We start from the raw sequence: 108,040 nt of genomic DNA, 5'->3' as shown, positions 1-108,040 counted from the left end.
CAATCTCATCTAGACGATATTGCAGACGAGCCTCTCTGGTTGCTCCTCCGAACCAGAGAGGCTATGAGTTATCTAATTCTACAGAAACTCCTACTTATGGTATTGTTATTAAATGCAAACAGATCAATTCTATCAAACCTCTTGTGGATAATTCTCTTTTGTAATTAGTCACCCTTTTATATTAATTCTCATAGTTTATTATCTGATCACATCAAGATTAGATTGTTAGCTTGATGTGATCAACTACAATTGTAACTCTTCTCTATTTTAAAGTCAATGAGAAAGCAGCAGAGATTATTCTGCCCGAAAGCAAGGCTTTCTTTTAGTGTCAACAATTATATGCTCAGACACATGATTGGGCATGTAGGCACCGAATAGATTTATAAATGTGTTCAAGAGACTGGAAAAGACGTCACCCACAAGAAGCATTGTTTTGTTTGATCTAGGTAAACTGTAGTTCATATGCTTCCCATTTATATGGCGCAATTGGAGGGGACAATGGCAGAGAACAGTACTTTCAAGTTGATTATATTTTGGTGCATGAGTTGGTGAAATGCCCCACGGATTGCAGCAGTTAAAAAAACCAAACTTTCCCAGGAATTACTCTGAAAATATGCTGATGAAAAACCCCCCCCCCAAAAAAAAAAAAAAAAAAAAAAAGGAGGAAAGAAAAAAAAAAAGATAAAGATAAAATCTGCCTTTGATTGGTCAAAGCAAAAGGAGGGATAAGTAGAGGGGAACAACCCAACAACTACAACACAACAAAGAAAAGGGCACAGTAAGGGGATTGATGGTCAAAAAGATTACAAGTCTTGTGGAAAAGAATGCAAAGCAAATAGGCACTTCTCATTTTTAACACAAAAGGTAGGAATCACTCATTTGTATTTTCTTCAAACTCTTTGGGATTAGTCAACAAATATGATTACAACTTTATAATTGACAGCTTGGATGGAGAAAACTAAGCCCACGTAACACATCATTGCCTATTTACTGGATTCATATATATAATTGGGCACGAGCAGGATAATCATATATCTATATATATATAGAGAGAGAGAGAGAGAGAGAGGGGGAGAGATTGTCACATTAGGTATTAATCCACACTTTAGTGACCGTTGTAATATGTATCATGTGGATTGTAATGTTAGTTTGAGATTTTTAGTCAAAAAAACCTTGGTAACAGTTTACTCATGGAGATGAATAAATTTCTCTCTCCTTATAATACTACAGATACTTGGTGGAATTTCTTCCCTCCAAAAAGAATCTATGACATGTTTGGTAGCCTCTTGTACTAACCCGTGGGTGGTGTAGTTGGTGTCCCGTGGAGTATGTAGTATGCAAGAATTTCCCATGGCCCTTAGACCAGTCTGGATATCTTCGACAAAATGGCCATAGTTGCTTAATAAGCGTACATCTGGGGTGAAGATGACTAAGAAGAAATTTTTTATAAAAGATGAAGTGTAAATAGTGGCAGAAAAATAAAACCATTAAAAACCCAAAACCTCAATATACGAAAACATTAGGCTCTTACAAAAGAGAGAACACCAAAACCTCTGTTTATTTCTCTTTGTGCAATGGTTTCACAATGAAATAAATAGAAAAAAATTAGTTAGCTAATTTGTGGCAGCCAAGGCCTCTCAATTGAAATTGTAATTAAAGTTAACAAAATAAACCCAACCTCTAACCAAAAGCCCACTTTCTTCTCAAATTAGCCACAAATAGCTCTATTCATATAAGAATTACACATCATTAAAATAGAAAAATGCTAAAAAATCACATTTTTTATTTCATTTTCATTCAATCTTTTGATCATTTTTTTATTAACAAAAAAAATAAAAAAGCAAAATTTCTAGATATCCCCATTAAAATGAGTAAATAATAAGAAAAATAGTATAGTATAGTGTACAAAGCTACTAACCTTTAACGTTAACAACCATTTTTATTTTTATTTTTTAACAACCATTATCATCAAAATAATGCGTGTAAAAATAATATCAATTTTCATATAACATTTTTACAGATTCTATCTATTTATGAAACAATAATTTTTACTTCAGAATTGAATTGACATTATAAATAACCATGCATGTTTGTGATAATTGGCAGTCGCAATAAGTCAATAACATTGTTGAAAATTGAAATAAAGGTGCGACAATTTCGGCCGAAATGGTCCCATGATGTTTAGGTAAGTGTCTTATTGTAGAGGTACGGGTACAGCTATTAGAGAGTTAAAGCCAAACGCAGTCGTACTGTCTAATAAGTGCGATGGAAGGACATTGTGGACGTATTAGAATTTATTTTGTAATTGATTTGGAAAGTGAAAGGATAATGTACATGTTTCCTGTGGAGGAGCCCTGTTTCTTTATGGGAGACCTTCCCTCCCTTATTCGCCTTTCATTTGGACCACTCCCCTCTTCAACAAATAATAATAACAAGACATTTAGTTTAATTACATGACGACCCGAGATGATTAAAACTAGAAAATTATATGCTTTGTCGCACTTCATTTCAAATTTGAGCGAAGTTATTGTATGTGTGGGTTAAAAAAAATGTAGGCCACGTATATATGGAGGACCATAAGTCTGACACGGTCGTGTCCCATGCTCATCGTGTCCTACTATGTCGTACCATTCAACATCTTTTTCATGGATTTGATTGAGGTGGGGTACCAAAAAAAAATAAAAATAAAAATAACATATTTTATTTAGCTTTTTAACTATTTATTTATTATTATTTTTTATGAGAAAGAGAAAGAATGAATGTAAATATAAGGGGAATGAATCATCGCGCGATGATTATTTTTTCTCATCAACTATCAATTTTACATTACGATATAATCAAATTATCATTTCGTTATCAAAATATCTCTTCAATCATTTAGGGTTGCTAAGTCAGACGGTCAACGTGTAAATAATACCGTGAACCGTACGGTCAACGTGCGAACAGTGTCATGAACAGTAACATTGACTGTTCGACTTATACGGCATTCACTGACGAAAGAGAATTATAGTAACGAAATAGTAGTTTGATGGAATCGTAATGTAAAGTTGGTAGTTGATAAAAAAAATAATCATCGTGTGATAGTTAATGAGAAAAAATGATAATTTTTCCTAAATCTAAAATATTATTTAAGAAATGTGAGAGAGAATTTATATATATATATATATATATATATAACCAAATCCAAAAATTTGAAGCCCGATCCAACCGATCAGCCAAAGTGAAATCGATGGACAAAAGTCAATTAGGGTTGGTGCGGTTTTTGAGGAATATATAATTTGTTTATCAACACCGTCAATCTGATTGTCGAAATCTGACCAACATTACATAGTAGATACGACACTGGCTGCTTAAATTACGCATTCTATATATATAATGTTGTTGGAATTATCTCATATATATATATATATATATATATATATATGTGTGTGTTTGTGACCCCTTGGCACTTTACTAGTGAAATAAAAAAAGGTACAAGAGTCGTTTTCAGGAAGCAGCTAGCTAGCAATTTTAATTTTGAATGGTATACAGGGCAGGAGGAAGGATGGGAGTGTCAACTTTTTGTGGTTCACGAAAGGAAAGGACTCTTACAAATTTAAGAGAGTAGATGAATTTGTAGTCTTCCGAGTGGGCCACCCTATGTGATTTTTAATCATACCACCCAGCATGCTTAAGACGATTTAGGGTTTCTTTGAGATTGCGTTTGAGAAGTTTAAAAGTACTTTTAACACTCAAAAAGTTTATTTAAAAAAATATATATATTTGTTTAGTAAAAAAATTAAAAGTGCTTTTAAGGGTCTTAAAAATTTAAAAATAATAAAAAAAATACTTTTAACAAAAGCTTAAAATAAAATTTTTGTTCAAAAGCTCTTTTTTAATTTAAAAGTTCTATTTTTTAAACACAATCTCAAACAAACTCTTAAATGACGAAATTTGCATGGTCTCATTTGCTCAAACAACTAATTTTTCTGATCATCGATCTCCACCGTAAACGAGAAGAAGAAGAAGAAGAAGAGGAGAAAATAAATGTTTGGGAGTCAAATTCGAGAAAGAGACGTAACAAAAATGAAAAATGAAAAAAGCATCTGCAATGGGACGGGTCACCCAGGTGATGAGACGTGTATGCTTCTTAGCACCCTGGCATTAATTGTCATTTTTGTCACTATCATCAGAATCCACTTGCTTAAGGTCCCTGCTGCTCCATCGTTTACTTGTTTTGTCTCTTGTATTTTCTCCATGAACATCAAACAAACCATCAATATAACAACATATACAGATATCAGTTGCATATATGATATATATATATATATAACTGTCGTACAAGCTTCTCTCTTTGTTTTTCTTTTGAGGAGTTAAAATCGTACAAGGCATTCGATTACTCGTAGCAGACTATATGATTGGTCATGGATCTTCCTTCAGAAAACATTTGACATAACGAACGAACAATATATATATCATCTAAACCCATCAAAACAAATATATATTCGGATTAAATGGGAACATTATTGAAACAAGCTAGCGAAAGATGTTTCTGCCATGTAGCTAGCTAGCTGCAAATACATGCAATGTAAATAGAGAGATTCTTTTTTTTTTCTATGAGTACATAGGACCGTTTGTTTTTTTGTTCTTTCGGGGAGGTAAAGAAAGGTCATGAATGAGAATGAAAGAGTAGCTAGGATTGTAGGCAACGAAATTGCAGGTTGAAAGTTGAGAGTTGAGAGAGAGAAAGAGAGGGGCTGCTGGCGGGAGGGGAGGCAGAGAAGGAAAAGGACGGTTTTTTGGGACATATCTCTGACCTGAGAAGCTGACAAGACGGAAAGAAGGATGGTTTATAGGGTTGCCCTAGAGAGAGAGGGCATTAGTGGTAGAGCATAGAAAGAAAATGAAGGGAGCTGTCAACGTCACGTATCCAACTCAGAATCTTTGGAGCCTGACATTGAGCCTCGTGATCCGGCGATTACTTGCTGCCGCCCTTCCACGTTGCATTTTCTCTGTGTGTTACAGTCCCGCCGTAACTGCCGTGGCTGTTTCTTTCAGGCTCGTAGAGAGATATCACAGAATCTAGCTAGCACACAACACACCCATTCTCTCTCTCTCTCTCTCTCTCTCTCTCTCTTCTTTCTTATCGATTGTTTTCTTTGTATAAATCGTCGTATTTTGAACTACTTTTTCTGTTTTTTCTATCATAATATTAATACGATGCCTTTGCAATCTAACACGGGATAATCGTAAACTTAGCTACACCCTTTTATACTTAACAAGTTATTGAACTCGTTTAGCAACTCTTTTCAAGGAAGATTATTACTGCTTTTTACCAAATAATTCAAAAAAATATCTATTAATTAGTACAATGACAGTACTCCGCCCACAACGAAGAAAATTTGCAAGAGAAAAGAAAGAAGTTAAGAGTGTTTGTCGGAGTGGATCCTTAACACTCGAGTCAATTTGACGAGGCATGAGAGAAATTTGGCAGAGTAATAATAAGGTTGATTAGACATACCGTAATGAATACCCTTTACCCTATTTATAGGCCTTTGTCCTTCACCTGTCTTTGAATTTTTAGATTCATTTTCTAAGTTTGCTAGGGCAGCATTATCCTTGAAAAAAAAAATTTTATTTAAATTTGGACCTCTTTTGGGCTTTCTTTTCTGGTCTGGTACTTTATTTATTTATAGCCAATCATGGGTATGAGATAGACAAAGACAGCACAATCAAGGCCCAACATCCGACTATTTTGGGCTTTAAATTGTCGGTGGCCGAAGAAGACCCAGAATTATCCTTTGGTCATGGACTTCGATTGGGCCACTCAAAAAGAGATCTCTCCGACGATGCCGATTGCTTTCAAAAATTGAAAGGCTTGGTCCGATTGCAATAGAAAAGCTGGCATCTAAACGATTTGAAATAGTTTGATATCTCTTGGGCAGGATTTGGTTTTGAGTAGAATTCTTAGGAAATATTCGTAACTAGTAGAATTGATTCAATGCCCACTGAGGATCTTTATGGATGGATATCTTTATACCCATGAGCTTCTTCTTCAACAAAATAATGCTACACTTATCTCAATCTTGCTTCTCGAAATTCATCAACACTACCATGGTTTGGCCACCCCTAAAATCATTTTTCGGGGGCGGCCGAATCACCCACTTAACCTTGAAGAGGTGGTCTGACCACTCCTCAATCCTCAATCTCCTCTCTTTTTTTATTTTTCAGTTTTTACATGCTTGTTACTTTTTTTGTTTCGTTCTCTTTTTGTTAAAATAAAAAATAATAGCTTGATGACATTTTAACTCCCAAACTCAGGGTATTTTAAGCAAATTCAAGCAAAAAACTATCACATGCACAATTTTCAGTCTATTTTAACGACAAACCGCTAATGGATAGTTCGAAGGGTTAAGAGAGATGTTTGCAAATGATGTGACAATTAATTAAGGGGGTGTTCGATTAATGCACTGTGTCTTCTTGGGTTATAATCAATTTCATAAAAATCATAAATGTTTTCATCCTTCATCTGGTCGGATATATATTTTTAGAGATGTTATTGACGATGAAAAATCTTTGTCCATTTTTTAACTTGTTCATGTTTTATACAGTAATAATCTTCACTTTCTACTCCTCTCTCTCTCAGTTCTTTCCTCATAATTTTATTCTGTACTTAATAATTGTTATAAATGTAATTATAAGTGTTGATTCTTACATTGAAAAAAATATTAAAAAAAAAAAAAAAAGTAGTTAATATATATAAGTAAACCCGAGCCCATTCACTTAATTAGACTCTTGGGTTAAAATAGTGTTCGAATATGTATATTAATATATAAAACGTCCTCTATTCAAGTGATTATGTCTTCTGTGCTTGCACCTCCCACATATTCAAGCTTCACAAAGGCATTTATGGCTTGAAACAATCTCCTAAGGAGCCTGGTTTTCTCAACTGAGTAATCTTGTGCTTGAACTTAGCTTCCTTTCCCAAAAGGCCGATTGTTCCCTCTTTATCCTTCATAAAGGTAAGCTGCATATTTTTGTTCTAACTTATGTGAACAATATTATCATCACATCATCATCCAATGCAGCCATTGATGCTGATTTTGCTGTTAAGGATTTAAGGTTCTGCTATCATAGTTACAAGGAAACACTTTCCTTTTTTTTTTTTTTGCAGCAAACAATGTTTGTCAATGAGAAGTGCTAAGTTTCTTGAGACTTTTTTCAAAATTTTGGTTTGAAAATGATGTGTTACTATTCCATGCGATCTATTATTTCAATAAATAAAAACATAAAGCGATGGTTTGGAACCAAAGTTTCGAGCTCTTGCAAATACCACAGCCGAGTTGATTTGGATTCAATCTTTCCTCCGCGAACTTGGGATTTTTCTTTGTCGACCTCTAATTTATTGGTGTGATAATATATGTGCTATATATCTTTCACCAAATCCCATTTTCCATGCTCTAACAAAACATGTTGCTCTTGGGTTTCATTTTGTTAGAGAGAAAATTGCTCGATGAAACTTGATTTTCATTTTATTTTGAGGACCAATTGACAGACATTCTTAGTACTAAACCGCTAAACTAACTTGGATTGCTTCTATAGTTCTATTGGACCAAGCTCACCGTACCGTGCAACTCTCCCATTGAACTTGATGAGTATTAAATCACCATTTATCTTAAAAGTTTATTAATACGAAATAGTGGACTTAATCATTTATACGTGGAAGTTTGAACGTTTAACTTTTAAATATACACAAACTCCTCAAACCTAAGTGTATTTAAGAGACCAGATTTTACAAATTATTTCTAAACTCTTCTACTGAAAAACCTTTTCACTTTCTAATTGCACAGACAGATGGGACATTTTAGTGCATTTTTGTGGAGGCAGGCCGGAGGATATATTCCTCACTATCATGCAAAGAGGTTCTTCCATCACATGAGATGTGGGCAACATGAGGATCAGATATGAGTAGAAATGTTTTTTTTTTTTCCTCATCTTGCCAGGCCTTTATATCTCGGAGAGATGAAAAGATCTCTGTCTGGGGTTTATATTCAGTTTGTAAACAAATCATTATGTTGAAAATACGAAGATATTTGTTGGGTTCTTGTAGTTTCAGAAGCCACCTTTTTCTTAGGAGTCGATCCCTTAATGATTATGTTGAAAATACAGAGAAGATATTGTTGGGTTTAGAATGATGATTTTCTCTAAGCCGTCATGGGTTTGATGAGAGTTGCATCATCATCATGGTTTTCAGCTGCTTCATTAAGTAATTAACAGCAGCCTTTCTGTGCTTTAGTTTTTTTAAAAAAACAAAAGACTGGGACGGTGATGACTTTGCTCTGCGCATGCTTCCACCTCTTTCATTGGAGGATATGGGGGTTTGGGATTCTTTTCTATCTCATTTTATATTCCATCATGTTAATTTCCATTATGGGCTCAATTGTTCTAATCATCTTCTTTCTTTAATGGTTCATTTAATAAATAAAAGAGACGTGGGTGTTTTTGGTTTTCCTCTTCAAGTACTAGAGCTTTAAATAATGAGCAAAGACATAGCGGTTTTTAATAACCTTTTCCCGTTAAATGTCATACAATATTTGACTATGTAACAGTGAAAACCAATCATAATTACTCGTAGAAAAATGCTATATACTATATTAGAATGATTTGATAACTTTTTTCCATTAAATGTCATACAATTTGACTATGTAACAGTGAAAATCAATCATAATTACTCGTAGAGAAATGCTATATACTATATAGAATGACTTGTAGCGATTACTATGAATATTAATCATAATTAGTAAAAGGGGGGGGTTGGCATCTTTTTGTAAAGAAAGAAAAGTTTCATTAAAAGTATAAATGTTCGTGGCCAAAAAGAGCGTATAAGTGAGCATCAAGCATGGGCTGTCAACTTTGTAAAGCAAAGGGTTAAAGTGAATAAAATAATCCAAGAAAAGGACTAAGTGACATTATGCACTAAAATTGGGGGTTGGGAAAAATCTCATCAGCCATAATCTTATGAGATTCTTCTCTTAGGTATCATCCCATCATTGCTAATTACGATTTTTAGGCATGCAGGACCACAGGATTAGGCCCACGCTGCACGCGTGATCAAGGGCCCTCTTTTCCCTCTCCTCCTCCTCCTTAAACTATTTCTATTACACTCTCTTCCTGATTTTAACACATGTCACATATTTGCACGGGTCTAACCGGGACAGTACCCACAAATACAAATACAACCTCTCTATCTTTTTGGGTCAACTGTCATTTTGCCATCACATTAATTCTCATGAGACGATTACACATTATATGATAATCAATTTTTGAGAAGAAAATTTGAATAATATATTATTTTTTATAATTTTTGTGTCATATTCTCGTTGAAAATTGTAATAAAAACTAGGAAAAAATATAAAAAGCTCATCAAACTATCAGCTATTTATGATTTAGCTTTCAAATGTTCAAAATGTAATAAAGTAGCCTCTTAAACTATTAATCAGTTGCAATTCGGTCACTCTATTAGTCATCACCGTCAAATGGAATGAAAAATTCAATACGACGTCGTTTTGGCAAAGTTAAGTTACTAAAATACCATTTTAGGAAGAAAAAATCAATTTAAAAAGTCTCCAAAACGACGTCGTTTGGCAAACCCTAAATAATAATAATTATTAATTTCTTTAAAACAATTAGAAGGTGTGGTTTAGGGGGTGACTCGCCGGCCACTCCATGTACTAAATCGTAAATGACTAGTAGTTTGGAGGACTACTTTATTATATTTTGAACACCCCTTACATGTTAAAGAACACGTGACAGTTTTATAGATTATTTTGGTGGAAGAATATGAACCAACATGAATAATTGAAGATTTAGTGATTGGATGATGATAAAATCCTAGATTGGGAGGGTTTCTATTTTGGAGGTAATTTGAACCATTTTTTAAAAGAAGGGGGAATCAAAGAAATTCCGGGATTTGGTCAGCGTGGATGACCATTAGGTGGAATAGGTTGTCACGCATCGAGCCTGTTTTTCCAACATTGTCCTTGCAAAATTGTGATAAATGAAAACCTTTGACAGACGTAGAAATAAAAATAAATAAATAAATAAGAAAAGTCCATGACATGGTGTCGGTGGTAATTATTTGTTTTTTCTTCAGAAATTTGAAAAAAAAAAAAAAATGTTCAATATTAAACGAAAACCCCCTATAACCTAGTCATTTCTCCTCCAACAATCTAACATTGTCTTGTGCGTGGAACAACATTAATTCTAAAGAGAAAATATAACTTAAAATTTCAACCCATATCCTCGAACCCCGGACATCATGATGTGAACAAGCACGGATTAGGATTTCGACCAATTACTCGTTCGAATTACTATCAATTAATGCATATATCGTTATAAATCCTATATGAGATGTACTTCTTCAAATAACTTTTAGATCGTCCGACTATATACTCAATCAGATAAATTTTTTTATAGAGCTTTTTACGCTACCAAACTCAAATTATTAACAATTCTAACAACTAATTTTCCATGTATCATTATCCAAGAAGCAATTGCATTTGTGCTTCGCAGTTACCGGAAAACAATTGGTTGGTGTAGCCTCCGCTGTGAAATGTACCGAACTGAATGATTTGGGCGGAGTACCCACATTGATATGGTAGGTGTACCATCTCAATCATCACATCTAAAGATTCTTCTTGACTATGAAGGGGTTCATGTGGGTCCCTTCTACATCAAACAAATCAAAAATCATTTCAATGTGCATTATTAGTTTATTTTTTGGGGAGTTTTTGGAGGCTATAGGAAATTATTATATGTATTTTATTTTTTTTTTCAATTAAATTTCAGGGTCTAGCTAGCTACCCAAACTCCGTTTTTGGGTGAAGCCTTCAAATTAGATTACTTTTAAAAATAGTTATTTAATGCTTATATATATATATATATATATATATATATATATATATACTCGATCCGAAATAGACTCTTAAGAGATAATGTCTAACAGCCGATTCATCACTTCGCCCGCCAAGCTAATTACTTGACCTCACCATACATCCCTTACAACTGATTTAGGGAGGGAGTCCGAGTTTCCACATCGATAACAAATTATTGGCGGGAGTCCCTAAAAGAAATAACATGAGACAATAACCTACACTCCGCCTCCTAAGCTAACTACTTAATCTCACCATACGTTCCTTACAACTGATCTAGGGAGGGAGTCCGAATCTCCACGTCGATGACAAATTATTGGCAAGAGTCCCTAAAACCCCTAAGAGAAATAACGTGAGACAACAACCTATAAAAGGAAGGAGACGACACCCGTTCAAGTACGCCTAATTTTGCATTACAGACTCCGCTATAATTTCCTCTCCATTCCCTCTAATTGACTTGAGCTTCGTTGGATCTAGTCCGGGAAAACCTCTCTAACGTCTCATCTTCCTTGCATATCTTCTTTCTAGCAAACAACGTGTGATTACTATACTAACATTTTTATTTTTATTTTTTAAAAAAATTATACATTAATCACTCTCAAAACACTCCAGACTCTAAACCTGAAGATTGAACTCCACCCATAAACCGTTTTGATTTCCGTAATAATGTTTTTTTTTTTTTAAAAAAAAAAAAGTTTTAAAAAGGTTAGTAGCTATTATAAAACAAAGAAAGAGTAATTTCACAAATCTCGAAAAAAAAAAAAGTCTAGGAATATATATATATATATAGAGAGAGTAAATGGCCGTAGGAGCAGTGATTTCTATTATGTTGGGGTTGGGAGCAAATTAGGCGTTAATTTCGGAATAATTTGAAATTTCCAGCAAGATCACAACCGGACTAGGGGTTGACCAGATAATTCGGTTTGACCGGTTTAGGTAGGCTTGAGGGTTTGAACAGGCAAGGCACATATACAGCTGGCAATCGTACAATGACAAGAAGGTAAAATTTTGATGATTAGATTCCATTATTCCTTATGTTCCTCAGACCCAAAGCCCTCCCCCTAAAGTAAAAGAAAAAAGATTGCTGGCACATTATATATTTTTCATATTTAAATTTGAGGGTCAATCATACTCTGCGCTGCACCCCTACAGTATCCACTCTCAGTTGTCTAATCATAGCCATACACTTTGTTCTGATAGCCCATCAACGTGAAACTATCACATTTGAGACAGTAGGTATGTTTTGGATTGGATGGGTAATCTATTGCTGTTGTTTCAATGCTCTAGAAGAAAGATCCCGTGACCCCCAATTGAGTTTGATTATGATCCTTTGTTACTAATAGCCTATTTGGGACCTTAAAAAAAATATATATAAATAAAGCCTATTTGGAATTGTAGGACCTACTTATTTAAATAAGTAATGATTTAATATATTATTATTATTATATTAGTGAAAATTGAATTAGTGAATTCCGCTTCATGATTCGCAATCTCGACCTAATTAAGCTATCGCTTGAGGATGATTTAATATGATATTCAACAATTTACTCAATTTTAGTTAAATATTTCACCTATTTTACCTTAAGTTTAACCCGACACATAAATGAGAATATTATAATATTAATTAAATGATTAAATTCGGCTCTTCTTATCGAGATTAAAAGTTTTTTCAAATATGATGTCTTTTAAAATTACTATTAAATATTGTATTTGCCATTTATCTTATTTCTGGCAAATATCCCACGTATTGTTGATAAAGAATTTAAACACGTTTAAGGGGAAGTGTTAAAATATTAAATTGAATAATTACATTTACTATGTTTTAGGTTTAATTTTTTTTTGGGGATAAACGTACGATTTACATAGTGGCGTCCATGGAGGAGGATAGACGTTAGGTGCACAATGCATATTCTCAATAGAAATGAAAGGGGTTGGGTGGCACTGAGAAAAATGAGTGTGTAACAGCAAAGAGAGGTCTGTTGGAATAGTTGGCAAGTGTGTCAGTAAAAAAATAAAAAATAAATAAAAAAACAAAGTACCATGTCAAAGAAGCAAGCAAGCAAAGCTTGGGCTTGAAGAGAAGTACCTTTGCAAAGACTCCAATCCCCCTCTGGGACTGGGAGGGACATATAAAAACTTAAAGAAATTAAAAGCCATGTAATATAATATAATACTATATTATAAGCCAAGAAAAGAAAAGAGAGAGAGAGAACTTACAAGAGTAAAGTGTTGGAAGGACAAGTGATTAGGTTCTGTAATAATTCTGTAACAAACAACTGAGAGCAGTTGGCAGTAGTTTCTCTTTTAAAATCTTACATGTCACCTGTTAGCTTGGGCAGGTAAACAAAAGCCTCTCTCTCTTTCTCTCTCTCTCTCTCTCTCTAGCCTAATAGCTCACTACATTGTCTATGATCTATAAAAGTTGGAATTTGATGCTTCCTTTGCCGTTTATGCAAGTAGGCAATTGGTGAATTTGATTGTTTGTTGTCAAATTTGAGCGAGCATTTGATGCTTTTCAAGGTACGATCAAATACCCAATTCAGGGTACTGTGCTGAAACGCTGCCACATTTCAAGTTCTTGCACAATTCAAGTTGAAATTTGATGCCTTTTGTTCTTCTTTAGGTACCCATCTGAGAGTATCTCAAAAGGGTTTCTGTAACACGCATTTCTTGGTTCTTGGTCCTTTGATTGATTCAAAACTTGAACAACTGGTTTTTCTTGGTTAGGACTTCACTAGACAGTACTTCATTCTATATTCATTGCTTCAAGCTTGACGTGATCCTTCTCAATCAACTCCTGCTTGAAAAGATCCAAGCTTGCTTAAATCTATCACATTATTTGTTTGTTGAGTGGAGTACATGAAAATTCACTTCTCCCAATTCCCTAAACAAAAGAGGAAAAGGGAATCTGCTTTCTTTTCGCTACTCTCGTGAGCTGTTAATTAGCCGATGCCATTGTTTTTGCGTACTTTATACTCTGAAAGGTTCACTTTCCTGTCTGTGCGAAGCATTTCCCTTTATATTTTTCCAAGCATTGGAGTAAGCTTGATCCCTAGGGTTTTCGAAAGGAAGAGGCGATTTGCTGGTGCCGTGTAGATTTTATGCCTGATAGATTTGGATTTGTCCTTTTTCTTTGTGCCTATCGGATGCTGCAATAACAGGCTTCTTTTACTTTACACCCTCTGTGGTCTATAAAGCTGCCAAGGTTACTTGTTCCTTGTTGAGTCCTGCAAGATATCACCAGTCAATTTTAGTCAAACTCACTTTACCTTTAGTTTTGTAGTTTCTTCTGTTTCATATCTATTTTTAGTCCTTATCTGAAGCAACTGTTTGTTTGGTTGGGGTTCATTTCCTTGGTATATAAGTTTCATAGTTCTTGTGGTCTAGCTTTTGAATTTAGAAGATGGATGGTCATGAAAATGAGGATGTGGGGTTTCAACATGGAAGTGATGGCGTCCTGCATTGTCCATCTTCAGGGATGAGCACAAACCCACTGCCTGAAAAGGTCTCAGGCATGGCTATGAGTTCTGTCTCCATGTATAAACCTTCAAATGGAGCTGATCCTTTCTTTAGTTCTGGTTGGGATCCACTTGTTTCATTGAGCCACAGTGAGAATTTTGGAGCTTCTTCCATGGTTTCTCACAGTGAATTTTCCAATCCTCCTTACCCTGTTGTAATGGAAAATCAGGGAGTTAGTAGCTCCTTCCACCTTGTTCAGTACCCCTCCAGTTCCACCCTTATTGAACCAGTGCCAAAGCTTCCATGCTTTGGAAGTGGGAGCTTCTCAGAAATGGTTAATTCCTTTGGCCTTCCCGACTGTAGCCAGATTGCTAATTCTGGATGTCCTCAGAATTATGCCTCAAACAAGGCTGGTGGTGGCACTGGAAAGACTTCAACAAATGCTGCACAGTCTCAGGATGATCACCAAATTTCAGGAGAGGGTGCTATAGGATCTTCGCCGACTGCAAAAAGAAGGAAACGAGCGCCTGATTCCAACAATTCACCATTCAGCCCACATCAGGTAACTTGGGTTATACTTTTAGGATCTTGAAGATTTTGTTTCAATTTGATATGTTTTAGTGCCTCAATATCTATTAAGACTATATCAGATCACACGCTCAAGATAAACGAAGTGAAGATGATGAAACAAGTAATTCAAAATCAAATGTATAGCTGATAAGATAGACATATAGCAATAAGGAAGATTATGTAATCTTGCAGTTCAACAAGAGAGAGTTACAAACATTCAGATTGTGTTTATCCTTTTAATATCAAATTGCTTTGTTATCCCTGGTAGAATGCCGAAGGGGAGGTACAGAAGGATCTTTCTGGGGAGAGCTCCGACGTTCTAAAAGAACCTGACGAGAAGAAACCAAAAATTGAACAAAACACAGGTTCGAATTTGCGTGGTAAACAAACCAGTAAACAAGCTAAAGATACTTCCAGTGGAGATGGTTCTAAAGACAATTACATTCATGTAAGAGCCCGAAGGGGACAGGCCACAAACAGTCATAGCCTTGCAGAAAGGGTACTTCTTTCGACCATGTATCTTACTTTTGAAAAGTCCTTGCTATGTTATTAGCTTGAAAGGATAGAACTTTCTGCTTGCAGGTGAGAAGAGAAAAGATTAGTGAGAGAATGAGATTGCTTCAAGAACTTGTTCCCGGATGCAATAAGGTAATTGGAGAAAGCCAAGCTTTTGAGTGATCTCTTATCTTTATTTCTTGTATTGATTAATTTGATGCACTGTACTGTTTTAGATTACTGGGAAGGCGGTGATGCTTGATGAGATTATCAACTATGTGCAGTCGCTGCAACAGCAAGTTGAGGTATGCTATTTTGCAACTCTAAGATTAGGAATTATTCATTTCTTTCGTTTCATAAGGTTTCTAAATGGGAATTGAGAGCTTATAGCCCCTTTGTGACAGTCTTGGACTGCATTAGACTGATGAGAGCATAGCTTAACATATACAAAATTGTGAACTTCCATTGAGCTTAAGCTGTAATCGGTGTTTGAACTAAGAAGGGAAAAAGAAAGGCCATATTTATTTCTATAAGATTCTTATTATTGGTTATATTCCTCATTCAATACCAGATGATGATCTTCTAGACTTTTAGCGACTAAGATCTATTTTTTTCAAAACAAAGTGCTCTGAGGAAATGCACAGGAAGCTACAGGATTTCAACTATTTGGTTGCACTATATCTCTTTCTTTTCTCTTTTTGAAAGTCGTTCAAAATTACAGCATGTTCTCATTGAGAATTTTCCATAAATCAATTTCACAACTATAATGGTTTGGCTCTTAAGTGTTCTAATACTCGCTAAAGATGTGCTTGCTCTCATGTCGCAGTTTCTGTCAATGAAACTTGCCACTGTCAATCCAGAACTGAACATTGATATGGAGCAGATTCTGTCGAAAGATGTAAGTTTGATCATCATATTGCTGAACTCGATCAACAATACAATCTGTTTTACAATTATAACTGTTGAATGAATGAAAGTAACTTGATCTTTGAATGCCTCCTGTACAGATAATTCATTCACGGGCCGGCACTGGAGCTATTCTCGGATTTGGTCCCGGAATGAGCTCCACTCACCGTTACCCACATGGAATTTTCCAGGGGAGCTTACCAAGCATTCCTGCTGCCACTCCAAAATTTCCTTCGTTGCCTCAGGTAAAAGTTTAGTTTCTTCAAATCATGCAAATCACCCTTTTCCTTGCTGTAAACATTAATATAAGGCATATCTTTGTATACATGCAGACTATGTTGGACAATGAGCTCCATAATCTTTTCCAAATGGGTTTCGATTCTTGTCCTGTTGACAATTTGGGACCAAATGGTAATTTGCAGAAGTTTGTTTGAGAACAGTGGCGGTAGTTGTTCCACATTCTTCTAACCTTGGCATAGTATGATGTTCAGCAGGGCACTTGAAACCGGAGCTTTGATGTTTGGAAGAGATAAGAAGTGTTGGTTTCCTCCTAACAAAGAATACAAAAATATTTCAAGTTGACTGCACATTTAACCAAATTACAAAAAGGGGAAAGAAATCAGTTGTATAGGCTGTCATTTCCTGACTGTTTGTTCTTCTAATTTTTAGCAGAAGAAGATGACCCTGTTAGAATTAGAAACCCATGTAAATTCAGACAAAAAAAAAAAAAAGAAAGTGAGTTCTTGATTGGTGAAGATTTTATTGTTTTCAATTGTTCTATAGATTAGAATGATTTATGTGTGAAAGTTGTTGAGATTTTTGAGGAAACTGTGGATGAAAATTTTCCTTGTAGAGTACGTCAGGTCAGGGTAAGAGCATAGATCAGACAAGAGGTTGTTTTTAATTCTTTTCATGTAAAACCTTTCACGATATAAATCATGGGTATGCTGTGTTGACTCCAACCAACCTTTAGTTTTTCCACAAATGTGGTTTCAGCTTTTCGAGGGAAGTGAAGAAGAAATTTTCATATCACCCTAGAAGTGGATTTTAACAAGAATCACTAAGTGGGTATAGCAAAGCAATTAGAGAGGAATTTCAACTATTGATACCTGTTAATACAAAGCTCTTTTCGTTAAGAATAGCATACGAAAATGAAGGAGTGGCCGAACCACTCCCCCTTTGGCTGGGGGTGGTTCGGCACTCTCATGACTATTGGACTGTTTTTAAGGTAGTTGTGACTAAAGGGTGATTTATCTGCCCTTCAAATTTTTTATTTTTTTCAAATAAATTTTAAAGATAATTTTGGTTGTTCAAATAAAAACGTGTAGCATTTTTCTGTCCATTTTAATATGAAAAGCTAAACTGGTTTGGAGAGGTCAAGTGGTGTCACTTTTTAAAGTTACGATTGAAGTATCAAAATAATGATAAATTTGAGAGGACTACATGTATTTTCTCTTTTTATGGGAAAAAAAAAATGGTGTATCTACAAGTAAGAACTACAAAAAGGGGAATTCTACAATTCTGCCCATATTCAATGCCTAGTCGACAAGTTAAACGTCGTAATCTGCTAAGTATGAACAAAGAATAAACACAAGATTACTTAATCAGTTAATCATAAATATTTGATAAAGGGAAGAGTTAAGACCAAATAAAATGATATTATTATTATTATTATTATCAAAAGGCAGTCGGCATGGAGGGTCAGCTGGACCGAAATTAAAATGATTTGAATTGTGGATGACATACATAAATGGGGCCCGGCCTGCAACACAGTACGACCTGCCGTCTTGATGTAGCTCCACTCCTACTCCCATCTCACTGTCACACACATCCCCCATCAATTTATAGACGTGCTAGCCAAATAATTAAAGCACCTTTTGAACAAGCTTGAACCTAAAACTACCGCGTTTTGAAATCAAAATCTTCATTAGAAAACTGTAAAAGCATTCTCAAGGTCAATGTCCTTCAGCATCTCTCACCAAAAGCATGGAATTGACTAGTAATGGATAACCCTACCAAGTTCCTTTTGTTAATGCGTTTTGTGATTTTTTTTTTTTTTTGGTTAGTTTAAAACAATACTCTTACGTTAAATCAAGGTTTCGTGTTTATGTTTTTTTGATAGTATTTATATGTTTTGAGAAAGAAAACAAAAGACCAAAAAAAGAAAAAGAAAAAAAGAAACAGATATCAGTCAACCGAATAAAATGAGATGAGAGAAGAGTATAGTAAATAGGAATTTTCAAGTTTTCAACAAACAGTGATTTTCTTGAAGAAACAAAAATTGAAAGAAATGGGAAACCTTTGAACATGGTCGGGGAAAGTGGGGGTTGAAGGGACCATACTAAACAGTGGTCCAGCTGCATCCAACCGATAAGTTGGGTTCAGCCAATTCTTCAATGGACCACACTCCTCAAATCGGACAAACTCTTATGTAAAAGATCTGATTTCTGAGCAATCTTTTCCTTCAGATTTGAAATATTAGCTCCATATATATATATATATATATATATATATATATATATATCAACTGTTTTGAAATGCCACCTGAATTTCAAATAACATGGTACTGAAAAAGATTTTGAGTGACATTTTTCTTGATTGAACATTCTCCTCAGAGGACAAGAACAACTCAATTTAAAACAAGATAATTGGTTTCTTACCACTGCAGTTCTTAACATTCAAGTGCAATTTGGTTTTTGATTTGTTTTGTTCTTTTGGACAGTAATTCAGATTAATGTGAGAAGAGACTAACAATTTTCATTCACCAACATCAGATGAGGATTGATCTTACCTTCAGTCTACTTTCTGCTACTGGAAATCAACAAAATCTAACAACATTCTCAGGTGATTGACAAGAAAAAAGCACCAAGTGGGGTGCTCTGCTAATCTTACTCTAAAATCTCTGTTTGATATTTGAACGACAATTTTTCATACAAAAGAATCGACCCAAAAACAAAAGAATCAAAACAAAAGAAAATTACAAAACAGAAGAATCAAAACCTTACATATATTGAAGAGGTTCACCATTCCCTAATGCATCTGTCTCTCCAACATGAAAGTCGCTATTCTGTCCATATAACATAGTTTTTTTCTTGTATTGGGTGGAAATCTGATTGGGGATCTAGAGGTGGAGGACATGCTGCAAGAAAGGAAGCACTCTCAGCCATCTACAATCTCCCCATAGCTGTTTTCTCTCATTGTGGTACTCAGATAGTAACCACCCATGTTGCCTGTACTTGTATCATCCATGTATCCCTTCAAAGTCCCCTCTTTTTTTTTTGGGGTTCACTCAACCTGTTCGCCAATGAGATCCAAACCAACCAGCAGGAATGATATCCCCTGAAACAGCAAGAAATAGAAATGGATTCCCTGAGCCGACAGGAGACTCCTAGCTGAAGCTGTTAGAAGAAGGAAAGCCAAAGCTAGCTCCTTTGTATATATCCTGTTATGCTTCTTCTTCTTCTTCCGTGAGGCCTTCTCTTGCTGTCGAATTTCCTCCTTCATCTCTTCCAGATTGGGCACTGAGACCCCCCGTTGGTATTTCGGCTCCTTCTCAACCAAGGAGACAAGATCACCCTCAGAGGAGCGCCCAGATTTCTTGGTCACAACCCACTCATACGCACTTCCGAGCTGGAATAGACCAGAAATCATGGCATTGAACTTGGTCACCGACATGGTGTTCTCAAAAAGAAGGTAAGGGACAATGAAGGGGAAAGATTTTGGGGCTGGGAGGATATTAAGAAAGGACATGGTGGCTGGGATATAACATACAACCCATGCAGGGAGCTCAGCCTCTGGTATGAACATTGTCATTGGGAGAATAATGCAGAAAAGGGTAAAGGAATAAAAGGGCAGTATCAGTTTTCGAAGGAGAAAGAAGAGAAATATCATGTTGAATTTCTTCCAAAAACTAATCTGCATCAACCGACATTGATCACAGAGTGTATCAGCAAATGATGTTAAAACATATAGAATTGAATGAATACTACTTTAACACAGCAACTGTCTAAAACTAAATATACCTTGGCTCTAATGACATCAGGCAAACAAAGTCTAAACAACTGCATAGGTCCAGAATGCCACCTATGCTGTTGTTTCCTGTAAGCTTCATAAGATTCCGGTAATTCGCACTGGCACTGAATTCGAACACAAACAGAACTAACTATCAATTTCAAATGAACTATTATTTGAAAACAAAAACAAATTCCTTAAGATGGGTGATTGAGGGAGGGGAAGTAGTACCTCGACGTCATTGAGGAAAATGAATTTCCATCCTTTAAGATGAGCACGGACGGCAATGTCCATGTCCTCCACGGTGGTCCTCTCCAACCACCCACCAGCATCCTCCAAGGCCTTTATCCTCCAAACACCCGCAGTCCCATTGAATCCAAAGAAATTGATGAAAACGCCATTCACTTGCTGCTCTACCTCAAAATGGAATGCTAAGTTAATGTTCTGCAACCTAGTTAACAAGTTCTCATCCTTGTTCACAAAGGACCACCTTGCCTGAACCAATCCTATTTCCTCATTACCCTGTTGTGCCACAAAAAGGGGCTTTATTCAATTTACTGAGAAAACAACGAAAATCTTTAACAAAATTCACTATGCATAATCGAATTCATATTGTAATAGTAACTAATACAAAGGCAATGATGGTGAGGTAAGGTAGGTACCTTAAAATGAGGCACTGTGCGTTTGAGGAAATCAGGGTTGGGCTGAAAATCGGCATCGAAAATGGCAACAAATTCATAGTCTTTAACATAGCTACAATTCATAGCGGACTTGAGATTACCAGCCTTGTAACCATCTCTGATCACCCGATGCCGGTACAAAATGTTGGCACCCTCTTGCTGCCATTTATGGACCTCCTCTTTGATCAGCAATTGCGTAGTTGGGTCATCCGAATCATCAAGAATTTGAACCAGAATCTTCGATTTCGGCCAGTCCAAATTACACACAGCAGCGATTGATTGCTGATAAACCTGAACGCAACCAACCCCAGAACCAAAAAGAAAAACATATCTTTAGCAGCTACCTAAATAAATGTTAATTTAGCACCAATGAGGATTTCAATTTCAGTTTCGAATGTTTTTACCTCCTTTTCATTGCACATGGGGATCTGAACAAGGACCATAGGGAAGTAACCATTACTCTCACCGGATTCCAGATCTTTAACCGGGTCTTCTTGCTTGGGAACGGGTTTGATCTTCTTGAACCGGATCCATAAACATCCGAGACACAGAACCAGCCTATCCACGCTCTGGATCATGAAGAGTACAATACACGCATTGGCGAGGAATTGCAGAGGAGGAGCGAGGTACTCCACCCGAACCAAAACCCACCGAGAATAAATCCACTCGAACACACCCTTAACCCCCAATGGCCTTGCCCAGAGACTCTGCAACTGGTCGAAATGGATATGCGGAGCTCCGATATGCCAACCCTTGAAGTACGCCACGACCTCAAACCCCAGCAAAAGCACCGAGAGCCAGAGGAACAATTTGATACAAAAGTAGAATCTGGTCCTCACGGTGGGGTTCTCCTTCTCTCTTCCGCCGTCGACGACGACGTCGTTTTGACTGTCGTCGTTGTCATTGTCGGAGTCGGTCCGACCCGAGGCGACGCGGCGTCGGATCGCGGCGGCGAGGCTGAACATTGCTGTGCCAATGGAGGTGAGGCATCCGGCGGCGCGGTGGGCCTTGAGGAGGAGGACCCAAGTGAGCTGCCTCGCGTTCTTGCCGCCCCGGTGGCCCTTGTCCCGTGGGCGAACCAACCTGGGTGAGTCCGTGGTGGTAATAATAAAGTCATCTTCTGAAGGACCCTCGAGCTCGACCATTGACCAATTTGGGTTCTCCATCTTCACCACCACGGGCGTACCTTTGTGCTTCTCCTTTGCCCACCAATGGAACGACGGCGCCATTCTTGGGAGCCCGATCTCACGGTTTCACGACGAGACCCCCCTCCCCCCCCCCCCCCCGCCCACACCCACTTGGTTTCAAAGCCTAGGCTCAAAAACAAACAAACCCAGGAAGAGAAAGGCTACGACTTTGATCTCATTGTCAGAGAAACAGAAGGGAAAGAAAACGAGAACGAAAGGAAATGCAGACGCGTGGAGGGCGAGAGAGTAGAAGACCGCGCGAGGCGTCTCTAGAACATGGTGACATTCGGCGAAAACTTACACGAGAACTGTGTTAAGAGGGAGAGAGAGCTATATCTATAACTCTTGCTGGGTTGGGAATCAGTCCAAAACACCTCCCATTCAATTACAGCTTGCAAATGGGGGCCTTAAACGTCATGAGAGAAGAAGCAGAAGAGGCGGGTTGTTTATGTTCTGCGTTTATGCTTGAAAAATGAGAGAGCGAGAGATAGTGATAGCGATTGATATACACAGAGCAAATATGTGGTAACAGCTCAACACGTCTTTAGGTATTTTATTCCAAAACTAAAAAAGAATATTCAAGTAAGAAAACAATATAAACACAAAACAAAACCACGTTCTGGGGTTAAAAAATAAAAATGGGTGTTTTTCCTTTTACCAGTTTCCAGATTCCTCAGAGATTTCTTGCTCAAATCCAAGGGTTATTACTACAAGAGAGCATATTTAGCAAGAAAATTCATCATGGATTACACACTGGCGTAGGTATGGGATTTAAAAGGGCAATCAATAAAAGTGTACAAAATCACAATAAAAAGAGCAGATTTCCGACAAAGACAGCTTTTTTATTTTTTATACCACCAACAACTTTTTAATTCCAATTAAACCAACGACAGCCAGCAATTAACGTAAGCCCTAGCAATTTCTATCAAAATGCACAAAAATCTCAAATTGTAAGCTTCGCTCGCCCTTGATTCCCTTACGGGTCTTCGTCTTCGACTATTGAATTCAAATGTTTTATTCCAAAAGGAAACTTCTTTTACATGACAAAAGAGAAAAAGTCGCACGCGGAGGCACCACGTCCAGAAGGATCAATTTCACAGGGAAAGGGAAGGTGACAGCCGAGCGAATCTAAAATTCTAACAACCAGCCGCGGCTAAAAAAGTGAACGAGTGTTTTAATTTTTCATTTAATAGGGTTATTTTTAGAATTTTCTTGAACGAGGGGGGTGGAAAGTGGGAAGGGGGCCATAGAGTAATCCATGGCTATGAGCCTATGAGGCTATCCCATTCGTGGAAGGGTTAAAAACTTAATAAAGGCCTTTTAAGGGGGTTAGATATGACCAAGTCCCCGTAGTAAAGGCTCTTAGTGTCGATAATTGGAAGCTCCACGTCGGATTTGTTTTTGCTTTGTCAACTTTTTAGAATTTTAGTTTGCCACCCACGCGCCAGCACAGATCGTGCAGCACACACCACAGTCAACAAAAAATGACTAAATTTTAGGCTGTCGGTTTGGCATACAATTAGGATTTTAAGGCGCTAGGTGTCTCAAATTTTTTTTTTAAACGATGTGGAAAATACTATTTTGGGAAAGAGTGGAAGACAAAGGAAAAAAATGAGAATTTTTTAAAGAAAAAAAATGTTTACTACATCATTTAAGAAGCATTTTGGGAAGAATTCCTTACGATATTTAGTATTATCATTAGGATTTCCGCCTCCGTCCATCATAATTAAGTGTGTTTAAAAATCCAATTATGTATTAAGTTTCGGCCTTTGATTGGATCATCATTCTTCATAATTCTTAGACTACTTTTTTTAATTATTATGTTTACTTAACTAATTAGGTTTTTCATTTATAAATAAAATAACAGGACTGATATTTAAAATGTGTTTTTTCTTTTGTTCTCTCGGTTCTGTTTGTTCTGTTCTTCTTTTGTTTCTACGGTCGTCGTGTAGCATGAGCACACGTGTTCCGGCTGCGGGTACACTTGAGGTCCTGCAATTAATTGCTCAATTTAATAAGATAATATCCGAATAGTCTAAATTAGCCTCCCCCTCCACTCCAGCCACCGACAGTTTCAGTCTTAAAGCATTGTGGATAATTCTGGAAAAAAAAATAATAATTAGCTGGAGATTGTGCAAAAGTGCTTCTAATCTCCACGAGAAGATAATTACGGGGCTGCTAATCACAAAACCCTTTTTTATATCTTCATAAAAATCTCCATACTGATGAGCTGTACCAAATTATCTCTCTCCGTAGTAATGAGGAAAGTGATCGAGCGCCTTTTCAAAGTTCGAAAAAAATAGCTCGATGCCATGACTGCAAAAGCGCGAACTGGATAAGGGGTAAAAACGGACATTTCCAATCACCGAACCAGCTAGTTAATACAGACCCAGTATTTACGTGATTCCGAGAAAATTAGAGGAAACTAATCGTAGCCGTCGGTCGGATTCCTCGGAGGTGACAAATGGACGGTAGATCATGAGACGTTAGGTGGGGTGGAGTTTAGACACGAGGAACCGCACGGAGAAAGAAACAGTGTACATGAAATGTGCGCCACGACGAACGCTACATTGGGAAACGTGGCAGAAGCGGTGGTCCTAAAGGTCGAACACTGGACTAACAGGCTGGCCACCACAGCCGGCTAGGCCTGTCGTGCTCGCAGGTTATGCGCGCAATCTCCGCTAGCGCGCCACCTCACCAGTCGCCACCTACCTCTTCAACATTTTTCTGGATTTGTTTTTTTGTTAACGACAATTGTCAATTACTATTGATTTGCCTTTCTAGCGACAATCGTTGATGCTGCTGATACTATCAACTATAATATCATGATAATCAAAATCTCAGTTAATTTTTTTTTAATAAAAAAAGATATATATATTCTTCTAGTAATTGCATGATTAATTAAATAGTTTTGATAGTGTTAGTTATATGAGAGTCGAGAGACTGAGCAGGGACTATGAACCATAATTGCGATTACATAAATGAGTCTTACATGGGTGAGAATCGCATAATTTTTTAATTAAGAGGTGCGAAGCACAAAATTTTTTAATAATAACTATTAAAAACATACGTTTTTTTCACATATTCAAAAAATATATAGCATTTTTATATATTTAATTAAAGAAAATTCTTCTCACGCGGTTCGGAAAAAATTTATATTCTGTCCAAAATATGTTAAAATCATTTTATCACAAAGTCAAGTCAAGATGCTTAAAATTTGTTCATTTGTTCATACCTAAAATGGTGTCCTTTTAGACAGTGATTTATGATTAAGCTATAATTGGACATCTTAACTTGTCTTTTGGGACGAAAAGAATTTGACGTAGCAATAGCATATACCCTAATACCTGCATTAGCTTGACCGTCGGTCCAAAAATTGCATTAATGGTTCTTAGAAATTTTTAGTCAATATTGAATAGTCTTGCGTTGAGAACTTATTATTTGAAGAGAAAAATTAAATTTACTCCTTAGATTTTTTTTATTTATTTTTTTTCGATTTTAACTTAATTTTTAAAATTTTCAATTTGATAATTAGGTCATTAGGTGCCAGACATATATGCCATGGACACAATTACTATATATATATATATATATATATATATATATATATATATATATATAAAGTTTTTATTTTTACTGTTTTATTTAGGGTATATTTGTAATAATTTAGAGTAATTAAGATACATAGAGTTGGAATATGTCTTGTCAAACAGGAAGAAAATGATAATCTCTATTTCAAATTTTCTCCATTTAATGCATTTTGAATGGTAGTATTGTCTAAAAATTTTAATGATGGTAGTACATTAAATGCACTACGCTTCAAAATGCACTAAATGAATGAAATGAAGGAGATTTGAAATGGAGATAATTATTTTCCCAAACTAAAGCATGTGACATTAATTGATTGATTCGAGGTTACATGTTAATTAATTGGGCAATGTGTTGACGAAGGGATCCATTTGAAATTAGAGAGAAAAAAATATATATATGCTTCATTTGTTTTGATATAAAAAGATTTTAAAAAATATTTTCCCTATTTTTTTTTAAGGGATATTATAAATATTTATTATCTCAAAAGATTCGATTTTCCCTAATTTTTGATAGTTGGTACAAAAACAAAAACATTTTCGGTTAACCATAATAAATTTCCATAAATAGTTTATCTTTCTTTAAAATCGTAAACAATTTATCGAGTTTGAGCTTATCATTATTGCACGGACTCTCTCGCATTTCATTATTCGCTGCTGCTGGAAACCGCCGTAGGCCATCGCCACCAACGTTCACCAAGAGTTGCCATCTTTTTTTATCGCCCATTAAAGGTAACCAGCCTTTGTCCAATGTGGTTGATTTTCTAACAAACAAAAAGGCAAACATGTTTTTAACAAACAAAAAAAATCTAATTTTTTGAAATTAAAAACTTAAGAGGCTGAATTTATTTATTTATTTATTTTCTTGATATGTTCACATAAAGAAAGAGGTATGGGGGATTCAAACTAGTTCCATCCGTTTCATTAGACGTGATTCCCGGCTACCACTTGAGGACGATATTAAATTTAATTTGCACGAAAACTTAAGAATTAAATTTTATTTATTTATTTATTTTGGTTATTTTCGATGGTGTGCAATTACTAAAGTATACAAATTTTGTCATGTATCTAAACATGTCCAAACTCTAAGTAGTAAGTAGCCGTCGTTTTCCATTTTCCATAAGTTCGATGGGAACACAATTACTTAATTACTATTATCCTAATAACTTAATGAGAAGCATGTTATTAGGTTGATGTATATGTCCTAACCGAACTCATATGGTTTTTGCTAACCAAAATTCAATTTGTTGACTTTATATAATAAAATCACCCAAATATGATTGTCATTGAAATTGGCCATGTCCTCGTGCGTTAGTGCTATAAAAGGATGCTCTTAGTAAAAGAGTAATCATAATAAACCTTTAAATTTTGTACAATTTTCATGACATGCATAATGACATTAGAGCAATGTCAGCAACTTATATATATATATATATATATTGAATACTATCCAATTTAATTATATAGTTAACACAAGTAATCATCTAGTAAAAGAGTTTTTTTTTTTTTTTGTTTTTTTTTTTTTTTGGGAAAAAGATAAAATCTTCCTCTAAAAAACTTTATAAAGTCAATACGATGAAGACTCAGCCTAAATCAAAATCATGTTTTTATTTCGTTGTCACATAACTATTCGGCTCCACACAATGATATTTGATTGTATGATTTAAAAAGAAGTTTTTAGAAGGGACGACGTGGGTTGAATTCACAATCATTATTTATTCAATTTGAACAGTTATTATGAGAGAGTTCATGCGAGACCAAATTGGCTAAATTAATTATGGGTGATCTGGCTGCCAACACGGATATCTAAATTTCACATAAATTCTCTCATATTACATATTAGAATAAATTTTCTCATATTAAAAAAGCTTTCTAAAGTCAATTCGACGAAAACTTTGTCTAAATCAAAGTCATGTTTCTATTTCACGTTCACATAACTATCGGGATCCACACAATAATGTTTGATTGTATGATTTAAAAAGAAAGTTCCTAGAAGTGATGTGGGTTAAATTAATTGTAGTTATTTATTCAATTTAAACAGTTATTATGAGAGAGCTCATGCGAGACCCATCTGACTAAATTAATTTTGAGTTATCTGGCCGCCAACTCAAACAACTAAATTTCACTTAAAATTCTCACAAATTGTTATGAATTTGAACTGATAATTGCATAAAGGCTCCTTATTAACCAAAATGGTTTTGCTAATGGATTTGACCAGAGAACAATAGGGAATGGGATTCATGGATGCCAGCTCTCTCCATATGATTGCTTGTAGATTGTTTTTCCAAAGGACCATAGAAAACTATAGGAGCTTTCTTGTTCTATAACACAACAAAAGAGATTTTTAAAACAAAACAAAGTAACATGGCATGTAGGCCCCCGTGGCATCTTTATTGGCTAATCAAAGGGTTAGGTAATGAAAATAAAGGGCAATGGTGTTTAATGCATAATTAATCTTCTGGAACACATATAATGCATGTACAGGTGGATGGTCAATTGATCGACAAATTAAATTACTGATTAAATAGTTTAATTAGTTAATGGTTCGATGATATATAGGTGACGTGTGACCATGTATTTTTGGGTCATTTGGGTCATGTCAATGACCAGTTTTCAAATGCATTATTATACAAAGTCACAGACTTCATAGGATTAAATAGACTTATACAAATGTGACGTATAGATCATATATAGGTTTAAGGAATAAAATAAAATATATTGTATTATATTCAATTAAGTGTCTTTATCGTTTTCTATAATCTGTAATTATTCGTAGTGGTTTGTTTGGTTGCAAAGGTCGAGTAGAAATTAGAATTAATATATTCTATGGAGAGCCAAGCCAACTGGTCGGATTACTTCTCGTATGTGCTTAAGGAGTAATGCTAAAAGAAAAATCTATGTTTTCTTTGTGTATTCTTAAAATTAATGTAGCGTTTAAAATCACAATTTGATCAATTTAAAGAGAATACAAAGATGACGTAAAAATAACATTTAACATTACTCAAATTCTACCGTAACAAGTAGAAAGAGTACTGGGTAATCTTACTAGAGTTCTTATTGTAAGAGAATGAATGTGGCTAAATCTTTTTTTTTTTTTTTTTTTTGAAGGAAAATTCTATGAAGTGGTTCAAGTTGATGCAATTGTTAAATAAATAGAAGACAATTTTTTTTTTGGACAGGAGGCAGTGAAGAGACATGTTCTTAACCTTTATGGAGTATAATCTATTTAGAGTTACGACAAATATTTGGGTCTGTCGGCGATGGTTGAAAAATCTAGAGTCCATACTATCAAGAGTGTTAAAAACAAAATATGAAGTAAGATGAATAATTAAAAGGTGAAATTTATGTTACAAGCAAGTAAAGAAATATTATTGCATTGATCCCAATATAAGATTTTTGCACAATCTCAAGATATATATAAAATTTATTTTATATGACCATAAAGTTACTGTATAAGCTATTCTAAGAACAAATATTTGCAAGATAAACATAATAATAATAATAATAATAATTTGTTCTTATGTACCAACAGGCGCCCAAATCATAATTTTTTTCCAATTCTATTTTCGATAGAATTCAATCTAATTTTTAGACTAATATATATATATATATATATATATATATATATATATATAGGTTGGAGAAGCTCATGCACTAGTCCTACAGCAATAAACAAGGCGATACGTAGAGTAGCAACCGAAAAGACAAAAAAAGAAAAGAAAAAAAAGGGACAGAGTTGTCTGAATGAGTGCGTCAAAATACGTTGGTGAATCATGCATATATGTATGATATAAAGGGGTGGGGTGGGGGGGGGGGGGGGGGAAGCCGACAGGCATGTGTTGCACTGAGGAAGTCGAGATTCACGTTGTCCATCATTGCACTCCATCTCCATGGCCGGCCACCACCATCGACCAAATAATTATAAGCTCCTCAAAAATGCTTTAAACAACTCAAAACTTGTTTGAATTCATTGTGAACGTGCAAGTCGTGGGAAATTCCACGCTGACCAATCACCATGCTTTATCTTTTCTCTTCAACCCCATTTATAATTCCTGTCGGTTTACTTTCACATTCAACAAAGACTCCCTCTAATGGTCTAATATATATATATATATATATATATATATATTTTATATTTATTTATTTATGTCAATGTAATTACGTAATGTAAGATCGACTGTCTTTTTCATTTTCCATCGTGGTTGTTTCCAGGTGGTTAGCAATTGTAGGTGTCTGCGTGTAGGCACCGGCACAAGAAATCAAACCCGGCCATATAAGGGTGAAGAAAAATTGCCCCTTTAGTGCTTTTTATTGAAAAACTGAAAAATACCAAGTCATCTTTATTAGGCTTAAATAGAAGTACGATCGTAGATTGTAGGACTGAAGTTGAAATTACAAAACTACCCTACAGGGCAAAACAAATGATCAGTCCTTTTATAATCCTACTAAATTCATTTCCCATCGCCTTAGTTTCACTACCCACACCTTATCTTTGCATGCAATGACATCCCCCAAGTAAAAAAAAAAATCTTTTGGCTATCTTTCATCATTTTGGCTCTCATAACTTTCAATTTTTAACTGAGTTCGGGCGAGCTGTCGGATCGAGCTTTAAATGAGCTAAGCTCGCGAGCTTCTATTAAGTTTCGAACGAGCCAAATATATATCACTTACTAATTAAACAAATTTCTACGGTAATAATTTGGTTTATGCATTACCGATCAAGCTTGAGTTCGGGTGAGACTTTACTGAGTAGGTTGTTGAAGGTACTAGTTTATTTACATCCCTATGTACATTATTTTGTAGATCATTATTAAGTAGGTAATATTATAATGGTCTTGAGGTACCATGCGCTCTATATCCACATGCAGTCTATCCAACAAAAATTTTTTTGACCACAGACACGTTGAAGAACATAATTCATATTATAAAATGAGAAATGTTACGCGCCAAGTGCTTATCCAACATTCATTCAAATAAAAAAGGTTACAAAGACGGGAAGAACAGAAAAAAGTAAATACAAACTTTTCAAAAAAATCTAATCCGAACAAGCCACTACCACCTCGACGCATTTTGATGGATAAAACCAAGGTTGCTTGTGAATGCAACTATTGAAAGCCACGACACATTCTAATGAATAAAACCATCCGAAGTAAAAATACTCTTAAAAACTTAAATCTAAATCAGCGGGAGAAAAAGAAAAGGGTAATGTAACCTTTGAAAGTACACGTCAAGAATTATGCAAGTAAACACAAGAAAGAAAATGTATTGACCATTTCTCTTATAAAATGGTAAAAATCGTTTACGAAATAGAATTCCTGCTATTTTGTCCTTTTGCTCTTACACTAAATTGCCCACCAGTTATTCATCCCGCCCCGCCCCCCCCCCCCCCAAAAAAAAAAAAAGGGATAACTTCAGAAAACCCCCCTGAAGTTCCAGCCGATTTGAAAAGACCCCCCTGAATTTCTAAAACTCTCATTTAAGCCCTCTGAACTTCCATTTTCTCTCACTTTGGACCCCTTTAACATTAAACTACGTCGTTTTGAATGTTTTATACCCATTTTACCCTTCCCCAAAACTACGTCGTTTTGTGTCCTAAAATTACCCAGCCTAAAACGACGTCGTTTTAGGCATTAATTTTTATTTTTTTTAAAAAAAAGAAAAAATTAAAAATTAAAAAAAAAAAAATTAAAAAAAAAAAAAAAAAAGAAAAAAAGAAAAAAATTGGGGTGGCTTCAGCCACCCCCTTGGCCAAAATGGGGTGGCCGAACCACCCCATTTTTGGCCAAGGGGGTGGCAGAGCCACCCCCTGGACGGTCTGGGGGTGGCCGGACCACCCCCTTGGCCATGGGGGTGGTCCGGCCACCCCCAAAAGGGTTAAAAAAAAAAAAAAAAAAAACGGGGGGGCGGGGGGGTGCATATGGGGTGGCCGGACCACCCCCAAGGGGCTGGGGGTGGTTTCGGCCACCCCATACGGCCGGTATGGGGTGGCCGAAACCACCCCAGCCCCTTGGGGGTGGTCCGGCCACCCCCAAAAACACCCCATCCCTTTTTTTTTTTTTTTTTTTTGGGGCCAAGGGGGTGGCCGGACCACCCCCTTGGCCATGGGGGTGGCTCGACCACCCCCAGATCGGCCAGGGGGTGGCTGTAGCCACCCCCTTGGCCAAAAATGGGGTGGTCCGGCCACCCCATTTTGGCCAAGGGGGTGGCTGAAGCCACCCCCGTTTTTTTTTTTTTTTTTTTTTTTTTTTTTTTAATTTTATTTTTTATTATATATATATATTTTACTTTTTTTAATTAAAAAAAAAAATTATGCTTAAAACGACGTCGTTTTGGGCTGGATATGTGTTGTGATTTTAGGACACAAAACGACATAGTTTTGAGGAAGGGTAAAATGGGTATAAAACATCCAAAACGACGTAGTTTAATGTTAAAGGGGTCCAAAGTGAGAGAAAACCAAAGTTCAGGGGGTCTAAGTGAGAGCTTTGGAAATTCAGGGGGGTCTTTTCAAATCGGCTGGAACTTCAGGGGGGTTTTCTGAAGTTATCCCAAAAAAAAACTACACACCCTTTTACCCACCAGTTTTTTACAAATATGATTCTGTGTTGAAAATGGGTTTGTCAGATCCTGAAATTTACTGAGGACCTGACATGGTCATCTCTAATTGTCAAGTACCCCAAGATTCCAAGTTTCTTGTTCAATGAATGGTAAAAACTTTCAAATATGTCAGCATAACCAAGGGGAGCAGAAACCACCATCCAAGGGTCCCCATAAATGGATACCGACAAAGATGGGACTAACTTAGATTGTCGTCATCCTTCACAAATCACAATTGCAGAAATTTTTTTTTTTTTTTATTTATTTTTTTTTCTGGATATTCCCATTCTATGTTTTTCAAATTTATTAAGGTCTTTATAATCCACCAACTTAACTTGAACAATCCACTCACTTAATGTGGAACTAACTTCCTACAATGTCAATCTTTGTCACTTAAATCCTTAATGTCCTCTTAATGTGGAACTAATTTTATAGGGTGACACAATTTCCTCACCTAAAATTCATGATGTCTTTGTTAGAGTTCATGCTATGATGTGCCTATGCGCCACTTTTAATAATGACCCAGAGAAAATATTAATTACATATTGGCTATTACACCAAACTATCTAGTCAAATTACAATTAGAACTCTCCAAAATTACTAATAAAACTTAGTCTCATCTAGTAAAGTACCGATAGAAAAACTTAATATTTATGAGCACCTTTATAATCTATCAACTCAATATAAGTAATCCATCAATCTAATATATGCCTAACTTTTTGAAGTATCACAATTGACCTAAACTCTTGATACTATAATTTTTATTTATTTTTTAATGAAGAGGAATCTCTTCAAGGCAAGGGCATATTGTGTACCCATTCTTATTGGATAAACCTCAAATCAATACAAAGTATCCCCATGCAAATCAAGCTATTACGGTTTCGTTGGCGGTCTGGCCCAAAGGAATTGTTTATACACCCAAGAGAATTCGAACCTTAGACATGATGAAAATGCTACCAAGATCAAGACATTTACCACTTAAATCACCCTATAATGACACATCACTTGAGAATCAACTTTTAAGAAGAAATTTTGATAAGTGTAACACTTCAACAGAAATTTTCAAAGCAGGCATGGAGCACTATAAACAAGCCCTATAATTTATATAGGGATGGCGAGTGATTTTATCAAGCTACTAGATGATAATACACCTTGCATTTGGTTACACAGATGAAGCATTACAGGACAAGATACATGCACAACATAACATATCATATGAATCAATAATCTGATCACGTGAGCGCTCTCATACTACTGAATGAGAGAGGTCATGTGATGCCAGTCGATGTGAATCCCCAAAAACTCAATTTAAATAAGCAATTAAATGTTCCATCTAAGTTGGTATCCGATTGAGCTTGGTGCTTTCTTGCCGTTGAAATTAATTATGGCTGTGATATGTGATATCAACACATCATCCATGTGAAACACTACATCATTGTCACCTCACCATCACCACTTCCTTGCTGATGATATCAATAATGTCCAGAATCTACGATAACAACATCAGCCATATGCAGATATGGACGTCTTTCTAATTCTGAACAAAACAAAAAAAGGTATGAAGTATGGCAACCACGAAATGTAAATATCAGGGTCACCTCCAATTACTTTACTATAATGGGTGCCGGAAATCTGATTCAGAACAGGAGCATTGCTCTTCTTTTTTTATAAATCCGGAGACCCAGTATGCATTTCAGGGTAGGAATTCGCACAAGGATTGCAAAAGTTGTCCTCCTTTATTAGGTTAGGTTCCAATCCTTTTCTCGCTACTGAAAATGCTGTAAATGTCACTGCAGATGGCTACTGTGCTGGATGAGACAGCTAAAAAGATCATCACCCATGATACTAGTCTGTCATTCTTTGTTGCAATTCCATGAGTGTCCCTGCACAACAGCAGAAAAAGTTAAGAAAATAAGGACGCATCAGTTTATGACAGAGAAAGGAGGTGTTTTTGATCAACTTTGTCGCAGATTGTTGTCCTCCTATTTAAAAAAGAAAAAAAAAAAAAAAAAAAAGCTTTCTCACACAGGTTGCTTGAATATGAGCGCTAGACGCCTTTAAGCACACCAAGACTTCGGTAGAATTTGACAACAAATTAAAATGCACTTAACTCTTACAAGACACTCACCAATTCACTTTCACCATTCAGCTCTATCTTGTCCTAATGTCCATATCTTTAATTAAGTCAAAATCCGACATCATTTTTTTTTTCACAGCATTAAACCAAGTTCAACTTAGCATCAAAATAAAGAAAATTAGGAACTATCAATAATTTTTCATTTTTTGGCAAAGAAAGGAAAAATCGATATATATGGATTCATATATCAACTATACTTCAAGATGCAGAGTAAAAATGCTGTAATGATCTAATACAGACCTGCTATACACCAGTTAGTTTGGAATCATACAACAGTGGTCCTATCATTGACAGCCACCTAACTAGTGAAAGAGTAAACAAACGCTAGGAAAAAGCTTAGAGTGTGACTATAAATTTAAACTATATATATATATAGTTTGATAAGTAATTTTAATATCATTAATAAAGAGCAGAGGGACGCAACCCTAAATATGTATTTCCTTTTATTTATGCGATAGTGAAAATAAGCACAAATATACATTATTATTAGTGTCATTATTTTTAAGGCCAAAGAGTGTTGGTCAATACAATAAATCAGCTAGTCTTCAAGTTTTGGCCAATGTATGAGCTAAAAGGAAACTAGGAAATCAATGTAGTTAGTTTCACTTACCTAAGAGCGATTGCGGATGGAAAGATGAATCCAACAGCGATGGCAGCTGTGGCACCAGTGAACTGAAACGCATCCCAAATACTAGGCACAAAGTTGGCTCCCACAAAGATAAATCCCATGAGAAGTGCAGTTACTGAGAAGAATCTCTGGTTGTCAAACGCAATGGGAATGGCATAGGGAAAAACAAGACCATCTAGGTTGAGGCGAAGTGAGAAAAACACAATCGGAAAAACAAGCATCAGGTGGATGCCATAGCTCACCCTAACCACATCATCAAGTACTGAGCTATATGGAACTCCAAGATCGCCATCAAAATTAGCAAGTACATCATCTAGTGTTTGATCCCCAAAAAGAATAAATCCAAAGAAGCTGGTAGCAATGTAAACATTTGAGCATAGCGTGAGCGACATTTGGACTATTGACTTCATTTGAGAGGTATCCTTTAGTTCATTCTCTATCGGATGAACTGAAAAAAGCATTGTGCAAGTTATCAGACAAAAAGTTACAACTCAAAGCAAGAAATTGACACCAACTGGACATCTTCCAAATATTGATTTTAAATAACTTACACCACCTTTGTGTGTGTGTGTATGTGACCATCCTTTCACTGGAAATACAGTTGCCAAGTCAAGTTATGGATCACAAAGATTAGTAGCTGTGATTGTAGAATATTTTGTTGGAAGGCAAATTAGGCTAGGCACATACATAGCTTGATATCCCTGAAATAAAAGTAAAGAGTTAAATACATTTTTTTAGTACATGTGCTTTGCCTCTTTATCATATAGCCACCTTGGTTTGCAAAATCACAAATGGTAGCTATAGACATCTTATAAACACAGTTGGTACCTCCATCAATTTCTGTCCAAAAAATTAACGGCCCACCACGTCAAACTTATCAATGACTATTATGAGTTTCATATGCCACATTAGTATTATTTAAAAAATAAAAAATGAAATAATTTAATATATATATATTGGACGGCCCCCCTTCATTTTTACAAAAAAAATTATTATTTAATTTATTTTTTTATATATTTTTTATTTTAAAATAATGCGACACATGTCGGATTGTGAGAGGACTTGACGTGGCACGCTATTAAGTTATCGGTCGGAACATGGGCATAAGTACCAATTGCGTTTATAAAATGTCCACAAGTACTATTTGTGATACTTTTGCAAATTAGAGTAGCTATTTGATAACGAGGAAGAGCATAGGTACTAAGAATGTATTTAACCCATAAGAGTAAATTAAAAAGTCTTTCTTTCTTTTTTGTTTTAAATTTCTCATCATAGTAAAAACATCAAGTAATATGAGCCTTTCTATCACTAACAGGTTGACATGACTTCTTAAACCAAGACATTTTTAAACAGAAAACACATCTAGATATTTCTCGAAAATCCTTTTCAAATGATATCAAAATGCATTCATAATATTTACATATTGGCAAAAAAATATTACATTTTTTTGTCCATGACCATATTATGAGAATATAACAAACGAATTGAGCAGTTGAGAGGAAAACAAAAAATTGACAGAGTCAACCCCTAATCTTACGGATAAATTTATATGGGGGTGGTCAGTAACTGCTGTCATAGTTGTTGTGAACTTAAAATGAGATTCCAAAACTTACTATTATGGTGACAGATGTAGGAAGTGACTAGAACTGGAATAGTCGTGAAAAGCTTCCAAAATGATGCCTGATTAACAAGTTCAGGCATCAAGCGAGGCATTCTAATGCTCCCCTCCACCATTTTAACCGTTGCTACTCCTGCCGTGATTGCCACAAATACAATTGCCAAACCCACTGACAATGCTGAAGTGTATCTCAAGGAATCTAACATCACAAATAAAATACAGGCACATAAATCAATCAACATTTCTCACAGCTGTTGGGCCAGTTAACAGCAAAAACTAGAAAGGTGAATGCACTCTGACATATAGGAATAGTTCAGCAAGTTTATATGTAGATGTCAAAGTACAATCAGATATCATCATGAAGGGACATGGAAGAAACTAATTTAACTTCCTTTAACTGTTTACCTGGTCAAGTTAATAGAGTTGTAAAGGAACTCGACCAGCAATTATTTACTTGTGCACATTGCACTAATTGGACTAGCAGAACTAAATGACACAGCTCAAAAGATTTTGAACTAAATCATAAGCGTGAGAAGCCAAAGTCCAGTGGCAAACTCTTCTTTTCTTGGAAGAAGAGAAAGAGTAGTGTCTAGCAACAGCCAGACATCCATAGCCAACCCTATAGTCTCCAGTAGTGTCTAGCGACAGCCAGGTAAACAGAATCCATATGATAAACCAAGAAGTCATGCTCTCAATTCAAAATGGGAATGACTTAGTAATCCTATCAGGGTTAGCAGGCTAAGATGCCTAGAATATCAGGTACCATAGATAAGATAATATAAACAAACACATGCATAGTTAATCTGGAAAGTGGAGACCCACCAACGCGCTTGAATGAGATGAGAGGAGCAAAAACAAAGAGTGTAGTGATAAACAGTAAGGAGGAGCGTGTGGTCCACCAATGCTGACCAAACCATTCCTCCACCACACCTGAATGCCACACCCCATCCAATTGTGTCCCTGATAACACATCACCTGCACACAATTGCATAATAATTAAAAGTACTGAATAACATAAAAAGAAAAATAACAAATTTCACAACGGTTATTTTCTTTGCTGATCACATACGCAAGCAATTCAACCAAAGAAACTAATAACATGATGTTCAATGAGGGACTTGGTAGAACTGTTTGAGAAGATGTTAAATAGCTAGGCTGTTCAACCTGGCATGAGTTAGCAATAATTTCCTGAAGGCTAACTATAAAACCAACCTCAATCCTGATGATAAATGAAAATTGCACATTGTTCTAATTAACAAATTACAACACGTGACCAAGATGCCTTAGTTCATGACCATGCTTTGGCAAAGGCATCTAACACCACAAAGGTGTCTTAATATTTTATTGATGAGTTATCGGCAAATATCATTAAAAGTGTAAGGCGGCCCTAAGTACATAGAAAGTATAAGGAAACACTTAACTAGAAGAGTTGCAGGGGCAGAACCACATTGGGCCTTGGGGGTCCAAGGCCCAAGGTGGTCCCCCCAAAAAAAAAAAATTATAAAATTCCTATAAAATTTAATTTTTGACCTCCCAAATTATTTTTTTTAGAATTTTGCCCCCCAAACACAAATCTCTAGTTCCGCTACCACTACTGAAGAGTTGTCTTGATATTAACCCCACAAAAGCGTCTTAGATGGGCTTGCCTTCTGTACACCCTGGTCAGCTGCCCTAGAACAAGTTTTTCATGCCTGCCAGACTGGAGACAGGGCTCAGGATACCCATAGAGCATGGCAGTCATAAGCTCAACAGGAAATGCCTTTGAGGGTTGTAGCTTGGATGGATTAAACGAGGAAAACACTATGGAGGTTACTCCTTAGGGTTAACTTCGTGGCCATAACCTTTCATAGTTTGATATCAGAGTGTTTCTTCTCTGAATGATACATGTGATTCCATCTACTGAAAATGTCAAATTGTGATCATTGTCACAATTACCTATAAAGGACAGATAGCTTTTCATGAGACTTGGCAAATTATATCAGTTGTCATAAAACTCAAAACACTTGCGATCAATATGACACAAGCGGGTCATAAGACATATTATCAACTAAAAGCTGGTATAAGACATTTGTTGTGGGTGGTCGGCCACCCACCCTCACATTCAACATTTGTTTTTTCTTTTTCTTTTTTTGTTTTAAAGAATTTTTTCTTTTTTTTGGAAAAACCTTGTCTAGAATACCTATTCGTCCAACTATTCTCATTGAAATAATTATTCTTAAGAAAAGGTTCTTACCAAATAAAAGAATGATTATTTCATAAAAATACCCATTTCGCAATCCAATTAGACTTTAGTCCCAAAAAATTAACTGGTGCTTGTCATAAAGAAGCAGTAGGACCCAATTCAAAATCCCAAAAGAAAAATTGACCAAAATCTAAAAACAAAAAATCTTTAGTCACGAAAAAAAAAAAGGTCCGTACCGATGATGATCATGTAAACAACGAGCATGCCCAAGTTATTGACAACAATGCAGACCTGCAATAGGGTCCGCCCGGCTCCACCGAAGGCATCACCGACCACACCCGAGTATGAGGCGGACTTGGAGGCCCGACTGAACCTCAGAATCATGTCGATGGACGACTCCGTCAAGACCGCGCCCAGGACAATCATGATGAGCCCCGGCACCAGCCCCAGTTGCTTCACGGCTGCCGGGAGAGCCATGATCCCCGCCCCCACGATCGTCGAGGAGAGATTGAAAACGGCGCCTGAGTACGACGCGCAGCCGAAGCCCACCTCGCGGTCATCGTGTTTCTCGGGGAGGAGAAGAGGCGTCCGAGGGTTGCGGCGGTACTTCCGGTCCGTAGAAGGCAGAATCGTCATTTTCGAAGAATTAGCCGTTTCGCGAGAGACGGTGGGTGAGGAAGGAAGGGATTCGGGAAGCGGAGACGTTCACGCGGGAGCAGGAGTTTACAAACGGATTTTCGGTGGTGGGAAGCGAATGGGATGATTACGCGTGTCCAGAACGTACACGCGTACGAGGAAGTGGAAGCCATGTCTTTTTGGTTAGCCGTTAGTGTTGGTCCAGACAAAAAGGCAAGTCTTAAAATTCGCTTTCGTGCGATGCATGTTGCAACGGCCACATACATATGTAGCCGTTGCTCTTCAATCATTAGTCAGCACAGCGCCTAACAAGGGTTCATGCTTGTTTACCCCTTTACGGGCTGCAGTTAGCTTTAAAAGAGAGACAAAATTGTCTCAACATTAAGATTAGGACAATTTTATCCCTCACATTTGCACTAATAGGAAGATCCTTCTCCCAAGTTCTTTTGGTTGAAAGTGGAAAGAAACTTTTAATTTACATTTACTAGTAATTAATCTGTTCAAATTTGGAAATATCACACTTCTCACAACCCGTCTAGCTCTGAGCAAAGCTCGATTTAATTTCAATGAAAGTTGTCTAGCTATGAATTGAGTCATATGTTTGGAAGCATTTTTAATTGCTCTCTCGTTTTCTTTCATTCAGATCAAGGATGAAAAATACCCTATTTATAATAACCCTTTCTCCATTTGATTAGGAAAGAAACAATAATTTTGAGTCCTTGTTAGTCTCAATATGAAAATTAAGGAAAACCAAATAAATTAGGAAAAAATGAGGAGAGTAAGGTGCAATTTAATGCTTGGAACTTCAACGTTCTGTTGAAACTTTCAAGTTTGAATGGAACACCTCTATCTCTAACATCAAAAGAAGCCCAGCCTTGTCGTGTCAAATGGACGTTTGGGCCCCATCATTACTACAAAAACAAAGCTAATCCCTTTTGAACGTTTCAAAAGCCAGCTCAAGGGAGAAGACAGACCATTGATCACCATGTCACACAATGAGCGGCAAAAAATTGAAAATTTTAAAATATATTTCGATTTGTTTGTTACTAATTAATATTCCAGAACAGAAACAATTTTTTCTTCTATCTTAAGCAAATTTTCTGTTATAACTTTTAACACAGATGCTATGTGTTTGGATGGAAGGAAATGGTGGGAAGTGAATAGAAGAGAAGGGAAGGTAGATTAAAACAAAGAACTCTTAAGCTTAAATATTTAGGTGAGAAAGAAGTGGATGCAAACAGAAGGACCTTTTACCATTTTTTTTTAAAAAAAAAAATTTCATACCAAAAAATAAAAAACCCCAAATATATATATACTTGACTACAACCAAACTGACAAAAAGAAGATTTACTTCACTTCTCATTTCTTCTCTAGATCCAGATTCCCAGTAATTTTTTTCTCGAATTGCTATTAATCCAAACAACAAAATTGCTAAAAATCTCTATCATTCTTCTCTTCACGCAACTTCACTTCTGATCATTTCTTATCTAACTAGGTTGCCAAACATAATGCTTCACTAAGACGCTTTAGAGCTTATTTTACACCAAGACTTTAGGTGAGAGTGAACCCAGTCCAGTGCACGAGGAAGGGTAACAGAACCATGGGACTACATCTTTCAGCTGCACTTGAGAGCTATCAAGAGAGAGGCAAAGTAACTTCCGAAAATATCCTTGGCCAAGGTTAAGACCTTATCCCACCTACTCTTCAAATTGTGGTTAATATAACTTGTACCTTATCTTGCAATCATAGAATACCAATTACAACAAAAAAAAGCCGCACTTTGCAGCCATCTATCGTAACTTACCCCTTGAATATACTCTTAATATCCTTTACATTTAGTTCAAAAAAAAATTGCCTAACTTCCTCGACAATGCAAGGTGCTTATCTATTCTTAAAAATCCCTTTGCCTGAAATCAACTCTCTGGATAGTGTAGTAAAGCTACTCCGGTCAACGTAACAATGTAATGTTCTTTATACTTGTGTATCTCCCAAAAGTGATAATACATATTGACAGTATTAAGAGAAGACTCTAATTTGGAATTAGTCGATTTTTTTTTTTTTCATGCAGCAAAACTAGCAAAATGAATTAGGTAACCTCCTTAGATGGGCTTTGATTAATCAGGTGAGGCATTAACCAAAATGTTTGACCCCATTTACTATGTGCATACCATATGGCCCAAGGCGTATTTTCTATTCATGGAATTCGTGTCAGAACAAATCGAACGTATTTGCATAAGAAGGTTTTCCACAAAAAAAATAACTGAAATCAGCAAAAATAGGTCATTTAATTGTACTTTGCAGAAAATGTTGTGGCAGAAACCACAATAATAGAAAGAAAAAAGGTTAGCATTAAGGAGTTGTTAAATCACTCCTGTCAGGAGCAAGAGCCTTGGCAAGCTGTAAGGACATATAACTTACAACTAACATGGTTAAAACTTACAAGCATTGCTGTCAACTTTCTCATCACATCAACGTTTTCTCTTTCTCTTGGAATCTGGATCAGAATGTGAAGCTAGCAACTTGGCCCCTATTGCAGAACTCCATAGAGCCCTTTCTACATCTGATGGTGAGAAGGAATCACATTCTGAACTTAATTCCTGCAGACAATCTTCCACCAGATACTTAAAAACTAAAAAGACAGCCACAGTCCATAAAAACAGAGGAAGCTCCAACTTTGACTACTTGTACAGTTCATTGACAGGAATACAACCCCCATGGAGTAAGTGCATGTATAATTTGATGCGTTGTACATCTAGATGCTAAAAAGAATGTTTCAGCAAACACCCTGCTAAACTAAACTGAGATAAGAATTTTATGTGGTAATAGGTCAAGATACACTCACCCTTCATCTGAAACGCCAATCACGCAGGGTTTGAACGAATGCATAAAGTGGTGTAAGTTTTTTGTGAATGGCTATTTATTCATTTTTTATAGGTAAGTTATACACGCAACCAGTGGGACTTGTACCCATAACCTCACCCTTTACCTTGCTACAAAGGGAGGAAGTACCATTTGAGCTACAGCTCGTCACTCGTTGATGAGTAATTGAGCTATTTTATGCCCTGTCAATGAGTAATTGTACTCCAACTCAAATAAAATTTTGCTCTAACATGCAAGATAGGAGAGACAACTAGCTACCATGCCACTGAAACCTCAATTAGCATTGACTTTAAATCAGGAAATAAACACAGTTTGATCCAAATATCAGAGCTGTGATCTGCCAAGAGACATCAAAGCCACTGAGTTAAGCAATCTAATAATTGTCACAGCCTCACTCTCCAAAATGACTTGGTTTTATCAAAATGGTTATAGCAATCCCTGTCAAGGAGGTTCGGCCTCTAACAATTCTGCAGCTACTACTAACTTTATGATATTAGCACAGGCTTGTCTCCTGTGAACCTGCCCGAACTATCTCCCAAGCACCACCAAAGACGACTTGAATTAAATTGGCATCAACACCACCTATACTTTTTTTTTCATGATCTTATACTATATTTCTCAATTTACTAAAACTGACACCTGCTCCACCAAGTAAAACATTTCGAAGTCTGCTTCAATGTGTTGATATTCGCCCTATGATCAACATCTTGAGCCTTGTTAGTGATGCAAATAACTTTGTTTTGACAAGGAGTGATGGGTTCCCAAGCAGTTTGCACCTTTAACAACCCATAAAACAAAGAAAAGAAAGCTATGTTCTAAGAAAGAATCAACTGCAGCCTTATTCCTAAATCTTGCAATAAATTATCAGTTAAAGGTAAACATTCTATTACTAAGGGTGCAGGGTGAGATCATCATGGGTTCAAGATCCACCAGTGTGTATGTAACTTACCAATCAAGTAAAAAAAAACCTAGAAAGATTTTCGAAGAAGCCACAAAAATATTGAAGTACAACAACAAAGAACCTGTATATCCTGTGACCATTAATTGATTATTCAACCAAATACAAAACAGTCAGCATGTCAGAAACAATAATTATTTTATAAAGAAGATCGTAAAGAAATTGGATGAGAAATATAATGAAAGAAAATATACTCAAATTATCCATAAGCTTAGATGAAAAAGGACATTATTCGTAAAAAGAGTTTATTCTTTCTTTTTTGTCTCTTTTGAAAGAAAAAAAAAACATTGACACAAAAGTCACAGCGAATTGTTATAAAAGAATTATCTTTGGGGTAAAAGAAATTCTGTAAAGCAAATGAATGGGAAAGGAAGTCCATAGGCTAAAGCAAAAAGGTAATCCACCTACATATGCATAATGTGGTCATTAAGATAGTGAGATATCAACCCCTAGCTTTGTTTTCCAACAAACTACAATAGCCCTCAAAGGATATGCAAATTAGGCTTTCAAATTTTCTGTTGAAATTCACCTTGTAGTTAAAATATACACATTAATAATCTCTAGTGCCACATTTTTTTTTTTTTATCACATCAAAATAAGTAAAGAAACAAATAATAACAGTTGAGAATTGCAATCCAACAACGCCCTTGCCTCGGATAAAGCATTTATAACAGCAAGTAAATACTTACAGTCTTTTTCTCACCTTAAACACACATGAACATATAATTAACAAGTAAGAGACATTCACTGACCTTTGCCTTAGTCTGGAGCTTATCCGCTAATAACAAGTACTGCTTTAGCGAATAATCTTTTGAGTTACCCAGAGCCGCCTCCATAGCCTTTTCACCAACATTACAAATCAATAACTAAAACTTACTCAAAATGAACAGAGAAGTAAACAAAATTCACAAAGTAATAAACACAATATACGGATGCAGGTACAATTATCATATATCAATCACTCAGTCTTGTGACAACAACCCGACGTCTGACTTAACCACTCACATATAATCAACACAATAATTTAATCAAAATCAAGCCCTGATTCTACCTCATCGGACATGAACGGTGCCAAATCCGGCGCATAAGCGGCCAGAACGGCGGATGCGGTGGCGGGACCGACGCCTTTGAGCACCGTAAGCTCGGAGACGGCCTTGGAGACATCAGGAAGAGATTTAAACGCTTTTGAGGATGCCGAATTCACTGCGGCCTCGTCCAAGGACGAAACGAAGTCCAACAAACGCGGCCTGAATGAAATTCACGTATACTCGTATAAGAACATTCACACTGCATATTTATACGTATCTATTTAGAGAGAGGGAGGAATAGAGAGAGCACCTCCATTTGCCACGCGTGAGCTTCCATTGCATGAGCTTGGTGAGCTCGGCGGTGGTGATGTAGGGGTTAGGGTTTCGCTGGTGGAGGACCGGAGGTAGTTGGTTGCGGTAAAAGTCGTCCAGGGAAAGTAAATTGGGTTTGTTTAGGGATTCTATGCGAGATGAGTAGGAAGAGAGAGCCTCTTTCCAGAGACCAACCTCAGAGCATTCAAAATTCATTTCTCTTTTCTACGCCTGTCTGATTCTGCTTTCTCAGAGGTTCCCGGCAGCGCGCAGCTTTTTAATTCTTGATGGTTTCCATCTTGGGCCGGGCTCTAGGTTTCAAGCCCAGTACACGCTAACCAACTGGGCCGCCTGAACTGGCCCAAAAGTTACACTCATCCTCCAAATCGATTACGAGCATGCATGTTTGGGATTGCGTTTGAGAAATAGAGCTTTTAAGTCAAAAGACTTTTTTTTTTTTTACAAAAATTTCACTTTTAAACTTTTTATAAAAGTGCGTTTTGGTCTTCTTTTTTTTTTTTTTTTTTTTTTACTCTTAAAAACGCTTTCAATTTTTTTTACCAAACATATACTTTTTTCTTCAAACCAACTTTTTGAGTATTAAATGCACTACGCATACTCGAACATGCCCATGTAGTTTGGTATAGTCCTATTTAATTCTAAGGTAATATTTATACATAAATAATTCCATTTGAATATATTTGTTACGTATGCTTGAATTAGTATTATTTTTATTATTTCAGTTAAAAAAAATATTATCTCCGCCAATTGTTGAACATATTTCTAAGTCGAGAATAATCATTGCACTGATACATAGCATATATAAAAGCCAGCCTCAATATTCGTTTGACAAGAGCATGTACCAATGAAGAAAAAATATCATATACCAATGAGTTTTATATTCTCATCTCACCTCCAAAAAAAAAATTTTAAAAAAAATTTAAATTAAAAAACAACTGGAGTTATAGACAATTCCTTGAGGAAAACAATTTTTTTAAAAAAATAAAAAATAAAAATATGGGCCACGTTCCTTGAGCATGCACCATTTACGTTTTCCCCAGATGTGAGGTAATGGACAGGAAGATTATTATAAAAGAAAACAACAAGGAAGTCCTTTGTGATGGACGATCAATTTATTCCTATGTCGATTTCTCTTTTATTTATCTGCTAGAAAATCCAATAATGATATATGGTCCCCTAGTGTTTATGTTCAATTGGGGTTTTCAGACAAATTATTATCAACTCAACGGGTCACTTTCTCTAAAGGAAATTTAAGAAATTGCCTATTGGATCTTCAATGTTCAAAAGAAAATTCCTTTTCATGAAATTAATGTCTGTATACCCTAGTAATGATGGAAAACGATCCTCTCCATTTCAAAATTCCTCAATTTTTTCAATTTAGTGCATTTTGAAGGGTAGCGTTGTCCAAAAGTTTTAATGATGATAGTGCATTAAATGCAATATCTTTCAAAATGCACTAAATAGAAGAAATTGAGGGATTTTGAAATGGAGTAATGATGTACACAATTTGAAAGGCTGTAAATGACCCAAGGAGTTTTGGACAAAATATTCCCACGCAATAGTTTCCTTAATTCCTTGCACCATGTGTTTTCTTCCAAGTTTCAAGCGATGAGAAAATAATCCGAAACAAAATGGAATAATAAAATATTGATTATGTCTGTTTGGCATTAGCAAAATATTCAGTTTGTTATATTAGGAGATATTTTTGTTTCATTAAAAAGTAAAAAAAAGACAAAAATACTCATAAAATATAATTAATTAAATACTCTCAAATGAATTGGAGAAATCGTGTTCCATTAGCAATAGTTTCCTTAATTTATTGCATTTAAGTTCAAATCAACTAGAAAGTATCCAGTTAGTTATACTTACAGAGTATTTTTGTTAATTTCACTTTTTTGTCTCCGGTTCAAATCAATTTGAGGCATTGACATTAGCAAATAGCAATATGAATGGGCTGAAATTACATTTGAAGGATAGTTCAAATGGAACAAGTCAACACAAGCATTTTAATGCTCGAAATGAATCATTCCCCTTTAATTTCAACGGAGAGTAACCGGTCCTCTTTAAGTGAATGACAAAATTGTCTTGTCACAAATCAACCAGAGAGTACTTCGTCCTTTTTAAGTAAAGGGTAAAATTGTCTTTTTACAAATATTCTTTTCATATTTGCAAAATGAAAATTTTACACTCCGCCGCCAAACCATGTCAAATGTTTGATTCTCTCGCTTGCTTACACTTTTCTTGGGCACTGTTTGCCAAAGAATCGAATTGGGAAAGAAAAAATAAAAAATCAACTTTACTATTCATCTCAAAATTAACTTTAGCGTTCTTACCTTTTTCATCACATCAATTATTTTTTATTACTATTCAAATAAAAAAAATTACTATAAAATAAATTTTTTCATTTTTTTATACAAAATATTCTTATCCTTTTTTTTTATATATATATATATCAATCAAATATACTACTCTTTCGATCCACTTCTTCAAATTCATCACTATAAAATAAAATTTTTTTTTTTTTATACAAAATATATATATATATATATATATTCCTCTTTTATGTATCAATCAAATCTACTACTCTTTCAATCCACTTCTTCAAGTTCACTCTTTTGCCAAGTACACTCCAAGACGTCCATCAGCGGAAAATAGTGTTCGTCCAATACTCATTGGATTACGTGGAAGTATCTTCATCGCCAAAAGTCCCGTCCCATCAAAACGCACCCAAACATGAGTAGCACGCCGGCGTGTGAAAATCCTGAGCACAGTTCCCGTGTGGGTAGGCGTAACCCTCATTTTTCTCCATCGGAGGATGCTTGACTTCAAAAGCAATCTTGACTTTAATCACACGCAATTGGCCAAATCCCAAATGACAAATGCCCGCATCCCACTTACAGGAGGAAAATTACTTCAGAGTTCACACGCAATTAATGCTTGTCTGAGTGCGTACTTGCTGCTGAGATATTCTTCAACGCATATCCTTTTATATATTTTACATCTCTTACCTACCTCGTCGATTACTTTATTTAGTGCTGTGATCGCTTGTCAACCTCGTGGAACTTGAGGTTCCGATCGAGCTAATCCTTGATGATTAACATCAAAGTCAATAGATTAATTTGTTTTACTTACCTACTTGGGCAGTAAAATTGCTGGTGCAGAAGATATTAAGATGAAATAGAGAATAAAAAAAGAGCGGAAGCAAGAGAGATAAAAGAATTTAGAGCAATTCGGATTGTAAAAGGTGCCCTATAAGATTGCATCTTTGTTGTATCAATTCTTGTATATTCTAGCCCTTGGATTAAGACTTCTATTATGGCATCTTAATGGAGAATGTTTGGGTTAATTCATTTGATAAACATGTGATTGATTCAACCCTAACCTAGAAAAATTAAGAGTTAGACGTGAAATATTATGAGTCATTCATGAACATAAAATTACGTTCCATTATTAAATGAGATATACATGTATAAACTTAGCTAAAGTCAATTAATGTTTGTAAATAAAAATTGTACAAGCTCGGCTCAACTCATTAGCTTGTTTATATATATTTGCATATATATATATATATATATATATATATGAATGTTTGACTTTATTCTCTAACACGTCTCTTGTTCATCTTTGTATTAAAGATGTTCAAATTAACCATGGATTTTTATTTTTTTTTATATAAAAAAATAATAATAATAAAGGATGGATAAGAGATGTATAAGGGATGGAAAAGTTTAATTTAAAGAAAAGAGCAGAGGCAAAAATTGGAACAAAAATATTATTTAATTTGTCGATCTCCAAAAAAATAAATAAGTAAAGAGTGAAGTGAAAAATAACATTTCCACCACGTACACATATTTCGTGAAATGATTTTGGCAAGAATTAAAATATTTATTTATTTTTTTAGTTCATTTTTATAATGGTCGATTATATATGTACTCTCTACGTTCTCTATAAATAAGTTATTCTATTTACACCGATATGATCATCCGCTTGCTCACTTCCAACACATGCATAAATTTAAAAATGCAATAAATTAACGAGCATACCGGCTTAATTAATTAATATCTTTGGAATGCAAGCTTATATATATATAAATACGTCAACGAGCAAATGTTAATACATATAGATTTTGACGGATTTAGATAGGTTACAATGAGAACTATCCATTACAAGTGCAATAAACACAATTCAGGTAAGGGTACCAGATAATCCGAGCCCCATTCTGCCGGACATACGCTCCCATATCCCATATTGAAAATACAGCCAAACATAATTAATTGCAATTAATTAAACAATAAAGGTTATAATTCATGTAGGTAATTTTCTTTGACTTTGAGGCTTTTGACCAGCACACCAGATGATATTGGCCCCTTGATTTAACACCCACTGGTTCATTAAATACAACGTGGACGTGGCCGCCTTATTAGTCGCCCACCCCAGTGAATCCAGCTGTCTTTAAATTATTGGTGGCTAGGGAATTATGGCATTTTAAAAAAGAAAAAAGAAAAAAAAAAAACCATTTTTATGAAGAAAAATATTATTTTTATTTTTTAAAAAATACCAAATAAAAGAATAACAAAAAATATATTTACTTTAAACATTTTTTCCATTTTATTTTATTTTTAAATAAAAAAAAATAAGACAAAAATTAGACTTATGTTAAGCAAAAAAATTAAAGATTTATTAGAATTTAGAGCTCATAGAATGTCCAAATCGTAATTAGGCAAACGTATATAAATAATATAAATTCGGAATCGTGTACGCGACCTAAAACTTGACATTTCTACAATTTTGATGTGTATCTTTGTGAGATATTAGCTTCCACATTACACTTCAACCCCCAACATCCAACCTCCAACCACTCTTTTCAAGTATTGACAATGAGCTACGAGATTGAATTAAAGGACAATGAGGTCCACAATCCTCTAAAATGTCTTTTCAATCTTTTTCTTCTTTTTTTTTTAAAATTTCCCTATTCCTTTTTCAAAATCAGAATTTTTAATTCCCTAATTTATTTCTTTTTAATTCCGTCCATCATATTTAAAACCATAATTTTGTCCGTAATTAGATTGATATTTTGAAAAGTCTTTTAGTGAGACTATAATATAGTAGGTTAGTATATCGTTAAACCCAATAGTTTAAAGCGCATAAAAATATGCTACAAACTGGCTTGTAATTGATTCATACAAACTCATATAATAAATTAAAGACATGTGTCTCATAACTAAAACACATGTAAGAAGCACATGTTATTATAAAAAAAAAACATGTGCGAATAACATGTGCTTTTTACATGTTAAGGGGCACATGTCACTTTATTAGATGAATTTACATAAACTTGTTACAAACTAGTTTGTAGCAAATTTTTGTTCATTTAAGCCTACGATATTGAGCTCAATTATATTATATTAACTACTCGCAAGCTGAGAACCACGCCTTATGAAGCGAAAATTACTAATTCGAATTTCGTTTTCTCTTTGTGCGGACATTTTTTTTAAAAAAAAGAAACACTCGCACTCGCACTTACACCTTGTACCTTTGTCCCTACTACAATAATTTTTGTCTGTGCCTTTGGTATTCATACCATACCGCAACACCACAATCAGTTTTGATATTACTCATTAGGGAGAATGATACATTGAGAAGTCTTTTAGTAAGACTATAATATAATATGGTAGGACACCGCTTAATCCAATAGCTTGAACCTGTGGGTTTTGGCCTACTATACCTATGCATATTAACCATTTACATTTGTGACATCTTTCTAACATGGGGACTGAATTTTCTTTTACACACGCCAGTCATGGTGTATACTCAACATCTATTAAATTGACGTGTAATTCTCATATGCATTTCTAATAGAGTTAATAAATTGAATTGATCTGCTTTTGGAGAAAACTTTGTCCAAAATTAAATAGCCGATCAAATTCCATTTTTTAACATGCCCAAAACAAAACTGAACCGGTTAAACATTTATGGATTACAGAATAAGTATACGGCTACTTATAGAATAATTAATTAACTTTTACCCACTCTTGGTTGACCATGACTTTTTGTATTCTTTGATTTCTTATTGGGGATAGACTCCTAATTCTATGGCTTTTGTTCATAAAGGGTGACTAGTAAATTAGCTTATATATAATTAATTAAAGCTGCAAATCTTGTGGTGCGTAGTTTAAGCCCAAACGCTAACCCAGCGCAAATTAGCATGGAGACGTTCAAGTTGAGCTCTAGCTTGTCCTCGTTACTCGTGAGGCATATAAAAACACACTTCCATACTTCCCGAAAATTCTCATAACAAACAACGGCTTTGTACAAAAAGAAAAAGAAAGATAAAAAGGCACAGCCAGCGAGGAGAGAGAATCACAGCACAATTGCACACAGCACAGACAGAGAGAACCAAACAACAGAGAGATTACAGCGAGTGAGAGTCGTGGTGGTCTGTGGTGAGCTAGCGAGAGGTTGGCATTGGAAAAAATGATGGATCAGAGCTTGTTTGGATGGATCTTGGCCTCGGTGTTGGGGCTTGTGGCGATTTATAGCTTGATGGCCAAGAAGAACCGTGCCGGAGTTTCTTCGGAGGCGAGAAGCGAGTGCGTGGAGAGCGTCACCACCACCACTAACGGAGAATGCGGATCCGGTAACGGCGACGTCGACGTCATCATCGTCGGAGCCGGCGTCGCCGGCGCTGCTCTCGCTCACACTCTCGCCAAGGTGATTTAAGATATTTCTAATTCTCAGTATATATATTTTTTTTTCTCTTTTGCTTTCTTGCAGTTTCTAGGCAACCAAGCAGAGCTTTTGATAAATGCGAATATTTTTTCTCCTTTCTAGCTAGTCGTCTCTTAACTGTGTACCTGGATTGCGCTTTCGTTTTTAATCATATTTCGATTATTATTTGTATTTTTTTTTTTGATAAATGCGAAAATAGTTATGGATTTACTTCATTTCTTAAGGCTGAAAATCTCGTTTCTTATCAAAACTCCGGCCTGCCGTGTGCTACTTGTAATCTGCGGTGCACGAGTCGTACCTTGGTAGTTGGGTTAATCATTTGCGAGGGTTTTTAGCGAATTTCACAGGTTTAGTTGTTTCATACGGCTCTTTTTATGGATTTACAGTTACAATATGTTGAATTTGTTGATGATTTTGATGTGGCAGTCCCGCCTGGACTATATATTTCGTTTTCTTAAGCAACTTTTCAATTTTATATTTCGTTTTCTTATGCAACTTTTCAATTTATAGTTTGTAATTTTTTTTTTTTTTTGGGGGGGGGGGGGTGGGGAATTTCAATATTAGGCTCTATATGATCTGTAAAATAGCTATTCAGATACGCGTTTTGATCCACAACTTGAATTAAGTTGTTGCAAACAATATGGTTTGTCGTGGTATCACGTTTGCTATCTGAGGAGGTTGTTGAATTTTTGAGTCGCCATCACAGATATTTTAGAAGAGTTATTTTTTGACATGGGTCTTTTTCAGTGTGGTTGAAAATTTCAAATCTATCAGAGGTGCGATGGAACATGGCCCTAAAATTACAATCGTGCGTTTATAGACATAATCGTTTACATGATTACTTCGTTACTTCCACTTTGTAAATTATATTACCCATAAGTCTTGAACGTGGAAAAAATTAATGTTTGCGTGCAACTTTTATTTACTCGAATTCCACTTTTAGGCTAAATTTTATTCGATTTATAGTACCATGCATCTATTATTTATCAGTAAATAATTGAGTATTTTTGGTGGGGTCTGACTTGTACGAATGGATTATTTCTAGTAAACCACATTTTTGACTCATAGTGGGAATATGCTTAAAACTTTGAATGCTGATTTCACACATTTCTGTTTTTGCATCATTCGTCACTTTGGATAGGACAAACTGGGCATTTAACCATGTATTTGAATTAGTGACAAATTTTGTACTTTAATCTTTTACAATCTAATTTGGCAGCCATCTTTGTGTCCCACTCCTCTAATAATGGTGTTGCAATTATCTCTAATACTGACTTTATGGCTAAATACATGAATACTACGTGAATCATGCTTGAAAGTTAAGCTCTGAGGTGTTTTTTTACACAACCCACTAGTTTCTTGATGCACTGCATATGATTTGACATTTGTGTGAATTATATCCATACATGACACCATCAATAGATTCATGTTACTATTCAACTGGTACAGTTAAATAACAAAAAAGTAATTTAATAATATTAAGAAAGAAGAGTCATTGAGAATTGTTGGAAAGTGAAAATAAGAGTGTAAAAAAGCATTGATTTTTTCATGCTTAGAAATAAATAGAGAAAATTTGGAAAAAATAAAATTTTAAAGTCCTTAAGAATTTTGATAAAATAGTTTCAAATGAAGTAATGTAAGCAAAATGGCATTGCTTTGATTATCGTGTGAAAAAAAAAAAAGCTTTTACTTCATATTGGGACATATGTCAGAACCTCAAGTACTTCGGATTTGGGGCTTATATTTATATTACAAATAATTAGATAGGCCTTTGGGTTGATCTCTGTATTCATGCTAGCATATCTTGTTTTTTTGACTCTTGCCGTTAGTTTGTTCTATTGTAAGATGTAAAATATCTCAAATTGGGTTGTTTATGGTCTTTAGCATTTTGTTAAGTAAGAATTCCGTTGGTTTTCTTTTTAGCCAATAAAAAAAATCCCAGTAAAGATATTCTCAAGTATGTATTGATTTTGTGCTTTAAAATTGCAGGATGGACGTAGAGTGCATGTGATTGAAAGAGATTTAACAGAGCCTGACCGAATTGTTGGTGAACTGTTACAGCCTGGAGGCTACCTAAAATTAATCGAGTTGGGGCTTGAAGGTAGCTTAAATTTAAGCTTATCAACTATATTTCTTGCTTACCTCCAATTAGAGGAAGTGGGTTGTTAAATGATATGTATTGTTTATAATTGCAGACTGTGTAAAGGGCATTGATGCTCAGCAAGTGTTTGGTTATGCTCTTTTTAAGGATGGGAAAAACACCCGGCTCTCTTATCCCTTGGAGAAATTTCATTCAGATGTGTCTGGAAGGAGCTTTCACAATGGGCGCTTCATACAGAGGATGCGGGAGAAGGCTGCAACCCTTCCCAAGTATAACTTATCTTCCTTAGTAGATATCCACAATATGTTAATTTTTTCAAATGTTGCTGCTCATTGTATTTTCTGCATGCCTATGGATTTCAAGGTTTCCTTTATCTCAGTGTCATGATATAGTAACTATCTGATGTGTCATTATGTTAGAGGATGGTTGTATCTTGTTCTCTTGATTTCTGTTCACCAGTAGTTATGCCTTCTTTTTCGATTTTCTCCAGTGTACGATTGGAGCAAGGAACCGTTACTTCTTTGCTCGAGGAAAATGGAACAATTAAAGGTGTGCAGTACAAGACTAAAGATGGCAAAGTACTGACAGCATATGCACCTCTAACCATTGTTTGCGATGGCTGTTTCTCAAACTTGCGTCGCTCTCTTTGCAATCCTCAGGTATGGTTCCCTCTCAATCTCACCCATTGAACAAAAACCATATCTGCAATTGAAAATTGGTTTTTCTTTGTTTGTGAAGTTGCTAAGATCTTAAAATTTAGTTATCCTTTTTATATGCTTGCATTGCTGAGAATACTCATCTCCCATTTGTGACAACTAAGTAGCTTATAGAAACTTTAATCATGTATATCTCGTTGTCTGCAGGTTGATAGTCCCTCTTGTTTTGTTGGTTTGGTTCTGGAGAATTGCGAACTTCCTTATGCAAATCATGGTCATGTCATACTAGCAGACCCTTCCCCCATTTTGTTTTATCCTATTAGTAGCACAGAGGTTCGCTGTCTGGTTGATGTACCTGGACAGAAAGTTCCCTCTATTGCAAATGGTGAAATGGCGAACTATTTGAAGACCATGGTGGCCCCTCAGGTGCATATGTGCTCCACATGTTTCCAAATATCTTGCAGCCTTAATATTGTTGTTGCATTTCATTATTACCAAGTTTTTTCTCATCTTTGTTTTTGATATATGATTTAAAATTAAAATGCTCTGATTCACCAAGTGACATTTCTATCACAGGTTCCGCCTGAAATACACGATGCTTTTGTAGCTGCTGTTGATAGAGGTAACATAAGGACAATGCCCAACAGAAGCATGCCGGCTGCTCCCCATCCTACCCCTGGAGCCTTGTTAATGGGGGATGCATTCAACATGCGCCACCCCTTAACTGGGGGAGGAATGACTGTGGCATTGTCTGATATTGTTGTGCTGCGGGATCTCCTCAAGCCTTTGCGAGACCTACATGATGCACCTACACTCTGCAAGTATCTTGAATCCTTTTACACCTTGCGTAAGGTTAGTTGTAATGATATGCTGTTCTTGATACCATTCAAGCTTTAGTGGTGCAGGCTTTCTCTTTTGTGCTTTGTTACAATAGGAAGTTAACTGAGTATATCTTAATGTTTCAATTTGCAGCCAGTGGCATCCACAATTAATACTTTGGCAGGTGCCTTGTACAAGGTCTTTTGTGCTTCACCTGACCGAGCGAGGAAGGAAATGCGCGAGGCTTGCTTTGATTATTTAAGTCTTGGGGGTGTATTCTCAACAGGACCAGTTTCTCTACTCTCTGGGCTGAACCCTCGCCCACTGAGCTTGGTTCTCCATTTCTTTGCTGTTGCGGTTTTTGGTGTTGGCCGTTTATTGGTGCCCTTTCCTTCGCCTTCACGCATCTGGATTGGAGCCAGATTAATTTCGGTCAGTATGAACTTCTTTCTTTACTTTATTTACTTACCCTCTCTCTCTCTCTGTCTCTCTTGTCTCTTATCTATATCTTAATGAAGAAACAGAGTAGGATACTTCTCTTCTCAGTTCTGAAAATTTGAGTTTTCTTTACTCCAGGGTGCATCAGGAATCATCTTCCCCATTATCAAGGCAGAAGGAGTTAGGCAGATGTTCTTCCCTGCGACTGTTCCAGCTTATTACAGAGCTCCGCCCGTTAACCAAGATCATTAAAGCGAGATGCCAACAGAGAATGTTGCTGAAAATCGGCAGCTGCTATCAAGACAAGCCAATTTGTAGTGGTATCTGCCTTCCCCTTTTCAAAGTTGAGGGAGGGGATGGTGAATACATCGAAAACGAAAACGATAAGTGTATCAATACATGCTTTGGTTTTTAGGACTTGTTCTTTCTAGTGCGTTGGCAACTTCTTTTCTTCAGGTATATAGAATTTGTTTCTAATTTATTTAATTAGCTCTCAGATTGTAAAATCCCTTCTTCATGCTTCTTGTCCAGTCATTTTACTCGGGAAGGCATTGCTAAGTGAAATATAAATAAAGTTGAGAATAATCTCCCACCTCAGAAATCAATGCCATGGCTTAGCCAAAAAAATTAATGCTGTAAAATTCCCGACATAAATTTAAATTAAGACGGATAATTTCACTGAAATGAATTACCATTTTTTATCACCCAACCTCCTCTCTAATTTTTTTTTTTTGTTTTTAATCAGAAACTGCAAATCCAGTAGTCTTTTTCTGAGCCTTCGAGCCAATAAGGTCTAAAATATTAGACTGGACCTCTTCTTTAGCCTATTTTTGGTTTTGTGTTTTCTGTGAGTTCTGCATCGACTTTATTTGGGTGTTTGTTAAGGTCCACAGCCCCCTCCTATATTTCTTTTAGTTTTAATGAAATTTTATCTGGCCCACACAAAAATTACCATTGTTTATTCATTTACTTTATTTAATAAGTAATGGGCAGGACAATAATTGAATTATTACTTGTTACAAAATCTCACACATTACAAGGGAGATACACGCGGTGATATGCTCCTATAATTACATCACCAACCCTTGACGCGTAAGTGAAAAAAACCACCATCTAGAAAACCTCGCTCTCAAAATAATTCCAATTTAATCATTTTATGGTGAGAACTAATACTGTAAAGAAAAGATTTGTGTATTGTGCAGCTGTATAACACAACGCCATGCTTTCTTTTACGCCTCAACAATTTCCTTGCAGAGTTGTGCAAATTACAAGTTCAAGTTCTTTCTTTCTTCCTTTATGGCATCATAGGACGACATCACCTCTTTGAACTTCGCCTCAGCAGCCTCTGCAACAAAACACAAGCAATAAAATTAAACCAAAAAAAAAAGAAAAAAGAAGAAGCAAAGTAATGACCCACCTTTATTATTCTGGTTCTGATCTGGGTGAAACTCCTTCGCCTTGGTCCTAAATGCTGTCTGCAAGGATAAAAAGTAACATATTTACCACTGCAGGAGATATGAAATTATCAAAGAACTGAAGAACAAAGAGAAAACAACACAGTAAATCCATGAACATCTGAGTTGATGAAATGTCACAGAGCACGGGCATTCCCCAACTGTGATTAAAACTGTTTGTTCAAAAATTGGGCTCTAGCACAGCATTCATAACGCTATAACCTAAAGAACTTTAAATCCAGCAAAAAATTACAAATTAAAATGAAAATTGAATGGTGATTATGAACAATATCAGGAGGTGTAATGTATGTTTTTAATATACATCACACATGCTATAACTATTTGTTGAATGATACAAATCGAGCACAGTTTATAGCTCGCAACACAGTTGTAATATTTTCCAAGTCAATGTTTCATTAAACTGCGCCTAAGGACATTTGCAAGTATAATAAAATTGTTGACAATAATAATTATATACTATCCAATTAGACCATACTGAAAATTAGAAGTATAATGGACCTTCACAGTTTAAGATTTATTGAATATCCATTTCCTGAAATTTTTTTTTTTTTTGAAAAAAAGGTAAAGCTTTCTAAAAGAGATGCCAAAGAGAGAGTTTTGAATTCGAAGAATACCTTAATCTCAGCATCGGAATATGGTGTTGTTCTGTACCTGTTCCCAAGGACAAGCAAAAAAAGAAAGAAAGAAATTAATTAATTAATTTTTTTTTAATCTAATTGCAAGAATGCGTATCCAACATATTAGCTTTCCCTAGTATGGATCAAATATGACTCATGAAGTGCATCAAACACAGCTATAGAGGAAATTAACTCTAGCTTAAAAGAATGGAAACTTTTTTTCTTGATAAGTAATCGAATTTTTTTATTAAAGCGTATACGTACATTGTAAGAATACAAAAGAGAACACCTAACGTATGCAAATTGGACAAAGTACTTTTAATCAAGGTCATCCTACCTTTGACAAATACAACCTCCTTTAACCTTCCATTTTTTCTACAATGCCGCTCCATATAAAAGTAGACTTGTATGACACACCTAATGGAAGACCCAAATGCTTCATCAGTAGCAAAGCCACCCTACACCATAAAATACTAGCCAAACTTTCTACACCATCCACTTCACTGACTAGAATTATCTCTGATCTTGATAAATTAATCTTTAACTCCGAAACTGCCTCGAAACATAAAAAGAGGCAATGCAAATTACAAATTTGGTAACGATTAGCCTCACAAAAGATCAAAGTGTCATTTGCAAACAAAAGATGAGACACTGCAAGTTCGACATTATTCTCTTTCCAACCAAGAACCCTTATCGTCACCAACGAAATTGAAAGAAAGACCATCTAGGTTTGGCCTCCAACTATACTGTTCTGAATAAAGCTGCGTATAAAATTGCACTATGCCCACCATTATTTATGTGGAATTTGAAGATAATGACTGCTTAAAAACTAAAGAATCCACGATATTATTTCTTTGGGGAAACTATTCAAATTTGCCACCCAGTGAAAAAACTGTGTTGTTATCTCCCTCTCTCAACCAAAGAGCCCTAAATTTCTGCCCCCAGCTCACTCCTTCAATAAGAATCAATCTCTCCAATTCCCTATAAAATTCCTCCTTTCTCACCCTTCCCTCCTCAATCAATTTTCCACCTTCTGCAATGATATCAAGCTCTCAAATACCATCCACTAAATCCTTTTCCCCTTACCTATATTACCAAAGATCTCTTCATTCCATTTTTTTTTTATGTTGCAACACAAAACTAGGGGAGCCCTAAAAATTGATTGACTTCCACAATGTTTTCATTTGATCCACAAAGCCCACAATTGAGCATCAACGAGAAGTAGCCTGACAAGAGTCAAGGAAGCCTCCTCTGAACTACATCAAGAAATTGTTCTTCCCAATCAAGAGAGAGTAGAAAACTATCAATTCTTTACCAACATTGATCACTGCAATTGTTAGACCATGCAACTTTTCTGCCCACGAGAGCGATGTCCATAAGACCCTGATCAAAAATGAAATCTAAGAACTCCATCATAGCTGGATAATGACGGATATCTCCTGATCTCTCACTTGGATATCAAATAGCATAAAAATCTCCCCCAATACACCATGTTTTAATGAAGGTTCTTGTTACAAAAACAATTTAGATCTAAAACACAAAAAAAGGTTGTATCCTGGTTTTAAGAGATATTCTCTCCTTTTAGTCTTCTAAGGAGTACTGTATGAACTTTGCAGTATACTCTCTTCAGATGAACACCAAATGTGTACTTATAACACTTAAAACAAAAATTAAGAGAATTTGAACATGTCTAGACTGCCAATTGATTTGATTTATATCTTTTATCTCTAGCCACCCACTATCCACAATTAAACAACCACTACATGTCTAGATGATCAAATAACAAAAGAAGCTAAACTAATTGGGACAGGACATAACCACATCCAAGAGGCATATTGGGGAAAAAAAAATCATCTGTCTACAGCATGGAAGGAACATCCAAAATGAGAGACAAGATGTTGTTGACATATCATATTGTGCATAAATTAAAGCCACATACAGGCTACCAATTTTTTAGAAAGATGTTTCAATGTCTAAAAAAGAGAAGGATAATCTTTCAACTTTGGTGCAATAAATTCCAATAATTCTTGATAGGGACAGCTTGTTATCTTTACTACCTTGATTAGAGAAAAATGAACAGAAAGGAAGTTAACATTATTGCCAGTACTCATGGCAACCAAGTTTCTGTAACACTTATCCTCACCTGTCAAGACCCAAAACAGAATAGTGGTGTGATAACGAATAAGCCACACTTGCTCTTGGAGTTTCCCTGTAATTAGTTCTCCGATCTCTATGGGATGTATCAGTCTTCCAATACCAATCATCTCGCTGGAATTGTTGATGAAATGCACCTTGACCATTTTCCTTCCAGCTCTCATAGCCCCTTTTGTATTTGTTCCTCTCTCTGTTAAACACACTTTGCATTCGTCTTATACGTTCCTACAAAGAGGAGAAAAACCATAGACAATAATAAGATAGCACAAAAACAAACATATAATTAACAAGATTACCACAGTAAGAGCTAACCCGCCAAGCACAGAATTACAAATCAAAATTTACCAAAGTGTAGTTTTGACACACAGGACAAAGCTAGCCCTGATGCTAATATATCCGCCACACCTTTTGTATCCAATGTGCAAGCCTAATACCTCACTTCGACAAAACCTTTTTAACAGGGTATCTAAGAACTTAAAACTGATTTCAACACAGAAATTGATGAAAGAAGAAGATATGCTTAGCATTACTGTATCATTGTCTTTCAATACAAGTAATCTCACTCTTGCTAGACGAGCTTCTATACTAGCTTACTGGTTAAGATAATTGCTATCAATCCAAATCCTTTTGTACTTCTCTTTGTCTGGCAGGCTCAATCAGCATATTTTTATTAGAAGCTAAACAGATTGATGTTTACTTCTCTAACACCAAAATATTATATTCATTATAACTGCTCAAATGAAGATTAAATGGGAAAACAAAAATGTAAATTACAGCATAAAGCTGTCCACAATGTGATTTGCACAATCTTACAGAATGAGCAGATTTTAAACATTGCATAAGTAATTTTATCACTAAGCAATTCATGACTACGGGCAGAAGTAAAAGGAAACATGATAACATGGTTGTTAACATGAAGAAATCTTAAAAAATTAAACAAAATGCCTTGTTCATCTTTTCTCAAGATCTCTAATAAAAACCTGGCAACCCTGTTTTCAAATCACATTACAGAAAATGAAAGGATTGCACAAAATTGAAGACGAGAGGAGTGATTCAGAAGATAAGATAAGCATAGTGTGGCAAATCAGTAAAAAGGTCAAGTTCATATCTATATGACATTCAACTCTTTACTCTTTCCAACTTTTCCGCCTAAGATTTTCTCCCACAAAAATCATGAAGACCTACCAGCAAAAGATTAGTTTTCAAAATTGTGAAGAAAGCAATCTAAAGTTTGAGAAGTTCCTAACCTTCTAGATAGAAACAACATTATAAGTATTTAACATGATAACTTCCACGCAGTATTATCATCATCCTTTAGCCTATAAAGAAAAAAAAAAATTTGCAACAGAAAAATATTACAAAATTGAAGACAGAACTCACAACTCTCTCCAGTTCTTCTTCATACTCCTCTTGCATGCGACGATTATACCTTTTCCATGCTTCCTCCTGAAAGCTTGAACGGAAAGAGCTGCCAGATCCTCCTTTCCATGATGATTGTGACCTGGTCAGCTTTTGTGGTGCAATTACACGAATGATCAGCTTCACTAGTAAATTAACATTCCTTTTTTCTTTTCATTTTTTTTCTTTTTTTGGTAAACAAGAACATAATAAGTTTACTCATTCAAAATATAATCTCTTTTTTGAGGCATGCTAAGCAATCTAATCCTCTAGAACAATATTCCAAATTTTACCTTTAGCAGAAAACATTCCTCTAGTAAATACAACCGATCAAAAGCATCCTTATAGAACAAGTTGCATGAATGATAACAATATAATACAAGAAATAACTATGTATGCAAGACAGGTAAAGGTGGATAATAGACCCCTGGCTAGCATAGACAACAGATGAATAACAACAAACATCTTCTACAAGTGTTTCCACCGTCAAAATAACAAATATAGACACAATATGCTTCAGGAAACGGTACATCTAACTCGGAAAAAATTAAGATCGTTTGTTCCACTCACCACGAAATACTTATTTGACCTATATAGGTTGATTGATCTTGAAATGTAGGTATGAACACATTAAATAAGAGGGTGGGCTATGTCCTTATCACCAAAGCAACATACAGATGATAACTTGGAGTTTCACTAGAATAAAATTGTTGAATTACAGAAAGCAGCAAGCATGGTCCTAAGTTGCTAAATTACAGGAAAAAATTAAATAAATTTTGAAATCAACAGAAACTGATAACTAAGGGTTGACTTCAACATTCAAGGGTGAAATTAAATATAACACAGAAAGCAGAACGGCCAAACTGTCAGGATTTGCTAATTCGGACTACTAAACACAAGCAAATGCCAGCATAAATAGCAAGTTGTCAAAAATAGAACATGTACTACCTGAACATAGAACCAATCAACAGTCCTTCGCAGTTGGCCAACCTGCCAAATTGCTAAAACAATCAAAAGTAGTATCTAACAGAATGTGAGCCGAGAATACCAAGAAGGAAAAGTTCTCATGTAGCAGAGATGCCTCAGTCGGTTAATTTTAGAGCACCACATAGAGCACTCAGCATGATAACTACTTTCTTTCTATCTTATAATCGAATATACAGTGAAGCAATGATAAGTCACTTGTATCCAAGGGATTAAGCCTTTGTTACTGGATAACAGTATGATATTCAGCAAGCCTAAAGTAAATGACAGCAATGAGACTGATAATAATCCATAAATGTGAAATTCTGCGCCTCCTTGTTTAAGATGTATGAAAATTTTCCATCATGCCTCAATCTTGTTTGCATAGTAAAATCCGGAACATTTTATATATTGGAAGAGAAAATATTCCATCCTGAAATTAAGCAACATATAACACTTTCTAATCAACCTCGTCTTCTACATTTTATAATCGCGTGTTAGTGTATTTACTTATTCATTTTCTATTTCTCATTTCTTTCATTTATCCATAAGAAATGTATTCGCAAACAATTGGTCAAAGTGCCAACATGCCACATACCTTGGCTAAAATATTCAAACAATTGTAATTGCAATTTAATAAATTCTAATTCATGAGTGGCTTGTATTGATGCTGAATACGGACTTTACAAGCTGACGAACTAATAACTGATTAGTTATACAATGCAGATTCGTAAACCCTAGCAGTGCCATTTGGTCTATCAGTAGTGTGTTTCAAATTTAACAAAAAAAAAAAAAAAATTACTACGTCTTAAAGGCTGTTTCATTTCATTCATATAACGTATATAGCTATCAATTTCACAATTAAGCGCAGAAATGTTGCAAATTACATTTCACGTTCACTCAAAGTTTCAACGCAATATTTATAGAGCCTACTGTACATGTTGGATTAAGAACCTCTAATTCTAATTCCCTAATTAAAAATAAAAAAACACCTAAAGCACTTGTAACAAGAAAAGGGATGGAATTGTAAATCACTTACGGCGAGAGTGGTGGCAGTGGCACCAATTAGGCCGAAGAGCAAAATCCCCCAAATCTTCATGTCTTCCTCTTTTTCTTGATAGGGTTTGTTTGACGACGTCCATGGATTATCCTTATTCTGTTTACCATCGTCGCCTCCCATTTCTCTCGAAATCAAAGGCTTGTATACTCAACAATTTCTCTTAGCTGATGATGCGAATGGAAGCCCTAAACACATGGTTAGGGTTCGTTTGCTTTGAATTGTATTCTTCTTTACACCGCCTTTGGATTTGTTTCTCTCTATCTCTGTGTAATGTTCTTCTGAGGTGGCGTAGGTGTTTCTGGCTGCTTGAATTTGCTAGAGAAGTAGAACTCTGTGAGGTGGCAGTTGGCGAAGAGAAGGTCTCCTGTATAATCCACGCGTACCTGTAAGTCGGTAAATTTGGACGCATGGCATTGTTTTAGAGGTGCTAAGGCAGTACGTTGTCGTTTAATGAAAACGTTGGTGGCCTCATGGCTCATCCTATTTATTTAAAGAGTAATAATTACTCTTACTTTTTAACACTATTTTTTTACGGTTTTTAAAATTATTATTTAATTAAAATTTAATAAAGATTTATTTCATATTCAATGGTAGTTTTAAAAGTTATATGAGTGTAAAAAAATTATGTAAAAACTGAAATAAGTATATCATTATTATTCTTATTTAAATATTTAAAATAATTATTAAACTAGCTTATTTAGAATAAAAAAATGTTGATTAGTATCATCACGGTAGTTTGCATTTCAAATTAAGATTTAAAGTTAATATATTTAATTGTGTATATATTTTTATATTTTTATATTTTTTGAAAAGAGGGTTCAAAAAATGTGTGAAGTTGAAAAATGACCGACAATTTTAGCAATCTCTAATGAACACTATTGCGGATTTCGGCAACCGTTGTTGACAACATCTTTCAACAGTGGTCTAATGAACTCCGATAGTGGTTCAACAACTTCTTATGGTGGTCTGGTGGTTTCCTGCCCGGGCCAATGAACTCCTACCGCTTCCATTGAACTCCAACCTTTTAAAAATAGTAAGTTCAAACTCGAAAATTTGTCTACAATTTTTTTAAAAATAGAAGCTATTTTACAAAAACTTATAAATGTTTTTTTATCAACCAAAAATGTTTTAGTTTGATCATAATTTTTTGTTACCAAAAATTAGGAAAAATATTTTCTTAAAAATATGTTACTTCGAAACAAATGAAGCTTAAATTCCTACTATGAAATAATTACTATTAATTTAAAAATGAAATGGAAGATGATTCTATTCCTTTAATAAAAGAGAGCACAATTACGTAGAAAAATATAAATTAAAACAACAAATATAACCTTAATGATTAAAAATTATGATTAATGGTATTTATTATTCCCGGCGCACGCATCTCCCACCTCCACTCAAAGGCGGAACTACTCCTCCTTTTTTTTTTCACCGTTTCGCGTATTTAACAATTCTCACCGGAAGTTACCCAATTGTTCATCGAATCTGTTAATGCACTGCGACAAGTTGACAACCGACACTAAATTTGCCGTCACACTCCACAAAGTGCTTTATCATTCATAGCTTGGGAGGCAGCGACAGAGACATCCACATAATCCCAAAATCTCTCTTCTCTCCTCCTCTCAGCGCACACAGAGTACTCAGATCTAGCCCCGCCTCAACTCTCACAATGCCAGCTCTTTAGCAGCTCCTCTCAGGATCATTCCGCGTCAATCTGCAGCTTCGTTTCAGCTCTTGCATCTCAGACTTCGTGATCTTCAGCAATTCTTACAACTCTAGTTTTTTTTTTTTTTCAACCAGCAATTGTATGCGCATAGGCAGTTGTTGTGTCCGAGAACATGTTTAGGAGAGCAGTGAATCCCGCTCGACGATTCGGGGACAGCGGAGGAGGCGGTTTATTTGCCAATTCGAAATCACGCTCTACACCGATTTTATCTGTTGGGCTCATCGCTGTGGTAAGAAACAAAGAATCAAACGAATGTTAATTTTGTTGCTATACATTTTCTTCTATTTTTGTTTTAGTTGTTTACATTTATGAAAGTTTCTTATACTCGAAAGGATCCTAATTAGAGACTCTCTTTTGTTGGGGAACTTTTCAGGGAGCACTGATTTTTATTGCCTATTCATATGGCAATTCAGGTAAATATGAGTTTTTGTTGGTCAGTTTGAATAGCTAGAATAACCCAAGAACATGTCAGTGTTACTCGATGGCCAGTGTTTTTGAAATATCTCTCACATAGAGATTTTTCCCATGATTCAGTCACTTACAAACAACTACGTGTTACATATATTGCAACTATGTTTTGGTATTATATATTTGAGCGTGTATGTGCAACTGCCAGTCATTGACTGAATTTCAATTTTGTCACGTGATAGGTGGATTTGGCAACAATACAGAGGCTATTAGCAGGGTTGAAGGTAAAAGTATGAGAGTTTGAGACGATTTATTTCAGTTTTATTATCAACAATAATCAATGTGGTGTTGTCATAAACGGTTAATTGTATATGGACTCGTATGTGAGAGTTACTATCGGTTGCTTTCACTATGTTGCTCAATGCACAATTTGTTTTGTTTTGTTTTGTTTTTTTAATTTTTTTTATCCATGAAGAAAAAATGCATCTGATGATTAAATGTTGGATACTAAGTTCCACAAGTAAATCAATCCACTTACTTTAGTATCTAGATTGCTTTAATTTCAAGATCCAGGGGAATGGGGATGATGTTCTACAAAAGGCATAATTGGTATAACCATTAAGAAATTGGATTTTGTGCACAGTTGTCCTAGAGACTAAAAGTATCAATTCAGCACCACAGGCTGTGAATGAATTGTGTTAGTGGAGCGGCTAGATATAGTTTCTCCTCTTAAACAACCTATGGTGAGGTGAATGAGGATATTTGCTATTTGGGTGATAAATGGCAGAGAACCAGTTTATCTAATTAGTCAAGTAGTTTTAGATATATATTTTTATGCGGTGTGTGCGCACATGCTTGCCTAAGTTGTTTTACAAATTTTTCATCATGTAGCAAGTCACCTTCATTTTGAGATTCCAATTTTATCCATATATGCAGGTGATTACTCATGCACTGCAGATGTCCAACGAGCAATTCCTATTTTGAAGAAAGCATATGGTGACAGCATGCATAAAGTTTTGCACGTTGGCCCAGACACCTGTTCAGTGGTCTCTAATTTGCTTAAAGAGGAGGAAACTGAAGTCTGGGGTGCGGAACCATATGATATAGAGGATGCAGATAGTACCTGCAAAGCTCTTGTACACAAAGGCGTCGTGCGTGTTGCTGATATCAAGTTTCCTCTTCCATATAGGCCAAAATCGTTTTCTCTTGTTATTGTTTCTGATGCTTTAGATTACTTATCTCCAAGATACCTCAACAAAACCCTTCCTGATTTGGTAAGAGCATCAGCTGAAGGTCTTGTGATGTTTACAGGTAAAAGTTAAAACTTCAAGAGGAGCTTAGCCTCTCTTCAAACTGGAATTTGCATATACATACCTTTTGATCGTACATAAAATCTTTTTTATTTGAAGTTGCTACTTTTCGCAATTTCCAGTTCTATAATGCTCTTGGTACTTGCAGACCTGGACCTACTTTCTATATATAGACGTGCCAAAACCATGCAAAATCAATTCCACATGTACACCTATGGAATCACCTTTCAAATGGGTGCTTGAGTTTCGATTTGGAATTCTTTTCTTACCTCGATATAAAAATTCTTAATTCAAATAAATTGTTTTCCCTTCATCCTTGCAAAATGAATCAGGTGGTCAATGTGTATTTTTTTTTTTATCAAAAAAACTTATTTTTTATGAAATATGACTTGTCATATAATGAGATGCGTTAAAATGATGAATCAACATCAACTAACAGTTTATAATGGGTCAGGGAAATTGTTATAAAATTATACCAAGTAAGGTTGTATGGTAAAGAAGTACTACACTCACAGTTTTTCCATCTCATGTGTTTTTCGCTTTTCTCAGTACTTGTTTCTCCCATATTGATATTGATATTTCTAGTTGGCTTTAGCTAAACTGTTGTTGTACTTGTCATTGGTTGTTCACGAATGTGTTCTGTATTTGCAGCAACTTAAGCATTAAAGTTTTTGTTTCTGGTGTTGAGACTAACTTCTTACTTTAATTGGGCAGTCTAATTGTTTTTGAGTTTTTGATGATATTTTGTGTTTTATATTTATCATGTAGGCTATCCTGGTCATCAGAGAGCTAAAGTTTCTGATGTTTCCAAATACGGGAGGGCGGTAAGTGGCTTTTATGCATAGGATCATTAATATTTTCACCAAGTAATTTGTTTGTTAAAGATTGGCCTTGGATGTCAGAAAACCATAGTAACTTTTATATCAATTTCTTAACCACAGCTTATATCCTTTTCTGACCTTTTGGGTTGAACTACTTATGTTGTTGAGAGAGAGTAAGAGTGAAGCATGGAAGGGGAGGGGCTGGGGGTGGGGGGTCTGCTTTGCAGTGTCTTCAGTTTCCTAACATACAACCTGGAAATAGTAATATGGTTATAAACAAAGTAATCCTGGGGCATGGACTCTGCACGTGTCATTATTGGGTTCCTTGCAGTGGGCAACCCTGGGTGGGGCATGTTGCAAGAGAACAACACCAAAAATACTAAAATATACAAAAATCTGACCCTCTAGATTTCTTGAGCTTGAGGTGTGTAGTGGAACATTAGTACCTCAAAAATCATGTGATGGCTGCCTTTAGCAGGCCATCTTAGAGTTTAATTATTCTTAGCGCCTTGAGTTGTGATGGAAGGTATAACTAGATCTACTAGTGCCTTTTACAATTCAAGAGGCTCCTGTCAATCTATTGAAGGGAAGCTCTCCTTTCTTAATGTACTTTCCTTTGGAAGATGATTTCCCATGTTATGAACATACTTAGCATGAGCCTTCACAATATAAGGGTGACACAGGCAGTAAGAAACTCAAGAAAGAGCGAACTTAGAGATCGAAGGTCTTCAAAAATATGGTTTAATTTCAATGTGGGGCTTAATGGCACCCTCCTTAGGCTACATTAGCTTCTTTTGAGTCTTATTTTTATGTTTCTTGCATTAGAACATTGCTGGTTTATTTTACTTTAGTTTTATTAGGAGTTAAGGGTATTTCTTTAACTTCTAGATTTCTGGAATGGGATATAGTTTTGGTGCATTAGGTCTTATTTTGGATTTGATTATGTTATTGGTGTGTTTTTTTGGTGGTTTTACTAGTTATTTCGTTTGGAGGTGGTATTCAAAGTCCACCGAGTCAAAGTTCCATTAGGTTTAGGTATTAGTGATGCACGGAGGGAGGGCTGTTGTACCACTAAACCCAATGGCATCTTGAATCCAGAAAGTTGGACGCACACTAGATCAAAGAAATAAATTTTTTTTATTAATGGTTGATTAGAATCATTTTTGTTTCATGAATGTGAGGCAATTTAAAGGCTCCAAAAAACTCAATTTCCATGTAAATATATTCCTATAAAGATCATAATTATACCAATAAAATTTAAACCTAATTTGGCTAGAAAAATCCTAAAGATACTCAAAAACAAGGAAATAAAACCCTAATAGTCATTGATGGGATCATGAGTTATGGACTTACCTTCAGATTTGACGTCAATTTGATTCTCCACATAATCTCAACAAGTTGTTTCTCATGATCTTCATGACCTTTCTCAAGCAGCTCAACCTGTTCTTCATTAACCTTTTTATCAACTTTCTGAAAAATATTTCACCAACTTGGTTTGAGACTTGATCTTATTCTACTAGCAGTTTTCTTTCTACACTTGGCTTTATATTGTCAGTCTTCAAATTTATGTCTTCTCTTGATGGTTGAAAGAATTCATCAACATAATTCCTTATGTATGGTTTTTCATCTCACAATCTTCCTTTGTGTTAGACGATATGATTTTATAATCAATTGGAAAAAAATTACTATTGCATGCATCTTTCTAGTCATGGGCCATGGATGAATTTTTCCCCTACCTTGTTGAGTTTTACCAAATTTTATCCTTCCCCACCAATCTAATGCATGCCAATTAAGATTGCACAACGCAATTTCACCTTTCTTTCTCCAAAATATTCATATATGGTCAAAGAAATCCTTAAGATCAAGTAGCCAATCAAGAAAATCTTCCTTGTGAAAACAACCATCAAAATTTGAAATTCTTTCATGAAAACTAAAATGCTTACAAGAAACTAACATGCTTACCTATAGGTTGTTAATGAGCATCATCTCCACGACAGTTGTCCTAATTGTTGACACAAATTCTGGGTGGCATGAATCCTTTAATCTTACATCTTTCGAAATCCTCACTCCATGCATTATGTGTTGGACCCCACATACAACACTTTTTCAAATTTGGCTCCCACCAAAATACTCAATTTTCTCCTTTTTCGAAACCCAAAACCCAAAATATTTCTCAAAATTTTTTCTAACAAACCCTTCTCAAGTCCTTTTTCTTCTATACTCTTTTTCCTTGGACAACTGTTTTTTTACCTCCCTTAGTGATTAGTTTTAACGATTTTATTGTTCTCTTGTATATTTCTTGCTTATTAGGGTTGCACTCTTCTGAGCTTTTTGATATGTACTATATTACTTATATAAAAAAAAAAAATCAAAAAGATCAAAAACATGGAAACAAAGCCCTCATCTAAAATATTCCAAAAATCACAAAAATAAATTGGAAAAATCTTCCAATAATGCATATAATGTCCTTTGTCAATTAGACATCTATATATACGTGTGTGTGGATGTAATGGTTTTGATTTAGGGAATAACGTGTTCATGAGAATTTTGAGTAAATAATGCTCTTAAAAATTGTGTTATGCAACTATATCTAAGGTGTGGTGCTGAGATATAGAAAGGTGTGGTGCTGAGAAACCCCTAGATGTAATGCTTCACTTTGTACATCATTCCTCTTTTCTCTTTCCCTTTGAATTTTTTAGCAAATTACCATCAAATTCTAGACAATTCTATATCCAGATTTGCACCTATTCTTTCCCTAAAGTCCAAAATTTTCAAGAAAGTCCAAATGGTATTCTTAGATCTTGTAATATTTAACTTTGGTCATTCTGAACCGTATCATGATAGATTTGATTTCAACCTCCTGTATCATATGTTTGCTGGTTTGTTTCACTCGTACTACTGTACTCTTTACAGATCAGGAACAGCCATTCAAACCCTAACTCTTCCTCTTTATTTTGCTCAAAATCCTACCCTTCTCTTGCACCATTGAAAAACCCTATACTCCCTCGATGTCCATGCCTTCTCATGTGCCTGACTTTCAGGTCCACTTTGCCTTTTAAAACTTCTATGTAGAAAAATAGTTACCACATCTTTCTGCAAGTTGATGTTGATGCAAAACTGAAAGTTGTCAATTTGTTTATCAATGATTTGATTCTTTTAAGAATAACATGCTGGCATTTCTTTTTTGTAAAGGCTAAATTGAGGAGCTCGTCCTGGTGGATACGATATTTTGTTCAGACTGGCTTAGAAGAGAATGAAGTTGCCAGTAAAAAGTTTGAGCAGGCTGCAACAAAGAGGTCATACGTCCCAAACTGCCAAATATTCCACCTGAAGTCACTCCATTGATATCTTACGTGCTTCCACCTCATGTCATTTGATTAATATCTAGACATTCTTCTGTCAGTAATACTGAAGCTCCACGGTGCAGCCAAGTCGAAATTATCTTCAATTCTCGTCTGTAACAATTTCTCTGAAAAAGAAAATAATGTTTATCATGATCAGTTTACATTATTATGCATGTTAACGCATCATGTTTTATATTCTTTAAATTAAATTATTATTTGGAAGGGAAGCATGAATCAATATTGTATATGCTCTCTCCAAGCTCACCAAATTGTTGTAACTCAAAACAGAGTTTTGGTAGACTCTAGTTATCCATGTGCAATGTTATTTGATTTGAGTCAATCTCAGCACTAGAGTAACTAATGCTTGTAGGATGGAAAAAACAAATGAGCATGAATACATGTTACTGTCTTGCATGGATTTTTGCCCATGTTTTACTAGTAAGCAAGGATTTTATGATCTCAAACAGGAATATTAGCCTCATGGCATGTGGTCAATCTTAACTTCCCGTATCACCTATGATATTCCAAAAGTACTCATTGATTTTAGAGCCCTATCCTCGTATAAGAATAACTGGATTGAGATCCCGTACAATAGCTTACATTCTAACCATTCATTTTAAAATGAACGGTTCAAAATTTATCATGTCATCAATATAGATTAAAAATTTAAAGCTTTCTCTTTTTTCTGCCGTTGAACCTTACCTCGACCAAGACTAGCGAAGTTCCTGTAACTTTACCATATGTTTATTGAGGTAAGGCTTAAACAAGAAAAATATTATTTACATACCTCCAATGTTTATATATCTCTCGTACATGCTTTTGATTTTGGATTAAAAAAGATAACCGAAGTAAAAATTGATGCGATATTAATGATGAACATAAAAGGTGTGCACAAAATGTAAAGATATGTGAAATAATATTATCCCTAACCAAGCTTCACTTCTCTTTCATATCACCATATTAGATCTCACATCTTCTTGAACAAGCTAAAATATTTAATAGTGATAACATATTCAGAATCAAAATGAAGGTAGAATTATCCGACCCCTGTTTATATTTTCATTCATTTCCAAGCCAAGATTCTTTATCGTCATTGGCTCCCATTTTTCGTAGACGTCCAAATCGTTAAGAAAGTAATACTATTTTTCACACTTATTTATCACATTCATTTCTCAACAACTAATGTGACTTTTTTTAAATAGCTAATATTTTTGTTTTTTTTTTCCCCTAACTAATTGACTTAGAAAACCACCTAAAAATGTCATATTAATATAAAATGATTGTGAAAATGAACATTACTCTATCAATGATTGATGTCATCAAGATCTTAAGAAGCCCTAAATATTCAACATACGTGTAAGCCTTAGACCAAAAACCAGTTTCTAACATGGCTGGGACGACAGGCCCTCATGGAAGGCCTGAAATTAATGTCGCTCTTTTGTATTATTTAGGTCAAAATAATTGTGAGAAGCAGTCGCCCATACCGAAGGATCTTTGACTTAAACCGATCAAGCTTTCCTGCTTCTCATTGTCCCTCACCCCTCGTATATAAATGGAAGACAAATGCAATGTTTAGCTGCTCTGATAACAAGGAGCACCGCTAGAGACAATCATGTTCAAGGAGCACCGCTAAAGGGTTACATGTTCATTGTCTCTCTCTCTCTCTCTCTCTCTATATATATATATATATATATATATATATATATATATTTTAATATGAGAAAAGGGTTACAAGAGATCATACAACAAAAGAGAGGTGAACACTCCAACAATAAAGCCCAAACAATTGACAATATCAAAAGAGATACAAACGCAACAGTAAGCAATGAATTCATTAATAGTCCCAGAAAAACCAAAAACGATTCGAGCCTCTCCAAAGGCCATACAAAGCGATAGCAAATGATAAGAGGACACAGTAAAGAACCTCATGAGATAATAGTAACAAAAAGTGGTTGTTGTGAGGACGGTATTGCTAAGCATATATATATATATATATATATATTGGTTGTCGTGGTTGTCTCTAAATTGAATATGTATATATATATATAGCCTGAGATTATCTCAAGCAATATTTTCTCCATTTTCAAACAAAACAAAGCATGCGTGATGCAACAACTGGTTCCAGACCAGTTGACAATGAGACACAACTGTCTCCTCCTCCGGTCTTATTTTCCTGCCACCTTAATTAATTATGTGAATCGTACCATGGACTAATTTGTTTTACCTTTTTACCAGCCATTTTTTTCCACATGGGGACCGTCAGTTTTCAACAAAGCCAGAAGGGAGAATAATTACAAATCGTACAAGTTTTGAAATTGCCAACTTAAATGCACTTGTCGAATCTTTTGACTTCTACTCTCCACCCAATAATCACAGCAAGTTAAATTTCTTTTGGGTAATGCCATCGACATAATTCGTTTGCTCATGCAATTCAAACAGTGTTCACATTATCGACAAACTAACTTTTTAAGATCAAGTGTACACATTTTTTACGTGGGCACAGAAATCTACCTCGATCCCCCCCCCCCCCCCCCCCCCCCAAAAAAAGTTGGAAAGTGAAAAATCTATAAAAATTATAATTTTTGAAATAAAAATGATTATGATTTTTTAAACCCAAGTCTAGCTAAAAGCTGGTAGGCTAACCACCAAAATTTTCCAAAAAAAAAATAAAAAATAATAATAAAAAAAATTGAAAAGAAAAAAAATCCACACCATGATTATATAAAATTACTGTTCTTTAGAGTTTACTTTCGATTCGGTAGTGTTAAAATATTATATTTCCGTAACATGCTGAGAATATAATCAAATATTTTTGTAATATATTGAGAATATTACGAAAATATAATATTCTAACAGGTAGTTCAGCTCTTTCTAGTTTTATTTCTCTGTGTTCCCACTTCCTTTTTCTTCCTTGATACAGTATATACAATTTTTTTCTTTTTCTTCTTCCACCTCTCTTTTTTTCTCTTAGCTAATCTCATTGCATTATGTTATTTTGGCCGACTTATTGTAATACCCATAAAAATAAAAGCTAAAGAAAAATAGAAGTATTGAGATAATGACATACAATAGTATATATTGATGTCATGCATAACTAAAAATGTTTCTGACAACGTATGATTAAGACTTAAGGTGAAAGAAAATCAATTAATTAAAGAATAGGGAAAAAAAAAACCTTAGTTTCCCCAAAGAAAATAAATATTTCCAAAAAATAGCAAAAGATAACTTATAATAAGAATTCAAAGATGGAAATAGAAACCGAAAATGACTCGCATCAAGTATAGCTAGGTGGCCATGATGTGAGGGTCCAAAAGAGGGAAATGTTAGGTGTTTTTTTAGTATTCTCCTGGTGTCTTCCTAACTGTGATGTGAATTTAAATTTTAAAACTATCGTTGAATTTGAGATTATCATTATTGACTTTTAATCTATTGGTAATTTTAAAAGCTACATCACAGTTGAGAGGACACAAAAAAAATACTAGAAGAACACCTAGCATTTCTCTCAAAAAGAGGAGAACAAAGCTTACATACTTTTAATTGTGGGGACAAATTAATGAAACTAAAAAAATAAAAAATAGAAACTCATGGAGCAATCTGATAAAGACATTAGAAGTCAGGAAGTGATTCAATAATTTTCCTTTTTGGGGTTGTTTTTTTATGTTTTGAAAAAAAAAAAAAATCAATATTATATCCAAACACTTTCCAATTTTGTTTGTATTTAAGAAATAGTACTTTTCAAACATATAATATAGTTTTCATGTACTTCAGTTCATTGGAAGAAGTACTATTCCACTCTAATTATTATTTTTTTTCTTTTTTGACCTTAAATTAGTTTTTTCTTATTTTCATACAATAGAACGTACTATTATAATAATAATAATAATAATAATAATAATAATAATGTTTACGTGGAAATAGAACTACCATTGTAGTTTTACCCGTCAGGTTTCTAAGCACAGGAAAATAGTCCAATAATGTTTATGTCTTTGGGGGCACCGTTTGGCAAGAGCAATTTACTATTCATCCAAAAAAATTAATTGATAATATTCTTACTTTTTACATCATATTAATAACTTTTTATAATTATTTAAATAAATTTTTTTTTACTTTTTTATACTAAACATTCTTATTTTTTTCTTATATCAATTAATTTTTATTACCGTTGTTATTCACTAAACAGCAACTCTCTAATGGAGGGCTGACGTTGGGAATTTCAATTTTATTTTATTTTTCCTGTTTAATCTGCTCTTCTTTTTTATTCCGAAGGACACGTGGAATGCGTTCACGAACACATGAGATTCTCGAGAAGGGGCCATGCACCTGATGCAAGTGATAGTCGACCAAAAGTCCTTGTGTTTAAAGCTCAACAGGTTCACTCACAAAAAGACTGCAACCATAATAATTAGGGTTTCCACAAAACGAATAACATTGTTGAATTTAATGTCCATATAGGCATCTCATCTCATGATGTTGACCCCTCAAGACTTTTTTGGGTTCCACGTGGCCATTATTTTCATTCCTTATTTTGATGCTTCTTCTACTCCATTAATAATATATAAGATTGATTAATTATTCGGAGAAAAGATGACTTTTTATCAAGAAGTACAAAAGTCTAGACATCCTTTTTGAACTTTTGTTTCTACATGGAATAATGTCACTAAAGTAATTCCACTATCACGCAGGTCCCATTGGTCCAATATTAAAACCCTCCCCCAGAAAACCATGTTGTCGAGAAAACATATAATATATACAAAAATTAAGTATCATGATTTCATGAAATATCTAGGGTATTGCAATTCATATACATATTTGCTTTATAATTAAAGGTCAAAAACATGTCATGTCAGCTATTTGTGTGAAAAGTAAGAAAATTAAAGAGTCACCGCACAACCCCGTCCCATCTCGCTCCACAACCACTAGTAATCGTGTCATAACGCCACTAGCGTGGTGATTGATGGTGGTGTTCTCAGAGCCTCTCCACAATTAATATGTCTTTCACGTCCTAAAAACCTCACATAAACCACTTTAAATGGAAAGCTTACTAGATTCAAAAACCACAATGTTATCGACTTACGCAATAAGGATCTCAAGAACAAGACTCCGCCATGGCTAGCTTTTAGTGGTTTTCTCTGTCAAGCTCTCTGGATACTGATGCACACGTGCGAAGTGAAAAGTTATAGCTAAAAACACACCATGTTAACAATTTGTGTGACAAGTAAGAAAACTAATTAAAAATTGCAGCACAACCTGTTCTGCCCATTGCACTCCACGGCCACTAGTCACCGTCATATTGCCACCAGTGTACGTGGTGATTGACAGTGTTCTTACAACCTCTCCAATCATTAATGTTTTACACCTCAAAAACCTCACATAAACCCTTGAAAATGGAAAGCTCAAATTCAAAAACCACAGTGTTATCAATTTCTTAAATGGTAAGGATCTCGAGCACAAGACTCTACCATAGTTACTAATGCGCACGCACAGAGTGAAAAGTACACATCATAGCACCCAAAGTTCATTGTTGTGTCACATGACCTAAGTGGCAACTAGGTGCATGGCTAGCCCTTTTCACCATCACTCAAGGTATTATTAAAGCGATAAGTGGTTGATTTCTTTACATCTAGCCAATGCATAAACCTTATTAGATTCAAAAACCACAATGTTATCGACTTAATTAGCAATAAGGATTTCAGGCACAAGACTCCACCACGGCTAGCTTCTAGTGGTTTTCTCTGTCAAGCTCTCGGGATACTGATGCACACATGAGAAGTGAAAGTTACAGCTAAAAACCAAGAGTCACTGCACAACCCGTTTTGCCCATCGCCCTCCATGGCCACTAGTCACCGTCATATTGCCACTAGTGTGGAAACTGATGGTGTTCTCACAACCTCTCCAATCTTTAATATGTCTTCCACCTCAAAAACCTCACATAAACCGCTGAAAATGGAAAGCCTAGATTCATAAACCACAATGTTCTCGATTTCTTAAACGATAACGATCTCAAGCACAAGACTCTGCCACAATTACTAATGCACACACACAAAGTGAAAAGTACGTCTCATAGCACCCAAAGTTCATTGCTGTGTCGCATGACCTAAGTGGCAACTAGGTGGCTAGCCCTTTTCACCATCACTCAAGGTGTTATTAAAGCAAGAAGTGGTTGATTTCTTTATATCTAGCCAATGTAAAACAACTTTTCCTCCATACATGCACTTCAAAATTTTGGTTTTCCCTCCAAATTTTTGAATTAAGTTTAATAAAGTAAATATAACCAATCAATGAAGTTATTTCTTTAGATGCTAAAAATATGTTTCATAATTATTTGGAATACTTAAAATAATTTAACCACATTATCAAGGTGACATGTATAATTATGATTTCCAATCTCCGTTGTGTGAAGTGAGTATGATTTGAGCCAATTAAAAAGCCTCACTTCTCCACAACCCTTGAAAAGGAAAAAAGTAAAGCAGGCCTAAAAAATATAGAAAAATTTTCTTTGCATCTCACAAAGAAATATGAAAAATACCCTCTTGGCCTGCTAATTTTTTTTTTTTTTAAAAAAAAAAATTCCTTTAAACCTCCCAATATTTTGAAAATATTTTTCTGATTCTCCAAAAATTCTGAAAAATTCCATAGTCCTCCAAAAATATGAAGATATATAGAGATTTTTTATTTTTTTTTTTATAAAAAAAAAAAAAATCCAAAATTTCTTCCTCTAATTCAAAAACAATAATTGATCTTTTTAGGATCTTTGTATGTTTTATTCAAACTATAGTGTTTACTATAGGTTGATATAGGATTAAATTGCCATTTTGGATAATAACTTATCACAATTTTATGATTTAGAAAGAAAAAAAAAATCCCACCTTTTACCATTGATCGAAGAGGAGGAATTTATAGTCTAATATCGAAATGCTTTATTCCTTCCTAAATCAAAACATAAATAAACAACTTTTCTCACAAAACATCTTAAAAAAAACACTCAAAACTTATTTTATGTTTGTGGGACTTGTGTCACATCAAAACACATTTTTCAACCCAAAAAAAAAGACAAGAAAAACCTCTTAAAAAGAGTATCAAACTACACCTTAAAAACTTAGGGTCCATTTCCCACAAAGACCAATATATATTCTTCGAGTTTATTGTCAGGCAGCTCATGATTATTGGCAAGTATTGTGAAAGTGTCATTGAATATGAAACTATGGTCAGGCATTGCCCAATACCATTAAGACACCCATTTGATGGATTAAATGTCAAAACATAAAGAGGCAGAATTGCGATATGAGCTGTATCTCACCTTGGAGGGCAGGGCAGACTGGTGAAGAAGATGACCTTTAGGCTATAGGGAACTAATGCTTCTTCCAATCGGATAGAAGTCAGCATGCTGATATCATGATGGCTTCGTTTGAGTCTATTTTGATCGGATAAAGTCGTGGCAAGATGTCATTGATAGGATAGTTCACTTTTTTGTTCAATTTAAATAGACAACAAAATCCACCAATATAGTATATACATGTTTCTTCATATCTATCAACATAGTTATACGTACGTGGCAATGCAATATAATTAATTGAATGGCCGGCTTAAATAATATTTATTTTCTATTTTTAAACATATATATATTTGCGACTAATATTCAACTAATTTTTAGTTACATGCAGTTACTATATATATATATTATATAAGAGACGTTGAATTATTAATATATATTTATGCAAAATATTATCTCTCACTCCCTTGAGATTGAACTCACTTCTATAAAAACGAAGAATCAGGGTATATTCGTTGTTGATGAATGATGCTGATAGGAGACAGAAAATGGCCGACAGGAACTTGAGGGTTAAGTCGGACCCACGACCTGTCGAAACCAGTTTGTGCCCCGGCCCGGGTCCGAACTTCCACGTTCTAAGGACTCTGAACATACAAGCAATCAGGCGACTCATGGACCACCATGCTCCATTGCTGAAATGACTACACGTTGCAAGACAACCAACAACGAGAACTCCTTCCCCAGCAGGCTGAGCATCTTTTTGTGAATAGACTAAAATTGAAGATAATATTTTAAATGTTAGTAACTTTTTTTCCACAGTAATTGTGGGATGTAAGGCTTGCGTCTTGTGCGGTATGCGCACATAGCAATCTTAACTCGTTTCGTGCATGCATAAAACACAAACTAAAGTTTTAATTGTATGATGTCAATTGAAATCCACGATCGATAATTATCTGTTCAAATTACTAGTAATTTAGACAGATAATATGAGAGAGCCTATATATGATTTACCTATCCAAAAAAAATATGGGATGCCTAACTACTTACTAGAACAAATGGATCCCATTCCCATATGCAATGCTTATGTTAGGATAAAGTTTTTATTCAAACTAGATTTGAAATAATTCTTCCAACAAAACTCGGATGAAATTTTTTAGCCTATATGATCTATACCTGCCCAAAAAAGTTATGGGATGCCAAGCTACTTACTTGGGCAAATGAATCCCATATGCAATAATTCTGTTAGGATAAGTTTTCATTCAAACTAGATTGAAAAGAATTTTTGCAGTGAAACTCGGGTGAAAACTTTATCTTATATGATTTACCTGCCCCAAAAAAATTGTGGGATGCCTAGCTACTTACTTGGGCAAATAGATCTCATATGCAATAATTATGTTAAGATACTAAATTGCAAAACATTCTTCCAACGAAACTTGGAAACTCGGATGAAAACTTTATCCATTATATATATTATATTATAAGATTAGTTGGAAAGGATATGTGGCAGAAGTGGCGTAAATAAAAATCGGAAATCATGCTACATTGTCAAAAATACCATAGAACAAGATAAATATTGATGTTGGCTTGTCTGAAAATTGTGTGTTGAACATAGTGGACGACCACCTTCTTTTTTCCGAGCTGGTCCACAGAGCACTTGAACTTTGTTTAGTCTAGCTATAACGAGGGTGCCAGCCGTCTAGCTATAACGAAGGCAGTCTAGCTACAGGGCGAGCGCCTCCCAGCCGTCGGATTAAATATTTTCTACGTACGTGGATGAATGGGACAAAGGGATATATAGATGGGAATAATTGTCTAGACTCATGATATCCACAAAGAGAGCGGCAGAAAGCATAACATCAAAAAATTTGAAGAGCTAGCTTTTGTTTAACAGTTTTGTAGTCGTACTCAATGACTCAATATTTGACACAACACCTCACGTGAGGATTATAATATTACTCGAAATTAATTATTATTATTATTTTTTTATATATGAAACTGATTTTATTATTATTATTATTATTATTTTTTTTTTTTTTTATTGGGAATGAAAATGAAAGAAACAGCCTGAGCTAATGAATAAGTGGTGCCGGCGTCAATTTAGAATAGGAAGTTTGGATATAATTAGCGAAATACATGTGGATATGTTCTTCAACGTGTTTTGAGGGATGTACGTGTTTCCTTTTTTTGGTTTGAAAGAGTGTTTTCATGAAATATAAAAGGTCAAAATTATTTGTATGTTTTGAAAAGTGTTTCGTATTTTAAATTTTTTATTCTTAAAATTAAACAAAAATAAAATAAAATAAAAGAATGAAAAGGAGGACACAAAATATTAACGACCATATATAGCCTTTTTCTTCTAGCTAGTCTGCAGGATCGAAGTACTACTAAAGTAGTTAGGAAAATTTTCAAAAAAAAAACGAAAAAGAAATAAATTAATTGGAACAAGGCGTGCTTATTACATTAATATACATATTTGAATATTACTCTAATTCTAAAATCTAAGCTAATGGATTTGAGTTTAATTAAGTATATATAATTTATAAAAGCTAATGGATTTGGATTTTCAAAATTAATTTATAAAAGCCTACTAAATAAAATTAGTCATGCATGTACCCTTGATTCCTTGAAGACTCTATGCTATAAATCTATTATTGAGTACTACCCCAAGTCTTGCTAGTCGGCACCTATAATACACTTGGACTTGTGTGAAGAGGTAACTAGATAGTGATGAAATTAAAAGAGGAGACCTTGAAAATCTTATTGAACTCGATCAACACGTTTTTTGTTTCTCTAAATGGTGGCTTCTCTTTAACATCCATTTCCTCTCAAAAACATGACCCTTTGATCATAAAACTAGGACACTCTCAACTCGATCTCAAGAGTTATATCCGCTAGCTAATGATTTAGATTGGAAGAAATCATGAAACTAATTAAGTTGTTTGTGGTTACATATAAGTTATTATTCGTGGGATAGGAACGGGACTATACCTGTAGGTCAAGAGGGTCATGGCCTTTCTTAATTTTCAAATTTTATTTAGGCTCCATTTGTTTCGATGTAAAATGTTTTTCGTTGAAAACATTTTCTTGAACATGATTTACTGGAAAGCATTTTCTAGTGTTTGACGTGTACAGAAAGTCACAATTTTTTTTTTTAATATATATTTTTATTCAATCATATTAAACTTTAAATTACAAAAATATCCCGATCAGGTCTTGTAGGTGACCTAGCCGGGTCCTGCGAGTCTTGACTAGGTCCATGTAGTTTTTCGATGGGGTCTTGACGGTGTCATGACCGGGTCGCGACGGTGTCTCGGTCGAGTCTTGGCAGGGTCCCGACAGAGTCCTGACAGTGTCCTATCAGGTCTAATTGGATCCCGACCGAGTCCTGGCAGGTAATTGGTGGGTTCTGGCAAGGTCTCAACCAGGTCCCAATCTGGTTGTGGTTGACTTTCGTCGATGTTCGGTCAGGTCCTAGGGGGGTCCTAGCTGAGTCCCAGTAGGGGTCCCCGTCAGGTCCCAATCGGGTCTCGACGGGTCCTGGTAGTGTCCTAACTGGGTTTTGATGGTGTCTCGGTCAGGTTTAGGCGGGTCTCGATGGAGTCCTAGTCGGGTGCCGACCAGGGCCCGATAGTGTCCCAATCGGGTCCTAACGAGATCCCGCCGACATCCTGGTCGGGTCTGTCAATGTGAGAATGAGATGTTTAAACTCGGAAAATGGTTTACGGTTTTCAAAAATGAAAATCATTTTTTGAAAATTAAGGAATAATTTTCGGTCAAAACATAAAATATTTTCTCTTAACTATTATTTTTTGTCGCACCAAACATTAAAAAAATACGAAAGACATTTGCTAGAAATCATTTTACGCTGAAATAAATAGAGCCTAAGTTATATATATATATATATATATATATATTTTAGATTTAAAAATTAGGCTTGACCCCTATCAAAAAACTAAGCTTGATCCCTCATTCATAATTTGTTCTCCCAAATAAAAAAGTTTAATTCTATCCTTGATGTGATTTACCATTCGCCCAATATATATATATATATATATTTTCACTTTGAAAATTTATTCTGCAAGCCAAGCATATGAAATGAGTATTATATGTAAATTGAGGGTGCCACACAGTGGCGGATCCATGCAGAGGCGGGGCAGGTGCGCCTGCCCCTGCAAAAATCCTAAAAAAAAAAAGTTTACACCCTAAATTTTTGAGGTTTTTTAAGCCCTCTTCCTCTTTCGGCCCGTACTATTTTTCTTTCTTTTTATTCTTCTTCTTCATTTGCTTAGAGAAAATAAAAAGAAAAGAAATATATAGCAGATCTTGAATGAGAATTCTGATTCTGATTATGATTTTCTTTTCTTTTCCTGCTTCTTCTTTTGGTTGGCTTCTCTCTTCTTCAATTGATTATTTTCAGACTTGCATTTGATTCACTCTCTCGATACCTTTTATGGACATGAATTTGAAGAAAAAAGGTGAAAGGCTTTTGCTTAAATGTGAGAAATGGAAAATATATAAGGAGAAGATGCTGATAGGCGTGGGTCTCAAGGGTGCTAACTGGCGTGTCAGTCCCAAAGCCATAAGTCCATAGCTAATAAATTTCACTCTCTCGAAGTCTCTCATCTCTCCAAGACGCACTTTCCTTTCCTTTTCTTTTCTTTTGTTTTTGTTTTGTTTTTTTATTTTTTTCAACCCACATAGGTGGCATTTCAACCACTTAAACTAATCTTCTTTTCTTATTAGTATGTTTTTGCTCTAGAAAAGATATTAGATGTTAGTGTGACAGACAATATCTTTAAAAAAAATTGCATATTATTGATAGATAATTAAATATTAGAAGTAATTAATTGAAATACAATATTGTGTTTTAAATAAATATTTATATATGTTGGTTTTTGGGTAAATCAGAGTAATGCTATAAGTAAGATTCATGTCGTTCACTTATTTTCAAAAGTATATAAATTTTAAAATCACAATTAAATTTGGAATAAATCACTATTAATTTTTGATATAATACATCACATTTCGGGATAAAATAGAAGTATAATCTTATTATAGTGTTACTTGATCAAATAAACAATATTAAAATATAACATTATATTATATTAATTAATTATTAATCCCACTTTCTGCCCCTACAAAAAAAATATCCTAGCTCCGCCGCTGCTTGATGTGATTTACCATTCGCCCAATTTGTTCCTTTTCACTTGAAAATTTATTCAGCAAGCCAAGCATATGAAATGAGTATTATATGTAAATTGAAGGTGCCACACATTTTGATTTACTCTAAGCCAATAAACACTAAACTGCATGTAGCTTGTGGCTTTGTCAGTTGGCTTAATAGCTTGCTTGGTCGTCCTCAAGAGGTAACTTAATCGGCTAGAGAGCACGCCTTATGAAGCGAATGTCACTAATTCTAATCTCTCTCTTGTGTGGGCATGTCCAAAAAAAAAAAAAAAAGCTTGCTTGGTCCGATTGTTCATGTTTATAGCCTGCTTGGCATAACCATATATAGTAGTGATGATAGGATTTTATGGCATACGTGGCCAAAATTAGGTTTTTATAAAGTATTGCGTATATTTGCCTTTAAGAAGTAGTTCAATCGGTTGGAGATTATATCTCATAAAATGAATATCACTAGTTTGAATCCCAACTCTCCTCTTATGTGTGACATATAAAAAAAAAAGAAAAGTATCGCTTGTATTTTTACATCTATAATTATATATATATATTTTTTCTTTCCCTTTTATTTTCTTTTATATTATTTTATTAGGCGAGACATACGTCACTTTCTGATTGAGTATATCACGTGACGTGGCGGCACTTCTAATAAATTGATAACTTTTTCCACTTTTTATTTTTTTATTTTTATTTATTATTATTATTATTATTATTATAATCATTTAGCGGAATATCCTAGAGCTAGCTATTGACTCTTGCTCTTTGTTTTATAAAAATAAAAAGGGTTAAATACTAAATTAGTCCCTGGGGTTTCACAACTTTATTTTTTTCCCCCTAGGGTTTCATTTTTATCACAGGAGGTCCCTGTGGTTTTGATAAGTGACCAAATTAGTCCATCCGTTAGTTGACCGTTAGTTGACTGTACGGACTGACACGTGGACCAATCAAACGTCGACACGTGGCACATATTAATTTTTTTTAATTTAAAAAATGTTTTTTTTTTTAAATTAAAAAAAAAAAAGAAAAAAAAAAGAAAAATGGGACGAAACAGGGGTGGCTCGGCCACCCCCTTGGCAATTTGAGGGTGGCTCGGCCACCCCCTTTGGCCATGGGGGTGGATTTTTTAATTTATTATTTTTTTAATTTAAAAAAAAAACATTTTTTTTAATTAAAAAAAAAATTAAAAAAATTAATATATGTGCCACGTGTCGACGTCTGATTGGTCCACGTGTCAGTTTAACGGTCAACTAACGGATTGACTAATTTTGTCACTTATCAAAACCACAGGGACCTCCTGTGATAAAAATGAAACCCCAGGGGGGAAAAAATAAAGTTGTGAAACCCCAGGAGGTTTTGGAGTATTTAACCCAAATAAAAAACAAAAAACTCTTGCGCTTTGTGAGAATGGTGCCGTCCCAACCCATTCTCAGATTATTGATACAAATGAAAATTAATCTTGCATCTAACCTTTCTATACAAAATTTATGTAAGTTTTTTTCCCGACAATTCAAAATCGACCACCATCCGTTATTAGATTACGAGGAATGACTCAAGTGCTCATTTTCAAATACTCATTTTGGCAGTAAAAATTATTGTTAGATGCTATATATATTTTTATTTGTTATTTTATTTAATAATAATTTTTACTGTTACGTGAGTATCAAGTGAATACTTAAAAGTTTACAGGAATAATTTACCTAAGAAATAAAGGGTTTGTTTAATAAGATTCGGCTTATATGCTATTGTATGCTATAATTTAATTAATAGTCAAAATTGAATCTCTAAAAAATTTTCTTTATTTTCTCTTTATTATTAATCTCGACCATTGATTAAATTACAGCATACATGTTGCTATTAAAATAATAGCATGTAAGTTAGATTCTTTTTAATAAAACTTTTTAAGAATTTCTGCCACCGTGCCACGTGTCTCTTCCCGCTCCATTCTCGGATTCCTTCCCTGATCACTTTTTGTATAAATGCAGTTACATATATTCATGTCCTTCATGACAAGCCCTCCTTGCAAAGGCTCTCTCTCTCTCTCTCTCTCTCTCTCTCTCTCTGTGAACCTTTACAGCCTTTTCACGCAACCAGCAGTACTACATAGAGTAGCTAGCCTGAAAATGTTGTCTAAGAAAGCTAGTTGTGAGTCACACGGCCAAGACTCTTCCTACTTCTTGGGGTGGCAGGAATATGAGAAGAATTCTTACCATGAAGTTCAAAATACCACCGGAATCATTCAAATGGGACTCGCAGAAAATCAGGTAAGAGAGCTCAACAATTCCTTTTTTTTTTTTTAAAGAGTTATATGATGCGGTTTTAAAATGTGCGATTTCTGTTAAAAACGCATCCTCTTACTTGTGATTTAAAAATGCATTTTAACTTCAATGTTTTTAAAAGCACATTTCCAATGATATACTTTCTACAATTTTATTTAAAATCGTATTTTGACCTACAAAATCATGAAAGAAAAGTAAAACATCATCCCATTTTCATAAAGTTTTGGGAAAAAAAATCATAGGAAAATAGGATAAAATTTCTACTAGTAGAAGATATATTTGGCACATTGTGACATGAAATGTGCGTCCATTTTCCTACATCACGCTTTGCGTAGTCTTTCAAAATGGAATCTTTGAAATGGAGAGGATTTTGTTAGTACAATTTAGGAGGGTAAAATGATATTTTTAAGTTCAATTGCCCTCTTATTTTTGCATAACCGGCTCCTCTTCATTTCAATGGAAATGGTGAGGAATTGCAAAGTGCCATTTCACCCTTCGAAATTGTACTAACCGGATCCTTTCCATTCCTTAGGCATCTCTTGTTCTTTTAAAGATTATGCTCAGTCTCTCATCATGTCCCTTAACTGACACTTCTTGCAGCTTTCGTTTGATCTTCTGGAGTCATGGCTTGAAAGCAATTCTGATGTGCTGGCGTTGAAGCGAAAGGGAAGATCTGTATTCAGAGAACTGGCTCTCTTCCAAGACTACCATGGCTTTCCCGATTTCAAGAATGTAATAAATCTCTATTATATATATACTCCCTCTTATGATATTAAAAAAATAAAATTGGATTTATATGAAACTACTTATTTTGAATTTACTTGTACAGAGATTGGTGGAGTTTATGGCAAAATTAAGAGGCTTTAAAGTAGCTTTTGACCCTAACAAGCTCGTGCTTACCGCCGGCGCAACTTCTGCCAACGAGATTCTAATGTTCTGCCTCGCTGAACCCGGTGAAGCTTTCCTTCTTCCTACCCCATACTACCCAGGGTAACAATAACCTTTTCTTTTTTTTTTTTCAAATCGATATTTATTGGCGGGTCCAAGCATGCATGATTTATTGTGTTTTTTTTTACTTGTCTTTTGGCAGGTTTGATAGAGACCTCAAGTGGCGTACTGGAGTTGAAATTGTTCCAATACATTGCACGAGTGCGAATGACTTCAGAATTACTGCGTGCGCACTGGAGAATGCTTATCAACAAGCCCAAAAACTCAATTTAAAGGTTAAAGGGGTGTTGGTGACGAATCCTTCAAACCCTTTGGGCACGACAATGAACCGGGAAGAACTTAGCCATCTTATTGATTTTGCTATCACTAAAAAAATCCATGTAATAAGTGATGAGATTTACTCAGGAACAGTTTTTGACTCCCCCTCCTTTACAAGCATTTCAGAAGCTTTGATGGAGGCAAGTAGTGATGACGCTGACGTGTGTAACCGCATTCACATTGTTTACAGCCTCTCGAAGGATCTTGGTTTGCCGGGATTTCGGGTGGGCATGATTTACTCCTACAATGAAACAGTTGTTGCCGCAGCTACAAAGATGTCAAGCTTTGGACTTGTTTCTTCTCAAACTCAGTATTTGCTCTCCAACATGCTCTCCGACAAGAAATTCACTGGAAAATATATAAAGGAGAATCAAAGGAGGATCAGAGGAAGGAAGGAAATGCTTGTTGCCGGCCTTCGTGGTGCGGGTATTAAGTGCTTGAAGAGCAATGCCGGTTTGTTTTGCTGGGTGGACATGAGGCACCTGTTAAGCTCCGACACGTTTGAAGCAGAGAAAGAGCTTTGGAAGAGGATTCTTTTCGGATTCGGGTTGAACATCTCTCCCGGATCTTCCTGCCATTGCTCCGAGCCGGGTTGGTTCAGAATGTGTTTTGCAAACATATCCCAAGAAACATTGAGGGTGGCATTGCGACGCGTCGAGGCCTTGGTAGAATCCATGGATTCTACCAAGGCCTCGACGCTTCGCAATGCCACTTCAACCACATCCGGCTCCGGCGGAGATAATTTCAACCACCACCACCACCGGCGAACCGTTCGGAACTTGAGAAGAAGCTGGTCACTTTCCAAGTGGGTCTTGCCTTCACCATACGATGATCACGAAACAGCCGACCGTTAGTCAAATCTGTCTTTTGAGTTCTGATCCACGTAGCATACACTTCCAAAAGGCTGTCAGTTCCTGATGACCAATTAATAAAACCAGTTATTGACTTATGATGTTTTGAGTGTAGGGTTTTTTTGGTCCATCCACGATCATCACTTGATGTTGTGGATAACTCTCAAGTCTCAAGTACTGTCAGATTTCTGTTATAGTGCAAAAACCTTCATGCATTCACAAATTGACGTGTGTTCCATTTACTACATTAATCTTCTCAAATGTTTCAAAAATGGCGTCTCTGTTTATTTCTGCCAACCGAAAGCGACAGAGTGTGTTAAGAGACAGAACGGGCCTTATTTCCGTAATTGGGCCTTTGCATCTGGCAGGCCCATCTTACACATGCTAATTAATTTATATTTAACCAATTTCACACGCCCTAAGAGCATTTTCAGCAATTTTTTTTATCATTTTCTCTATATTTAAGAATTTAAACTATTTTTTACTTTTTTATGTCAAAATACACCACAATAACCTTTCTTAATCATTTCTAATATTATTAAAATATTTGTTTTTTAATTTTATATATATATATATATATATATATATATATATATGAAAAGAGAGATGAAAGAAGATTGTGAGATATGAGAGGAGAAAGGAGAGAGAAGAGAAAAGAGAAAAGAGAAAAGAGAAAAGAGAGAATTATTATTATTTTTATTTTAATAATTATAAGGATGATAATAGTGGTTTCACTTTAACAATTATAATGTCTAAGGTTTATTAAAGGAGTCTACTATAAAACATTTTTTACAATTTTTAAAACATATTTTCTAAACTTAAGGTAAAATATTTTTTACAATTTTCTAAACATATTTCCTAAACTTAAGTAACAGATTCCAAGATCTGCTAAAAATGCTCTAATTCCGAGGATCTCAATCGTGCCGAATGCGAAGGTAAGGAACTCGAGCACATGGTAATAATGGTAGATTGCGATGCAGCGTGACATTATTACCTGTCCCTCTCTGTCTCTGTCTTACGCGGACGGTTGAGGCGGTTCGGGTCTCTCTTCTATTTGGACGGTGGCCCTCGCTTTCAGCCACGTGGCGGTCCCGTTGGTCCAGCAAGCTTTTGAAATCGAAACCAAAATCTCAATCGCACTGGACGTGGCGTTCCCTCGAATTTTTTGCGATTCTTATGAAACACGCGAGCGCATATATGATTTAACACACACTTTAGACAATTGCGTGTTGCTTCCAATTTCTGCTCCTTGAAAAATCCAGGGTTTCGGCTTTTCTTGCTTTCACTTCAAATCGAATCCAAATTTTTTTTGTTTCTGTGAAGTCCTAGCAAAGCGCCCGCAAACGGCGTACAAGTTTTGATCCGGTCGCGTTCTTCGTTTCTTTTCTGAGTTCGAATCGATCGGCATTGGTCGCATAATCGTCGAGTTCTTGTTTGTGTTTGTCAATCAAAGATTCGTGTAGGTATTCCGTTTTTTTTTTCTTCTTCTCAAACTTGTTGTTTCAATGGTGTTATACTTTAATTTCATGACTCTGGCTTTATTTATAGCGATGAGTAAAGTTCCCATTATGCAATTCGAGCCAAAAAAAAAAATTGTAATGTGTAATTCTTTAATTATAGATGAGGTTTGACTGCATGACATCAACGGAACAATAATACGTTGAAGGAAAGGTATCTTTTGAGCAGGTTATCCACCACCTGCGAATTGTTTGTATTGTGTTGGTTGTATCTGACGTTGGTCCTGCTGTTTTTGTACTCTTATGTGAGTTTGATCTCAGAAAAAAGGGTAAAACGAATAAAAGAGTAAAAGCTTGCTATATCCTTAGAGGTTTTTAAAGAAGTGGGTTTAGAATGTTATACTTAGGTATGCTTAAAATCAAATCTAATGTTTAAGAGTTTCCTAACGAATTTAGATTGTGGAGGCAGTTGAAAAAATTACAATAAATAAGCAGTGCCAGTATTTGAATAATAAAAAAGCAAGGCATGTTCAAGAAGAGAGGCTGGTATGCTGATATTGGAATTATTCAAAATACTGAGGAATTTCATGCTAGTTACTTGCGTATCCATGGAACCTTTCATTTGGTTTCAACTTGTTCTGTTCTATGGTATAGATGTATACATTGTACACTTGGTGGAGAAGTTCGCATATGATATGAGACTTCTTGAGCAGTTTTAGCGGATTCTGCAGCAATTTTGGCGCTATTGTGATTGAGCTTGTTGCCTTGTTCTCAAAGCTTGTATATTCTGTCATATTTTGTTCTTGGAATGGGTATTGCATAAATATTTCCCTGTTCCATCCTGCTTGCTTATTTAGAAACGGTGTAGCATGCACTATATGTATGTGAACATTGTCCTCTGTAAATATTTTTTTATAGTTCCTAACTTTTACGGTTTATTGAATTCCCGCCAATCTCTCTCTCTCTCTCTCACACACACACACACGCCTGCAATTCATAGTTGGGAATAGCGTTTAACGAACATGTGCCTCTTTTTAGAGGACCTCATGAGTGGAATTTGTTTAATTTAGCTTCTATTATGTTGACTTTTTTGTAATTTTCTTGTGATTATACACATTTGCTGGGGTTTTTAGTGAAAAAAGGGAAAAGAAACAAAAGTAAAGATAAAAATTTGGTCTCACACCAAGTAAATTAAGATTTTATCTTCTTTTTATGTATTAGAGACGTTGTAGACTGTACAAGCACATAATAATTGATATCTGGAATTCTTTTTGTTGTTTGCGTAGTGCAGTGCTTCACTTGTATAGCAAGTTCATGCTACTATTTTTGTCATTTTTCCCTGGAAATTCCAAAATTGCAACACTATTGTTGTATTCAATTCGATATTCTGCTTTAGTATGCACTTGCTTGTTAATAAGGTTGAAATGATGTTTATATCTTTGCTTTTGCATATGCTTCAACATTATTCTATGCATTTTTTCAGTGAGAAACTAACTTGAATTCAGTCCACATACGATGACACACTTACATGTAGAGTTTTTCATTAAGCAGAAAAAGAAAAGAAGACTCTGACATATAAGTTTTGCAGCACAAAAACCCGAGTCAAGGAGAGCCGCTTCTCCATGCAACTTTGGCCTTTTTAGACAAGCGGATGCTTTCAGCATGGAAATAATCTTTACATGCTATGTCCATCTTCTCGGGTAGTGGGTTGCTTGAAGCCTGAAGATATAGTGGACGGAGATGAACATTTCTGCACTTTTAACTTCTGTAGGAATTAATACAGCCGTCTGTTTGGTCCTTTTATCGGTATATTCCATATTGAGAAAACAACCAAGCAATGTGAGTGTGTACTTTGGGCGAAGGCTCGCTTCAGTGTGCCCAAGACCTAGTGATCCTTTCCGCTTTGTTAGGTTTGTTCCTTCGCCTAGTTGGATAGTGAAAGCATGGGAAACAACTGAAGAAGAAATGTTGGCCGTTGGTGGCATGGATGCTGTGGTTTTTCTCAGGGCAGTTGTTTTCAGGTGACTACTTACTTGTCAAAACTTTAGACAATGAAGTTTTTGCTGGTGGATGTCTTGAAAAGATAGTGGTAGTTGGTTTCAGTTGATGGTTTGACTTAGATTATTGTGATTTTGTTCTTTTCATATTTCTTTTTGTTGTGAAACTTTCTATGTGAGATCAAGATCAATTCTTGTATTTTCTATGAAATTCTATCCTTGTATTGATTCATTTTTCCTTTTCTACATTGGAAATAATTTTACAATGTGAAATCCAAACAATTGCAAGGCGAATTTAGATTTATAGCTATTGGTAGTGCTTTGCAAATGATGCGCCTGGATACTCTTGACTGTGCTTCACTTGGAATGGCAAGCATGTAAAAACATTTGTTTGTTAGAAATTCTGTTGTTATAATTCCTGTTGTTAAGAAAAGCTCCGACTCTAGTGGTTTAACTCTATCCCAATACGTACTTGTAGTAGTACTGCTTTTGGTATGATGTAATTATAGTACACGTTCTCTTCTGATGGCTTTTAGGGCTATGAATGACCAAAAAGCTAGGTATTTAAGTCATCTATATTACAGGACTTTACATAATTTATTTGTAGAATGGTGGAAGAAAATGGTTAAGTGCATTGCACTTTGGAACTGGGTTTAGCTGACAGGACCAATTTTAGCCTGATTTCATTCATGGGCATAGGAGGATGCAACCTTTTTAGAGTTGGATGAGGTTTCTAGATCAATGGGGTTCACATATGATAATGCATACATGCTTATGTGTCCCTTATCCAGATGATGAAGCACTTCCTTTTTTATTATAAATTAGGGAGGTGTACTCTAGTAGACACTTTATCAAACTGCAGGGGACGCTAACTAATCTTAGCATGTACAAAGAACTCGCATAGTTTCAATTATATATGTGATATATACCATGACATAAAATTTTAGTTTATTTAACTTCTTCATTCTGTTTGCATTTTCATATTTCAGTTGTTGTGGAAGTTTTCTCCCATTGTTCCTATTTATTTTGTAACAAGCTTTTCATCTAAGTTTATATATCAATGGATTCTTTGGCAATGTGTTTTGTACTTATATTTGATTAATACGTGTTCAGAAATTGGTCTCTATTTTGATCTATGTTTCTATAGTTTGCTTTCAGTCTCATTTCCATCTTTGTAGAACAATTTCAACTGCTGGTTTTTCAAGTTTACTTATTGGTGCCAATTGTATTTTCTACAGTATTCGAATCTTTTCTATTGCTGCTGTCATTTGCTTTCTTTTAGTACTTCCGGTGAATTATTATGGGCAAGAAATGCGTCACAAGCAGATCCCTTCTGAGTCACTGGAAGTGTTTACCATCGAGAATGTTAAGGAAGGTTCTAAGTGGTATGAGCTATATACTGTTGTTGAATTAGACCATTTTTAAAGTAACAGATCGCACTGCTATTTTTAATTTTTTCTAGCACGTGTTTAGATGCTTATCTTGGAGGCATGTAAACAATGCTATGAAAGAAAATTTTGTTGGGTCTTCTCTTTAAATTGGTTTGAGTAAAAGTCTACTCAAGCACTTTAAAACTTGCTATTTAATCGATTACCCCTTTTCTATGGTCACATATTTAACGACCTTTGTTATTGAAATAAATTATTTAAGTTGTTTTTGTTAAAATAAGCTATAAATTGGTTACTCATTTTCTTTTTCAGGCTTTGGGCTCATTGTCTCGCACTATACATTATAACCTGCTCAGCTTGCATTCTTCTTTACTTTGTAAGGATGTTATTCATTTGCATTATCTTTTGTTCAAAGTTTGTAGCAACTTACTTTCTTTCTTTGTTTTTATTTGATAATTTTTCTTTATGTATTCTAGGAGTACAAGAGCATCACCAAGATGAGGCTAGAATACTTTACTCGATCTCCTCCAAATCCAAGTCATTTTACAGTTCTTGTCCGTGCTATTCCCCAGTCTTCACAAGAATCATATAGTGATTCAATTAAAAAGTTTTTCACAACTTATCATGCATCAAGCTACTTGTCACACCAAATGGTGCTTCGGTGTGGTAGAGTTCAGAAGCTGATGGTGCGCATCTGTTTTAAATGAGAAATGTGTTATTTATATTCAGCTACGCACCTTTTAGAATATTTTAAATTTGCATGCCTATCAATTGATTTGATTTTGCTTATTATGTCTTCATTTTGTTTTACATGCTAACATTTGTATTTTTTTTTGGTTAAGTAATCGAGATATCGGAGTATACAAGAGAAGTCACATATAGCTAGTAGGAGCAAAAAGTACACGACAATCATGATAACTAATCATCAAAGAAGAAACAAAAGCAGCCGTCCAAAGATATAGATTGTTAAAAAATAAAGACTTAATCTCCTCCAAAGTCTTTTCACAGTCCTCAAAACTTTTGTTATTCCGTTCCTTCTATAGATACCACAAAAGGCACAAAGACAACATCTTCCACATAGTAGCACTTCTAGGTATGTTTAAAACAAATTGAAAAAACATAAAAGTTGACTACTTGTCTAGGTATAACCTAAGATAGCCCAAATCGATTGAAGAAAACATTCCAAATGGCACAAGCAGCCTCAAAATGGAGAAGAAGATTGTTCAGACTTCCCATTCCTTTTACACATAACATCTATCAACCACTTTGACGTGCTGCTTCTAGAAATTGTCTATGGTCAAGCCCAAGTCCATCCATTGTAACACCTCACTTTGTCCTTTTTGATACGAAGTAACGTGTTTATGAAGGAGTGCATTTCAACCCTTTAACCAAAAGCTCTCTTCTTTCTTGAATTTTCTTCACCAACAACTTCTCCATCCTTAGACGCAATGTCAAAGTCACACTGTCCCGTCAATGTCATCTTCTCCTTTGGTGCAAGCTTTTTAGGGACCCCATAACCGCCCTTCAATGTAGGGGCTTTGCCGGAGACTTCAACTCCTTTGCCCGAGGCTTTAAATCCTTCGCTGGAATCTCAGCTCCGACTTCGATGGGTTTCCAGAGCTACCCATCGTTGGAGGAGCCTTTTCCGTAGACAACAACACCTCTGCAAATGGCCTCTTCCCTCCCATCTTTGTTGTTGATTTTAGTTATGACGTCGATTTGCTATTGCCGCTACCATAAATTGATTGGGTGTATTTCACGACCACTCATAGCTCCGAAGCAAAAGACCTCTAGCCTTTGCCATTTCTCCCTTCCGACACTAAGATAAATCTCCTCCTCCTACCTCCACCATATTCCTCTACAACCAAGAAATGTCCGTGCATATTAGAACGACGCTGAGCAATGATACTGATGAAGCCAGCCTGGGAACGTTTCCAATAGACCGAAGCACCCTTCATTGTCAGCTATTCCTCAATGGTATCCAACACCCTGCAATTATCAGTTCTTCCCAAAAAAAGGAAGGATTGCATTTCTCACGAATCCTTGATCTAGTAGAACTGGCCACCACCACCAACTCAAAAACTTTGGATTCCACTAAACACCACCTTAACAACCCCACGCGACTCGGCTGAGAATGAAAATGCTGTAAACTAGAAGGGACTAGTGATGGGTGTCGGAACAAAGACAGAAATTAAACATTTGTATATCATATGCTTGAGTTCAGAACCTAATGTGCTTTAAGGTGGATGTATATATCACAGTGTTTTCTTAATAAAAAAAAAATAGAAATTAATTCCCACTCTTCTTTTTTTCTTTCCCAAGCATCTATTTCTATGCGTCCTAGCAAAGTTGTATGCTTTTTGGATGGAGTCTTCCTTTTGTATCCTTTATTTTCTGAAAACCAATTTGCATATCCGAGGGATCCTACTACCTTTTTTTGATAATCAAGCGTTATGCTTTTCTTTCAATCTGAGAGCACAAATGGTTTTGGTAGATGTTTAGCTATGATTTGCGATTTAGATGTCAAACTCTAGATTAAGGAATTTTCAAAATATTATGAATCATAATATCATGTGGATGTTATCGCATTATTATTTGGACTCTGTGAATTTTGTTTTATACCAAATACCAAATGATTAGCGGATGTTACTTTGTGATTGAAGTGAATGGCAAATTCTTGTTTCTTTTTTTTGATAAGTAATAAACCAATCTCATTAAAAGTGTAAGGCGTCCCTAAGTACACTACAAGTATACAAAAGGAACCATCTAACTAGCAGGGGCAAAACGAACGAAGAAATCACTAAAACTAATCGACAAAGGAGACACATATGCCGCCGTCCATAAATACAATGTATCATAGAACAAAGATAAAATATTTCCCAATGTCCTCTCTCTTTCCTCAAAGCACCTATCATTCATTTCCTTCCATACACACCAAAAGAGGCACATAGACACCATTTTCCAAACCGCAGTACTCCTAGGCCAGCCAAAGGGCTACCAACAATTAAGCAGATCAACAACAGTTCTAGGCATAACCCAAGACATCCCAAAAATGACTAAAATAAGCTGCTTATTGCAATCTATATCCTGTTTGCCTTGGTCTTGGCCCTTCAAGGCCATCTTCTTAAAATATATTGCCTGTTACTCACATTATTGCATAGGACTAATTGCAACTAACTTTCAATATTTTCTTATATTGCTTCTGCCTGACTCGTTCATGAATGTGGTCAATTACATCGTCATCTTCTCTAGTCTTACAAGGTCTTAGCACTCTTATCTTAGATGCTTCCATATGAGAACAAGCCGACTCTGCAACGTGCTATCTCATGTCTTTTATAAAGTCTCACTGTCAATTTGGCTGTTGGCACGATTATCATTCGGCTATTCTGTTAAATTGACAAGGAGTGCAGTCATTGATCTGTATATTTCTGAGTTTATGTGACATGTTATTAAGTTCTGACAAAAGAAGATGATGGTTGTGATCACTCTTACATGCTAGCTGGGTTTGCCAATTTTAGTGGAGTTGCCCCGTGGCTTTACCGAGCTATGTAACATTTATATTTGGGGGCTTTATTTGAATTTCTCACTGTGATAGTTGGAGTGGGGACTTTTTGTTGTGTTAAGTCCGATTGAGTGAGTGCTATGAAATAATTTTTTTTTGAGTGCCTTATTATTGTCTCCAGCTCTTTTGGATCCTAAAATGTGTTCTACATTTGCAGACTGATGCAGAGAAGATGTACTTGATTTTAAAGGCTGCTTCTGTTGAACAGAACTGCAAGCCAAATTTAATTCAATGTGGCCTTTGCGGAGGACCTACACATTCTTTTAATATTCTTTCTAGTGAGACGGACAGTGATAAGGGAAAAACTGGCTTCAGTGACTTGGATTTGGCTACAATAAGAAAGGTCACAAATCTTGGCGTGAATTGATTTAAATATTTTCGTTATTGTTTGGGTCCATACAACGGGGTAATCATTATCATTGTTTGGCTTCTTCTCTCTGTCTGTTTTTTTTTTTTTTTTTGGATATACAATCTCCAGTTTTGCAATGCAAGCTGCTTTAATTACCTAGCTTTTCTTTGCTATGTTAGTGCACCTGGTTTGCTCGGTTTTGCAGGTTATGTAGGTTATGTACAATATGTAGATATTTATAGAGGAATATTCTTCAGTTTAAAATTTGTGAGAAGAGGCTTTCAGGGCTTTCCTTGAGAACATTTTGGTGATAATATAAAAGTTTTTATTGAAATAAAGAATTCGACATGAAATAGTAACTACTTATTCCTGTACAAATATTGGTAATAGGGTTAGTTTTCCTAGATTGTATGCGGCAAGGGTTAGATAGGAAGGATGGATGTTACTGGGTGGGAATTACTTAGAATTTACATATATGAGGTTAAATCATTCTTTATAGTTTTGAATGCTTCAGGTTGAAGGTTTTCTTTCTTGGAAGGAAATATGATGTTCTGTGTTTCTTGTAAGGCATGGAGTCGTGGACTGCTGCACCACAAAGAATTTTGACTTGTGATAAGTTACTTAAAGAGAATAAATACTGCTGTCAACTGAATTATAGCACCCCAAATAACATTTTTCGCTGCCAGTCATTGTAAGTAATAGTATTAATGTCACGTGGTAATTATATATTGCCTAATTACCCCGGGGCGTTACATGAATTCTATGACAGTCAGTGAAGTACCCTGATCAAGTTTAGAAGTTGCTCTATTGTGTTTCTTTGGTGCCAATGGAAGAAGTGGAATTAGTTGATTTTTGGAGGGGGTTGCCTTTTCTATTCCTTGAGCTTAAGGTTTCCTTTGTACGGCTGATTGCCTGATTCTGCCTGATTCTACCTCAAACTTATATATGCTGTCCTGTATATAGTGATTTGCTACAATATTTATGTTTTAATTCTCTTCTTTTTCTAAGTACTTGATGCACTTGGGTTGTGACCTCTTCATTAATTGAATAAAGAGGTTTATAAATTTGGTATTGTACTTTCATAACATCTTCAATGAAAAAGTGAAATTAAGAAAGGTTATGTTGAATTTCCGTAACCAGTCAAAGAGTGTTGGGCTCTTCTAAGCGGCAAGTTCGATTCTTTTGAGTGGCCACTTCACTTAAAATTAAATCTTTTAGGTTAAGATTCTATCCAGATCTCCCCCACTTAGGATCCTGCTTTGTGGGATCAACACTAGGGTAATGGAAATTTTCTTTTTGTTCCTATCAACCATTCAAAGATTGATTCTAATATGTTCTAAATCAGATCAGTTGTTAAATGGTTTAAGATCCAAATATTGCTTGCTTGCGTGCACTTTTGGGTGTTGGAAAATGATCGAATGGTGTAGATGGCAGTGTAATGAAATTGCTCGCTGAACATTAGAATATGTGGTGTTATTCACAATTTCTAGGTTTGGCATGCAGCACATGGTTTGCACCGGTTCTCTTCAAGAATATTTTCATGGCAGCTCCATTTTCTTCTTATTCAATGCATTTTAGTCTATTGATTTATTTCAAAATAGTATACCAGTATGTATTCCTGCAAATGTTTTGCGTTGCATGGATTGAGAGGTTGTCAGAGCCTGTAATATCTTCTAAACAGAGAATAATGGGTCACGGCAGTGTTGTACATAATATAGTTTGCAAATACCATTCTCACATTATCAAATTTTGGGTTTCTCAATAGTTTTTTGTTTCACAGATTCACTTGCTGTCTTAGGTTGTTGTTCTTCTTCTCCTTCTCCCTCCCTCCCTTTCTCTAGTGTTGTCTAAATTTGTTTACTAGGACTGCTTGTTTCTTGAACTGGTATCTTTTTGTTAATTTTTACAAGTTTATGTAAAACTCGCTACTAGCCTAAAGCATTTTGGTTTTCCATACAGGAGTGTCCAGCTGCTTTTGTTTTTTTCAAGACTCGCTATGCTGCTGTTGTTGCTGCACAGGTTCTTCAATCTTCAAATCCCATGTTATGGGTGACAGACTTGGCTCCAGAACCACATGATGTTTATTGGTCAAACCTTTGTATACCATATAGACAACTTTGGATCCGTAAGATAGGAACACTTGTGGCTGCCATTGCCTTCATGCTTGTGTTTCTTATTCCAGTTACATTTGTACAAGGCTTGACTCAGCTAGAACAGCTACAAGCAACATTTCCATTTCTGAGAGGACTTTTGAAGAAGTAAGTAAATATTGCGACAGCTCTGAAAAAATAAATATTGTGACGATGATAGCGTTGTGTTGTGTGTTATTATTTTTATAATTCACTTAAGTTAGGTACTTGGTCATTTTTCATTTGTTGGTGCCGTGTCTGGATAAGAAGTGTTAAAGAACACATTTATTTCATGAACTGGACATGTGACGTTCCAGGTCATCATTTTTATGGACAACTCGAGAATTCTAATATCATGGAAGTATGCAAGATACACTTGCGTGACAGAATATCCAAGTCCAGTTCCCAATTTGAGTGTGTTATTTTCAAGCATCAATCTAACATGACCCAGTTTTTTGGGAATGTAACAATGAAGTATAATTTACTGTGGGCAAATGGAACTTAAAACATCGATGGTTTGGTGTGATACTGAGCTTTTATCTTCTGAACTCAACAAAATTGCTAAATAGATACTCCAACTTATTTCCCTCAGGGTTCACATATATTCTAATATATATAGGGGCCTTCATCCCAACTGTTGTTATTGATCATTCATTTCCTGTACATACCGAGTGTTCTTACTTATAGCGTTTCTTCTTGAGTTTTTTACTTAATAGTTTTATAGTTTGGTATGATCTAGAGTATCAATATATGTGAAATAATTAAAAAAAGTATTGCTCCAAGAGGTACTGTTGGTGGCACCACGTTAACTGAATTTTGAAAGACTGATCAGGTTTCCTATTTTTCCTGCAATAGACACATTCGCACGTAGACTTACCCCTTGTTTCGGTGCAGGAAATATATGAGTCAGCTGGTAACAGGTTACCTTCCAAGTGTGATTTTGATTTTAGCTCTATATACAGTTCCACCTACCATGATGCTATTTTCAGCAGTGGAGGGGTCTATTTCCCGTAGTGGCAGGAAGAAGAGTGCATGCTGCAAAGTCTTGTGCTTCACAATCTGGAATGTTTTTTTTGTTAATATTTTTACGGGGTCTGTTATCAGCCAATTGAATGTCTTTTCTAGTGTCAAAGACATACCTGCGCAACTTGCCAAAGCGGTGCCGAGACAGGTAGTATTCTATGATTCCTATGTTAATTTGTTATTTATGTTTCCTTGATTATGCTACTCTATGCAGACTGTTCCATTCGCTCAGTATTTTATGTTTTGAGCAATATTAACTTCCTATTACTGATTGTAATAAGGCTTCAAAACTAAGAGTTTTATTTTTGAAACTAATCCTGGCAATGGAATTTTTCCTATTTAAGTCCTTTCTTCAGTTATTAGATTCTCGTGAAAAGAAAGGTTTTCTTATCTTTCTTTTTCTTCTGCAATTTTAAAAGTTTTGACCCCAACTTTTTACTAGATTTTGGTTTTGGAATTGTTGCAGGCGAGCTTCTTCGTGACTTATGTTTTAACATCTGGTTGGGCTAGTTTGTCGTGTGAAGTGATGCAATTTTTTGCTCTTTTCTGCAACCTGGTGAAAAGATTCATACTCAGAACCAATGATGATTCTTCCAATGGAATTTTTTCGTTTCCATATCACACAGAAGCCCCACGACTCCTCCTGTTTGGATTCCTTGGTTTCACATGTTCCATCTTGGCACCCTTGATATTGCCCGTCCTGCTGATTTACTTTTCACTTGCTTACCTTGTATATAAAAATCAGGTGAGTGCTTTTTCTCCTCTTTTACCGTTGGTGATATTACTCGCTCTTTATGGTTTTATATGCTGCTACTTGAATGTTTGTTTTTTTAGCTAAGTCCTTTAATTAGTGATTGATTGTACTTTGTTTATGTTTCAGAGCTTGTTCTTTCCATTCTTTATCCTAGTTAAGGAATGTGTTTGGATGATGCTTTCAGTAGAGTTGTAAACTGATGCATTTCTTTTAATCTTTTATTTAAATCTCCTTCCAGATTTTTGTATTACACCCTTGTCTCTTTTAGTACCTGATTTCTTCTCTCAAGTTAGAGTCATAGGTTTATCTCTAGAAACCTTTTTTGACAAGTAGTCATAATTATCTCTAGAAGCTAAAATGTTCTTAGTGTCCCCTAACGTTGTGTTTGTAGATAGCTTAAAGAAAAAGGGAAATGAGGAGGATTTCTACAAGCTTAGAACATTGTAAAATTATTGGGTAGCCCCTTCTCATTGAAAGTTATGAGGGCCAAAATGATAGTTTGGAGAGTAGCAACTTGATGCAAGATAGCCTAGAGATTCTTTTGCTTGGGGAATGCCATTGCGAAGAGAAGGTGGTGGAGTGAATCTAAGGTGATGGGAAATGAAATTTAGGATTGTAAGGGCTGATTTTAATATATAGATTCTGTTGAATAGCAAGCAGAGGGCCAGTTGTAGAGAATAGTGTGGAGCAATGAGAATAGCGCACTAACAAATTAAGAGAAAGAGAAGGGGAAAAGTGCACAGGCTAGAAAAACAAGAGAAGAAGAGATCGGAGAGAACTTAGGTAAATATGCCTTTAAATCTAAATTTTTCATTACTCCGTTTCTGAGATAGAAGAATAGGATGGAGCACCAAGAATATTGCGCTAGATCGGACTTGATGCTTACAAAATAAAAACTACCTAAGAAAACTATAAATTTTAAATTCCAAGAAGCACACCTAGGTCTACTACACAAATTTCATGTCATACAGAATTTGACTCCATTGGCCATTGCATGAGACATAAAAATTCTAAACTTTCAAAATTAAATGCACATAAATATGGAAAATACTTTTTGGTGGCTGTCATGTTTTTTTTTTTTTTTTTTTTTTCTCACTATAATAAAAGAGAAAACCATCCGGGATGTACCATCAATACTTAGTTGCCTGTAATCATGTTTTTCCTAATACATCAAAGCTTATCTTTATTCTTAGTAGTGATTATGTTGCTATTGGCTTTTCTGGCGATGGAGGGATTGACAAATACCATATTTGTGTTTATTTGTTTCCTAATTTGGCGTTGTTGATTGTATAAGGCAACATATTTGGAAAAACAACTTTGGTACTGTAGGTTTGTATACTAGCTGTATCTTTTAGCTGTCCGAGTGTGTTTGCTATTAGTTTGGTGTCTATCTTGTCAGTCAGTAAAATACATGAGGGAGATAGAGATCTGTTGTAGAGATCCAAAATTGGATAATATCTCAACAGCCCAAACTAGAAACTCAGGTCAGATATTTAGTATGTGTCTTGGGAATAAGCTCAAAATTCAAAAATTAAAATTGATCGACTACTACCATTGCATCTGATCTTTTGTGTGGTGGTAATGTAAGAGGGCCCAATTCAAAGGATCCACTTCCCTGCAGTGTCCACTGGTATCAGGTTTCACAATAAACTCAACTTTCTGACTTCGTTTTGGACTTTTGGACTAGCCAAATATCATGCAAATGGAAGATTTTTTTTAATAATTTTTTGAAAGTGCAGTACAAAGATGCCTTGTGAGGGTAAAAATGGATTTTTATGAAAAGATAAGAGGTGCACGTAAGTCCAATACCTTGGCATTTAAAAAAAATATGACTGGTGTCCTAATTTGGGCATGTAATTTTCTGTTATGTAATATTGAACAAAGATGTTTAGTTTGGTCTTAGACTCTTAGTTAGCTGTCAGCTGAATTACTTATCCTGATATTGAAAGAGTTGTATCTATTTGTCCCTTCGAGGCATAAATGAAAATCATCATTATAACTTGAATATTTTAAGGTAGATTAGGACATTTAGAACTTCCACTTTCCGCCAAATTTTTATGGAGTAACAAGTATCAAATTCTATAGAGCGGGAAATAACTTTTTATAAATAGTTAAGGTAAATTTGTAGCTCATGCCACTGTTATTTGTTGTAGTTAAAGTGATTCAGTAAAATACAAGGGAATTTGAAGAGGGAGATGAAAATGGAAATTTAGTGCTTGTTTATGTGCGCCCACAGAGCAAGTAGATTTTGCTGTGTGCAAACCTAGAGAGAATTTGAAAAAAGGTTGAATGTGAAATCAATGCTAAATTGGAACACTCTGAAGGGGTATAATAATGCGAATTCCCCTGCATTCTGGAATAAAAATTTGCGAAGGAAATAGCCTAGGCATATATACCCATGATTCATCCATATGTGAACACTGGAGTGGAAACTTTTATTGGGTGATTCTTCATAATAGATCCCAGATAGGACAAAGCATTTTTATCTGGTAAAAAGTCTTAGTTAGGCTATGGATTTAGAGTTCTTGTAGGAGGTGTATAATTGATCTTATACATGTTATAGACTAACTATGTGCGAGTATTCAATTTAGTTTAGGTATGTCTCTTCTCCATTTTTTGATGACGAGGAATCCCCTCCAAGGTAGGGGCCACTTTGTGTACCCACCTTCTCGGGAGGTGGGTAGGTCTGTTCTCCATCCCCAAAGTATAATGTGTTATATTTTTTATTTTATTTTATTTTTTTTGACTAGAGAAATTGATCTTTCCCATTATTTGAAAAATGTTGTGATTTGTTCTCTCTCTCTCACACACACACAGACACATGCATGCGCAGATATGCATGCCATTAAAATATGGATTTTAAAATCTTCAAATGTGTCTTTCAGATTCTCAATGTATATGTGCCAAAATATGAAAGTGGGGGACAGTACTGGCCTATTGTCCACATCACAACAATCTTTTCATTGGTGTTGTCACAAATAGTAGCTCTTGGTGTCTTTGGAATTAAACGATCGCCAGTCGCTTCGGGTTTCACCATTCCGTTGATCATCTGCACTCTTCTGTTCAATGAGTACTGTAGGCAGCGATTTCTCCCAGTATTTAAGAGCAGCGCTGCAGAGGTAACAATTCAAAATGGACTCTCTCTCTCACTCTCTTCCAAGCTTGATGTTTCGATTGTTTTTCAGGTTCTTATCGAGATGGATCGCAAAGATGAACAAAGTGGGACGATGGAAGAGATTCATCAACAATTACATTCAGCATATTGTCAGTTCAAATTAATTTCTCAGGAGTTATGTAGATCTCAATGCTTGAATAATCAAGGAGAGGGGGACAGCAGTCTGGATCCCGAAAAGTTGAAGTCAGGTTTGATTCACCCGATGCTTGCGAGACTCCCACTACCTGGAATCAAAGAAATAATTGGTTGGCTGTCTTTGCTTTTCTCTTTTCAGGAAAGGAACCAAGCCAGCTAAACGGGTCATGTACTGTTCTTAGCAACTTGGATATAGCAGAAACCAGCAAGAAGTAGATCTATCTCATTGTTCTGTTCATAATCCCATCTGTTAATGTGCAAATTTTTTGATATAGCAGAAACCATCAAGAAGTAAACCGAGCTGATTCTACTGCTCATAATCCTCCTCCTGTCGATATGCAAATTTCAGGCAGCCATGGAAAGGCTTGTACAGGAAAGGAGGTAGTGCTGGGACTGGCGGCAAAATAGGTAGTTCGACTATTGTAGGAATTAGTTCTCTGTGTGCCTCATCCCCAAATTTTCTGTGGGTGATGATAGAACAAACAAAAGAAAAAAAAAAAGTGCTTATTTTCTGTGACTGCGTCTTTAAACTGAACTATTGGTGTGCATTATGAGAGAATCAAAAGAGAATTGAACAGCTAGTGTTATGGATAATGCACGCATGCTACACTAAACTATGTATTATTGTAGATTTCTTTAATCAGCCAAGCTTTTTGTGTGAAATTTGTAAAATACTGGTGCAATTATGAGTTTCATGTGACTTACAGGCATCTTTAACAATTTACATTTACTTACTTTCATTCTGCTGCGACGCATAACATGGTAGGAGTGCATTTGTTATTGATGGAATCATTAGTTCCTTCACAATGCGACACCCAGAGCAGCTTATATATCAATTTGTTCAGGTGGGGGGCTTGAAATTATAATTTATTCCAAACATATGTTGTCGGTCCAAAAGACAAGTACACTGAATTTAGCCTTTTCATTTATCTAGTAGTACCTGGTGCATAATGTGCAGGGTTAACTGTAGCTTTGGCAGGGATAGCAATCCTCCATGAAATTACTGTAAGCTCCAAGGTTGAAGAGCGATGATCCTACTTTTCCTATTTTCATTTCAGAACCTTTACAGCATGAGTGGTGCTTTAAAATTAATTAAAGTTTTTCTTTATAGAACGGGTGGCAAATGAAAATATTTAAAAAGAAAAATGGAAAGAGAATTGAAAAAGAAAAGAAAAAACTTAAGTTAGGCAACCCCCAACATATGATTAGAGGGAGGGAATGTATTCTTTCAAACAATGTATATGGTATCATATCATTTAAAATATTTAAATGTCGTAACATATTTACCGTGGCAAAGATCATATTTTACCTAGTTCTAAGACCTTTCGGATGAAAGGATCTATGCAGATATTTCAGGCAAATGGTGCTGTAACATACTTAGCTCCATTTGTTAATGTGTTTTGAGAGGCTTTTTTTTTTTTTTGTTTGAAAACATTTCTAATATACATAAAAGTGAAACCTATTTATGTAATTTTAGTAGTGTTGTGTTCTTAAGTTTGTTAATATGTTTGTTTTGAGAAGAAACCAATAGACCCGAAAAAAAAAAAATTTAACAAATGAAGCACTTATTTGTTCTGGAATTCGGCTGCTCTTGTACAACCCCAACCGACACATGTACAAATTAATAACGACAAATTGTCTAAGCCACTTCTCAAGGCAAAAATAGTATACTAGATAATTTCAAAACTTCGTACAGGAGACTGATACAAGAACTAGGCCCCAAACATCTTGTTCTGTGAGCATCTGATTAAAGCTCTTGGATGTGCAGAAATAATTCCTTAATTAAATACAGTCATCCCCAGCTAGTGAAGATCTTTGTCCGTTTAAGTAATTCTCTGTTGATTTTACCTCTCTTCTGGTAAGCTTCTCCACAGCCACAAAAGTTGCATCAACCCACCGTTTGCACAATGTAAAAGAAACACCCTTGATCGTATCAAGAAATTTGCAGAGAGAAACTTAATAAGAACAAAGAAGCAACCGATGCCCATAAATTGCCAGCTCAAACGTTTCTCCTGTTGCAGAAATCAATGTCACATACACATGGAGATAAAATACACACACACACACAAAAAAAAAAAAAAAAAAAAAAAAAAGAGGAAGAATGAATGCATAGAAAAATATACCTCAGAGTTGCGAAACAGTTCATGTGATATCTCTTTCAAGAAATCAGTCATCAAGCAGCCAACAAAGAGACCAAGTGGAATCATCAACTCTTGGTTGCTCGAGATGGAAAATATGACATCTGATAAGGAGCTAAAAACAAATAGAACAATAAGAGTCCACTTTAATGCCTTCTGTCCCAGAAAAAGTAACCGCTCCATCAGTGTTTTCTCTGCTTTCTTCCATGGAATTTCTTTAACTGAGTCAGGGATGGCTTCCCATAACTTTTCCCTCACAATACTAATCTGCATATTGACCTTCTTCGGTTCACCGAACTCTGCCATTGATGCTTTCATAGAACATGTTGGGGAGGTTTCGCGACGTGCACGTAATCTCAAGGACCTTTGTAGTTGACAAGGTTGGCCTTGGAAATGCTTAACCTGTACAAAGGGGAAAATATATCATTATGAATGAAACTTTTCTGGATGTAAATTCAAGTTCCTGCTGGTTATACTTCAAGAAAAATATTCATTAATAAATTGACAAGAGCTCTTCAGAGAGAGCTTCGTTTGGTAACGGTTTTAAAAATACTTTTCTGTTTTCAAAACAAAAAACATACTTTTCTCAAAACTATTAACAAACAATTCAAAACACAAATGCTTCGGGGCGAGAGCCATAGAAATTAAGTTGCAAGCCATTTAATATAATGTAAGTAGATTCTGAGTCAAATCCGCATCGACATTTGATTGCAACCCTACTAGTTTAGATGAGGAAGAGTGGAAAATCACTGGCTCTTGGCTAACATATCCAAAAGTCATAACATTGTAATTGAACATCAATTTGGAAGGGTGAAGGGAAGCATGCAGTCACTTCACAATTCATGCTTGATAAATCGATAAATGATGACCATATTTTTTGAATATTCAAAAAACAAAGAGCAACTCAAACAAAAAAGAGTAACAACAAATGCTAACCAAAGCAACCTCCACAAGTTATGCATCCTTTACTACACAAAGCTATTATTCCAGAAAATACGAACACTTTTTGAAAATTACAGCAAGAATGCCAAAGGAGGTGAGACAATTTGAACTTGCTGCGACCAAACATTTCCATGTGTATTCTATCTACTAATTAAAAACTCCCAACACTATCAACCACAAATTTCTGTGGCCGAAAATTCTGAACCCCCATTTTCCAGATTTATGAATTGCATATGCAATTATGCATGTTACAACTAAATGTTAAACTTGGAGTAAAATAAGCAACTTATCACCTAAAACCTAACAGAAATGTAAATGTGTGAGATTTGACAAAGCGCAGCTCAGACTCAAATTCCAATCAATTGGGGATTCGAATAAAATTGGGCATATCATACTGACAAGCATCTGAACAAAAGGTGTAGCTCCGTTCCCATAAGTGTCAGAAGCAACCCAAAAAGAAAAAGAAAAAGAAAAAATAAGATAACACACAAACACAAGCACAAGCAGAGAGTTTTCCATAAGAAGGGACAGCCCAAACGGAGCGTACCCGGAACTTCGAAGTTGATGGAAATACAGTGCAAGCCGGAAGACCCATTGATGCCACTGTCTTCATTTTTCACCTCCACTTCTTCTTCATCACTCTCTCTCTCCCTCTCCCCTCCCTCTCTCTCTCAGGGTTTATCATGAAAAAAATTGGGGTCAGCAAGATTCTTTCTTTTTAAGGGTACTGGGCCGGATCATGAGGACCCAGTAAGCCTTAAAGCCCAAAAGATTATAAGCCTTTACCAAACTCTGGTCCAACCAGAGAAGGCCGCATTGTGGTGTGTGACACCTCTCAAGATGTGCTTTGGACCCAAATTAAAAGATAAAGTTCAAATTTAAAGGTAAATTTCTTTTTCTTTTTTTCTTCTTTTTTGAATGAACATTTTGGGCCAACTGGGCCGGGACACACAAACGGAGAATAGTAAAAAAAAACAAGACCCAGCCCAAAAGTCCAGTCTGATTAGTAAGCCTGGCTCATCCAATCGAATTGGCTCACTATAATTTTTTCAACTATTCATATTTAATTTCAATTTGATTAAACATCTAGCCTGCCATATACTTATTCCCACAAACAAAACTATTCAACTGTTGCTTGATCGATATCCCAATGATAAAGTAGGGAGGCCAGTTTCATGCATATTTATATATATAGGCTTTATCTTTTGATTTCTTAAGAAAAATCACATTAATTAGCTATCATCAACCCTGTTTGGGATCTCAATCATCTCATCCTTTTAAATTTCTTAATAATATCTCATCGTTGTGGCGGGGAATGCTACATGTATC

General features: G+C 35.4%; 10 protein-coding genes across 14 annotated transcripts; 5 read left to right on the top strand and 5 right to left on the bottom strand.

Annotated features, from left to right (window-relative positions):
- The first annotated feature begins 13,273 nt into the window (after nt 1-13,273).
- LOC132190506 (basic helix-loop-helix (bHLH) DNA-binding superfamily protein) lies at nt 13,274-17,069 on the top strand. 2 transcript variants are annotated; one of them, XM_059605517.2, is made up of 8 exons: nt 13,274-14,931; nt 15,208-15,438; nt 15,522-15,587; nt 15,671-15,739; nt 16,261-16,332; nt 16,442-16,585; nt 16,673-16,751; nt 16,835-17,069. In XM_059605517.2, the coding sequence occupies exons 1-8, from the start codon at nt 14,314-14,316 to the stop codon at nt 16,855-16,857; spliced, it is 1,302 nt and encodes a 433-aa protein (XP_059461500.2). In that variant the 5' UTR covers nt 13,274-14,313; the 3' UTR covers nt 16,858-17,069. The 2 variants fall into 2 exon arrangements, with proteins under 2 accessions (XP_059461500.2, XP_059461498.2); XM_059605515.2 differs by having other exon boundaries at nt 16,832-17,069.
- Nucleotides 17,070-19,232: 2,163 nt separating this feature from the next.
- Nucleotides 19,233-22,301, bottom strand: CSLC12 (Cellulose-synthase-like C12). The gene is made up of 5 exons (XM_059604342.2): nt 21,436-22,301; nt 21,014-21,322; nt 20,583-20,873; nt 20,363-20,476; nt 19,233-20,255 (listed from the first exon to the last, which is right to left on the bottom strand). The coding sequence occupies exons 1-5, from the start codon at nt 22,258-22,260 to the stop codon at nt 19,626-19,628; spliced, it is 2,169 nt and encodes a 722-aa protein (XP_059460325.2). The 5' UTR covers nt 22,261-22,301; the 3' UTR covers nt 19,233-19,625.
- Nucleotides 22,302-33,481: 11,180 nt separating this feature from the next.
- LOC132189062 (amino acid transporter AVT6A) lies at nt 33,482-40,371 on the bottom strand. Its single transcript, XM_059603549.2, has 5 exons — nt 39,201-40,371; nt 37,605-37,757; nt 36,778-36,981; nt 35,147-35,612; nt 33,482-34,282 (listed from the first exon to the last, which is right to left on the bottom strand). The coding sequence occupies exons 1-5, from the start codon at nt 39,598-39,600 to the stop codon at nt 34,144-34,146; spliced, it is 1,362 nt and encodes a 453-aa protein (XP_059459532.2). The 5' UTR covers nt 39,601-40,371; the 3' UTR covers nt 33,482-34,143.
- On the bottom strand, nt 37,673-45,021 carry LOC132189061 (DNA binding protein). 3 transcript variants are annotated; one of them, XM_088510465.1, is made up of 5 exons: nt 44,777-45,021; nt 44,490-44,685; nt 44,191-44,277; nt 42,041-42,197; nt 37,673-37,757 (listed from the first exon to the last, which is right to left on the bottom strand). In XM_088510465.1, the coding sequence occupies exons 1-4, from the start codon at nt 44,992-44,994 to the stop codon at nt 42,069-42,071; spliced, it is 630 nt and encodes a 209-aa protein (XP_088366591.1). In that variant the 5' UTR covers nt 44,995-45,021; the 3' UTR covers nt 37,673-37,757; nt 42,041-42,068. The 3 variants fall into 3 exon arrangements, with proteins under 3 accessions (XP_088366591.1, XP_059459530.2, XP_059459531.2); XM_059603547.2 differs by lacking the exon at nt 37,673-37,757 and having other exon boundaries at nt 41,869-42,197; XM_059603548.2 differs by lacking the exon at nt 37,673-37,757 and having other exon boundaries at nt 42,074-42,160.
- Nucleotides 45,022-51,085: 6,064 nt separating this feature from the next.
- LOC132189727 (squalene monooxygenase SE1) lies at nt 51,086-56,134 on the top strand. Its single transcript, XM_059604504.2, has 8 exons — nt 51,086-51,510; nt 53,518-53,629; nt 53,724-53,898; nt 54,120-54,288; nt 54,493-54,711; nt 54,862-55,137; nt 55,258-55,536; nt 55,681-56,134. Exons 1-8 carry the CDS (start codon nt 51,274-51,276, stop codon nt 55,792-55,794), a joined length of 1,581 nt encoding a protein of 526 aa, XP_059460487.2. The 5' UTR covers nt 51,086-51,273; the 3' UTR covers nt 55,795-56,134.
- Nucleotides 56,135-56,499: 365 nt separating this feature from the next.
- On the bottom strand, nt 56,500-63,495 carry LOC132190178 (Chaperone DnaJ-domain superfamily protein). Of its 2 annotated transcripts, XM_059605085.2 has the most exons (7): nt 63,189-63,495; nt 62,135-62,176; nt 61,169-61,297; nt 59,778-60,013; nt 57,632-57,668; nt 56,960-57,017; nt 56,500-56,887 (listed from the first exon to the last, which is right to left on the bottom strand). In XM_059605085.2, the coding sequence occupies exons 1-7, from the start codon at nt 63,327-63,329 to the stop codon at nt 56,808-56,810; spliced, it is 723 nt and encodes a 240-aa protein (XP_059461068.2). In that variant the 5' UTR covers nt 63,330-63,495; the 3' UTR covers nt 56,500-56,807. The 2 variants fall into 2 exon arrangements, with proteins under 2 accessions (XP_059461068.2, XP_059461070.2); XM_059605087.2 differs by lacking the exon at nt 62,135-62,176.
- A 1,164-nt stretch (nt 63,496-64,659) lies between these two features.
- Nucleotides 64,660-71,151, top strand: LOC132189569 (putative pectin methylesterase CGR3). The gene is made up of 6 exons (XM_059604312.2): nt 64,660-65,164; nt 65,309-65,348; nt 65,586-65,627; nt 66,280-66,654; nt 67,422-67,477; nt 70,667-71,151. Exons 1-6 carry the CDS (start codon nt 65,048-65,050, stop codon nt 70,817-70,819), a joined length of 783 nt encoding a protein of 260 aa, XP_059460295.1. The 5' UTR covers nt 64,660-65,047; the 3' UTR covers nt 70,820-71,151.
- A 14,235-nt stretch (nt 71,152-85,386) lies between these two features.
- Nucleotides 85,387-87,665, top strand: ACS11 (1-aminocyclopropane-1-carboxylate synthase 11). Its single transcript, XM_059606046.2, has 4 exons — nt 85,387-85,530; nt 86,146-86,277; nt 86,375-86,535; nt 86,636-87,665. The coding sequence occupies exons 1-4, from the start codon at nt 85,390-85,392 to the stop codon at nt 87,663-87,665; spliced, it is 1,464 nt and encodes a 487-aa protein (XP_059462029.2). The 5' UTR covers nt 85,387-85,389.
- A 927-nt stretch (nt 87,666-88,592) lies between these two features.
- LOC132189396 (hyperosmolality-gated Ca2+ permeable channel 2.1) lies at nt 88,593-104,371 on the top strand. The gene is given in 12 exon segments (XM_059604131.2): nt 88,593-89,125; nt 90,708-91,140; nt 92,355-92,501; nt 92,817-92,880; nt 92,981-93,190; nt 96,224-96,409; nt 98,375-98,673; nt 99,439-99,715; nt 100,034-100,312; nt 103,207-103,440; nt 103,507-103,758; nt 103,761-104,371. Coding segments are annotated over 11 exon segments (2,316 nt in total). The 5' UTR covers nt 88,593-89,125; nt 90,708-90,859; the 3' UTR covers nt 103,848-104,371.
- An 895-nt stretch (nt 104,372-105,266) lies between these two features.
- On the bottom strand, nt 105,267-107,376 carry LOC132189986 (uncharacterized). The gene is made up of 3 exons (XM_059604850.2): nt 107,259-107,376; nt 105,755-106,171; nt 105,267-105,643 (listed from the first exon to the last, which is right to left on the bottom strand). The coding sequence occupies exons 1-3, from the start codon at nt 107,322-107,324 to the stop codon at nt 105,476-105,478; spliced, it is 651 nt and encodes a 216-aa protein (XP_059460833.2). The 5' UTR covers nt 107,325-107,376; the 3' UTR covers nt 105,267-105,475.
- Nucleotides 107,377-108,040: the final 664 nt, after the last annotated feature.

This window comes from Corylus avellana, chromosome 9, assembly GCF_965113065.1.
Source record: "Corylus avellana chromosome 9, dhCorAvel1.hap1.2, whole genome shotgun sequence".
NCBI lineage: Eukaryota > Viridiplantae > Streptophyta > Magnoliopsida > Fagales > Betulaceae > Corylus > Corylus avellana.
This window is presented reverse-complemented; position numbering and strand designations above follow the sequence as displayed.

What these genes read in the sequence shown, in the direction of transcription:
- LOC132190506 (XM_059605515.2), top strand. Translation starts at nt 14,314, where the DNA reads ATGGATGGTCATGAAAATGAGGATGTGGGGTTTCAACATGGAAGTGAT. An exon ending in CACCATTCAGCCCACATCAG is followed by an intron (nt 14,932 to 15,207) that starts GTAACTTGGGTT and finishes TATCCCTGGTAG; the next exon opens with AATGCCGAAGGGGAGGTACA. An exon ending in AATTTCCTTCGTTGCCTCAG is followed by an intron (nt 16,586 to 16,672) that starts GTAAAAGTTTAG and finishes GTATACATGCAG; the next exon opens with ACTATGTTGGACAATGAGCT.
- CSLC12 (XM_059604342.2), bottom strand. Translation starts at nt 22,260, where the DNA reads ATGGCGCCGTCGTTCCATTGGTGGGCAAAGGAGAAGCACAAAGGTACG. An exon ending in CCATGTGCAATGAAAAGGAG is followed by an intron (nt 21,323 to 21,435) that starts GTAAAAACATTC and finishes GGTTGCGTTCAG; the next exon opens with GTTTATCAGCAATCAATCGC. An exon ending in CTGATGTCATTAGAGCCAAG is followed by an intron (nt 20,256 to 20,362) that starts GTATATTTAGTT and finishes CGGTTGATGCAG; the next exon opens with ATTAGTTTTTGGAAGAAATT.
- LOC132189062 (XM_059603549.2), bottom strand. Translation starts at nt 39,600, where the DNA reads ATGACGATTCTGCCTTCTACGGACCGGAAGTACCGCCGCAACCCTCGG. An exon ending in CATCTCATTCAAGCGCGTTG is followed by an intron (nt 36,982 to 37,604) that starts GTGGGTCTCCAC and finishes TTGTGATGTTAG; the next exon opens with ATTCCTTGAGATACACTTCA. An exon ending in CTACATCTGTCACCATAATA is followed by an intron (nt 35,613 to 36,777) that starts GTAAGTTTTGGA and finishes TGCTTTTTTCAG; the next exon opens with TTCATCCGATAGAGAATGAA.
- LOC132189061 (XM_088510465.1), bottom strand. Translation starts at nt 44,994, where the DNA reads ATGAATTTTGAATGCTCTGAGGTTGGTCTCTGGAAAGAGGCTCTCTCT. An exon ending in CACCGTTCATGTCCGATGAG is followed by an intron (nt 44,278 to 44,489) that starts GTAGAATCAGGG and finishes GTTGGTGAAAAG; the next exon opens with GCTATGGAGGCGGCTCTGGG. An exon ending in AGCTCCAGACTAAGGCAAAG is followed by an intron (nt 42,198 to 44,190) that starts GTCAGTGAATGT and finishes GATTGTCTGCAG; the next exon opens with GAATTAAGTTCAGAATGTGA.
- LOC132189727 (XM_059604504.2), top strand. Translation starts at nt 51,274, where the DNA reads ATGATGGATCAGAGCTTGTTTGGATGGATCTTGGCCTCGGTGTTGGGG. An exon ending in AATCGAGTTGGGGCTTGAAG is followed by an intron (nt 53,630 to 53,723) that starts GTAGCTTAAATT and finishes TTATAATTGCAG; the next exon opens with ACTGTGTAAAGGGCATTGAT. An exon ending in AAGGCTGCAACCCTTCCCAA is followed by an intron (nt 53,899 to 54,119) that starts GTATAACTTATC and finishes GATTTTCTCCAG; the next exon opens with TGTACGATTGGAGCAAGGAA.
- LOC132190178 (XM_059605085.2), bottom strand. Translation starts at nt 63,329, where the DNA reads ATGGGAGGCGACGATGGTAAACAGAATAAGGATAATCCATGGACGTCG. An exon ending in TTGATTGGTTCTATGTTCAG is followed by an intron (nt 61,298 to 62,134) that starts GTAGTACATGTT and finishes GCACCACAAAAG; the next exon opens with CTGACCAGGTCACAATCATC. An exon ending in AAGAAGAACTGGAGAGAGTT is followed by an intron (nt 60,014 to 61,168) that starts GTGAGTTCTGTC and finishes TCCTCTTTGTAG; the next exon opens with GAACGTATAAGACGAATGCA.
- LOC132189569 (XM_059604312.2), top strand. Translation starts at nt 65,048, where the DNA reads ATGTTTAGGAGAGCAGTGAATCCCGCTCGACGATTCGGGGACAGCGGA. An exon ending in GGCTATTAGCAGGGTTGAAG is followed by an intron (nt 65,628 to 66,279) that starts GTAAAAGTATGA and finishes CCATATATGCAG; the next exon opens with GTGATTACTCATGCACTGCA. An exon ending in TTTCCAAATACGGGAGGGCG is followed by an intron (nt 67,478 to 70,666) that starts GTAAGTGGCTTT and finishes TTTTTTGTAAAG; the next exon opens with GCTAAATTGAGGAGCTCGTC.
- ACS11 (XM_059606046.2), top strand. Translation starts at nt 85,390, where the DNA reads ATGTTGTCTAAGAAAGCTAGTTGTGAGTCACACGGCCAAGACTCTTCC. An exon ending in TGGGACTCGCAGAAAATCAG is followed by an intron (nt 85,531 to 86,145) that starts GTAAGAGAGCTC and finishes CACTTCTTGCAG; the next exon opens with CTTTCGTTTGATCTTCTGGA. An exon ending in CCTACCCCATACTACCCAGG is followed by an intron (nt 86,536 to 86,635) that starts GTAACAATAACC and finishes GTCTTTTGGCAG; the next exon opens with GTTTGATAGAGACCTCAAGT.
- LOC132189986 (XM_059604850.2), bottom strand. Translation starts at nt 107,324, where the DNA reads ATGAAGACAGTGGCATCAATGGGTCTTCCGGCTTGCACTGTATTTCCA. An exon ending in CATCAACTTCGAAGTTCCGG is followed by an intron (nt 106,172 to 107,258) that starts GTACGCTCCGTT and finishes CCCTTTGTACAG; the next exon opens with GTTAAGCATTTCCAAGGCCA. An exon ending in AACTGTTTCGCAACTCTGAG is followed by an intron (nt 105,644 to 105,754) that starts GTATATTTTTCT and finishes TTTCTGCAACAG; the next exon opens with GAGAAACGTTTGAGCTGGCA.